Here is a 144179-nt window from a genome sequence, read left to right as displayed (position 1 = left end):
CATCGTTTGTCTGATTCCAGGTCCCAGGTATGTTCATCTTAAGTCAACCAACTGGCAGATACTAGATTCAAGGACTGACACAGAAAGGCAATTCATTTTTTGAAAGGAAACACCATCTCACAATTAGGGATGAGCTTCGTGTTCGAGTTGAACATACGTTCGACTCGAACATCGGCTGTTCGCCCGTTCGGCGAATTCCGAACGTTATGGGCCATTCGCGCCAAATTCGTGTGGCGCTCATGGCCCACAATGCACTGCGTCATCGCAGTGCATTGCTGGCTCATGATTGGCCAAGCATGCACTGTGACCCCGCATGCTTGGCCAATCACAGCGCCAGCAGCGAGGAGAGCCATGATTGGCCACAGGCAGGTGGCCTGTGGCCAATCATAGCTCAGGCTGTGTAGTACACGCCCCACACTATATAAGGCCGCCAGCGCGGCGGCCTTGTGTAGTGTGTTGGCGTCTGAAGCAGTTAGTGGGTGTTCTGTGTACCTTCAACACAGTACACACCGATCGTTATCGGCCGATTTTCGATCTTGCTCTTCTGTAGTGGTTGTTGTCTGCTTGCCCTGACCGCAGTATACACCGCTATATTCACCTCACCTATATAGCTAGTGATCTATCTTTTATAATAGAGCTTGCAGTCAGTAGTGTTAGGAGCTTGTGCATGCTGTCTGCGTGCTCTGTACCCAGTACACACCGCTATATCCACCTACTTAGCTCTTCTCTATTTGAGCCCACTTGCCATCTGCAGGAGTTATTGGAAGTTGTGTGTGCCTCCAGCACAGCACAGTATACATCTGTATATACCCCTTTATCTCTGGTGTTCTATAATAAAGGCATCTGCAGGAGTTAGTGGGTTTTTTGTGCCTCCAGCACAATATACACCTGTATCTACCCTTTATTGCTGTTCTCTAATAGAGCCATCTGCAGGGCTTAGTGGGTGTTGTGTGACTCAATTACAGTATACCCCTTTATCTCTGGTGTTCTATAATAAAGGCATCTGCAGGAGTTAGTGGGTGTTGTGTGACTCCAGCACAATATACACCTGTATCTACCGTTTATTGCTGTTCTCTAATAGAGCCATCTGCAGGGCTTAGTGGGTGTTGTGTGACTCCATTACAGTATACCCCTTTATCTCTGGTGTTCTATAATAAAGGCATCTGCAGGAGTTAGTGGGTGTTGTGTGCCTCCAGCACAATATACACTACCCAACTGCTGTTTTACCCAACTCCCTTCAGGCCATTACCATGTCTGGAAGGCCAGCAAGGAGAGGCAGACAGGCGCGAGCCGATAAAAGAGGGCAAGCAGGCTCTGTGTCTAGAGACAACAGTGCTGGTCGTGGACGCGGTGCATTGTCATCAGCACGTGGCCATGGCACACGCTTGTCCTTCTTTTCGGCAGCTGGACATGTTGAACCGCAACATGCCAACGGCTTGGTAGAGTGGATGACCAAGCCCTCTTCATCCTCCTCATCCTCTCTCACCCAGTCTCAGGGTACTAGCAAAGCAGCTGCCAACGCATCGTCTTCCCTCCTCTCAATGTCATCATCAGTGACTCCTTCACTAGACCCACCACGTCCTCCTGAGGAGTCTCCTGAACTCTTTGAGCACAGTGTTGGGTACATGCTCCAGGAGGATGCCCAGTGTTTTGTAGGCTCTGATGATGACACTCAGCTAGAGGAAGGCAGTAGCGTGAGCGCAGAGAGAGGTGATGCTCAAGAAGGACAGCAATCTGGCAGCTGAAGAGGGAGGGGATGATGAGGGCACTGACTCCACGTGGGTGCCTGGTAGGAGAGAGGAGGAGGAGGAGGAGGAGGAGGAGGCACATGTCCAACGAGGCAGGATGCCCTCCGGGGGCCAGCTTAGGGGCAGCACACCGACTGAATCACACCGCAGAGCTCCGCCTGTGCAGGGCGCTGCCTCTGCGCGTTATTCTAAAAGTTCTTTGGTGTGGGCCTTTTTTGAGATGAGTGCATCAGATCGCACCGCTGCTATTTGCAACATATGTCTCAAGCGTATCTTGCGTGGCCAAAACATCAGCCGCTTGGGCACCACATGCTTGACCAGACATATGTTGACCTGCCATGCAGCTCATTGGCAAGCGTACCTCAAAGACCCACACCAAAGAACAAAGCGGACCTCTCCTTGCTCCTCATCAGCTGGCATCTCCAACCCCACTAGACCTTCAGTCCTCTCTGAATCCTGCTCTGAGAGGAATGAAGGTGTAGAATTAGGTGTGTCACAGCCAAGTGCTTCTGGCACTCTGCTAGCAGTACACCTCACGTCCGATTATAGCAGGCAAATGTCCCTGCCCCAGCTGCTGGACCGGCGAAAGAAGTTCACTCCCAGCCATCCACATGCCCAGCGGTTGAATGCTAGCTTGGCTAAATTGCTAGCACTTCAACTGCTGCCTTTTCAGTTGGTAGACTCGGCCCCCTTCCGTGAGTTTGTACAATGTGCGGTTCCTCAGTGGCAGGTCCCCAAACGCCACTTTTTCTCACGGAAGGCGATTCCGGCTCTCTACCGGCATGTGGAAGGCAATGTCCTTGCCTCGCTGGACAGGGCGGTCAGCGGTAAGGTGCATATTACCGCTGACTCATGGTCCAGCAGGCATGGACAGGGACGTTACCTGTCTTTCACGGCCCATTGGGTCACTCTTCTGGCAGCTGGGAAGGATGCAGGACAAGGTGCAGTAGTGTTGGAGGTTGTTCCGCCACCATGCCTCCAAAATGCTACTATTGGTTGTGACACACCTCTCTCCTTCACCCCCTCCTCTTCTTCTTCCTCCATGGCCCCTTCCAGTGCTCTGTCCTCAGAACCAGCGGTGCTCCGTAGGCGTTCCAGGGGCTACGCAAGTACGCAGGCAAAACGATGTCATGCCGTGCTTGCGCTGGTTTGTTTGGGGGACAGGAGCCACACTGGGGCGGATGTTTTGTCAGCTCTGCAGGGGCAGGCCGAGAGGTGGTTGACGCCACGCCAGCTTAAGCCAGGAATGGTGGTTTGTGACAATGGCACCAACCTCCTCTCCGCCCTCCGACAGGGACAACTGACCCATGTGCCCTGTGTAGCTCACGTCCTTAACCTGGTGGTGCAGCGGTTCTTGGGCAGGAACCCCGGCTTACAGGATGTCCTGAAGCAGGCCAGGAAAGTCTGTGTGCATTTCCGCCAATCATTTAATGCCTGTGCTCGGCTGTCTGAGCTCCAAAAGGAGTTGAACCTGCCCAAGAACCGCCTTATATGTGACATGCCCACCAGGTGGAACTCAACGTTGGCCATGCTGCAGCGGCTGCACACGCAGCAGAGGGCCATCAATGAGTACCTGTGCGACTACGGCACCAGGACAGGGTCAGGGGAGCTCGGTTTTTTCTCACCACGCCAGTGGGGCATGATCAGGGATGCATGCACTGTCCTGTCACCGTTTGAGGAGGCCACAAGGATGGTGAGCAGTGAAAGTGCATGCATCAGTGACACTGTACCTCTTGTCCACCTCTTGGAGCATACGCTGCGTGGAATAATGGACAGGGCACTTGAGGCAGAACAGAGGCAGGAAGAGGAGGACTTCCTTGCCTCTCAAGGCCCCCTTTATCCAGACAGTGTTCCTGATGTGCCACCCATCACACAGGAAGAGGATGAGGAGGAGGAAGAGGAGGAGGAGGATGATTGTGTCAGCATGGAGGTGGAGGCTGGCACTGAGCATCAGCAGCAGCAGCAGCAGTCTTGTAGGGATGATTTACAGTCCCAAGAAACACGTGGACTTGTACGTGGCTGGGAGGAGGTAGCTGCAGATCATGTTGTCCTTAGTGACCCAGAGGACTCCAGACCGAATGCCTCAGCTAACCTACGCTGCATGGCCTCCCCGATCCTGCAAAGCCTGTGGAAGGATCCTCGTATTCTTCGGATCAAGGAGAGGGACCATTACTGGCTGGCCACTCTCCTTGATCCACGGTACAAGGGTAAGGTTGCCGACCTTATCTTGCCATCGCAGAGGGAGCAGAGGATGAGACATCTCCAGGAGGCCTTGCAGAAAGGTCTGTGCAATGCGTTCCCAGAGACTGGGAGGTTACAAACTCCCGGTCCTGGACAACGTGTTGCTGAGGCATGGGTCAGAAGGAGCGGTGGAGAAGGTGGCCGTCTGACTGATGCTTTCAGACAATTTTTTAGTCCGCAGCCCCAAGGTATGATCGGTTCCAGCAACCATCGCCAGCGCCTGATTTACATGGTGCAGGAATACCTAGGGGCAAGGTCAGACTTGGACATCTTTCCCACCGAAAATCCTCTGGCTTACTGGGTCTTGAGGATGGATCACTGGCCAGAGCTTGCACAGTATGCAATTGAGCTACTGGCCTGTCCTGCATCCAGCGTTCTTTCGGAACGCACCTTCAGTGCTGCTGGTGGCTTTGTTACCGATCACAGGGTGCGCCTGTCCACCGAATCAGTTGATCTACTGACCTTCATCAAGATGAATCAGTCTTGGATCACCCACAGCTACCAAGCACCTGAAGCTGATGTAACCGAATAATTTTTTTTGAAATATCACATCCCTTCAAGACTGCTTATGCTGATGCTGAGTGACTGTCCTGTTATGTTGATTGTCTATCCTCTTCCTCCTCCGCTGATATGTTGGAAGAACATTTCTGATTCTGGGTGATGCCATCAGCCCAATTTTTCTGCCCCTGTTTAACAGGGGCGTTTAATTACAATTTTTGATGCAATGCTTTGCAGCAGGGCTAATTCCTGCAATAAAACTAGAATATATGGGAGAGGTTGCAGTGTCGTGGCACCAGCACCAGTGCCTAAGGCCCAATTTTTCTGCCCCTGTTTAACAGGGGCGTTTAAGTACAATTTTTGATGCAATGCTTTGCAGCAGGGCTAATTCCTGCAATAAAACTAGAGTATATGGGAGAGGTCGCAGTGTGGTGGCACCAGCACCAGTGCCTAAAGCCCAATTTTTCTGCCCCTGTTTAACAGGGTGTTTAATTACAATTTTTGATACAATGCTTTGCAGCAGGGCTAATTCCTGCAATAAAACTAGAGTATATGGGAGAGGTTGCAGTGTCGTGGCACCAGCACCAGTGCCTAAGGCCCAATTTTTCTGCCCCTGTTTAACAGGGGCGTTTAAGTACAATTTTTGATGCAATGCTTTGCAGCGGGGCTAATTCCTGCAATAAAACTAGAGTATATGGGAGAGGTTGCAGTGTCGTGGCACCAGTACCAGTGCCTAAGGCCCAATTTTTCTGCCCCTGTTTTACAGGGGCGTTTAATTACAATTTTTGATGCAATGCTTTGCAGCAGGGCTAATTCCTGCAATAAAACTAGAGTATATGGGAGAGGTTGCAGTGTGGTGACACCAGCACCAGTGCCTAAAGCCCAATTTTTCTGCCCCTGTTTAACAGGGACATGTAATTACAATTCTTGATATAATATTTCACAGGAGGGCCCATTCCTGTGCCCACCCAGAGTAACTGTGAGGACTTATAGTGTTGTGGCACCAGCACCACAACCACCAAAGGTCAATTTTTCTACCACTGTTCAACAATGGCATGTAATTACAATTCTTGATATAATCGTTCACAGCAGGGCGCTCCAGCGCCCACCAAGAGTCACTTTGAGGGCTTACAATGTTGTGGCAAAACCAACACCTTGTTCCGCCATTTCTGCAGAGCATATAGGGCAGGCCCCTACTTTCAAACATCCAACTTACAAACATCTCATACTTGCAAACGGAAGGAGACAACAGCAAGTGAGATGAAAAAAGATGGACAACAAAACAAATTATACAGGGGTGATAACCCTTCCCTATGTTTTCCAAAAAGCTTAAAAATATTTTTTTTGACTAGAGTTACACTTTAAAAATGTACCAGTTGAAAATTACAAACAGATTCAACTTAACACAACAAACCTACACAGTCCCTGTCTTGTTTGCACCGCTTGTATACTGCTGTTCTGAGTATATAGGGCCTGGGGGCCACATGCATTTCCTTTTTTTAATATGGGTACAGGGTTCCCCTTAATATGCGTACAAGACCCAAAGGGGCTGGTAATGAGCAGGGAGGGCTACCCATGCAATTTTTCTCAATGATTTTCAACCATATTGCAGGAACCAGATATAACATTAAAACCGCAAGCAGTTTTCAATGATGTTATTTCTGTTTAATGTCATTTTGTGCAGGGACTGTTCTAAACACGGGAAACACGTGGCAGCACTTCACAGGCATACTACAGACACCCCCAGGCACCATATTTAAAGGAACATTTCACTTTTTTTTTCACTTTAATCGTCATTAAAATCAGTGCTCCCGCCAAAACGGCCATTTTTAAAAACATTTTAGGCATTGACCCATGTCCCCTGGGGCAGGAGCCAGGTCCCCAAACCCTTTTTAGGACAGTATCTTGCATATTAGCTGTTAAAATTAGCACTTTTAATTTCGAACGTTCGAGTCCCATAGACTTCAATGGGGTTCTAAAGTTCGTACGAATTTGGGGTCCGTTCGAAAGTTCTGGTGCGAACCGAACCGGGGGGTGTTCGGCTCATCCCTACTCACAATGCTTTATTCTGGCAAACATCTATTTCTTGAACACAAACCAGGCTGTTTTCTTGAAAAATACATTATGCCTTTTGCAGCAGTTAAAAATAAGGCACATACTATTTAAGATGGAAATTTACTTTTTTCATACAATATCTCCAAAACGTTGTCACAATATTCTTTCAAAGGAATCAAAAAGCTCCTTCAATGCCAGTTCATTGACATTTGGTATATCCTAATGACAGAGCACATACATTTTACACGGCAGCCAGGTTTCATTTGTTAGCTCTCTTGGGCCATAGGGCAATAAGGTTAGAGGGGGCACCACTAAGCTTAAAAATGTACAACTTGGGATAATGCTTTTATTATTTTTCTTCCCTTTTCTGGCCATCTCTGATCATTTGGGTCTACCGTAAATTCAGTAGAAGAACTGTGAGTGGATAATTGGACATTTGTGTCTGAATTCCGCAAGGGAGCTGTAGCGGTTAAGTTGAGCCAGATGTTTCCTGATAAAGAAACATGAAGGCATCTATCCTCTGTCTTTCTTGATGAGATGTATGGTTGATAAAGCTGTACAGCATATAAAGCCAACAGTAGTACATTTGGAAGGCTATTGTCAACTCAGAACAAAAAAATGCCTGACTGCTGCAGATTTAAATTTGCTTGTTTACGTTGTATGAGATGTTTTTGATGGGCTTTACCTCTCAACATTGGTTTCACCAAACTGGTTCACAAACAAATAATTTTTTTGAGAGTATTATAAATCTCAATATAATGATAAACCTTAAAGCGTTTGTTACCCCAACATTTCATATTCCTGATATGTGCCTGCTGTACCATATATGTGTATGAAAAATTGTACTTACTTCCTTTGTGTGAAATCCCTGCTGATCCTGATAGTCCCTCTGCCTTCCACTTGTTTATCTTGTATGAAATTTTTTTTATGGGTTTTGAACCTTCTTTACCTCTCCACATTAATTTCCCCAAACTGCTTCACAAACTTTTTTGGAGAGTACCGTATATACTCGAGTATAGGCCGACCCGAGTATAAGCCGAGGCCCCCAATTTACCCCCAAAAAACTGGGAAACCTATTGACTCGTGTATAAGCCGAGGGTGAGATATGCCTGTCCATCCCTGTGTGTGTGTCCATCCATCCATCCATCCCTGTGTGTGTGTGTGTCCATCCATCCATCCATCCCTGTGTGTGTGTCCATCCATCCATCCATCCCTGTGTGTGTGTGTGTCCATCCATCCATCCATCCCTGTGTGTGTGTCCATCCATCCATCCATCCCTGTGTGTGTGTGAAACACCGTAGTCATACAAGTACTACTCAATGACTTCATCACACTAACTTTACAATGATGTCATCTTGTATCTGGACCTTGTATGCTCCTGCATTTTTCAGCTTTTTTATGAATGTCAGAGTATCTTTTATTATTAGTTCCTCAACTAAACCATGGGATAGACATAAGTGAGGCACTTGCCCTTTAATCCTATAGAGTATTCAATTGAGAACATTTCTGATGGACTCTCCTAATGGCTGCTTTCTCTGCTGTTACTGTAAAATACCTTTCTTTTTTACCATTTAGATCTGAACCACTGAACTGATATTTGAGATATCCCAGCGGAGACAGATACACACATAGAGCTTTTTTCTTGATCTTGTCCAGCCTACCTGTGTCCCCAGCCTCCGTCCGGTCCCGAGCCTCCGTCCGGTCCCGTCCCGTCCCGAGCCGAGCCTCCGTCCGGTCCCGTCCCGTCCCGAGACTCCGTCCGGTCCCGTCCCGTCCCGAGACTCCGTCCGGTCCCGTCCCGTCCCGAGCCGAGCCGAGCCTCCGTCCGGTCCCGTCCCAGGATCACCGCTCTTCGTCGGCGCCCATTCCCCTGTTCAAATGCCGCGCCTCCCTGTCTGTGATAGGCGGAACACAATTTCCCAGCAGTCTGTGTTCCGCCTATCACGACCATCCTTTCATCCTCGTCCGTAGTACGAGGATGAGACGATGTCCGTGATAGGCGGAACACAGGCTGCTGGGAAATTCAGTGTTCCGCCTATCACAGGCGAAGGCGGAGCCGGAGGCGCGGCTTTTGAATTATAGAATGGCCGCTGTCTGTCTGCTCGACACGCTGATCGAGCAGGCAGACAGCGATGACTCGAGTATAAGCCGAGGGGGGCACTTTCAGCCTCAAAAAAGAGGCTGAAAATCTCGGCTTATACTCGAGTATATACGGTATTATCAATATCAATATAATGATATATCTTACTCAGGATGATGGGTGCTCTCCTATCAAAGCAAACATTTACTAATTAGGTCTTCTTTGCTGCCAAAAGAGCATACCTAGCTGGAGTCCCTTGTTAGGTAGAGCAGTGGTCTCCAAACTTTTTAAACAAAGGGCTAGTTTACTGTCCTTTAGATTTTGAGGGTGCCAGGCTGTGGCCAGTGTGAGTAGAAAATGCCCTGGCATCAATGGGAGCAAACGATGCCCATCATTAGTATTTACGGGAGAAATATTGCTCATTGATGGTAGCGGGGAAGGAAGGGTGCCCTTTCATTGGTGTCAGTAGGAAAAATAGTGACCTGCCATTGGTGTCAGTGGGAGGAATAGTGCCCTATTGTTGGTATCAGTGACAGGAACTATGCCCCATTGTTGTATCAGTGGGAGGAAAAATGCCCCAAGGGCCAGATAAAGGTAAGCAAAGGGCCACATCCAGCCAATGAGCTGTAGTTTGGCCACTGATGTTGAGTGTTGCTTAGTCGTTTCATACTCCCAGACATCAGGGACGAAATGGCTTATCTTAATTAAATTATAAAACTTGTATCTGCCTTGGTCCTCACTGTATTACCTATCCGAAAGACACTGGGTTTGATTTACTAAAACTAGAGAGTGCAAAATCTAGTGCAGTTGTGCATGGTAGCTCATAAGCAACGTCAGCTTGTTCAATTAAAGAGGAAGTAAACCCTTTCAAACCACTTTGACCTACAGGTAAGCCTAGATTAAGGCTTACCTGTAGGTCCAAGCAATATCTCCTAAACCTATATGGTTTAGGAGATATTTGCCCGAAAATGGGCACCGCTGTCTACGGCGCATGCGCCGTAGACAGCGGCGCGCAGGCGCACTAAATGCGGCAAGTCCAAGAATGGATTTGCCTAATTTTCGACTCCCGTGCGCATGCGCGGGAGTGACGTCATCGCGGCTTCGCCGAATGGCAGCAGCGGAGCTGCGAGACGCGACTCCCGTGCGCATGCGCGGGAGTGATGTCATCGCGGCTTCGCCGCTGTGATTCGTCGGAGCTGCGAGACGCCACCAGCAAGATGGATGCGGCGGACTACAGGGGACAGCGGCGACTTCGCTGGCTCCTGTGTCAGGTAAGTGACACATAATGAGCTACTATGCGATGCATAGTAGTCCATTATGCTTTACCTTTGCAGGGAAAAAAAGAGGAAGTAAACCCATCAGGGTTTACTTCCTCTTTAAGCTTTAACAAAAAAACAAAACAAACTGAAAGCTGATATAGTTAGATAGTTGATAGCTGTTATATGCAGAGCTGCACAAGATTCTGCACTCTCCAGTTATAGTAAATTAACCCCACTATATTCTCACACCACATTATTAAAGGCACAACTTTTATCGTGTTTCAGCTACTATACAATTTTTTTGCTCAATAGTGTTGATACATTTACAAAAGTATTGCAGACTGATCACATCATTTAAGCTTAACTGCAACTATCCAGAAAATGTCATAATGCAAGTCAGAATTAGCTGCAGGATATTTTCCCTAAAGTGTCATTGACATTATTTCTTTTATTTGTTATTTTCTTTAGCAGAATGCCAGCAAGAAATAATAAGAAAAAATATAGGTAATCAGCCCATTAAAAGATAAAATAAGAAAACCAGCTTTCGCTTCAATATTTATCTTTAAAGTGATTGTAAGCCTAATGCCGCGTACACACGATCGGAATTCCGGCCAGAAAAAGACCGATGAGAGCTTTTCAACTGAAAATGCAACCGTGTGTATGCTCCATCGGAATTTAGCTGTCCGAATTTCCGCCAGCCAAAAATTGATAGCATGTTCTCAATTTTCCCGATAGGAAAACTTTCTATCGGTAATTCCGATCGTGTGTATGCAATTCCAACACGCCAAAAATCACGCATGCTCAGATTCAACTACGAAACAGAAGCTATTGGCTACTGGCTATCGAACTTCCTTTTTCTAGTCCCGTCATACGTGTTGTACGTCACCGCGTTATAAACAATCGGAATTTGATGTGACCGTGTGTAGGCAAGACAGCGTGAGCCGAATTCCGTCGGGAAAACCATCAGAGCTTTTTCAGACGAGAATTCCGATGGTATGTACACGGCATAAGTTTTTTTTTTGTTTTTATTTTAAATAACAAACATATTATACTTACCTCCACTGTGCAGCTCGTTTTGCACAGAGTGGCCCCAAACCTCCTCCTCTGGGGTCCCGCGGTGGCTCTGGTGGCTCCTCCCAACATCAGATAACCCCCTAGGAGAAGCACTCTCTCGAGGGGGTTACGTTGCGGGCGCACTCCGAAGTTCAGCATTTGCCATCCATAGCACTGAATGTATGACTCGGCCCCGCCCCCGGCACCCGCATTATTGGATTTGATTGACAGCAGCGGGAGCCAATGGCTGCGCTGCTATCAATCTAGCCAATCAAGAGCCGAGAACCCAGAGCCGAGAGACAGCGCATCCCTGCTGGTCAAGTTCCAGGGCTCAGATAAGTAAAACGGGGGGCTGGGGGGGGGGGGGGGTCACTGCCAGGTGTTTTTTCACCTTAATGCATAGGAGGCATTAAGGGGAAAAAACACGAAGGTTTACATGCCCTTTAATGCAGAATTTTTCCCCCAAAAGTACTTTTTTTCTGACACTTGATGTTCCTACTCTGATGGCCTGCATCGATAAACTCACTTGCTCTGATCTCAGGTCATCCTAGACCAACCCCAGCATGTTAATGGACAGTGAAGAAGAATCACCACAATAAAGAGCTCATCTACCTGTCACTCTGCTTTGAATAGCATGAATAGATTGACTCCTTTTACTGCGTCTTCCTCTCAGACTCAAACCCTGCTCCAATTTAGATGTTTACAGTTTACATTTAAAAAATACATGTAGCGATGCATAAATATGTGAACGTACATATTCTTTTGCCACCATGTTGACATTTACAGTTTTTTTTTTACTCTATTGTTTATTCATGTGACCGCACAGCTCTATTTCGTGTGTTATTCTAGATAGTGGGGGCGGGCAGTCTATTACAATACACAGAGATGGCGAAGTACATTTCCTGCCTGTGAACGCTGCTTTTCTCCTGCGTTAACTCCCTAACAGGGTGCAGCTGCAAAATGGGGACAAGGCTAGGGCTAGAAACTACTGTCTATTATAAACTATGAATTACGTCCAAGGTGGTGTATGACATCTACTGGACTTATCTCTATAATTTACATATAGTTATACAATACAAGTTATGTCCAAGGTGGTGTATGACATCTCTTGGGCTTATCTCTATTGTTTACACCTGACAGTTTTATTAAGCTCCCAGAAGACGGCTGTATTTCCAGGAGCCTTTCCAAATTCTTCAAGTCTCAGCATCTTCAACATTAGAGTCAGTGCAGCTGCTATACCCGACCCTCCTCTCCTCCTGCCTAATCACAGAAGCTCTTTCTATCTGAACCAAAAAATACAAAGGCTTCTTTGAATGGACAGCAGAGGGGAGCAACAGGCATAGCTACTCTATGTGTCTCTCTTCCCTCTCTCTCTCACAGCCTGTCAGTGTATGCACCAGCAGAGCCATAAACCTGTCAAATATAAATAAAGGAGATAAGCCCAGGAGCAGCCATGCACTTCCTTGGACTTAACTCAGAGCATGCCTGCATTTTTTACAAAGTGGCTGAATTCCTAGAATAACATAGTTACATAGTTACATAGATACATAGTAGGTGAGGCTGAAAAAAGACACAAGTCCATCAAGTCCAACCCATGTGTGTGATTATAGGTCAGTATTACATTGTATATTCCTGTATGTTGCGGTCATTCGGGTGCTTATCAAATAGTTTTTTGAAACCATCGATGCCCCCCGCTTAGACCAGCGCCTGTGGAAGAGAATTCCACAATCTTGCCACTCTTACAGTAAAGGATCCTCTACGTAGTTTAAGGTTAAACCTCTTTTCTTCTAATTTTAATGAGTGGCCACGTGTCTTGTTAAACTCCCTTCCATGACAAAGTTTTATCCCTATTGTGGGGTCACCAATATAGTATTTGTAAATTGAAATCATATCCCCTCTCAAGCGTCTCTTCTCCAGAGAGAATAAGTTCAGTGCTTGCAACCTTCCTTCATAACTAATATCCTCCAGACCCTTTATTAGCTTTGTTGCCCTTCTTTGTACTCACTCCATTTCCAGTACATCCTTCCTGAGGACTGGTCCCCAGAACTGGACAGCATACTCCATGTGCGGCTGGATCAGAGTCTTGTAGAGTGGGAGAAATATGGCTTTATCCCTGGAGTTAATCCCTTTTTTAATGCATGTGAATATTCTGTATGCTTTGTTAGCAGCAGCTTGGCATTGCATACCATTGAGGAGCCTACCATCTACTATGACCGCCAGGTCCTTTTCCATCCTAGATTCCCCCAGAGGTTCTCCCCTAGTGTATAGATTGCATTCATATTTTTGCCACCCAAATGTATTGTTTAAAATGTTTCTACATTAAACCTCATTTGCCATATAGTTGCCCACCCCATTAATTTGTTCATATCTTCTTGCAAGGTTTCCACATGCTGCAGAGAAGTTATTGCCCTGCTTATCTTAGTATCATCCGCAAATACAGAGTCAACTCTTTACCCCATCCTTCAGGTTGTTTATGAACAAATTAAATAGAATTGGTCCCAGCACAGAACCATGTGGGACCCCACTACCCACCCCTGACTATTCAGAGTATTCCCCATTTATCACCACCCTCTGAACTCGCCCTTGTAGCCAGTTTTCAATCCATATACTCACCCTATGGTCCATGCCAACGGACCTTATTTTGTACAGTAAACGTTTATGGGGAACTGTGTCAAATGCTTTCGCAAAATCCAGATATACCACGTCTACAGGCCTTCCTTTATCTAGATGGCAACTCTCCTCCTCATAGAAGGTTAATAGATAGTGGTTTGGCAAGAATGATTCTTCATGAATCTATGCTGATTACTGCTAATGATACAGTTTTCATTACTAAAATCTTGTATATAGTCCTTTACAATCCCCCCCACCCCCCCCCCAAGAGCTTGCATACTATTGATGTTAGGCTAACTGTTCCGTAATTCCCAGGGATGTATTTTGGGTCCTTTTTAAATATTGGTGCTACACTGGCTTTTCTCCAAGCCTCTGGTACCATTCCAGTCAGTAGACTGTCAGTAAAAATTAGGACCAATGGTCTGGCAATTACTTGACTGAGTTCCCTAAGTACCCTGCAAGCCATCTGGTCCTAGTGATTTATTAATGTTACGTTTCCCAAGTCAAATTCTGTGCTCTGTTAGCCATGAGGGTGCTTCCTGTGATGTGTCATGAGGATGGACACAGTCTTGGTTATTGAAGCCCCCGATTCCCTTGTGAAGTCTGAGGATAAGAATAAATTCAATACCTTTGCCATCTCCCCATCCTTTGTAACCAGATGTCATTCCTCATTCTTTATGGGGCCCAATATGATCTGTCCTCCCTTTTTTACTGTTTGAATCTCTTGGGATTTTTTTTGCTCCCCTCCATTATGTGTCTTTCGTGTTCTATCTTAGCCGCCCTAATTGCACCCTTACATTTCTTATGGCATTCTTTATAAGGTTTGAATGCTGATGATGATCAACTTTGTATTTTTTTGAAGGCCTTCTCTTTTGCTTTTATATACATTTTTACATTAGCATTAAGCCACCCAGGACTTTTGTTCGCTATTTTAAATGTATTACCCAATGGGATGCACTGGCTAATGCCCTTATTTAATATGTTCCTAAGGCGAACCCATCTCTCCTCCATGTTCTTTGTACTTAAGATTTTTGTATTTCCCTTATGTTTCCTATTTGTGTGATTTATACTGAAGCCAATTGACCTATGATCGGTGTTTCCTAAGTTTCCCCGTATTTCTGCATCCGTGATCAGGTCTTTATTGTTGGTAATCAGTAGATCTAGTAACACTTTATTTCTAGTTGGTGCGTCTACCATCTGACCCATGAAATTGTCCTGCAAGACATTTAGGAACTGGCGAACCTTAGAAGAATGTCTGGTTCCCTCTGCCCAGTCTATGTCTGGAAAATTAAAATCCCCCATTATGATAACACTATCCATCCTTGCTGCTAATCCAAATTGTGATAGGAGGTCTGTCTCCCCCTCCTCCCTCAGGTTAGGGGTCTATAGCATACTCCCAGTATTATTTTCCCCTTAGCTTCTTAACTTCACCCCTTTGGAGCTCTACCCATAAGGATTCTACCTCCTCCCTAGCTCCCTTAGTGATGTCATCTCTCACATTCACTTGTACATTATTCTTGATAGACAGGCATACCCCCCCCCCCCTTTTCTCCTCTCTATCCCTAAAGGGTATACCCTTGAATAGTTTCCAGACAATCATGAGAGCTTTCTAACCAATTCTCTGAAATTCCCACAAAATCCAAATCCTCCTCCTACAACAGTATCTCTAGTTCACCCATCTTGTCCGCCAGGCTCCTGGCATTGGTGAACATGCCACGTAGTTTAGACCAGTTGCATACTATCTTATTGGGTGTTCCGAGATTGCAACTAGGACTTGTTACTATACTTACTTTGGGTTTATGTGCTTTAGTCAACCTACCACTAATGCCCCCAATACTACCATCTGGACTATGTTGCGTGCTGACTATCTCTACCTCTGGATCACCCCCCCCCCCCCCCATTGCCTAATTTAAAAACCCCTCTAACTTTTTGGCCATCTTTACTCCCAGCACATCTGCACCCTTCTCATTAAGGTGCAGTCCATCCCCTCTATAGTATTGGTGACTGACTGAGAAGTCGGCCCAGTCCTCCAGGAACCCAATCCCTTCCTTACAACACCAGCTCCTCAGCCACTTGTTTACTTCCCTAATCAAGTGGCTAATCAAAATCTCAGACCGTGTGTACGTGGGCTTAGAGCTCTGTTTGACTACTTAGATCTTGAATTTTAAAGCAGCGGCAACCCTGCTCATCTCACAGGTTTGCTAATCTGACAGAAGTTTGCTGCTTTTAAAATTCAACATCTAAGTAGTAAGACGGAGTTGTAAGTACTGTATTTCACTATATACTAACTTTAATGTTATAAATACCTCTAAAATGCAAAACTTCGGTGGCGATGGGTGTAACAACATGTCCGCTTTACCCCTTCTTGGTGTATCCTTACTATGGATGAGTGTGGGATGTAGCAAGATGGCAGCGACGGAACGTCACTTCCGTAGCAAACTGCGATGGGTCACCGAATATGTCGTTAGAGCGGCTCTTGGGTCCTCTCGCAGTCCCGAGCGGAGCCGAGAGTAGCCGAGTGTACTTGGCTCGGCTCACAATCACGACCAGTCCCTATGTTATGTCCATCATAGGGCAGGACTGGGCGTGACTGTGTGCTATGTATCTCGGCGGGCCCCCTATTGGGCGGGGCCCATGGGGTTAAACATGGGTTTAAGCCCAGTCAAGCCCAATGGTAAGTCTGGCCCTGCTCGCAGCCCACATGCACTTGCAGCCTACATGCATTCACAATACACAGGTACAAACCATACACAAGTATACACAATACACAGGTACTAACCATCCACACACTACTCAGACAACACTCAGGTACTCACACTACACAGGTACATTGAACCTGTTATAACCTCTTGTTTTCAACTCTGTTTTTTAACTTACCACTTATTCCAGTTCCACTTTTAAAGACTACAATGTGAAATATAAACATATCTAAACACACATAAGAACAAATATACATTTTGGGTAGCATACACTTTAATCATTACAAAGTTTCTTTTATGTCTGTCAGGAGGTCAGATTTACTGGTTTCAGACAGTTTATGTTGAAAAAGTTAATCCTGGATTTTTATATTGACTGATGAAATCACAATATATTCTATGAGTTTGAAAATATTGGAATAATTTATATTGTTGGGTGTTTTTTCCCTAAAAATATATTTATTTATCAGAGAAATTATAGGTTTGACAAGTTCAGTTCAGCTTTTCAGAATAAAATACTATACTTATCTCCGTGTGTAATGAGCTGTCAGTGTCCATGCAGCCAGTGTAGCAGTCCAGGGATTGGTAATCCCTGATCCCCCCTTCTTTCTGCAGGGCTTCCAGGATGGATTAGAACGATTCTCTGTGCTGATGCCGACCAATCAGAATTGTTCTGATCTGTCCTGGAAGTCCTGCAAAAAGAAGAGGGAGAAGAGCGGGGGTTTCAAATCCCCGGATCGCTACACTGGCTGCATGGGCACTGACAGCTCATCACCCATGAAGGTAAGTACAGTGGGGACCAGAAGGGTGGGGAGAGTGTAGGATGATGTGATTTTATGTGGGTTAACTCTGCAGTTAACACTTTATGCAAACAAAAAATAGCTACCAGTGTTTTTTATAGAAACACACATCATTCACAGCATCATTCGCAACACTTCTGACCTTAAAGTGAATGTAAAACTTCACATATACCCAGTGAAGTGAACAGCCTCAGTTTATACACAAAGACAAAACAAATCCTCTAACTTAAGTTTTACATGTATATCTGCTGTCTTCAGCTTTCTATATCCTTTAGAAAGTGCGCATTGTGTTAGAATTTTTTCTTCATGTTCCAGCAGGGGGAGGGGAGCCTGGGCATACACTATGTGACGGCTGATTGGAGGAAAGGCGCACCCCCCTCCCCTCCACACAGAGGAAGAAAGAACATGCAGAGCTGTGCTGTGAATAGACAAGCTCTCTGCTCTCTGCTCTAGCACCCCCCAACACAATTTTTCAGCTGCTATTATCTCCCATGTCAGAGAACTTGTCAGAAGTTATCATGCTGAAAACAGAAGAACGGAGCAGCAGAAACACATGGCACTTAGGGCTTTGGAGAGAGATAAGAAACACTACAGATATATGTGCCTAGGTCAAATGTCATGAATGGGATTTACATCCAATTTAAAGTAGAACTAAAGGTACTGCTTTTTGAATTGCCTAATCACGGTTTATAGGTGGGTACCCGTGGCTTCCCTTAGACTTATATTATATCCTGGGTTTTTGATGCGTTTTCTGAAAGCACACCAAAAATGCAGCATGCAGGACTTTTGATGCCCTTTCAGAAAAAGTGACAAAAACGTAGGACATAAGAGAAGTCCGTGGGAAACACGCAAACAACTGCGGGTAACCCGCACAAAAACCCCGCAGGTATACCGTGCTGCAGTGTGAAAGCGGCCTAAAGGAGGAGTATAAGCCCAGTAAGGTTTAGTGTTACCATCTTGTCAACTTGTCATGTGATTTCACAGTTCCAAATTGCATGACAAATTGCACCCTATTGTCAAAAATAGAACCGTTCACATCTGTGCAACTCCAACTTTGAGGTGTCCCACTGATATGAAAAAAAAGGTTCCTGCACTATTTTTTGTGATTTCAGGTGCAACTTGCATAAATATCTGTGCATGAAGTGGCACAGATGTCAGCCAAGTAGCACCTAAAATCGCGCTGACCTGCTACTTTTAAATCATGCTACTTCAAGTGATGTAGCAGGATTTCAAAGCAGCATCAATGTGAACGAGTGCTAAAGGCCCTTTTCATATGACCATTCCAATTGGTGCCCCTGTCAGTTTTTTAGGTGGACCTGATGGAATGGTCCATTCATCCCTAAACGGACTTGCGTATGTTTACACCCGCCTACCTCTGATCCGGTCCGCTAAAAACAAATGCTAAAAACAGTTAGAAGCTGATTGGTTACCATGTACAGTTGCACCATATTCAGAATTCCCCAGTTTTTGTAAATCTCCCCACAATGTGTTTAGTATGACCCATTTGTCTTTATTCAGCTTGGAGTTCATCAGACCACAGTGTTGTTACATTGAGTACACCAAAGGAGTGTATCACAGGAGTTTGTAAGACCCATTTAAGGAGCTATGTTGAAAGGTACTTGCAGAAAAGCATCTGAAGAGGAACACTAAACCTGCCATGGCATAGCTGACACTAGAGACCGTCATCATGACCATCACCCTTGTGAACTGCATATGATATGTACTATACCACCACTTCAGCCACACCACTTCAGCCACCACTTCAGCCCCAGAAGGATTTACCCCTTTCCTGACCAGGCCATTTTTTGCGATATGGCACTGCGTCGTTTTAACTAACAATTGCGCGGTCGTGCAACGCTGTACTCAAACAAAATTGATTTCCTTTTTCCCACAAATAGAGCTTTCTTTTGGTGAGATTTGATCACCTCTGCGTTTTTTCTTTTGTGAGCTATAAACAAAAAAACACTGAGAATTTTGAAAACAAAACAACAAAAAAAAACAATATTTTTTATTTCCTTCTATAAAACACCCAATACAAAAATATGAAAAATCTAATTTCTTTAATTTAGGCCAATTTGTATTCTGCTACATAACATATTTTTGGTAATAATAAATAATCATATATTGATTGGTTTGCACAAAAGTTATAGCATCTACAAAATAGGGGATAAATTTTAGGCATTTTTATTATTATTATTTTTTTTACTAGTAATGGTGGTGATCTGAGATTTTTAGCGGGACTGCGACATTGCGGCGGACAGATCGGACTCCTAAATGACATTTTTGACACTTTTTTGGGAACCAGTGACATTATTACAGTAATCAGGGCTAAAAATATACACTGACATTGTACTAATGTCACTGGCAGGCAAGGGGATAACATCAAGGGGTTAAATGTGTTCCCTCACTGTGTGTTCTAACTGTATGGGGGATGGGCTGCCTGGAACATATAGCAGCATATAGCATAGCAGAAATACAGGATCTGCGTGTCATCATCCCCTGTCAGAATGGAGATCTGCCTTGTTTACTATAACAGATCCCCGTTCTGTCACTGCGGGGAACGATCGCGGGCGGCCGGCAGACATTGAGTCTGTCGGATTCACTGATCGGCTCCCCCGATGGCCAATGGGCACGCGTGACCCACAGATCACCATGTATAACTGCGGCGGCTGGTCAGCAAGCAGTTAAAGTGATATAATTAATATAGCCAGTTGAAAAGTTGAATTTAGCTCTTTGTATCTATATTGTATACATTTCTAAAAGAGGAACCGCTGTAAAAGGAAGTGTGACAGATGGATTGATTCAACTGCCAGTTCAGAAAAAGGACTGGAGCAAGTTGCACTCCCAAGGACAAATATAAAGTTAAATCTAGCCCCTTCTAATACATTTTAAATATATTCACAAGCCTTTCCAGCTGTAGGGGCAAAATAATTTAAATGAAATAGCAAAAGACATAGAGCCTGGATAAAATGACAGCATAAGCTCATTACTTTGTTCTCGATTTTTGCCACAGGAGGGCAGCATCTTTTTAGAAATACCATAGAATCACATCTATAGTAAATAAAGCCAAGAAAATACAGATTCTGAACATTTATGATAGCAAAGTGAAAATCAACCTGTCCTCCATGGAACAGCAAAGCCTGCAAAAAAGCCTGTGTAGCACTGACCCCCGAAGGAGCTGCTGGTTTTATGGGGCTTACCGTTACCTTCTTGACCTCGTGTGCGTCTAGGGGTTTCCCCAGGTATATGGCCCAAAGAATTGCAGAAACTGACACTGGATCCTCTTTTTGGGATATTTATTTGAAAAGACAAGTAACACAGCTTCTCAATGAAGGGTAGAGGGTTAGAAAGGAAGTTCAGGCACTTTTGGAACTGCAAAAGAAAGTCTCTCACTATAGAAATCCAGAGAATTACCGTTCACAACTGGATTCTCACAGCTACCTGATAGACCTCCTCTCACTAGGCCTAGCAGCTGATAGAGTGTTTAAGTAAAGCAAAGTCTCTGCCACAGACTTGGATGTAGAGCACTTTAACCTCCCTAGCGGTAATCCTGAGTCTGGCTCGGGTTGGGAATTTACTGATAGAAGCGGTAACCCCGAGCCAGACTCGGGATCGCTTCGCTGGATGCAGGGGAGGACACAGGGAGACTTACTTACCTTGTCCCCTGGATCCAGCGATGTCCGCCGCGCTGTGTGATCGAGCTGTCCTCCGCTCGATTCACAGTGCCGAATGCCGCCGAGCTCCGTTCCCTGCGGCGTTACGGCGCACGGGAGCGGAGAACGGCGGCAAATTCAAAAAAGTAAAAAGACACAAAACACACACAGCACTGTAATCTTACAGATTACAGTGCTGTATTACAAAATTACACACCCCCTTTGTCCCTAGTGGTCTGTGCAATGCCCTGCATGCACTTTTATATTATAAATACTGTTTTTTTCTGCCTGGAATTTGGAGATTGTCCATAGCAACCAAAAAGTGTCCCTTTTTCAGTGTTTTAGGATTTGATTACATTATTGAATACTTTTTATTATTCTTTATTATATTATAAACTTTATCATACCCGGGATGTCTACTAGACTCTGGTTTGAAGAGATTTAAGAGCGTTATTCCTAAGAATTACAGGACTACAAAATAAAACGCCAAATTTCCATGCAAAATAATTGTACCACTTTCAGCACCTAATTCCAGACTGAATCATACCGCCAGGGAGGTTAACAAAGTCTCTGCCACAGACTTGAATGAAGAACACTTGAACAAAGTCTCTGCCACAGACTTGGATGTAACTGAGGGACGTAGGTAAATTTAGAGAGCTATCATACGGTACTAGTATCTTGCAGCTGGTCCGGCGATACCGTATGAGTGTAGATCCACTTAGTGTCTTTCAACTGAGCGCCTCCAGGCTCTTTCTGAGAAGCCAGCCTTATGCATGGCCTTCTCCCCTGGGTGCTTCTCCAGTTGCTGGGCCTCTCCACAGATGAGAGGACCACCTTTGAATCCTCCACTCAGGTACTTTGCCTCAGGTTATCCAGCCCAGAGACTCGGAATTGGATGGATCTGCACCCCAGGCCATGAGGGCCATGGGGGCTGGTCAGGAGGACCAGGACCAAACAGACAGAAAGATCTTCTGGACCGGAACCCAGAAGCATGTGATCTCAGTATCTTAAATGCCCTCTCCCAGAATGCACAGCAGGATGACACTCCCACTGGGCTGGTTCCAAGAAAGAATGGCACTCAATACGCCTAGCTAAACTGCTTTCTCACACTTGCCAGGGGTGACAGTGACACCTGTGGCCAAGGAGAACCCAGTGCAATCCCACCAGACTGGTACTGAAACCATAATTTGACATAATTAACCCTAAAACCCAACTGTGGTTTTAGGAACATTAAACTGAAAAAAACACATAGCGCATGCTCGTCAGGAGCCGTCGCTACTCCTGCAAAAAATGTTTTATCTGGCCTAGGAAACCTTTTATTGAAGCATAGCCCTGGTCAAAGAAAAGAGTAAACCTTTGTTATTTCTTAGATTTTAAACATTCTACAAAATCCTGTGTGAATTGTACAAAGGAAAGCTCCTATTTGTCCAGATTCCTGCTCTTGAGTTGACCATCAGATCACTTTTCAAATAAGTAAACAGATACTTGAATAGAAGGCACCTATGTGGCATAGATTATGTTAGATTCTTGAGATAAGACCCTCCATTAGGGCTATTGGATTAAGGTGCTGGTTGACTAATGGTATATTGACTACAGGAATACCTTAAATTATTTTGTTTGTGACCATTAGAGGCTTATGGGACCAACAAGAGTGCTTCCATATTTTTCTTTTTTGAATTTTTGTTTCAAATGAGAAAGTATAATCAGACTGGTTATGGTAAGATGGGCCCTAAAATTAATTGTACGGCCATTTTTTTACGATTAGATTGGAGTGTAGAAGTGCTAATATTTATCTCTGGTTCTATCATCAGGACAGGTTGGCCCTGAAAATCATCAGTCAGATCATGTAAACCTTCCTTAGTCTACTCTATACAGGAATGCAGGCACTGCTTACTGTTTTGTTGTACTGCACAATGACTGCTACACTGCAGCTCTCCCACCCTCACAGTAATGCAGAGGCATGCATAGGGATACAGTTGTGACAAAGGTGTGTGAGGGGTATAATAATACAGAGGGGTTTGATGGAGGTGAAAAAATTATGGCAGAAGTGTGTGGGCAGTGCTGCTGTGGCAGAGAAGTGTGAAAGAAGGGGTACAGTGTTGACAGAGATATATGGGGTGTGCAGTGGTGACAGAGGTATGTGAAGGGGTACAGTGGTGGCAGAGGTATGTGGAAGGGTGCAGTGGTGGCAGAGGTATGTGGAGGTGTGCAGTGGGGGCAGAGGTATTGTCAGAAACCATGAATCAGACTGAGACAGAAGTACAGTTAAATCACACTTGTTTAACCACTTGCCGCCCGCCCTATTACAAATTGACGGTGGCAAAGTGGTTTCATAATCCTGATTGGACATCATATGACGTGATCAGGATTATGAGCCGCGATGCGCGCCCCTGCGTTGCGGGGTGTCAGTCTGACCCCCTGCAACTATGATCTCGGTAAAGAGTCTCCGACGGAGACTCTTTACCACGTGATCAGCCGTGTCCAATCACGGCTGATCACAGTGTAAATAGGAAGAGCCGGTGATCGGCTTTTCCTCACTCGCGTCTGTCAGACGAGAGTAGAGGAGAGCCGATCGGCTGCTCCTCTGACAGGGGGGGCCAGTGCTGATCGATTATCAGCACAGCCCCCCCGAGGATGCCCACACTGGACCACCAGGGACGCCACCAGACCACCAGGGATGCCCAGGATAAGGTTTGCCACCCTAGACCACCAGGGATTCCAGTCAGTGCCACAATGGATGCCAATCAGTGCCCATAATGGATGCCAATCAGTGCCCACAATGGGCATCACTGATTGGCATGCATTATTGTTTGGCACTGATTGGCATCCATTAGTACAGTATATTATAATACAATGCCGCCTATCAGTTCCCATCCGTGCCGCCTGTCAGTGCCCATCCATGCCCACCTGTGCCGCCTACCCATGCCCACCTGTGCTGACTACCCATGCCCACCTGTGCCACCTATCCATGCCCATCCATGCCGAAATTTTTCAAAATTTTCGGTATTTTTTTATTTGTTTAGCAAAAAATAAAAACCGCAGAGGTGATCAAATACCACCAAAAGAAAGCTCTATTTGTGGGGAAAAAATGATACAAATTTCATTTGGGTACAGTGTAGCATGACCGCGCAATTGTCATTCAAAATGCGACAGCGCTGAAAGCTCAAAATTGGTCTGGGCAGGAAGGTGTTTAAGTGCCCCGGTATTGAAGTGGTTAATAATAATAATAAAAAGGTAAACAGAGTAAACATAGTCAAAAAACATAGCCAGAGTTCAGGAACCGGAATGATACAGACAAGTGAAAATGTCAGGGAACCAGAGATGAGTGTAGTAGAACAGCAAGCAGGATCTGGAGCCAGAAGGAATGTCAGCCAAGCAAGTCTTTAACAGGAACACAGGAGAGCATCTCTAGAGATGTGACCAAGGTGAAGGCAGAGATCATCTGGGCTGGACGGCTTAAGTAGGCAGAACTGACGAGCAGGATATCATCAACAGGTGAGTCACTGTGGAGAGAAAGGAACTCGCAATTAGCCGACAGCTGAGCGGCCAGCTTTGAGAAGCCCAGCCCTAACAGTACCCCCTCCTCAATGACCTCTCCCCCTCGGAGGACCACCAGGCTTGCGGGGAAAATGTCTAAGGAAATCACAGAGGAAGACAGGGGCATGTACTCCCAAGGAGGAGACCCAGGAGCGTTTCTCCAGACCATACCCTTTCCAATGCACCAGGTACTGTATGTGCCCACGGAACCTATGGGAGTCAACAATGGACTGTACCTCATACTCCTCATGTTTCTAAAACTGTACAGGGTGAGGACGAGGCACCGAGGTGGTAAAACGGTTGCAGACCAAAGGTTTTAATTAGGAGACATGAAATACATTTACGATACACATATTAGAAGGAGGGTCTAATGCGTAAGCCACTGGGTTTAATCCTGCGAAGAATACAGAAAGGCCCAATAAACCGAGGGATAGGGAATACGAAGTCGGAGGTTGCGAGATGACAGCCAGACCCTGTCCCCAACCTGGTAAGACGGTGCAGGCAGGCGTCTGTGGTCAGCATGGAGTCTGTACCTATCATTAGCATGTCGCAAAGCCTCCTGGACTTGTGCCCAAGTGGAACAAAGACCACAGGATGCTCCTCTAACGCAGAAGTACTCTGCGGAACAAATGAGCCAGGCAACATTGAAGATTGGAAACCATAGTTCGCCATAAACGGGGACAATCGGTAAGCAGAATTCAAGGCACTATTGTGAGCAATCTCCGCCCATGGTAAGAGGTCTGACCAGTTGTTATGATGGTCAGAAATATAACAACGTAGGAATTGTTCCAAGGACTGATTGGCTTGTTCTGCAGCTCCATTAGACTGCGGGTGATATGCAGAGGAGAAAGAAAGCTGAAATTCCAACTGTGCACAAAAGGCTTGCCAGAAGCAGGACACAAACTTACTGCCCCTGTCCGAGACAATTACTTTGGGTAGCCCATGTAAGTGAAAGATCTCCTGAGCAAAAATGGAAGCCAGTTCCTTAAGTGGAATACAATGGGACATTTCTGAGAATCAGTCAACCAACATAAGGATAAATGTGTTGCCCTGGGAGTTGGGTAACTCCACAATGAAATCCATAGACAGGTGGGTCCAGAGCCTCTCTCCATTGGGTATGATTTGTAGGATTCCCACTGGAAGGTGTCATGGAGTTTTACTCTGAGCACACACGGAACAGGCAGCTACAAAGGTGGTTATATCAGCACGTAGACTAGGCCACCAAAATTGTTGGGAAATGGTCCAAAAGAGTTGATTCTTCCCAGGGTGGCCAGCAGCACGGCAGTATGGAGTCTGGGACAAAGCAAGGTTTGTCAGGAGGAATGAACCGTAGCCAGAATACGATCAGGAGGAATCACAGGAACCGGAACCGACTCCATCTTGGAAGTGGAGGAAAACTGTTGTGATAAGCGTCAGCCCTTACATTCTTAGTATCGGGTAAGAATGAGACAATGTAATTGAAACTAGACAAGAAAAGAGCCCATCATGCCCTTCTGGGAAAGAGACGTTTAGCCTCTGACAAGAATGTGATATTCTTATGGTCAGTAAGAATGAGAACCGGCGGGGGCGTGGCCGGATGTAGACCGAGTAGGACGTGGTGTGCTGGAGCTCCTGCCATCCTGAAACAAATCCTTTCCCATCCTACGCCGGCTCGACTTTGGGGGGGACCTCAAGATATCCCCTGCATTCCGGACACCCCGCGGAGTGGCGGAGCAGCATTTTGAGGCCGCGATCGGTGCTTTTGGCGGCTCCGTGGCTTGCGGCCTAGTCGCATCACGGGATCCGGCCGCCATCTTGCGGCCTGTGGAGCCTCCGGACCGGCCGCAGCAGAGTATTCGGAGCGGTCGTTCGGCTCCGTGGGAGAGAGGAACGGCGGAGACGCGATCCGGAACCAGACCCTCAGGCCCTGCTGCCAGCTACTGCTTCAGGGACACTTTTTGCCGCCCTCGGCCGCGTTGCAGTGTATCTGCTGGTGGGAAGACTACAGGCTGTCAGGAGGCCCTTTACTATCCCTGCTGGGGCGGTGAGTGCTGTGTTGGGGATACAGTGTGTGCACAGGAGCGGTGGGGAGAGGTGTGGGAGAGTGGGTGACTGCCCTAGTGTCCTCCCCGGTTGCTCTTCTTGCTGGGCACATGAACTGAGACTTTTAAAGGGCTACTCCTCCACTCCTCAGTGCATGGCACGTCTCTTTGCATGTTATATCATCCTATTACTGGCAGTGAGAGGTTCCTGAGAGCTCCCAGAACTGTGTTGCTAGCTGTACCAATCATCCTTGCCTGTATCCCTGTGTCTGAGTATTCTTAAAGGGGCGCACCCTCTCTGCTGCACACAAGCTCACCTCAGGCCGGCTGGCCTGTTGCCTCCTCTCCATGCCCTCCAAGGGGAAGTCTGCGGCCAAGAAAGCACAGCTTCAGCCTGTTCAGAATCCCAGTGACCTTTTGAATCAATTCAAGGCTTTAATGGCGGATATGGAGCAGGCGGCCCCACAGGAGGCTAATTCATCTGCTCCCACGGTGCCGCCAGCTAATGATACCACAGTTATTCTTGCGGCCATTGAACAGAGTAGGACTTCCTTGCTGGTACGCATAGATCACCTAGCGGAGGAATGCAACCTTATCAGAGCTGATTTTGACAAATTCCGGGGCAGGCTCTCAGAAGCTGAAACGCGCATCTCCACGACGGAAGACACTACTCACCGGCATGATGAGGCCATCCAAGCACTGCAGAGAACGGTCCAGAATCTGGTGGCCAAGTCCGATGACGCCGAAAACCGTTTGCGGAGAAACAACGTCCGGGTATTGGGCCTACCGGAGGGCGCTGAGGGAGACCGTCCGGCTGAGTTTGCCGAAGAGTTCTTCAAATCCTTGCTACATTTGACGGATGTGCCCCCGACGTATGTGGTGGAGAGGGCCCACAGGGTCCCGACCGGTCGGGGTCCTCCGGGGGCCCCCCCTAGACCATTCCTTGTACGCTTTCTCAATTTTCGGGATCGGGACCGGATCCTGCGGGAGGCTCGTAAACATCAGAACCTACCTTTCCAGAACACGACGGTGCACCTGTATCCTGACTTCTCAGCTGATCTGCAGCGACGACGCAAGACATTTACAGATATCAGAAGAAGGTTGCGGGAGCGTGAGCTGAAGTATTCAATGCTTTATCCCAGCCGACTGCGGGTGCAACACGGAGGATCGGTGAAATTCTTTGAGTCGCCTGCGGAGGCTGATCAATGGCTACAGTCGCTGTAAAGGCCCTGCTGAGGTGCTCTTGATTGCCAAGGTTGGGCTGCCTACACCCACCGGTTTCCCCCCCCCCCCCTTTTTTTCTGCCTTTTTGTCATTTTTTTTTTTTTGGCTATCCTGCCAAGAGCTTGACTTTTTCTTCTTTTTGGTGGGGGGTGGGTGGGGGCGGTTGATGTCCGCTTTTTCTATATGGTCTCCTGCGGGTTCCCTGCCTCGGGTGAGGCCCTCTGTCAAGATTGACTATACAACCTCCTCTTTCGTTGTGGCGCCCGTCTGGACCAGGGGATTGGTGGGGGTGGTGGAGGAAAGGGTTGTCCCGATATTCTTGCCAACGGATTGTCGGATGGTCGGCGGAGCAGGAGTTCCAGGCACATGTACACTATGTCCAGGTTTTTTTGTACTGTTTGTCTACACGTGAACCCCCCTTTTTTGGTTTGCGGTTTTTGTTCTACGGTCTAGGGGTCCATTTTTGACCCATCGAGGCCATGCCTTCAAGGACTGTTTTTGAACTTGGTTTGGGGATAGGCTGCGTGTACGAGTTTTTTTGTGTTGTTACACGACAGCAGGGTGTTTATGGGGTTCAAAGGGAGGGAGATTTGTTAGGTGCAGCCCTCCAAGGTATATTGTCTAATTCTATGCTCAATGTTATGTGTGCTTCTAGTTTCAACTGTATGTGTCACAGGTATCGTATGTATTCCATCTACCGTTTCATGATTTATTTGGGGAATGATGCTGGGTTCTAGGTTTAATATAGTTTCGTGGAATGTTAGAGGTCTTAATGATAAATTCCGAAGAGCTTTAATGTTTCAGTATCTTAAGACTATCAGCCCGCATGTGGTGTTCTTGCAGGAGACACATCTGGATGGGAGCAGGGTACTGGCCTTACGTAGAGCCTGGATACAGAGGGCACTACACGCTACTTACTCTACCTATTCCAGGGGAGTGTCTATTTTGATTAGTAAGGCGGTGCCGTGCACCATTCACCATGTGATCTCGGACCCGGGAGGCAGGTTTTTGGTGTTGGTAGCTGACATTGGGGGGTCTAGGATGGTGCTAGTGAATGTTTATGTTCCACCCCCATTTCAGATCCAAATTCTGTATGATTTATTGGGTAAATTGGCGCCCTACGTGCATCTCCCTCTCCTTATAGCCGGGGACTTTAATGCTATTATATCTACGGCTTTGGATTCGTCCAACGCATCTAGGGTGGCCTCGGCGGATCTGTCCGCCTGGGCGGCGGCTGCCTCCCTGACGGAAATATGGCGTTGGAAAAACCCTGTCACCAGAGGTTATTCCCATCTCTCTAAAACTCATAAATCCTCCTCGAGAATTGATTTGGCATTTGCCAATGCATCCATGCTACAGGTGGTAGGGGGGGCAAAATATTTGGCGGGTGGTATTTCGGACCATTCTCCCCTGTCAATTCACATTGGATCCAACTTAGGTCCTGTGGGGAGGGGGTGGAAATTAAACCCGGGGTGGTTGGAGGTGGAAGAGGTGTCCTCTCAAGTAGCACCACTTTTGGTGCAGTACTGGGAAGACAACGAGGGGTCTGCGGACACCGATGTTGTGTGGGACGCCTTTAAAGCTTGTATGCGGGGGCACTATATTTCTGCCATTAAACAGGCCCGTAGGTCCCATAATCAGGTTGAGCAAGAACTACAGGACAGGGAGAGGGTGTGTGCCATGGACTACGAGACTAATCAGTCTGATGTCACTTATGGTAGCCTGTTGGAGGCAAGACGTGTGTTAGCACTCCATTATTCTGACCTGACACACACATCTAGGACGAAAATGGCGGAATCAATTTTTGAACAAGGGGACAAGAATGGTAAATTGTTAGCCATGCTAGTGGCGGAGCAACGGGTCCCGACTAATATCCCTTGTATAAAAAATGCTCAGGGTGACCTACTGACAACCCCAACAGACATACTGGACGCATTTGTGGAATACTACAAGACGTTATACGCACCCATACCGACTTATGATGTAACGGAGTTGGACGGGGTGTTGACATCTTTGCAGATCCCGAGGCTGACCGAGCCGGATAGGGATTATCTGGAGGCTGATATCACGACGGAGGAGATTGAAGGGGCTATTAGGTCCTTTCCTGCCCGTAAATCCCCTGGGTCAGACGGCTTCTGCATTGAGTGGTATAGACAGCATATGGAAACATTGGTTCCTAGACTTAAACAATTATATGACTACTGCTTGGAGCACAGGTGTCTCCCAGCATCTCTGCTGGAGGCACAGGTGATCCTGCTACCAAAGCCAGGCAAGGACCCTCTTGAGTGCTCTTCGTATAGACCAATTTCATTGCTGAACCAAGATTTAAAAATTCTCACGAAGGTGCTGGCTACAAGACTCTCTAAGGTTATCACGACTTTGGTAGACATTGACCAGACGGGGTTCATACCGCAGAAGTCTACTGACACTAATTTACGCAGATTGTTTACCCACTTACAAATTGCACCCACTGAAAAAGGATCTAGAGTAGTGGTTTCCCTGGATATGGCCAGGGCCTTTGATTCGGTGGACTGGCAATACCTGTTGAGGGTTCTGCGGAGCATGGGCTTTGGGGAGATCTATGTCACCTGGATTACCTTGTTGTATAGTTCGCCACAGGCGGGTATTAAAATCGCTAATTCAGTCTCGCCTCAGTTTAGCGTCAGCAGGGGCACGCGTCAGGGGTGTCCACTATCCCCATTTTTGTTTGCATTGGCTATAGAACCACTGGCGATAGCCTTGCGGCAATCGCCTGGGGTGGGTGCTCTAGAGGTGGGGGGTATTAGGGAGTGCATTGCGCTCTATGCGGATGACATGCTCCTCTTTTTGAAGGACGCAGGGCCCTCCTTGGAGGCAGTGTTTGGGGTACTCGACAAATTTGCTGAGTTCTCTGGACTCCGGGTTAATTGGGAGAAATCCAACTTGATGGATATAGATGGGGGGGCGCGAGCGTTGGCGACCACGAGAGTTCCCATTGCCTGGGTGCAGGAATTTAAGTACTTGGGAGTGAGAGTTTCACCGAGAGTGGGCGATTATATGTCTCTGAATCTCTCCCCCTTGCTGACCAAGGCTAAGGTTCAGTTGGAAGCTTGGAAGCATCTGCCACTGTCCCTTATTGGTAGGGTTAATTTGCTTAAAATGAAGGTTTTGCCAGTATTTCTCTATTTTCTGCGTAATTCCCCAATTTGGGTTCCTTGTTCGTTTTTTCGACGGGTCAACAGTCTTTTTGGCTCCTTTCTATGGGCAGCTACACACCCCAGAATAAGCCTTAGGGTTTTGCAGGAGCCATGGGGTCAAGGTGGTTTGGCACTGCCGGATCTTTTTAAATATTATCTAGCTGGGCAAATGGTGGTGGCTGGCCGCTGGCTGACGCGGGAGGACGGGGATTCGGCAAATGTACTGGAGGCGGCTCTGTTGGGCTCATACGAAAGCTTGTCCTATTTGGTGTATAGAGGTCCGAAGGCTTCATTGGAGCTGACGGCCTCGATGCGAGCAACAATACGGGCCTGGGACAAGGTGCAGGCCTTGCTGAAACAACCAGAGGGGAGTTGGTCTCCTGACACTCCTCTGTGGTTTAATCCTAAATTGACGCACTTTGGAGAAATCCCAGATCCGGTTATATGGGCCAAAGTTGGTGTTAAACAATTGAAACATGTGGTAGGACGGGGGAAACTTTTAACGTTTGATCAGCTTAAGGTTCAATATGATCTTCCAAATTGGTATTTCTTTCGATACCTGCAGCTGCGGCACGCTTTTCTCTCTCAGTTTGGTACTGGGGCTGTGGAGATGGGAGTGTCGCCTCTGGAGAAGACACTGCAGACGGAGGATCTGAAAAAGCCTCTTTCCGTAGTGTACAGACTGTTGTTCCATGACAGACCAAAGCCTATCCAAAAATGTAGAGACATCTGGAGTGCCTTGGTACCTGACTTTGACGGGGATGATTGGGATGACATGTGGGGCTACCCGTTTCAGACCCTAGTCTCGGCTAGGGACAGACTTATTCAGTTTAAATTACTGCATAGAATATATTACACCCCGGCTAGACTGGCCAGAATTTATGGTACGGGTGCGGAGGGATGCTGGCGTTGCACAGCTGACCGAGCTGACTTTGATCATGTGTTTTGGCTGTGTCCACAGATTGTTGAGTTCTGGAGGGGTGTAACGCAGGTCTTACAGTCTGTACTTTCGGTGCCGATTCCGGTCACGGTCGCGACGTGTTTGCTCGGGCTGGTGGAGGAGTTGGCAACTCGAAAGGCGCAGAGGACTCTGATTTCTTTGGCGTTATTTTATGCACGTAAAGCTATCCTGTTATGCTGGAAGAAACCTGCACCTCCAACGATTTCCTACTGGAAGGGTTTAATTAATAAAGCTTTGCCGTTATACAAAGCCACTTATCTCAGTAGAGGGTGTCCTACTAAGTTTGAGAGGGTGTGGAGATGCTGGCTTGATGCTGCAGATACTGTGAATTAATTGCTAGGCGGGAGGTGCACTCTCTGAGGGGTGGGGGAGGGGCGGGGCGGGTGCTGCTATATTTGGGTTGGTCTACATCTTCATTCTGGGTATTCAAATCGTCGGTTACGGTATGAGTCATTTTTGTTGTATGGGAGATACGGTTGTGTTCATAAAATGAGCTAAGAAGTTGAGCGGAGGGCTGCACAAGGAGGAGTTTGTTGGGTGGGGGGTGGGGGTTTGGGGGTTCTGTTTTGGGGCTCCTTTTGTATGTTTGTATGTTATATGTGTGTTTAAAAATCTTCAATAAACATAAATTTTCAAAAAAAAAAAAAAGAATGAGAACCGGCACAGTGATACCTTCGAGGGGATGTCTCCATTCTTTCAGGGCTAAAATGATCGCTAACAGCTCTGTCACCAATCTCATAATTATAAAAACAAAATGGACTCAGCACTAATACCAAACACTTTGTATGAATTACGTGATTAATTGACTCGTGAATAATAAGTGAAATTAAATAATCAAAAAAGAAGAAAATGTGATAAAAAAAAAAGAAAAAAAGGAGAACTAATGCAGAGTCCCATTAGAAACAATGGTGAAAAAATAAAGTGTCCACACAATGAATAAATAATAATAATGATGATCTCCGTAATGTGTCTTCAAACAGCATGTAAAGTGCGTCCTCTTCACCACAAACAATGTATAGATTGCCTGCTTACCAGAGGGCGATGACTGCCAAAAAAACAGTCTCACCTAGCATTTGGGAAATAAGGTCTCCCTCGACCCCTCTAGATGTTCCTGGAGCCTCCGTATGAAACACTCAAAAACGGGAAACAATAGAGACTTCCATAGTGTAATACCGTAAAATCAATATGTTTTTAATAAAAAAAAAGTTTGCACTCACTTTATTTTTTCACGATTGTTTCCAATGGGACTAGTTTTCCTTTTTTTCTTTTTTTGATCGCATTTTTTTCGTTTTTGATTATTTAATTTCACTTATTATTCACGAGTCAATTAATCACGTAATTCATTCACGTGTTTGTTATTAGCGCTGCATCCATTTTGTTTTTATATTTGTGTAAGAAGTATTTGGTACTGGACTTTTTATGGTGCTAGCTGCATATTATAAATTTCACTTTGGTTATAGCGCAGCGTTTGCCTGAGGGCTTTTTGATAATCTCATAATTGCACTCCGCAGGTGCCAATTGCTTGGAAAAGTAGCCACAAGGATGCATAGCGCTCTCAGAGGTAGAATATTGAGACAGAAGGGCGTCAACTCCAGTCTCAGAAGCATCAACCTCAAGGATAAAAGGTAACGTAGGATCAGGATGTGCCAACACAGGAGCAGAAACAAAGGCAGCCTTGACACTCTCAAAGGCCTTAATGGACTCTGGAGACCATCTCTGTGGGTTACCGTCCTTTCTGGTCATATCAGTCAGGTGCTTGACCAGAGACAAGAAGTTAAGAATAAACTTCCGATAGTAGTTGGCAAAGCCAAGAAAATGCTGCAGAGGATGTAAACCCATGAGTCAGGGCCACTGTAGAACTGCTGAAAGTTTCTCTGGGTCCATCGAAAAACCAGCAATGTAAATTACATAACCCAGGAATTTAACATGTTCACAATGGAATTAGCACTTCTCCAATTTACAATGGAGATTGTTCTCTCTCTTAGTTTCTGACATCTGTGTGGTGGCTCTCCAGGGACTTGGAAAATATAAGGATATCGTTGAGATAAACCACCACACACAACTGCAATAAATCTCGGAGGACATCGTTAATAAATTCCTGGAAAACTGCTGGGGCATTCCAAAGGCCAAAAGGCATTGCAAGGTACTCATAATGGCCTGTTCTGGTATAAAACGCAGTTTTCCACTGGTCGCCCTCCTTAATCCTCGCGAGATTGTATGCACCTCTCAAATCAAGCTAAAACCGTTGCTCCCTTGAGGCGGTCAAATAACTCCATAATCAACGTAATCGGATAGGCATTCTTAATTGTGAAATGACTGAGACACCTATAATCAATAAAAGGTCTAATTTCACCACTCTTCTTCTTCACAAAGAAGAAACCAGCACCAGCAAGAGATGAGGATTTGCAGATGAAACCTTGAGAAAGTGCATCTGCAATATACTGCATCTGCAATATACTCCTCCATGGCCCTATCCTCCAAGACTGAAAAAGGGTAAACCCAGCCACAAGGGGGTATGGCACCAGGTTGAAGGTCAATTGCGCAATCATATGGCTGGTATGGAGGAAAACTACCAGCTTGATCTTTGTCAAAGACATCGCTAAAATCGCAGTACTCCTCCGGCAGGGAGGGGAGTGAAGAGGTGCACAGGACCTTGGCTACCTTCTGGAAGCATGTCTTACTGCATTGTGGTGACCAGGAGAGAATCTCAGCATGCAGCCAATCAAAAGACGGGTTGTGCCTCTGTAACCAAGGATAACTAATAACCAGCCAAAACATAGGTGAGGAAATAACTTGGAATTGGATTATCTCATGGTGAATAGCCCCTATGGCTATTCTCCAGCTCAGTGGGTATATCTCGGGCTGCTATCTCATCCTTGATGGTATCCGAGAGATCGCAAGAAAAAGCAGCCACGAACGCATCATTGTTCCAAGCAACCTCTGCTGCCAGAGTATGGAATTCAATGGTGTAATCGGCAACAGTTCTCGTACTCTGATGGACATGAGGCACTTGGCAGCAGAAGCAGAGCATGAGGGAACGTCAAATACCCTTTTAAAAGAAGCCACAAACTCAGGGTAACTCAAGACAACAGGTTTTTGCATCTCCCATAGAGGGTTTGCCCAGGCCAAGGCACTCTCAGAAAACAAAGATATCACAAAACCTACTTTGCTTCTGTCCGTGGGAAACGCCTGGGGCAGCATCTCAAAGTATATCTCAACCTGGTTGAGAAACCCTCTGCATTAGACTGGATCACCCCCAAATCACTGGGGAAGTGGAGCGGAACCAGACATAACTCTTATAGAGGTAATACTGGAGGTGGGTGCCTGCACAGAGACCTGAGCATCAGCAGGGATGGACTGCAACACAGGTTGTACAGGAGCAGCCACAGTGGGAGATTCCACGTGAGCCCTGCGACTCAGGAGCTTTTGTAACACCATGGCAAACTAATCCATGCAGTGATCCTGCTCATCCAATCTAGAAAAAAAATTACAGAGTGGATTGACTGCATCTTCTGAATTCATGGCCTTTTGCCTATTGTCAGAAACCATGAATCAGACTGAGACAGAAGTACAGTTAAATCACACTTGTTTAATAATAATAAAAAGGAAAACAGAGTAAATGTAGTCAAAACATAGCCAGAGTTCAGGAAATGGAATATAGTCAGACAAGCCAAAACATCAGGGACAAGGCCCAGGCCTAGGGCAGCACTTTGCAGGGGACAGCATGGAAAGAGTCCCCACCGGCTTGCGCTGTTAGTGTAGTGCCAGTCTTATGGGGCAGACTGGACTGAGAGGAAAATTAGTCTAGCGCCCGCCCCCATAAAGTGGCAGCACTGCTTCCGGTGTGCGGGCAGCCATCATTCCTCAACTGTGTGTGGGGGTGAGGGGGGATCTGCTTCTAATTTTTACTGTCCTATCATCCTGGACTACAAACCTTCCTCATTGTGCTATGTGTTTTCTGCTGCACCATTGGCATGGTTGTATCTTCTTAATCCTCTCCATAAAATTATCAGAAATTTGTGCTTAAAGTAGAACTATAGGCAACATTTTTTTTTCATTTTGGATAGAGTAAGGGAGGGTTATAACCCCTGTCAGTTTTTTTTACCATCCCTGTCCCATTGCAGAAATTTCCCTTCACTTCCTGCCCAATAGCCAAATAGGAACTTAGAGGAAGTTAGAAGAAATCTATGCCATTGCCCCCCCCCCCCCACCTCGGCCCTCAGAACTAGTGTCCCCACTCGCAAATTTGAGGGCGGGTCTTAAACAGCAAGGGATGTGGCCTTGACAGGAAGGGGTGGGAAATATTTAAATTGGGGGGGCACGAGTTTAGTCAGGCCTAGGGCAGCACAAAACCTAAATACACTACTGGGTGGCAGAAGTATGCAGAGGGGTACAGTGGTGACAGAGGTATGTGAAGGAGTACAGTGGAGGCAGAGGTATGCGGAGGGGTAAAGTGGTGACAAAGATGTGCTTACGATGCAGTGATAGAAGAGGTGTCCAGGGGAAGCAGTGGTGAAAGAGGTGTTCAGGAATGCTGGTGGTGCAAAGAGGGGTGCAGGGCTTTGGACCTTTGCATTTGTGTGCTGAGGGATCAACAGTCATGTGTATGTAACATGCAGCACAGCATAGTGAGTGCAGAAGTCAGAATGTACAGTGGTGGCAGAGGTATGCAGAGGGGTGCAGTGGTGGTACCGGTATGTGGAGGTGTACAGTGGTGGCAGAGGTATGCGGAAGGGTAGAGTGGTGCCAGAGGTATATGGAGTGTGCAGTGGTGACAGAAGTATGTGAAGGGGTACAGTGGTGGTAGAGCTATGCAGAAGGGTGCAGTGGTGGCAGAGGTATGTGGAGGGGTGCAGTGGTGTCAGAGGTATGCGGAGGGGTACAGTGGTGGCAGAGGTATTCCGAGGGGTACAGTGGTGGCAGAGGTATGCAGAGGGGTGCAGTGGTGGCAGAGGCATGCAGGGGTGCAGTGGCGGCAGAGGTATGCAGAGGGTTGCAGTGGTATCAGAGGTATGCAGAGGGGTGCAGTGGTGGCAGAGGCATGCAGGGGTGCAGTGGTGGCAGAGGTATGCAGAATAGTGCAGTGGTGGCAGAGGTATGCGGAATGGTGCAGTGGCTGGAGAGGTATGTGGATGGGTGCACTGGTGGCCGAGGTATGCAGAGGGGTGCAGTGGTGGCAAAGGTATGTGGAGGGGTGCAGTGGTGGCAGAGGTATGCGGAGGGGTGCAGTGGTGGCAGAGGTATGTGGAGTGGTGCAGTGGTGGCAGAGGTATACAGAGGGGTGCAGTGGTGGAAAAGGTATGCGGAGAGGTGCAGTGGTGGCAGAGGTATGCAGAGGGGTGCAGTGGTGGCAGAGGGGTGCAGTGGTGGCAGAGGTATGCAGAGGGGTGCAATGGTGACAGAAGTATGCAGAGGGATACAGTAGTGGCAAAGGTATGCAGAGTACAGTGGTGGCAGAGATATGCGGAGGGGTAAAGTGGTGGCAGAGGTGTGCAGTGGTGTCAAAGGTATGCAGAGGAGTGCAGTGGTGGCAGAGATATGCGGAGGGGTAAAGTGGTGAAAAAGATGTACTTAGATGCAGTGATAGAAGAGGTGTCCAGGGGAAGCAGTGGTGAAAGAGATGTTCAAGGATGCTGGTGGTACAAAGCGGGGTGCGTCAACAGTCGTATGTATGTAACATGCACCACAGCATAGAGAGTGCAGCAGACAGAAGTATGTAATGTACACACGGTCACGATTTCGACAACCAAATCCATCGGATTTTGTCCGTCGGATCTTGTCCGAAACTGTTGCATACACACGGTCGGACTAAGTTGTCGAAAAATCCGATCATTCAGAACGTGATGACGTAATTTTGTTACGATGGGACTACGTTCAGGCTAGTAGCCAATAGCTTTGATGTAGGAATTTGATCTGAGCATGCGTGGCACTTGGTCCGATCAAAATTCTCTACACATGATCGGAGTATGTCCGATCGAACCAGTTGGTCGGAAAATATTTCCAACAAGTTGGAAAATTGGGTCAGACGGAATCAGTCCAATGGATACCACACACAGTCGGATTATCCGACAACACGGTCCGATAGGACACATTCCGACAGATTCTCTGACCGTGTGTACAAGGGCTTCCTGTTGTATGTTACATACTGTACATATGGCAAGTGCACGCTATGTTACATAATCCTGACTGCCACCCTTTATACACTGGTCTGTACATAACATTTCCCTGACCACTACATGTAAATTACATACTGCAGACCTCTGCATTCTATATGCTAGGTTGTAATTATATACTCCAGACCAAAGTGTTTATTGTCTCAACAGTTGCGGTTGCTTAGTAGTCACAGACTATTTTAATTAAATTCTTTAACGTGGATGTAAACCTTCACATATACCCAGTGAAGTGAATAGCCACAGGGATGAAACAAAACCTCCTACATACGTTTTACTTTGATTTCTGCTGTCCTTGGCTTTATATATTGTTTAGAAAGTTCAGATTGTGTTCCTGTTCAACATTGCAGAGAAGCCTGGTGCACACAGAATCTAGTGTAGCTGTGCATAGTAACCAATCAGCCTCCAACTTTAGCTTGTTTAACCACCTCAATACAGTGCAGTTACACCCCCTTCCTGACCAGACCAATTTTCAGCTTTCAGCGCTCTCACAGTTTGAATGACAATTACTCAGTCATCCAACACTGTATCCATATGAAACTTGCGTCCTTTTTTCCACACAAATAGAGCTTTCTTTTAGTGGTATTTAATCACTAGTGGGTTTTTTATTTTTTGTGCTATAAATAAAATAAAACGTAAATTTTGTGAAAAAAATGCCTTTTTCTTCGTTTCTGTCATAAATTTTTGCTAATTAGTAATTTTTCTTCATAAATTTTGGCCAAAATTTATACTGCTACATATCTTTGGTAAAAATAACCCACATTAGTATATATTATTTGGTCTTTGTGTCACATCAGGTGTACCTCATTTCTTGAGACACTAACAAGTCAGGAAAGTACAAATACCCCCCAAATGACCCCTTTTTACAAATTAGACATCCCAAGGTATTAAGTAAGTAGCATGGTGAGTTTTTTTAAGTTGTCATTTTTTCCCACAATTCTTTGCAAAATTAAGATTTTTAATTTTATTTAATTTTTTTTTACTAAATTGTCATATTATCAGGTTATTTCTCACACACAGCATATGCATACAACAAATTACATCCCAAAATACATTCTGCTACTCTTCCCGAGTACGGCGATACCACATGTGTGAGACTTTTACACAGCCTGGCCACATTACAGAGCACCAACATTGATGTAGTACCTTCAGACGTTCTACGAGCAAAAATGACGCATCTCATTTCTCAACCACCTATTACACTTTTGAAGTCCCTGGAGTACCAGGACAATGGAATTTCCTATAAAATGACCCCATTTTGGAAAGCAAACACCCCAACGTATAATCTGTGAGGCATAATGAGTCTTTTGAATGGTTAATTTTTTTCCAGAAGTTTTTGGAATATGTGGAAAAAAATTAAAACGCATTTTTTTTTTACACAAAATTGTCAATTTATAAGATATTTCTAACACATAGCATGTATATAGCAAAAATTACACCCCAAAATACATTCTGCTACTCCTCCCGAGTATGGCGATACCACATGTGTAGGACTTTTACACAGCCTGGCCACATAGAGAGGCCGAACATTGAAGTAGTTAGTTCAGGCATTCTAGGAGCATAAATGACACATCTTATTTCATTCCTACCCATCACACTTTTGAAGGTCCTGGACCACCAGGACAGTGAAATTACCCACAAAATGACCCCATTTTGGAAAGCAAACACCCCAACGTATATTCTATGAGACATGGGCTGCAAATAGGTACTCGGGTACTCTGATGGGCTGGAGATAGGTACTCAGGTACTCTGATGGTCTGGTGACAGGTACTTGGGTACTCTGATGGCCTGGTGACAGGTAATCGGGTACTCTGATGGCCTGGTGACAGGTACTCGGGTACTCTGATGGCCTGGTGACAGGTACTCAGGTACTCTGATGGCCTGGTGACAGGTACTCGAGTACTCTGATGGCCTGGTGACAGGTACTCGGGTACTCTGATGGCCTGGTGACAGGTACTCGGGTACTCTGATGGCCTGGTGACAAGTACTCAGGTACTCTGATGGCCTGGTGACAAGTACTCAGGTACTCTGATGGCCTGGTGACAGGTACTCTGATGGTTTGGTGACTGGCATTTGGGTACTCTGAAGGGCGGTGACAGGTACTCATATGGACTGTGACAGGTACTCGGGTACTCAGATGAACTGTGACAGGTACTCGGGTACTCAGATGGACTGTGACAGGTACTCTGGTACACAGATGGACTGGAACAGGTACTCTGGTACTCAGATGGGCTGTGACAGGTACTCGGGTACCCTGATGGACTGTGACAGGTACTCGGTACTCTAATGGACTGTGACAGGTACTCGGTACTCTAATGGACTGTGACAGGTACTCGGTTACCCTGATGGACTGTGACAGGTACTCGGTACTCTAATGGACTGTGACAGGTACTCGGTACTCTAATGGACTGTGACAGGTACTCGGGTACCCTGATGGACTGTGACAGGTACTCGGGTACTCAGATGGGCTGTGACAGGTACTCGGGTACCCTAATGGACTGTGACAGGTACTCGGTACTCTAATGGACTGTGACAGGTACTCGGGTACCCTGATGGGCCGTGACAGGTACTCGGGTACCCTGATGGGCCGTGACAGGTACTCGGGTACCCTGATGTGCCGTAACAGGTACTCGGGTACTCTGATGTGCCGTGACAGGTACTCGGGTACTCTGATGTGCCGTGACAGGTACTCGGGTACTCTGATGGGCTGGGACAGGTACTCGGGTACTCAGATGAACTGTGACAGGTACTCGGGTACTCTGATGGGCTGGGACAGGTACTCGGGTACTCTGATGGGCTGGGACAGGTACTCGGGTACTCAGATGGGCTGGGACAGGTACTTTGGTACTCTGATGGGCTGTGACAGGTACTCGGGTACTCTGATGGGCTGGGACAGGTACTCGGGTACTCTGATGGGCTGGGACAGGTACTCGGGTACCCTGATGGGCTGGGACAGGTACTCAAATACTCTGATGGACTGTGACAGGTACTCTGATGGACTGTGATTGACAGGTACTATGAGGGGTGGTGACAGGTCCTCTTTATTGGGGGGGTAATCAGTATGATTGGTGTACACTGTATGCAGTAACGAGATGTTACCGCAATCTCCTCCTCACACACGATCGGTGTGTGAGGAGGAGAACCCGGTAACATCCCGTTACCGCGGTTTGTTTACATTTTAGTGATCGGCTGTGAAAGGATCACAGCCGATCACGTGGGTAAACAGCCGGCCAATGGCTGTTTACCAGCATCGGTGACGAGCAGTGTTCCCGGGGAACACGCCACCACCGACGTGCACGCGCAGCGCGCTCGCGATCGCGTGCATGCGCCGTGCACGTTCGGGGTGTGACCATCTGTGATCGGCCGTGACTTCATCACGGCTGATCACGTGGTAAACAGCCATAACGAATGGTTGTTCACCCCCTTCGGTGGCGAGCGGTGTCTCCGTGACACGCCGCCACCGAAGAAACAGGGATGTGTGCGCACGATCGCGCGCATTCCCTGTTTAAACGGGAGGCCGTCATATGACGGCCTCCCGCCACAATAGGTGCGCCGCCTGGCCGTCATTTGACAGCCGGCGCTCGGCATCTAGTTAATTAAAGTGATTGTAAAGTCTGTTTTTTTGTTTTCTTAAAAATTTTATACTTACCTGCCCTGTGCGGTGGTTTTGCACAGAGCAGCCCGGTTCCTCCTCTTTGCGAGTCCCTCTTTGGCACTCCTGGCCCCTTCCTCCTGTTGAGTGCCCTCACAGCAAGCATCTTGCTATGGGGGCATCCAAGTTGGCCATTCAGACATGGAGCCCCCCGGCTAGGCCTGTCCCTCTCTCACCTCATTGGCTCACTGACTTTGATTGCAACTAGCGGGAGCCAATAGCGCTCCACTGCTGTCTCAGCCATTGAGGAGAGTCTCAGGCAGTATTAGGGGGGCTGATGGGGGCTGCTTCACACAGAAGGTTTTTTATCCTAAAGCATAGATTGCATTAAGATAAAAAAAACTTCTGCCTTTACAATCACTTAACCGCCTGCGCGAATCGCCGTTATGTTACGTTGCTTCCTTTTTTGCCCACTAGGGGCGCATGTGCCTCGCACAAAGCCAAAGCGAGTGCCCGGGGGTTGCGATCACCGCCAGACTCCCGCAATCGCTTGGGACACACAGAGAACCAGGATCTGTGTGTGTAAACACACAGTTTCCTATTCTCTGAGTGGAGAAGAGACAGATCATCTGTTCATACAGGGAATCAACAGCGATCTGTCATCTCCCCTACACAGTCCCCTCCCTCCTTCAGTTAGAACACTCACTAGGGAACACAATTAACCCACTGATCGCCCCCTAGTGTTAACCCCTTCCCTTCCAGTGACATTTTTTACAGTAATCAATGCATTTTTATAGCACTGATTGCTGTATAAATGTGAATCGTCCCAAAAATTTGTCAACATTTTCCGACGTGTCCGCCATAATATTGCAATCCCGATAAAAATCGCAGATCACCGCCATTACTAGTAAAAAAAATTAATAATAAAAATGCCATAATTCTATCCCCTATTTTGTAGACGCTATAACTTTTGCGCAAAGCAATCAATATACACTTATTGCAATTTTTTTTACCAACAAATATGTAGAAGAATACATATCGGCCAAAACTGAGGAAAAAAATAGTTTTTCATATATTTTTGGGAGATATTTATTATAGCAAAAAGTAAAACAATTTGCAATTGTCGCACTTTTTTGTTTATAGAGCAAAAAATAAAAACCGCAGAGGTGATCAAATACCACCAAACGAAAGCTCTATTTGTGGGAAAAAAAGGACCTCAATTTTGTTTGGATGCCACGCAATTGTCAGTTAAAGCGACGCAGCAGCAAATCGCAAAAAGTGCTCTGGTCAGAAAGGGGGTAAAATCTTCCGGGGCTGAAGCGGTTAATGCTTTGACAATAAAACCTTGAAGCTGATTGGCTACTGAGCAGAGCTGCACCAGATTCTGTGTGCACCAGCTTTAGCAAATCTTCCCCAATGTGCTTATTCAATACCTGTATTCTGTGTGCAGAAAAGCATATACATTTCAATTTATAAAGAACATATCAATCCAAAAACTTTACTCGAAGTTGGATAAAGAGGGGAAAAACTGAGCTAGCAATACATAAATCAAATCTTAAATAAATGCCTCCAACCCCAAGTACATTTTTCCTGGAAATTCTTTTGAAATGTTGGCAACCAGACTGGAATTGAGCAATTGAAGAAACCAGGTGCAAAAATCAGCTGCAGTCACTGTATGGGTATCCTGACACCAAAGATGCTGGCTATCAAAATACAATAGTCGACAGCAGATGAATCATCCATTTAGCATGGATGGGGGAATCTATTAATTTACATATATGATCAGCTTAACAATCTCCATTATAGAAAAGTCAAATAAAAGGAGCATTTACATAAAAATGATCAAAATCTGTAATAGCATGCAAGCATATCAAATTTCAAAGTTACTTTAACCACTTCCCACCCGGCCAATGTATATATACGGCCGGGTGGGAGCCGCCTGCTCCTGATAGGACGTTCAGGAACGTCATTCAGGAGCAGCGGGATCGCGCGCGCGCGCGCCCGCGCAGCGGCGCGATCCCGATGTGCTCGTGTCACCCGGACACGGCACATCTCAGATCGGCAGGAGGGCTCTGTGATTGGCCCTCCTGATCACATGACGGCCGTGTCCAATCACGGCCGTCATGTGATGTAAACAAACAGCCGGTTGCTAGGCAATCGGCTCTCCTCTCCTCACACGGAAGTCACCGATGAGAAGAGGAGAGCAGAACGCTGCAGCCGGCTGATGATCAGTGAGTATGGGCTGCTTTTCACAGCTTTTTACTCACTGATCATCAGTGTAGTGTAAACACACAACACACCACACAGTGAAAACACAGTCCCCACATATGTCCCCAAAACACACATGTCCCCAAAACATACATGTCCCCAAATAATAAAAACACATGTCCCTAATAATAAAAACATGTCCCCCACATATGTCCCACTAAAATCACATGTCCCAATGATTATCTGCACACATATGTACGTGATCACCTGCACACATATGTACATGATCATTTGCGTACATATGTCCGTGATCACACAAACCAATTATTATACACTTAACGGAATTTTTTTTACCAAAAACATGTAGCAGAATACATTTTGGCTTAAATTTATGACAAAATTTGATTTTATTGGATTTCTTTTCAAATAGAAAAAAGAAAATATTGTTTTTTTCCCAAATTTCCGCTTTTTTTGCGCTTATATCGCAAAAAAAAAAAACGGAGTCGTGAATAAATAACACCAAAATAAAGCTCTATTTGTGCGAACAAAATTATAACAATTTCATTTGGGTACAGTGTAGCATGACCGCGCAATTGTCACTGAAAGCGCTAGAGCGCTGAAAGCTGAAAATTGGGCTGGGAAGGAAGGGGGTGAAAGTGCCCTGTATTGAAGTGGTTAAGATAAATGTTACAATAACAATTGTAGTTACTAAAAATGCCTTATAATAGCTTCCGTTAAAAGTGATGGTTTGAAGAGCACAGTGTAGAATGTAGCCGCATTGTCAGGGCTGGATTAACGTAGGGGCTATTGGAGCTGCAGCTCCAGGCCCCTACCTTAATATAGGCCCAGCCACCCAAAAAGAAAACACTGCTCATGAAAAGCAATGGGCCAACAGAGTTCTCCCCTGACAGGCCCTGCATTCTGCATGCACCGCCTGGGCAGGGTGGTGGAAATGATAATGGGCGCAGCATGAGAAGTGCTAACGGGAAGCCTGGGGCATGCCAGTGCAGGGCTCTTGCAGAATTCTGGGGCTTCCATAGTGTTAGGACCTCTCTGCTGCACTCTTTCAGCTCAGAGTGCACGCAATGCATGGCCCTTACGGCAACCTGGCAAGTCAGATGCCAGGCTTCCCTAGTTGGCATGCACCCTTTAGAGTCTGGGCGCATGCCAATATGGGCTCTTAGAAACACAGATGTGTGCCCGGTAAAAGGTCCACCAAAATCCTCAGCACCAAGCACATGATGCTCTTAATCCAGCCCTTCGCATTGTATATATTGGCTACTAACAGGATTTGCTCCTCCTACAGGCCACAAAACAAACATGGTTCCTAGTTTTTGTTTGTTTTTTTCGATACCTAATTAATCTTTTGGAAAGCACTAATAAAATGCTTTCAGTTCACTTTTGTATTAGGAATCATTCAGATAATTGATTAAGCCCGTCCTCTGTGGCTGGCAGATGCATGTGCATCCACCTCGGAGCTGCATGCAGGAAGCCCATGGAAGTGGCTGCACACGCAATGGCCGCACGGACAAAATCATTTGTCTAATTTTGACATGCGGGCAGGAGCAGGTGCATACACTTCTACCTGCACATCAGAGTTTGACATTTCAATTGTACCTGTGAAGCCGCTTCTATGGGCTGCCTGCATGCAGCTCCGAGGTGGATGCACGCGCATTTGCCAGTGGCTGTGTATAGAGGATAGGGGGCTGATCGCCCATCCCAATGAACCCCTACAGCTTTTTTTATTATGTCTGACAAGCCTCATTGAAACAAATGTATGTAGCAAAGCTAGCCCTTGCTTCATCAAGAAAACCTCTGCCCTGTACCTAATATGGTTGGTGAAAACAGTGACATTTTTGCAAATGAATAAAAAAGACAAAGAAAAGCAATTAAGTATTCATTATAAATGTTTATATATAATTTACATAACAAACATATAAACAGTTTACCAGTGTTAGGTTAACAGTGTACAATATTGTATCATAGGAAAAGAATGCCCAAGTAGGAGTAGGCTATGGGAACAAGCGAAGGCCTTCATAATGCCTGAATTTACATTGGAAACAAGTCTGGGTGTAATGCCAATGCTTATTTGGCTACCTATAATTCTCTTCTCAAGTTCCTTTCAAACATACATTTATAAGGCTTAGTTCACATGGACGTAGAACCCTGTACAGCGTGAACAGACATTTGTTTACCTTTTAGATCTTTGGGCAGGAAGCCTATATAAGTGAATGGAGATGCAGCAGCTGTACAGACTCCCCCTCACAGCCAAGTTCAACAGGTATGCCAGAACTGGTGTACAGACCTAAATGCAGACAGTGTGCATTAGCGACCATGCACCCGTCCCTGAGTACCTGTCAAACTCGGCTTTGCGGGTGAGTCTGAACAGCCACTGCCTCTCCATTCACTTATATAGGCTTCCTGCTCACATCTCCTCCAATGAAGCCAAATAAGGCAATAGAAGTAAGGCAGGTAAACTGCCCCCATCATTACAAGTTCACCTATGTCTTGTCTTCCTGTGGTAATAGCACACCAGCTGTACATATTACCCAACCAAAAAATAGATACGGGCCTAGGAGTGAACTTTGTGTCCAAAGGCCTCAGTACAGCAGTTACTATTCAGTACAATGGCATCCTTACATGATGTCTTTGTGCAATCCATGGGAAAGCACTGCTCATTGTGCTTGTGAATGAGGAAAATTCAGAACAGTTCTGCTCATGGCAAGGGGTTCCAACCCCACCCAAGCCATTCATAGACATAGACTGCGTGTATGTTGAAACCTGAAAGCAATCACAGACATTTTGGTTGTCACCTAAATGCCACAATTGTCTGGAAGAGGATAATCTAATGCAGCACTGGGCCAATCAGTTTGATTTTTAACGCACCAAAAATGGTCTCTGACTTCTTGGAAGAGATCCACAAAACATTATTTATTTATTTTCTTAGCAATATTGGAAATATTATTGTTCAACCATCATTATTAATCAACCTGTATTTGACTTGGTCCTTCTTTAGGAGGACTTCCACCATGGACCACTCCATAAGGTACAGAACATTCAGTCCATGTGCTTCTTTTTACCTTTCTTGCCTTTCTTGAAAGAAGTGGAATCACTTTGCATATAGACAGTGTGCAGGAGCTCCTTAGAGTGGTTTAGAAGTAGAGTATTTTGTAACTTATGCTGTAAGGTGTGTTGAAGAATGCCTTCACACAAGTAGACATCACTGGTACTGCTAATAACGTGGGAGTAAACCCCATGAATATGTAGTGCTGTTACAGGTCTTCTTAGGTAAAGGAAGCGAGTAAAAACAATCTTTTTACATATCTTTTTTATGATTCATGTCACCAATGGCTGCAATTGATCTATTGATTGTTGGTAATTTTATTTTCTTCTTGCAATCAGCAGCCTATGACAGCAAGAAAGCTTCAGTAATGCTACACTCAATCGCCTGCACAATATTCCATATCCGTCTAAAAAACGCTCATTCTTCATTTTCATTACAAAAGTACATCCCAGTGGAGCACCCTATAAAATTTTTGGTAAAACACTGTAAAATTAATAAAATACTATGTATATTAAATTATAGCTTGGTAGATTTTATAAGCTCAATTCACAAGCTTTCAAGTGGATCTAAACTCACCTTCCCTGGCTCCCTCGCTGCCACCCAATGTTTACCCAGGTTCAAGATTCTTGGCCACCCTGAGTGGCTGGGCCAGGATGATGTAACATCTGTACATGCTAGATAATGCATTCTGGCACGAGGTATGTCCAGAATATATACTAAGTTGCCCATGTGCAGCTTGGTGTACTTCATGGAGGAGAAAGCGAACAAGCAGGTAAAACACTCTAATTTCAGCTGTATAACTGTTATTTTAAAATTTCACTGAATTGAAAAAAATAAATCTGTTAAATTTCTCAAAATAAGGATTCTTATCCTGGTGTGTTAACCTTGTGAATTGAGCCTTATGTATCAGCACTTGAATGACACATAGAAATTCTGCTTATAATAACATTACAAAAAGTTTTAGAAATATCAGTTTTGTGCTGTTAAGTTCTCAAATTAGATTGTGAATTGTTAAGAAAAGTATAAATATCTTCTAATTTGAAAATCCCAGTAGACATAAATGGATGCTTGTGATTACGGCTTTGGTTCCTAATGCAGACAAATGCATACACCACCACTCAGAACTTTAGACCTAGGCCAACAGGGTAAGAGTGGGCAGCACCAGGGAACAATGCTTACAGCTTGCTTCATGTGTTTTCTTCAGTTCTGTGTTCTCTGAACACTTTTTCAAACTTGTACATGAATCGGCAGCATAAATCAAAGGAACTGCCAAGTGAAGCCAAAAGATTCTCCGTAGCTCAGACAATAAGCAGAATTTATTTCTTTGCAGCATTTTGGTAGATGATACTCTCCGTACAAATGAGAAAGCTTGCTGTCTTCTACATCACCTTCTGGTTTCATTTTGTGATATTGTGTAACATGATTAGTGAGAAAATGGCAGGGCCTGTAGAAAAGGGCGTCGTCATTCATGGTTTTAGGGCAGCATGAATAATAAATATAGTTTTTTGGCCCTTCATGGGAACATTAAGTGTAACTTTAGTTTTTTTTAGTGCTTTCATAGATACAATGTTGATTTGCAGTTTGCACTTTCATCTCCAGGCACTTTTTTTTCTGTCTCTGAAGTTGGACACTTTATATTGTTCTCAGTCCTGCCCTGCTGACTATAGAATCAGTCTTGTTATATGCATTGTTAGGAGTGGTCCTGGCAGTGGTAGCAGTGTCTGGCCCTGAGAAATACAGTCTCGGGGAGTGGCAGAAGGATGAAGTCCAGAAGTCTATGAGCTGTGAGCTATGCCACGCCACATTCTTTTTCTTGCAAGTTATATTCTCGACTCTTTTTCACTTTCCAAGCAGTTAAAGCCAGTAACAAGATTCCCAAGGTCTTGTATCCCATCTGGAGACCAAGGTACCTATGGAGAAAAAGAGGTTTGTGAAAGAAAGAATGGTAACCAACAACTACCTTCTGGTGGCCTATTTGGCTCTGTTTTTTTACAACAGATTAGAAAAGCCTATGCATTGTATGTATAACGGTCAATTATATTTCTGTACTACATACAAGAATTGTCATATACCGTGTAACCAATGTTTGTAGACACTTGGTAAAACTTGAATAAAAAATTTTTTGGAAATAAAAAGAAAAGCCATGATTTTACCAGTCAGGAGTCAATACATGTCTCTGGTGTTATGAAAATGTATCTTGCTAATATGCAAGTGCATGCAGTAGCAATGCCTCTGTCTTCATGTGGCAGTGGAAGTCATAACTGCAGACTGGGAAACCAAGAAATATACTGTACTTATGGTCTTGACTACCTTCATGAGCAGGAACATTTACATATAAAATATAATTTTGCCCAATGATGGGGCACAGTTTCTCCCAGTGACACCAACAATAGGGCCCAATTACACCATTGATTGGACACAAGTTCTCCCAATGACACCAGTGATGGAACTAAATTCCTTCCAATGGTAATTAAGAAGGGGTTCAATTCCTTCCACTAACATCAATGATTGGGCACAATTCCTCCTACTGACACCAACAATGACACTGACACCAACATTGTGTTTTCCCACAGATGCTGGGACCTTTTCTATTTCCAATGTGGCCACAGTCCGGCCCTTCAAAAGTCTCAGGAACAGTAAACTGGCCCTTTGTTTAGAAAGTTTGGAGACCCCTGGTATATATAAACACTCAAAAATGTACTGCTTTGAAATGAATTACTAAAAAATAGATCTCTGCTCCCCAACCCTTCATGAATGGATAAAAAAACCAATCCCATGCTAAAAAAAAAAAAAAATACTATCAACAGAATGGAACTTTAGGTAACTGTAAGCCCTTGTACACACAGTCGGAGATTCCGACGGAATGTGTCCTATCGGACCGTTTTGTCGGAAATTCCGACTGTGTGTGGTCTGCATCGGACTGTTCCCGTCTGAATATCCGACGGACCAAGTTTTCCAACTTGCCGGTAAAATTTTCCGACAAAATGCTCCTATCGGACATACTCCGATCATGTGTAGCCTACTCCGACGGACAAAATGCCACGCATGCTCAGATAAAATTCCTAGACCAAAGCTATAGGCTACTAGCCTGAACGTAGTCCCGTCTAACGAAATAACGTCATCACGTTATGTACAATCGGATTTTTCGTCAACTTAGTCCGACCGTGTGTATGCAACATCACTTCCGGACCTCTTCCGGAATTAAACCGTCGGAATTACTCAGACGGATTTGGTAGTCAGAATCTCAGACCATGTGTACAAGGGCTTATAGTGTTTGGGTGCAATGGTTAGTTGCACCAGGCTTTAGTCCTAATACCAAGGCAGTACTGAGCAGACTTAAACAAATTTTATTTACTTTGGATTGGAAACCGACTTCTAAGTGGAAAAGTCCTGGGGAATGCAAAGGAGTAATAATAGTAAAAATTGGAGGATTGTAATACATACAAAATGTGTAATTAATTGCTGACGTAATCTATGGTACAGCAGGTTACTGAATATCTGGCCAGCACAGTGGCTATGCGGTTAGCACCTTTGCATAGCAGCCCTAGGGTTGTAATTTCAAAGCCCAACCACAACACTACCTACCTGGAGTTTGCAATTTCTCCCTGTGACCATGTGAGTATCCTCCAGGTACTCCTGTTTCCTCCCACACTCCAAAGATATACTGGTAGGTTAATTCACTACTGTGTAAACTGGTCCTAGTATGTGTATGTATGAATGTGAATCAGGGACCTTAGATTGTAATCTCCTTGAGGGCAGGGACTTATGTAGATGTATAATACATATGTAAAGTGCTGTGTAAATTGATGGCCCTATATAATTACCTCAAATAACTAAATAAATAATAAATATCCGTTGGGGTTGAAGGGCAAAAAAGACGACACTCGCCATTCCTGTATTTCTCTAACTTTAATATAATGTTTGCTTTTACTGATCAAAATACATCTGAAATATCCAGGTAGATGTATTGTTGGGGAGGTTGAAAAGCAGGGATGTTGTGGTAGTCTGTTTTGCTGTAACTTTTTAATGCTTTGTAAAATTAAGCTGCATACATAAAAAAAAGAACCAATTTATACATTACAATACCTGTTTCGCAGCAAATCATTATCATAATATCGACATGCTCCTTTCTTCTGGTGACATGATGTAGACCATCGAATACAGGCAGAATCTATAACAAGTCCAAAGAGTGCTGGGGCAGGCAACCAAGCTGGGAAACAGAATATGAGGCGTTAACTAAAATACTAGATTTAGGCATGTAATAGGTAGTTATCTTAAACAGACTCTGTTACCACAACATGGGTAGTGGTTCACTTTGGCGGTTTACTCATTGAAAACGTATCTTATTACTAATAACAGGAAAACATGGGAGGCAGCAGCTTTCCCAGCAATCTGACAGTATCACGTTTTTCCTAGAGACGTATTTCTGTGCTCATTATAGATTGCTCCCTGCAACTAGCAGCTAACCACTTTTTTTTCCACACTCACCGAGAAGCCTCATAAGAAGAAACTGGACTCCAATAGCAAATGATTTTTCATCCTGTGGTACCACCCTGAAATACAGTGAAATAGACTGTTAGAAAAAAAGATACGCTTCCATAACTTTTAAATTAGCAATTATGGTGTCCAAGGGACTTCGTTCAAGATATGCCGCGTATACACGACCGGACTTTATGACAGACTAGGTCCGACGGTCTTCCTGACGGACTTTTGGCAGAGTTCCGACGGGCCTTCCGAATGAATGGACTTGCCCACACATGAATGGACTAAGTCCGTTCGAAATTCCGTTTGTTTTGAACGTGATGATGTAAGACGGGACTAAAAAAGGAAGTTCGATAGCCAATAGCCAATAGTTTCCCTCGCGTCATATTTGGTCCGTCGGACCAGCTTACAGACAAACGGTTTTCCCGATAGGAATTGAGTCAGTCGGACAGATTTGAAACATGTTCTATTTCTAGGGCCGTCTGATTTTTTTTAATGAAAAACGATCGGATTAGCCCACACGTGGTCGGATTGTCCGACGGACTGATTCTGGCGGACCTAGTCTACCTGAAAGTCCAGTCGTGTGTACGCGTCATTAGGCAACCATTCCATGCATCTTTTAGGTTTAGCACAGAAGTGGTGCATGGGACTGACTGTGAATTGGAACTCTATATTCAAGTTTCCATTTAGGCCAAACATATACTGGCTGATATTAACAACATGTATACCATGCAAGGAGAAAATAAGAAAGAAAACAAATGTAGGGAAGAAGAGAACAATCATTTTTAATTATTTCTAACTTAATCCTTTGCATTCAGTAGTAAATGCAGCTTGAACACTTGTAGCTACAGGTAAGCTTATAATAAAGTTTACCTGTAGGTACAAGGAATATCTCCAGTTTAGGAGGTATTCACTGTTTCTGCTGCCGGTGATGTCACCGGTGCATGCGTTCTGAAGGAACGGCATACTCATGCCATCCCTTCAGAGCTGTGTGCCACGTCTCCATGGCACGGCCATTCAAATGGTCAGAGCCCACAAAACCCAGGGGGGAGACCAGATGAAGATGGAAGCTCCGTCAGTGGTGACAGTGCACCGCTGGAGGGCTTCATTTTAAGTCTTTTGCTTGTATGCCTTTAACTTGCAGGGAGAAGCTTTTGTTTTTAATTTTTGCTACAGTTTACTACCGCTTTGATCTGAATAATCCTGACGTTTGTAAATTTGTGAAGATCCCCACATAGGTTCTTCCAAAAATTTTGAGACACAAATCAATCATCTGCCCGTCCTCCATTCAGAGATCCTGTTTCCTTAAAGAGGAAGTAAACTCTCCCACTCTGATGCTTCTTTTCATTTAGTCCATTATAATAAGTAATTGTCAGACTATAGCCACTGTAATCCAGCCCAAATCGCATATTACTTACTGTTAAAAGAAACTTTAAAGAACTTGTTTCCAGGGGTTAGGCAGTGCCATCTTAAGTATTGTTTTCTGAGTCCACAGTGGAGTGTATTTCCGCCCTTACATTGAGCACTTCCTGTACTGTTAACCAAGCCTCCTTCTCAATCCAACGTTTCTATGGCAACCCTCTTCCCTGTTCATAGCTTACCTGTTTATTTCATAGTATTTACTTGTGGCGATGTCTAATGTTTCCCTTTGTCAGACTTATCAGCTTCAGCTGATAAGACTGCAGTATTGGCTAAGTTTAGACTGTCTGTCATGTCACCTGGTCACATGGTGTGTAGGAGGAAGCTCTGAGTGATTAGCAGAGTTCAGAGCTATGCCATAGGAAGTCCTGATAACAGATAGATAAGCACATAGAGAGTGTGCCTTAAAGCGGAAGTCTGCCGTTTTTTTTTTTTTAAAAGCCAGCAGCTACAAATACTGCAGCTGCTGACTTTTAAAATAAGGACACTTACCCGCCCAGCGCGCCCGCGATGTCGGCACCCGAAGCCGATCTCTCGATCGTCTCTCGGGTGCTGCCGCCGCCATCTTGGGTATGGGAATCAGGAAGTGGAGCCTTTCGGCTTCATTTCCCGGTTCCCTACTGTGCATGCGCGAGTCGCGCTGCGCAATAAGGATGGACCCGCTGCCTCTGGGATCTGTGTGTTTCCCAGCAGGCAGCGGGGGACTTTCGGAAATGGGCGTAATCTACGCCCCTTTCCGCAGAGAGCTATCCCGGAAGTGGGTGCAGATACCTGTACTGTACAGGTACCTGCACCCCCCTCCTCCCTGAAAGGTGCCAATTGTGGCGCCGGAGGGGGGGGGGGATTCCAATGAGCGGAAGGTCCACTTTAGGGTGGACCTCCGCTTTAAATCGGGGGAGATCTGGGCATGCTCATTGACTTCATTCTACAGAACAACAAGGATTACAACAATACTAAGCAAGTAAGGAGATTTTTACAAGCAGTGTTCATTAGGGTTTTTTATGCTGATTTACATGGGACAAAGTTGTGGGGGAGGGTTTACAACCACTTTAATAGAAGGAAACATACACAATATCAGTATAATGTTCAGCACTAAACCATCTAATGAAAAAGATTAAAGTTTAAAATTGAAATGAAAAGGCATGCATCTGCATGCTTATACATGAAGTTGCAACCATGTGAATGGTGAGGGGATTGAAGGTTCTGGGGGATGAACCCCTAAAAATTAGTCTCTAAAAAAGTCTCTAAATGGAGGCTGCTTCAGGTGCGGGCTGGGGAACCCGATCCCAGTGAACAAAAGGAAAGCAAAAGGAGGAGAGAGAAGCGCCAAGCCAATCCTTTAAACAACTTAGGAATTTAGTCAGTATAGAAGTATAAAACGACACTAAAAAATTGTGCGAAAAATGTTGGAGCACTTGCAGAGTGCTAGAGCAGGTAGGAGCACGGCCTCGCCTTCTTCATCAGTTGCTGAAGAAGAAGGGGAGGCTGTGCCTTCGAAACGCGTTCTGATTGGCCAGACAGAGTGTGGGCGGGTCCTCAATTTGACAGCCCTGGATCACTCCCACCAAGTGACACACAGCCGACATCTCCATGAGGCTTATCAAGGCTCCAGCTGTGGCCAATACACAACGCTCGTGGATCCCTCAATAGAGACTTTCTGGCGGTCCTCCTGTGCTCCTGTGACACTGCATGTGGATGCTTCCACCCATTCTAGCACTCTGCAAGTGCTCCAACATTTTTCATGCAAGTTTTTAGTGTTGTTTTAGACTTATATACTGAATAAATTCCTAAGCTGTTTAAAGGATTGGCTTGGCGCTTCTCTCTCCTCCTTTTGTTTCCTTAATAGAAGCTGTTAGTTGTATTAACTTCTGCCAAACCGGAAGATTAAGGCAGCGGGGTTGGGAGTGGGCATGGAAAGAGGAGATGTTCTACTGACAGAAGAGAAATCAGTACAAGGGACACATCCTACTGATTGTAAGTTACAACCTTTGTGCTGATGTTTTTTTTATTTTTATTTCAGCTGCAATTACAGTTACATAGTTGCTACACTTAAATTTTAAAATGCACGTAAACCCAAATTCTGTTTTTCAATAGGTTTGGAATCATTCCTGCCTGTGTATAACTTATGTATGTAAACCCAACATTTTATATTCCTGATATGTGCCTGCTGTACCATGTACTTGTATGAGAAAGTATCCTGTTCTCTTTGTATTGCTTCCTTTATGTGAAATCCCTGGTGATCCTGCCAGTCCCTCTGACCACACTAAGCAGGAGAACACACCGTGGTCAGTTCTCTAGCTATGGCTGCTCGACATCAGTGATCAGACTTGTCCTGACGCCCCCCCCCCCCCCCCCACACAGCCATTCTCTGGGAAGCTCAGTGTACTGTTGCTTCTCCTCCCCCATCTCTTACAGTATGCAGCTGAGAACAGAGAATATGAGATCACTTCTAAAAAAAGGGGAAAAACTATTTATAATGTTTTTTTACACACAAATGTTTTCCCTTTCATTACTATTTTAAACTGACTTAGTTGTTTTACAAGGTGATTGATTACAATCCCTTTAAGCAAATCTTTTTTATGGACCTATTGCCAAGCTTCTAACCTGGGTATCCTGCCAGTAATAGCACTTCCTGTTGCAGACTGAAATGATAAGCTGCTGCATACCAATTAGCAGTAACAGTGTCAACCTGTGATGTTTTCTCCATAAGTTGCCTGGCATCTGGGTCTAAGCTTTTTCCACATTTTCTGCCCACAGCTGAGCTGTGACTAGGGGACCACAATATTTTTGATGTGAAAGCCCAAGCATTCGGTAACGCAAAGGTCATCAAAAGTCTTGTCGCAGGAAGGTATTAAGAGGATGATCCCAGTGTGCACATGTACTGATTTCATTTTGACATAAAGATGTGATCACTTGGCAGACGTACTCATCAGACTACAGCCAGGGAGTGCTCTTGGTATTTTCATATAAATGTTTGTGGTGATTAGAAAACTGGGTGGGTTCAACATCACAGAAAATACATACTCGTAGTACTTACCTTAAAACCATCATGTACAGAGGATTATGGGAGAGACAGGCAATGAGCGAAGCAAATGAAAGGAGGAACATGACAGGCAATAGACGGTGGGCACAGCTGACAGGGCAGGATCCTGATTTTGCTGTTCCCTCAAGTGAACCTGATCTGATACATGAACAGTTCATATATGACTGGAATAAAAAGACAATACAAAGGATGGTTATAAAAAATTAATAAAGCAGACAGCAATATGACAATTAGTGGTATGTTTCATGATCTGAGTGTACTGCAAGCTTAATCTCTTAAAGTGGTTGAAAACCCTAAAAGAAAAACATTTAAACCTCCCTAATAATGGTTAACCTTGGTTTTTATAATTAAAGTGATTGTAAAGTCATAAGGTTTTTTTTTATCTTAATGCATTCTATGCATAAACATAAAAAGCCTTCTGTTTGCAGCAACCCCCGTCAGCCCCCCTAATACTTATCTGAGCCCCCTCTAGATCCAGGGATGTTGCACGAGACAATTGGCTGTCTGGGACTTCCCTCCTCTTAGGCTGAGACAGCAGCGTGGCGCCATTGACTCCCGCTGATATCAATCAAAGTCAGTCAGCCAATGAGGAGAGAAAAGGAGGTGGGGCTCCATATCTGAATGGACACAGGAAGCTGTGGCTCGACACGGCTGCCCCCATAGCAAGCTGCTTGTTGTGGGGGGCACTCAACAGGAGAGAGGGGCCAGGAAGAAGAGGGACCCGAGAAGAGGAGGATCCAGACTGCTCTGTGCAAATCCACAGGGCAGGTAAGTATAACATGTTTGTTATTTTTACCTAACAATAAAAAAAGATACGGCACTGCATCAATTTAACTGACAATTGCGCAGTTGTGCGACGCTGTACCCAAACAAAATTTATGTCCCTTTTTCCCACAAATAGAGCTTTCTTTTGGTGGTATTTGATCAACTCTGCAGTTTTTGTTTTTTGCGCTATAAACAAAAAAAAGCGTCAATTTTGAAAAAAACACTATTTTGTATTCTTCTACATATTTTTGGTAAACAAAAATCGAAATAAGCGTATATTGATTGGTTTGTGCAAAAGGTGTAGCGTCTACAAAATATGGGATAGATTTATGTAATTTTTATTATAATTTTTTTTTGTTACTACTATAGGGGGCGATCTGCGATTTTTGTCAGGACTGTGACATTGCGGCAAACAGATCAGACACTTTTGACACTATTTTGGGACCATTGACATTTATACAGCGATCAGAGCTAAAAATAGCCAATGATTACTGTATAAATGTCACTGGCAGAGGAGGGGTTAACACTAGGGGGCGATCAAGGTGTTAACTGTGTTCCCTGGGTGTGTTCTAACTGTAGGGGGAGGGGACTGACTAGGGGAGGAGACTGATCATACTTAGTATGAACACACTTTTTTTTTTAAAGGGTAAATTTTATTTGGTTTTTGAAAAATTACATATTCAAAGATAACATCATACATCTCTAAACAACATGTTCTCAACTTTACATCTGTATATCGTCAACAGTGGTGGGCACTGCATAACAGCAGTGGCTCTCCCTATTCGGGACCAATGTCCCTCAGACAGAAGCTGGTGATCTGTTTTTTTTTCCTCCACACGCTGTCAGCGTGAGGGGAAAAAAAGACAATTATCGATCTTCTGTTTACATCACGTGATCAGCAGTCATTGCCTGACAGCTGATCATGTGGTAAGGCGCTGGGATCGGCCCGTTACTCTGATCTGCGATCAGCCAAGTCTCATTGACCAGCTGATCACAGAGCAGGGCATGCAGGCAGCGCAATCTCAGGAAGATGTAAATGGCCGCCCTCTCGGCAATTAAGGCCTGCACTGTAGCCATCTTTTGGCTATAGCACGGGCAGGAGGTGGTTAAACACACTGCTCGATTACTTTTGCCTTACTTTCTGGTCAGACTTTAGATCATGACACAGGAAGGATTCGACCAGCTGATCTCATTAGCACACACCCTGCATCATCTACCCTCAGCTGAACAACTCCTTCCTGTGTCATGACCTAAAGTCTGTTCAGGAAGTAAGGCAGATGTAATTGAGTAGTGTGTTTAAACAGCTATGAAGAGAGTAAGGTAAGCCTGTGTAGAATTAATAGAATTTTTTTTTATTTTTGCAAAATAAGTACATCAATGCTATATTGGTACATAGGTTGAACTTAGCCTTTAAGCTCCCACCGTTCATGTGGGAAACCTCCTTATATCGACTCCTTTCGAATGGCCATAGATGGATCAAAATTTGGCTGGGTCAGCATTGATTCCAGTCCATCTAAGGCCAGCTTAAGTTGTTGTTTTACTTACTGGACACAGCTTACTGCTTGAGGCACATAACCACTTATTTTCCCCTATAGCTCAACAGTGCTTGGGTTGGGAGATGGGCAAAGACGCAGCACATCAGATGTTAATGGCATGATGCTTTGCCACGTAGCCCAGCCCTTGAGCAGTTTATTGCTGGGCTGTAGGGAAAAAAAATCAGTCATGTGAGATCTAAGCAATGAGAATAAAAATATGGTATTTATACATTTATTTCTTAAAATTTGCTTTTTAAAATGAATTGCTGGTGGTGCGCCCTATGCATAAAAAGCATGATAAATATCTGGGATTACAATCACTTTAGTGAGTCTACTCATTTAGATTTGAGAGTGGAGAGTATTCACACACAAATACAGTATCAGCGGAAGATATCCCAGGAATCGGAACTATGTGAAGAATTGTACTCACTTTAGTGGAGATGTTAGAAGTACTGCAGCCAGCCTGGCATGGTGTCAGGTATTCCACTCCATCAGACCCACACACTGGATGAAAAGCATGTTCTGAGCAACCACATCTTTGGATACAGGTCATATTGGTACTGTAAGGCAACATAAATCTTCAGTTACTACACATTTCTACTCTTTATTCATGAACTTCATTCACTTCTGTTCTTATAGGAAAGTGCTCTTGACCTACTCCAGCAGTAGACCACGCATGGTTAATGGCAAGCAAAGATTACATTTTACAAACCTTTTTTGCTTAATTTAAAGCAGCCTTCACCTCTAGCATCTGGATAAATAGAGTTCATAGTTTATCGGTTAAAGCCTTGTGTTGTATGTGTCTTGTGTTGTATGTCGTCAGCCATAATGGAAAATTCACTGTATATTACTTAGCTTTAAGTTCAGGTTCAGGAAGATTTTCCAAAAATTTCCCATATGCAATTTTATAGTCTTAGAATAGTACATACTAGTGCTTCTCCTGTTGTAAATGATGCATTTGTGGTGTTACAACATCAAGTGTCATATTCACACATTAAGAATGCTTACTATGCCTGCCCTTTCCGTCCTGCTCTTCTGTTTATAGAATTTGAATATATGAATGGAGGATGGATAAATTAATGAAAGGTCTGCCTTCTTTGTTCAAAGATAATTTTTTTATACAAAGAAGTTATAGTACAGATTCTATGAAGTGCATATGTCAGGTCCATTGGCTCTATTAAACTCTTTGTTCCCCTGGAAGATTATTGCAACAGGGGTGGGGGGTATGAAAGGAGGAAGATTTCAACTAAAGAGGAGCCAACAACACAAGGGACACATTTTATTAATGTAAGTAATGTCCCCCTGTGCTTTTTTTTTTTTAACAACGCTTACACTCCACTGATGAGGGGCCTCGTTCAAGTTGTGGTATGTACAGCTTCCAGGGTTCTTGATTTCATTAAAATCATGTTGTTCCATTTTCCCATCATCTTCAATCTTAGCTTTGGAGTCTGTACAGCAATTTATCACATGTTTGCTGTTTGCAAGTCTTGTATTTATTTTTTCACTTGAAGCATGAGCTGATGACACCCCAACTTTATGTCTTTGATAAATCACTGCTGACAATGTCATGATGAAGCCAATCGAATGAAAGAGCCCAGCAAACCCCCCAGCATTTGCACATTTTTAACATTTGTGGAGTCTTATTTAATATTGCTTACATTTTCAAAATGTTATATCACAAAAACATTCTATTACAGGGAATTAAATGTAATATATTATCCCATGTATTCTCTTCGTTATTTTGGTTGTAATGCTGCCAAATAATTTGAGGTGTGTTCGGCATTTAGATAAGAACAATAATATAAACATTGCATAAATATAGTTTATAGAGTTTTGACATAGGAAAGTAATTATTGCACGGTCTTTTATCTTTAGAAGATATATAAATATGCTATTGGTTTAGATACAGTCCTCTAACAACAAGCCTCATCCTAAAAAAAGTAGAAAAGGTGGAAATGTCGGTCTTGTCTATAGCAGCAGATTCCTTTAATTTTCTAATCTGCTTTAGAAAAATTACATCTTAAAATTGGTTTGATTGTCAAAAAACAACATGCTATATAGTTTTTGTCCAATCATATTCCCTGTTTTATTTTCCATTGCAAACTAAAGAGAGTGGCGAAACCTTGGCTGGCTGAACTGAGAAACATGGCTATTCCTGGCATTGCTAGGTATGGGCACCTAAGGCTGTTGCCATCAGTATCTTGAGACAAACTTGGTCTCAAATGTAAATACAGACTTGAAAAACAGCTTCATAACATATTCAGCTAATCAGTGAATAGTTGCATCCTGAAGACCTACTGTATGTTGGTCTTGTCTTTAAAGTACATGTCTGCCCATATATTTGTTTTCATACTTAAGTCATGAAGTGAAGGCATTAACATGCTATTTTGCTGTTACTCAGAAGGCACAATTTGCACAATGCCGTGATCAACCTGGGTCAACAAATCAGTGAGGCCAGGAGGTAAGTAGTGGTGTCCGTTTTAATTTTGTCTCATCTTTTAACCCCGATCTGTTTTCAATTTCATTCTGTTAGATAACATGCAAAAAAAAACTTCTTATACCTTCCATTGCTGTCCCCAAGTTCTTGTGTTGAGCAGCCCATGAAGAACAGAGGCACACAAAGCAGGACGGAGAAAAGAAGGACGGCCAGAGCAAAGCGGGGAATCACTTTAACTGAAATACAGAACTTCTTCATGATGATTCCTCCAATCAGCATCCCCAGAGCCGCAGATGGCAGATTGACAGCGCCTGCATACACAAGATATAAAAGAGATACACGGTGTCACTGAAGGTCTGTATATTATAGGTCCTGAGAGTGAACAGTAAGAAATTATTGGTTTAGAGTAGCAGAGTATGTTCTTTATGGTGATAACAACAAGCAAGAATTCAGAGGAAGCAAATGGTTTAGCAGCTTATTAAAACTGCAAGATTGTTCTGATTACTGAAAGTCTGTGAACTGAAGTCTGTGAAAGGGTTCCTTATGTAGACTGGTGACATTAGTTGAAGGCCAAGTCAAGCTGAAATTAGTTTTATAAAGTTGCTGCCAAACTGAATCTTATGCACGTTGGCATCTCTGATGAAATGTTCCACCAACACATGCAAACATTACAAACTCAAATAATGGTGGAAAATGCCCTCATGCATTTCCTGTACTGACAATTAAACGGAGGAGGCAGCCGTGAGAGAGTGTGGTTGTACAGAGGGGTAGGGACACACACTTCTGTGATTAATTATTTTTCTCACCATTCGAAACATACACCTACATGAAGCCAATGGGTGATTCAACCCAACAACACTCATCCAAATGTAAAACCATCTGTTGTTGGTGCAGGGAGAATTTTTCACCTATCCCTTTTCTGCCCTTTTCTGTACATTCTTCCAGATAAAACATAAAGATTAGATCTAAGCCTGTCCAGTTGTAACTTAACATTATTTCTCAAATTATCTGAAATAAGAACTGTCTGTGGTTCTTGTGTGATAGACGAATGCAGCTACACTGCTAACTGTGCATCCATTAACAGCTATGAGCAAGAGTAACCTCATAGAGGAGGAGGCAGAGGCACTGACCGATGAGGAAATTGGCATATGAGGTACTGGATCCATACTGCTTCTCTAAAAACTTGTTGAGGAAGGTAGACAGAGCTGCGATGACTGAGGAAAAGCTGCACTGTGACAACACCAGGATCAAGAAGAGTGGATTCATGAGAAGGCGAGCAAAGTATCGTGGGAACTCTGAAAGTACACAACAGAAATGTTTAAATATCTTCTTTTAATTTATAAGCAAAGCATATAGAAACAAAAATTGTATCTGTAGAAATTGACTGTGGCAATTAATATGCTGCCAAATTGTACATATATATATATATATATATATATATATATATATATATATATATACGGTATATACACAAATTTATGTGGTCTATACAGGGTTGGAGCAGTGTTTACACTATGCATGATCTGAGAGAGGAGGGAGGGGGTTGTTATAATAAGTAATGGCCAGCCTAACACAGGCCTGTTCTTCATCTTCTTCTCATAGTACGCTGCCCACCTTTTGTGATACTCATTATTTTGAGTCTCAGGGTTAGCTGCCTATCTTTTGTCATACCCATTATTCTAGGTCTGGGAATTAGATGCCTACCCTTTGTGATACCCATTGTTCTGGATCTTGGAGTTTGCTGCCCACCCTTTGAGATAGACATTATTCTAGGTCTCAGAGTTAGCTGCCCACCCTTTGTGATACTCATTATTCTAGGTCTCGGAGTTAGCTGCCCACCCTTTGTGATGCTCATTATTCTAAGTATCTGCATTAAATGCTCACCCTTTGTGATACTCATTATTTTAGGTCTCTGAGTTAAGTGTCTACCGTTTGGGATATTAATAATCCTAGGTCCCGGAGTTTGCTGCCCATCCTTTGTGATGCTCCTTATTCTAGATCTCCGAGTTATCTGCCCACCCTTTGTCATACCCTTTAATCTAGATCTCCGAGTTAGCTACCCACCCTTTGTCTTACCCTTTATTCTAGGTCTCCATGTTAGCTACCTATCCTGTTTGATACCTATTATACTAGTCAGAAGTACACACATGCATATGTATATTTAAGGTTAACAGTAAAAAGTAAAATAAGCTTTGGCGCTAAAACCTAAATAGTGTACTAAAAATGCTAATACTCTGCAAATTACATAAAATGAAGCCCAATGTGGGAATTTCACCAATACACTGTATACGTGATATTAAAGCTATATGTAAATGGAAATGTGTATCCGTTATCCTACATAGTAACTATGCACAAGTGTGGTAAAAAATAATGACTATGCACAAGTGTGGTAAATGATATGATAAAAATTACAACTAATCTATCACAACTAAAAATGTAGGTGCTTTGACAAAAAGTGCTTTAGCTCACGTAAATGAGCCAATACTTATATTCTAAAAAGTGACAATCAAAAGGACATTGTGAAAATACCAAGTGAAAACATCAAAAAAATCAAAAAAATCATATAATGTCCAATCCAAAATGTGTTATAATGTCCAAAAAAATAACAATATTTGTTCAAAGTCGCATCATCTAGTTGCTGAAAAAACGCATAAGACTTTTATCAGATAGGAAGGTGAAGCAAGGTGACTGGTGAAAACAAGGGTTAAATTCCTCTCCGGTGCGCCACTCTGTGTTAGAGAAAAAATGTATATATGCGCTCACCAGACATTAAACCCTCAATGGGTTAACCAAGCAGTCACAGTATGAGCCACTGTGCAGCTCTCTCGAGGCTCTGCCACCGCTGTGCTGTGGGGATATTTTACACTCTTCCTTCCGTGAATGGTCCGTTTAGCGTTTGTACATGAAGGGAAACAGAAGTACAACCATGGTGCAATATTGTTGTAAAAACGTACTATGTTTATTAAAAACAGTTTTACTCACAAATTCCAAAAAAGATAGATCGCTGTGAAATATACTCCGCCGGCGTTACTGCTTGAATAGCAGTGTAAGGTGCACGTCCTAGGCCACGCCCTACGCGTTTCGTCAGAGCGACGTCGGAGTATATTTCACAGCGATCTATCTTTTTTGGAATTTGTGAGTAAAACTGTTTTTAATAAACATAGTACGTTTTTACAACAATATTGCACCATGGTTGTACTTCTGTTTCCCTGCTTGGTTAACCCATTGAGGGTTTAATGTCTGGTGAGCGCATATATACATTTTTTCTCTAACACAGAGTGGCGCACCGGAGAGGAATTTAACCCTTGTTTTCACCAGTCACCTTGCTTCACCTTCCTATCTGATAAAAGTCTTATGCGTTTTTTCAGCAACTAGATGATGCGACTTTGAACAAATATTGTTATTTTTTTGGACATTATAACACATTTTGGATTGGACATTATATGATTTTTTTGATTTTTTTGATGTTTTCACTTGGTATTTTCACAATGTCCTTTTGATTGTCACTTTTTAGAATATAAGTATTGGCTCATTTACGTGAGCTAAAGCACTTTTTGTCAAAGCACCTACATTTTTAGTTGTGATAGATTAGTTGTAATTTTTATCATATCATTTACCACACTTGTGCATAGTCATTATTTTTTACCACACTTGTGCATAGTTACTATGTAGGATAACGGATACACATTTCCATTTACATATAGCTTTAATATCACGTATACAGTGTATTGGTGAAATTCCCACATTGGGCTTCATTTTATGTAATTTGCAGAGTATTAGCATTTTTAGTACACTATTTAGGTTTTAGCGCCAAAGCTTATTTTACTTTTTACATTTCTAATCTATTCCCATCTAGAGGGATAGGTTTCAAGCACAGGCAGCTTTAACCCTTCACAGTTCACTTTATTATAATCATTTTAACATTTACTTATTTAAACTTGTCTAGCAAACGGGTAAATTTGTCCATAGCGCAATCTTATCTTTTCTTTTTGCTAAGGTTAACAGTGCTTATCATGGTGGTAGTTAGTCAAATTCAACTAGACTTGTTCTGTACTGTTGGATACATTTTGTAGCTTATCCAAGTCACTTCTTCTGGTTTAATGAGTGTCAGGAAGATATCCCTCATGTATGTCAGGAACATACCACCCATTAAAACGTTAAAAGTGGTTTGGATAAGCTATGAAACAAGTCCAAATTAATTTGACTAACGAATACTAGATATAGCATGAGCTGCATAAATTAAAATCTTCACAGATTTATCACAGCCTTGCACTTTTAAAGTATCTGTTAGTGTTAAGCAATTTAATTATAGTTGGATTACAATATTTTGCACTTAGTTGTTTATGTCCTTTTTTATCTACGTAAGTTTACTATGTCTTGTTTAAATTGAAAACCAAGCACATAATGAAATCAATCATTTGCATTTTTCAGTGAAGAAATAGATCAGTTAATTCAGCTGGAAATGATTATTTTGATTAGAAGTTATTTACCAGGAAAAAAAAAAGAAAAAAGAACAAGTCTTTGCCATGCAACCAAATGATGCTGGATGGTTGTCAGCATATTTTTACCGCTTATGCCAAACTGACAATAGAAAACATACAGAATTCTCTTGGAAAAATCTTTCTTGTTGATGTTCCCAAACCGTTGTGCTGGAGACTAGTAGAGAATCATGTGTGCTTTGGAAACAATTTGGTCACCACAACGGCACTCAACAGGGAGTTGTGTATGTGTATATTATTACTACAAATTGACAGTTTGTGGTCAAACATGACACCTCTACTGCACTACTAATCTATTTCACAATCTGTAAAGTCATCCGAGGCAACGCGTTACTTTTACTGAATAGGTACTTTATAAACAATATACTACCATTATCTGGGTAAATACCTGCTTTGAAGCACTTACATAACATCTAATGCTAATGTTTTCTTGTAAATTGGCAGAAATTCTAAAAGGAAAGTTGTTACGTGTTTGATCCTGTTAAGAAAGGATCACTAACGTTAATATGATAGTTCACTATTGTAGTCAGCATGAGGTCTAAAAATGCATCTTAACTGTAAAGACCACCAAGAAAAAGCATAGTATTATGCTCCCAAACTTTAAAATGTTACTAAAGGCAACATTTTGTTTTTAAATAAAATAATAAATATATTATACTCACCTGCTCTATGCAATGGTTTTGAACAGAGCAGCATGGAACCTTTTCTACTGGGGTCCACCACCGGCGATCTTGGTGCCTCCTCTTCTTAGTGTGCCCCCATAGCAAGCCATGTGCTCGCTCCTGAATGTGTCTGAGGAGCCACCCTCCATAGACACATATAAAGCGCTTGGCTTGGCCCCGCCCCTCTTCCTTCTCACAGCATATGATTGACAGCCTGAGTCCCTGTGTGAAAAGGAAGAGAGGAGAGCAAAGATCCAGTTGTGCATAGCGCTGGATCGATTGAGGACTTAGGTAAGTATTTTGGGAGCTGGGAGAGGACAGCAAGCTTTGAATTCATTTTTTTCCTTAATGTAGGGAATGCATTAAAGTGATACTAAAGTCTCCTTTTTTTGGTGGAATTAAGAAACATTTTATACTTACCACCTATGTGCAGCAGATTTGCACAGAGCAGCCCAGATCCTTCTCGGGTCCCTCTTCTGTGCTCCTGGCTCCTTCCTCCTGTTGAGTGCCCCCACAGCGAACAGCTTGCTATGGGGAAGCCAAGCAGCAGCTCCTTGTGTCCATTCAGACTCGGAGTCGGTCCTGACCGATTTCTCTCCGCATTGGCTCACTGACTTTGATTGACAGCAGCGAGAGCCATTGGCACCACGCTTCTATGTCAGCTAATGAGGAGGGGAGTCCCAGGCAGCCGAGTCTCTCGTGCAACATTGCTGGATCTAGATGGACCTCAGGTAAGTATTAGGGGGCTTCTGCACACAGAAGGTTTTTTTAAAACACTTCTGACTTTTCAACCACTTTAAGATAAAAGTCTTTTGGCTTTAGAACCACTTTAAAGAGTCTTGTGACTCCTATTAACCTTCCCTGCACTCCATTTTCCTTACTGTCCTTTTACTGAATTTTAGCTACAAAGGCCAAGAGGTGATCAGGTGAGGGAAACAAAATAGAAAAATTATCACTATTTGTAAATTTTTAAGCATGGTTGCTTTTACTAAGAAGAATGTATTTTACTAATGGAGACAAAGAAGAATAGTGGCACATCTGGAAGTAAAATCAAAAGAATTTATTGAAAGTCTATAAAATCAACGAACATGACAAACATCAATCCAAAAAAGGTGCTAAGTGGACGCGTTTCACACAGACGTGCTTACTCACTTATATTTGAGTGATGAATAAGCTCGTCTATGTGAAACACATCCACTGAGCACCTTTTTGGATTTGATGTTTGTCATGTTCGCTTGATTTTATGGACTTTCAATAAATTCTTTTGATTTTACTTCCAGATGTAATGCCATTCTTCTTTGTTTCCATTGAATTTCCCTGGCTGAGGACTAGGCAGGCACCCGGATCTCTTCAGCAGCTCATCAGATCCTCAGAGGTGGCTTTGAGCAGTGTGTTCCCAGCTCTTTCTCTCAATTTATTTTACTATCCTAAGTTTAAGCTTGGTGTATCAAGTGAACCTCACTTGGGAGTCACGCTATGCAACTCTATAGATTAACCAGCCTTGTGCTGCAAAAGGGCAGTATGTAAGGGAAATTCAAGTGCAACTTTAGTTAACATTAACCTTTGGGGTTGAGACACACTACCAGGGATGGCAGCCAGTCTGCATGTGGAGGCAAGTGATGTGTCGGTTGCGGGTAACCCCTGTTGAGGGTGGGAGGACAGGTGGGAGAACAGGTGTGCTTTATGTCCCTCACTAGTGATGGCCGAACGGTTCGCCCGGCGGTCGTTTCGCGGCGAATTTCCGACATTCGCGGTCCGCACGTTCGAACGCCTTTTTCCGTCGTTCGCCGCGGCGGACTTACGTGTTTAATGTATACAAGAACTTTAACCTTTGGTGACACGTTTATCATGTGATACAGGACAGCCAATTGAGACATGACAGCACATGGACACTTGTACATTCCCCCTAACCTATAAATACACCCGATCCGGTGGCCATTTTACATTCTTTCTTCTGTTACGATAGGGACAGGTTCCTGTGTGGAGTAGGGAGAGATAAACCACTAGCTATTTGGTACACAAAAGTTATTTTCAGGACTGGTATAGGTGTTAGGTGTTGATAGGTTTGCTGTGCTGCTGATTCTTGCAGCAGCCTGAGTGTCTTTTGTTAGTTTAGAGAAAGGGAAAGGACGGTGTATGCTACAGGGACAGCCAGATTAGTCTTTCATCATCATCATCATCATCATCATCATTAGCTGTTACTATCAAGGTCCACAAAAGAGCTGTTCCAGTAACCACTAATCGTTCTCTTTTTTTGCCAATTTGTATAGGGACAGGAAGGAAGCAGTGTTGTCAGGCAGTGAGGGTAATTTTAAAGACTTGCTGTTATTATTAGTTCCACAAAGGTTCTTTTCAGGACTGGTATCAGTGGTACAGTAATAGGCTTGTACATGTATAATATTCTTTCTTCCAAATATAGAAAGGATATTATACTTGACTGCTGCCCTTCTGCTGCAGTCTGCTAAACATTCACAACTCACTTGTTCCACAAAAGTTCTTATAAGGACTGGTAACTTGGTATAGGGTGCTACGGTACATAGGCTTGAGTGCGGTACAGTCTGCTGTTCTGTAAGGACCGCTATCGGTCCACAATAGATAGGGTTGACGTGCACCACTGCTGACCGCTGCCCTATACTGCAGCAGTCCTTCAGCGGTATAGGGACTGACGTACAGTCTGCTAATCACTAACACACAACCTGCTTGTTCCACAAAAGTTCTTATAAGGACTGGTAACTTGGTATAGGGTGCTACGGTACATAGGCTTGAGTGCGGTACAGTCTGCTGTTCTGTAAGGACCGCTATCGGTCCACAATAGATAGGGTTGACGTGCACCACTGCTGACCGCTGCCCTATACTGCAGCAGTCCTTCAGCGGTATAGGGACTGACGTACAGTCTGCTAAACACTAATACACAACCTGCTTGGTCCACAAAAGTTCTTATAAGGACTGGTAACTTGGTATAGGGTGCTACGGTACATAGGCTTGAGTGCGGTACAGTCTGCTGTTCTGTAAGGACCGCTATAGGTCCACAATAGATAGGGTTGACGTGCACCACTGCTGACCGCTCACCTATACTGCAGCAGTCCTTCAGCGGTATAGGGACTGACGTACAGTCTGCTAATCACTAACACACAACCTGCTTGTTCCACAAAAGTTCTTATAAGGACTGGTAACTTGGTATAGGGTGCTACGGTACATAGGCTTGAGTGCGGTACAGTCTGCTGTTCTGTAAGGACCGCTATCGGTCCACAATAGATAGGGTTGACGTGCACCACTGCTGACCGCTGCCCTATACTGCAGCAGTCCTTCAGCGGTATAGGGACTGACGTACAGTCTGCTAAACACTAATACACAACCTGCTTGGTCCACAAAAGTTCTTATAAGGACTGGTAACTTGGTATAGGGTGCTACGGTACATAGGCTTGAGTGCGGTACAGTCTGCTGTTCTGTAAGGACCGCTATAGGTCCACAATAGATAGGGTTGACGTGCACCACTGCTGACCGCTCACCTATACTGCAGCAGTCCTTCAGCGGTATAGGGACTGACGTACAGTCTGCTAATCACTAACACACAACCTGCTTGTTCCACAAAAGTTCTTATAAGGACTGGTAACTTGGTATAGGGTGCTACGGTACATAGGCTTGAGTGCGGTACAGTCTGCTGTTCTGTAAGGACCGCTATCGGTCCACAATAGATAGGGTTGACGTGCACCACTGCTGACCGCTGCCCTATACTGCAGCAGTCCTTCAGCGGTATAGGGACTGACGTACAGTCTGCTAAACACTAATACACAACCTGCTTGGTCCACAAAAGTTCTTATAAGGACTGGTAACTTGGTATAGGGTGCTACGGTACATAGGCTTGAGTGCGGTACAGTCTGCTGTTCTGTAAGGACCGCTATAGGTCCACAATAGATAGGGTTGACGTGCACCACTGCTGACCGCTCACCTATACTGCAGCAGTCCTTCAGCGGTATAGGGACTGACGTACAGTCTGCTAATCACTAACACACAACCTGCTTGTTCCACAAAAGTTCTTATAAGGACTGGTAACTTGGTATAGGGTGCTACGGTACATAGGCTTGAGTGCGGTACAGTCTGCTGTTCTGTAAGGACCGCTATCGGTCCACAATAGATAGGGTTGACGTGCACCACTGCTGACCGCTGCCCTATACTGCAGCAGTCCTTCAGCGGTATAGGGACTGACGTACAGTCTGCTAAACACTAATACACAACCTGCTTGGTCCACAAAAGTTCTTATAAGGACTGGTAACTTGGTATAGGGTGCTACGGTACATAGGCTTGAGTGCGGTACAGTCTGCTGTTCTGTAAGGACCGCTATCGGTCCACAATAGATAGGGTTGACGTGCACCACTGCTGACCGCTCACCTATACTGCAGCAGTCCTTCAGCGGTATAGGGACTGACGTACAGTCTGCTAATCACTAACACACAACCTGCTTGTTCCACAAAAGTTCTTATAAGGACTGGTAACTTGGTATAGGGTGCTACGGTACATAGGCTTGAGTGCGGTACAGTCTGCTGTTCTGTAAGGACCGCTATCGGTCCACAATAGATAGGGTTGACGTGCACCACTGCTGACCGCTCACCTATACTGCAGCAGTCCTTCAGCGGTATAGGGACTGACGTACAGTCTGCTAATCACTAACACACAACCTGCTTGTTCCACAAAAGTTCTTATAAGGACTGGTAACTTGGTATAGGGTGCTACGGTACATAGGCTTGAGTGCGGTACAGTCTGCTGTTCTGTAAGGACCGCTATCGGTCCACAATAGATAGGGTTGACGTGCACCACTGCTGACCGCTGCCCTATACTGCAGCAGTCCTTCATCGGTATAGGGACTAAGAGTTTTGTCACAGGGTCATTTAAAAAATGACAGGCAGAGGAAGAGGCAGGCCCTTCCGCAGGGGTGGTAGGGGTAGGGCAGGAGCAACAGGCTTGAGCCAAAGTGGGAAGTTGCAGAAGGTGCGTTCAATTACTTTAAAGGATGCACCAGACTTGGTTGAGTGGCTCGCTCAGCCTTACTCTTCTGCACCCTCCTCATCCTCTCGATCTGCACCCTCTTCTTCACTCTCTGCTATGTGCACCCCCAAAGACACTACCACCAACAACACGACCACCACCACCACCACCACATACCTTCCGCTTGAGTCACTGGAATTATTTTCCGATCCATATCAAGAGGACATTTCTGATGCGCAGCCACTCTTGGTATTGGATCAGGAAGAGGAGGTAGCAACAAGCGCTACTCAGCAGTCTGACGCCAGTACCCAGATCAGCCCAAGGAGGAGGTTGGTCCCCGGTGTTGCTGCCTACTCCGAGATCTCTACTTATAGCGGTGGGGAAGGTGACGTTGATGATGACGTGTCTAGTGATGTCACGTGGGTGCCCACAAGAGAGGAAGAGGAGGGGAGTTCAGAGGGAGATATGGACCAGCAGATAGGGAGGAGAAGCAGCAATGACTTACATTGCACAGCAGGGACAAAGCAGACTGCAAATGTATCAGGAGCGAGTCATCGACCATGTACGGTCACATCTGGCGCTCCCAGGACACCGGCACATGGCTCCGCAGTGTGGGCTTTTTTTAACGTGTCCGCTGCTGACAATAGCGTTGCCATCTGCAATCTTTGCAGTCAACGCGTTAGTCGCGGTAAGCCCAATACTCACCTAGGGACGACCGCCTTAAGAAGGCACATGAGCAGCCATCACCGAGCCCAGTGGGAGCAACGGAACACACAAAGCCACACTGCAGGCTCTCACCGTCCAGCCTCGTCTTCTACTTCTCCTTCTCCTCTCTCCTCACAATTGTCCTCCACTCCACCTTCCATCACGCCAAGCTCACATTTTTCTGCAAAAAGGCAGGCTTCCGTGGGCCTAATGTTTGAGCGTAAAAAAATGATGACGCCGGATAACCCTCTTGCCCAACGGTTGGCGGCTGGCTTGTCAGAACTCATAGCCCGCCAACTACTGCCATATAAACTGGTGGACTCGGAGGCCTTTCGCAAATTTGTGGCCATTGGAACACCACAATGGAAGGTCCCAGGAAGGAAGTATTTCTCAGAGAAGGGCATCCCAGAGCTATATGGCCATGTTCAGCGGCAAGTGAATGTATCTCTGGCACACAGTGTCGGTGCCAAGATACATCTGACCACAGACACGTGGTCTAGCAAACACGGGCAGGGAAGGTATATCAGTTTTACTGCCCACTGGGTGAACCTTCTGACGGCCGTCAAGCATGTAACCCGTGGCACCCGTGTAGATTTGGTTTTACCGCCACGGATTGCATGCAGGCCTGACTCTTCTTCTCCTCCTCCTACTCCATCCTCCTCCCTCTCCTCCTCAGCTGCCTCCTCCTTTTCCGCTGCTAGCGTCTCTTCCACTGCACCGCCCAAGCTCCCCAGAACCTATTCCACATGCCAGGTGAGACGTTGCCATGCCGTGCTGCGTCTGTTGTGCCTGGAAGCAAAGAGCCACACTGGCCCGGCACTCCTTTCAGCTTTGCGTTCACAGGCAGATGAGTGGCTAACACCGCTCAATTTGACAGTTGGTAAAGTGGTGTGTGACAACGGTGCCAATCTGCTTAGCGCATTGAAACAGGGCAAAATCACGCACGTGCCGTGCATGGCACACGTCTTAAACTTGGTCGTGCAGCGATTCCTTGTCAAATACCCTGGGGTCCAGGACATCTTGCGGCAGGCAAGGAAAATCTCGGCCCATTTCAGAAGATCTTACACGGCCATGGCTCGCCTTGCTGACATTCAGCGGCGACACCATCTGCCGGTCAGACGTCTTATTTGCGATTGCCCGACGCGATGGAACTCAACCTTCTATATGCTTGATAGGCTGCTCCAGCAGAAACGTGCAGTTAACGTCTACCTGTATGAACTCTGCGAAAGAAACGGTTCTGGGGAGCTGGGTTTTTTTTCACCGCGCCAGTGGCTGCTCATGCGCGACACATGCAGACTTCTGCGGCCATTTGAGGAGATCACCAAACTGGTCAGTCGCAGCCATGGCGCCATCAGTGACATGGTACCTTATGCCTTCTTTCTGGAGCGTGCATTGCGTCGTGTCATTGATCAGGCTGTGGAGGAGCAGGAGCGGGAAGATGAGGAAGTCGCAATGCTGGATGAATTCCCAGGGGGGGGCTACTCTATCTGAGACAAGTCAACAACAGGAGTCTGATGAGGAGTCAGAGGAGGATGGTGCCGGGGCGGATGAGCAGGAGCAAGAAGAGCATGCTTTAAACCTTTCTGGGATCCCTGTTGTGCGAGGATGGGGAGAGGAGAATGAAGAGGACGACATTATCCTGGATGATGAGCAGGAGCCAGGCCACCACACCGCTTCCACTTTAGTGCAAATGGGGGCCTTCATGCTCCAGTGTTTTAATAGGGACCCCCGTATAAAAAGCATGAGGGTCAAGGACCAGTACTGGGTGGCAACGTACTTAGACCCCCGGTACAAACACAAAATGGCGGAAATGTTACCGCCGTCGCAGAGGGCTGTCAGAATGCAGCACTTCCAGGCCTTGCTTCGAGAAATGCTGCATTCTGCTTTTGCGTGCGCTGGCAGAGGAGCAATTCCCACTCCCAGAGAAGGATTTGCGGGTACCAATCCAACAGCGCCTGCAAGAAGAGGCCGGTTTGAAGATGTGTTGGTGACTTCGGATATGAGGTCATTCTTTCAGCCGACCCATCGACAGGTGTCATCCGGATCCAGCATCAGGGAACGCCTAGACCGTCAGGTGTCCGACTACATTGGGTTAACGGCCGATGTGGACGCTCTGAGGAGTGATGAACCCCTAGACTACTGGGTGGGCAGGCTTGACCTCTGGCCAGAGCTTGCCCAATTTGCAATCGAACTGTTGGCTTGCCCCTCATCCAGTGTCCTGTCCGAAAGGACGTTCAGCGCAGCAGGGGGGATTGTGACCGATAAGCGTACTCGCCTAGCTCACCACAGTGTTAACTACCTCACATTTCTAAAAATGAATGAGGCATGGATCTCGGAGGAATTCAACACATGTGACCAGTAGACCATGTATATGTCTATAAACTATTTTTTTAATCAAGCACACAGACCTTCTTAATTCATTTGGCTCACTTCCTTGACCCAAAAAAGCACACCGTACTATATGCCCCTACCCTCCTCTTTGAAGAGGTTGAGCGGTGTCATATTTCTACTGGGGCTGCTTATGATATCCCTGTGCTGTGCTGACTTCCTCCTGGGGGTTCTTATTATGAAGGGATCACACTATCCCTGTGCTGTGCTGACTTCCTCCTGGGGGTTCTTATTATGAGGGGATCACACCATCCCTGTGCTGTGCTGACTTCCTCCTGGGGCTGCTTACGGTGCTGCTGTCAGTGCTGTATGTCACGGTGCTGCTGTCAGCGCTGTATGTCACGGTGCTGCTGTCAGCGCTGTATGTCACGGTGCTGCTGTCAGCGCTGTATGTCACGGTGCTGCTGTCAGCGCTGTATGTCACGGTGCTGCTGTCAGCGCTGTATGTCACGGTGCTGCTGTCAGCGCTGTATGTCACGGTGCTGCTGTCAGCGCTGTATGTCACGGTGCTGCTGTCAGCGCTGTATGTCACGGTGCTGCTGTCAGCGCTGTATGTCACGGTGCTGCTGTCAGCGCTGTATGTCACGGTGCTGCTGTCAGCGCTGTATGTCACGGTGCTGCTGTCAGCGCTGTATGTCACGGTGCTGCTGTCAGTGCTCTGTATTACGGTGCTGCTGTCAGATGCCTCTATCACGGTGCATGTGTCATTCCGGTATGTCACGCTGCTGGTGATCATCTCCTGCACCCTCTTCTTTGCCTACCCTGGTCCCTGACCTTCCCTCTCCTCCATTGCCTTCATTAGCTCCATAGTCCTGAATTGTTAGAACAATTTCCCAAATAAAATAAAAATGCTTGTAGTTATCGATCCCAAATTCACCTCATACATGTATTATGTCATTGTCCAGATGGTGGGACTACGTTTTACCCCCTAATAATTACCACGTGGCCGCAAATTCGACATGAAGGTTTGCAAAGTTCGCCTCCCATTGAAGTCAATGGGGCCCGCGGCGAACGTTCGGTTTCGCGAACGTTTGGGTCCGTTCGCATTTCGCGTTCGCGAAACGTCCCGTCGGAAGTTCGTCCATCACTATCCCTCACCTCGCAGCTGGACATCCTATACTGGAATCTGCTGCAGCATAGGGTTTACCTAAGGACCAGGCCTGGGTTGTCACAGAGCAAGGCCTTGGAACAAGTGTAAAGCGGTGGCTTCCTGCAATATGTGTAAATGGTGAAATTAATTCAGTACACAGGTGCTTATGGAGTTCAAGTAACAAGTGTTTGCGTAGAGATATGAGAAACTCTGCACTCCCATCCTGTAACATGTTATTCACCTGGAAGAAGAAAGGAAGGAAGATAAGCAAGGCCTTGCAACAAGTGTAAAGTGGTGGCTTCCTGCAATATGTGTAAATGAAGAGATGAATTCTGTAAACAGATGCTTATGGAGTTCAGGTAACGAGTGTCTTTGTAGAGGCACGAGAAACTGGCAAGGCATGGGGTGTGCTCTGTGCCCCCATCCTGTAACAGGTTTTTCACCTGGTAAAAGAAGGGATGAAGAGGAACCAGTGTCTGCTGGTTCCAGGAGGGAACTGAAGTGTGAAGAGTTAATGAAGTGCCTGTTGGACTTGGTCCTCAAGGGGTCGAACTCCCAGTCTCAAGTGGGTATTGATCGCCCAAATGCCAACATGCATGAAGATTTAAAACACTAAATTGTGGCTTGGAGTGAGGATAAAGTATATAAAGTGGTTGCCTATATCAGTGGTCATCAACCCTGTCCTCGGGGCCCACTAACAGGCCAGGTTTGCAAGATAACTGAAATACAACACAGGTGATATCATTTGCTGCTCAGTGATTGCAGTATTCTAGTCTGCATCTCCCCAATACATAAATCCTGACCTGTTAGTGGGCCCTGAGGACAGGGTTGATGACTACTGGCCTACATGATTACAATATTTGTAACTTTCCTTTTTATTTTTAAGGGATTCAGGATGAGATTGTAAAAATGTAAATAAAAGAAAATGGCCATCCCTGTTTCTGTTGAAATCTTTCTGTAACCTCATTGTAAATTTCCTTAACACAAGGAACCCAGCCTGTGATGTCTGGGCAATGATCATCACATTAGCCGTCATAAGGTTTCTGTTATCATTTGGAAAAGAATAACGCACTTTAGGAATGAAATGTGCAGCGTAAGCAATTGGAAATGTCAGGATTATTATTATGCTTATGAGGAATGAGTTTTGCTCAGCCCTTCCTGTAATATGACTGACTCGGGTACCCCTGTGGTGCTGTCTCCTTACTTTTAATAAATGCGGACAGAGAGCCTTCCTCGCTAGTAGCATCCGGCATCTTTCTCAGAATGTTCTTCTCTGTTGACTTCTAGAACACAAAACAGGAAGAAGTTAGGGAGCATAACACAAAGATTTTTATTATTTTAACCACTTCGCCTCTCACACCTGTTCACCCCCTATGGACCACAGCAATTTTTACATTTTTGCTATGGACCTGTTTATTCAGCAATATCTTTTTACATTACTCAGGATAACAAGGTAATACATATATTGTTTTTATAAGGACAAACAAGGCTTTCTTTTCATGATATTGTCTTGCAACAGTGATTTTGTTAGCAATCCTTCAACAATAAAACTAAACAAAAAACACTTTTCCTTTTTTTTGTTGAGTAGTGTTTGTTTCAAAATAAATAGTGTTACTGCGTCTAAAATGACACCAAAATTATAATTCTGGTACAAAGCATTGCAAAGTTTTTTACAAATCTTTATTTTTTTCAATTTTGCACATGTTTAAATGGGAAATGTGTAAATTTATGTAAAATGTGTAAAAATATTAACATATAATACAAACACAATTTTTTTTAAATATTAATAGTTAATAAAAAAGAAACAAAAAAAAAAATCAGGAATATAATAGTTGAAGGGAGAAGGAGAATAAGCTAAGGCCGCGTACACACGCGGGGACTGTTCGCTCAACTTTGTCCGTCAAACAGTTTCAGCGGACAGTCCGCTCAAAATTAGCATGGACGGACTTGCCCACACACGACGAACGAACAGTCCGCTGAAACCGTGCGCGATGACGTGAACGGCACGTACGACGGGACGAAAAATACGACGTCCTATACACTGCAATGCAAACTTCGGCGTGTAAATCCTTTCTGAGCATGCGCGGAACTTAGTTTGACGAACAAGCCTACACACGAGGGGACTGTTCGCTGAAACAAAGTTTCAGCGGACAGTTTTTCGGAATTTCCGAAAAACTTTGTTCAGCAGACTGTCCGCTGAAACTGTCCGCTGAAAGCCCACACACGAGCGGACTGTCCGCTGAAACACTGTTCAGCGGACAAAGTTGAGCGAACAGTCCCCGCGTGTGTACGCGGCCTAAGAGTTCAAAGTGGTTAAACCGAGAAACATTCTATTGAAAAGAAAAAAAAAAAAATACATTTTTATTTCTTGTCGGGTTGCTTTACCTGATATCATTTGCAGATCTAAGTTCATTCCTTTGATCTGCAGCTGAACGAACAGAAAGATACAAAAGTAGCATTATGTTAAATGAGGTTGATTTACTAAAACTGGAAAGTGCAAAATCTGGTACAGCTGTGCATCGAGCTTCTAACTTCAGTTTGTTCAATTAAGTTTTGACAAAAAAAAAACTCAGAAGCTAATTGGTTTCTATGCAGAGCTGCACCAGATTTTGCACTCTCCAGTTTTAATAAATGAACCCCATTGCATCTTTCTATATTCCATCTGAGTCAGACTGCTTTTTTGACAGCTGAAGCTGCAGATACCTTCCCAGTGAGTGTACAGTGATTCTGGCTTTGAATAATCAAAGCCGGCAATTACTGTATACTGGGAGGTGGGTCCCAGAAGCAGGGCAGAGAGAATGGACATGTCACACACGACTTGTGCACAATGATGACATTTTTTGGGCATGTGCAGCACACCCAAAGTCTGGAACTAGTTACGCACTTGCCGGCCATGCTAAATTTGAATGATGGCTACAGCTCTGGTGTCCTCCCAGAACCTCGCCCCCCACGTGTCCTCGGAGCATGCATCGGGGGCATAGGTGTAGTGTAAATGACAGCGGCCCTTTACCGTGTGATAAGCTGTGTCCAATCACAGCTCATCTCCTAGTTTGTAAGCTATAACGAGCAGGGCTCCCTGATTCCTCCTGTATTGAATTGTAGTGTAACTGTACTGTCATGTTGTAAAGCGTAAAATCTGTTGGCGCTGTATAAATTCTGTATATTAATAATAAAAATAATCACATGTAAGCAGCAAATGCCTGTTACTGGCATTTCTTTTCCTCAGCACTGTCACTGTCTGCGGAAAGGAAAGCTGATAACCTGTAGCCCTGTGACAGGGCACACTTACACTAATCATCAGTGCCCTGATTATCAGTGCAGCCCCATAAGATTCCTTTGGTGCATCATACCAGTGCCTATGAGTGCTGCCTATCAGTGCCACTTATCAGAGCTTATCAGTGCCCATCAGTACACATCAGAGCATTGGCCTCAGTGCCCTTCAGTGCAGCCTATCGGTACCCATCAGCGCAGCCTCATCTTTGCAGATCAGTGAAGAAGAAAAATCACAGATTTGCAATAAAACAGTGATGATTAAATACCACCAAAAGAATGCTCTGTCACAAAAAGAGGATAAAACTTTTAGATGGGTACAGTGTTGCATGACCACGCAATTGTCATTTAAAGTGTAACAGTGCAGAAAGTGAAAATTGGCTTGGCCAGGAAGAGGATGAAAGTACTTAGTAGGCAAGTTGTTAAAAACCTTGTCATCAAAACTGCAAGTAAAAGCACAGAAAAAGAGTACTTTAAATGCTTACTTGCAGCATTTTTCCTTTCCATAAACTGTTTACACTTTGTTCCTCTACCCTTAGACTTAACAAGCATTTAACCCTTGCACTGCATATGATCATTTTTTTCTGCCTGGAGTGGGGCTTTAATTTCGGTGCTGGCCAGGATGAACAAAAGCTTTGAAGACAATAAATCTAATAAGAGCTACACAAATTCTTATTACTGCACAGCCTGAAAAGTGAATCTGCGACTAACCACAACAATTCTAAAGTCTCCTCCTGTACATCTGACTTCAGCTCTTGGAATTGTCATAGGGGGTACAGGGTCATTTACAACAGCTACCTCTGCAATCTTTAATAATACAGTGATGGATATGTGTTAAAATAATTTGCACACAGATTTTTTTATGTTTAATTGCTCCATGACTTCTTACAGCAGTCACATGATCAGGAGCCTATCCTGCTGGCTCACATACTCTTTTTTGAGTCTACTATAAACATATTTTTAGCTTTTTCCTACTCTAACTGATTCAGTAAAAGATCTCTACTAAACCTATGACATGCAGTTTTGTGCGCCTGGAACATTGCTTATGATGTCTTTTCTGAATAAAAAATTAGTTGTAATAAAAAAGAAGCCCTAACACACCCTCCATCCTCCACCAAGGGTTATTCCCTTAAAACCACTGTGCAGGTCATTGAGTCCAGCCCTCTTGTTACTTCAGCACATTGTGGACCCAAATGATTAAAGTTTCATAAAGAAAGGTTGTTCGTGCTGAAATAAGGGTATTATCTATTTAAAATTAAAGTGAACAATTTGGGTCAGGCTTAGCGTTTAAAGTGTAACGCCGTAATTTTTTAATGTTCTTATGGGAAAGGGTTAGACCTTTTATCTGTTTTTTAGAGAACCTCTGAAAAACTGAAAGCAGAAAATATAAATACTCTCTCTTTCTAAAACGAAACCCAAACATATGTAATACAAACACGTGATTAAAGATTTTGCAGGCCATTTACCTGGCTTGTTGTCATTTGTTTTGGAAAGAAAAAATAAGGGATGGAGGTTAGCACCAAGCATCCACATGCAATGAGAAGGCCTAGCCACCAGGCCCCTATCCACCGAGGATCACTTGGGTTGATCTCCACATCCTCTAAAATCAAAAAGCACAACAGTTGGCATAGCAGATGTAAACAGCAAAGACAAAAAAAGATGAACCTGGCATTTCTGAAACATTTCCTTTCATTAAACGATTGCAAAACATGTTTAATCTGCTTCCACATCTAGATGTGTAGACAGGGTGACTTACTAAAGGATTCATTGCACATTATTCCAGAACATTCAAATTAAACAAGGGTAAATTTAAAAGTAGTAGATTTACCTACCACATGATTGGGTGTTTAAAAACAATTTTCCTAGGCAGAACACTTAAATAAACCTCCATAATAACATCTCCATTCTTCTATCTTATTGTTATAAATAACTGTACACCTTTCCCTGATATTCTGTATATTTGCAACTGCTGAAATCTGTAGTACCATTGTCTGATATTTTCCAGGTGACAGTAATGGCAAAGCAGTGTTTTACCAGCAGTATATTAATATAAAAATCTGTGTCTCTAGCCATAGTTATAACAAAGAAAAGAGAGGCGAGCTGTTTTATGGCTTTTTACTTTACAAATTTAGAAAAGAAGAAAAAACATTCTGGGTGTAATTTTCTGATCAGTAAAACCGCAAATCTGTTATTCAAGCATTAGAAATTTTTCTTAATTTCCACTTACCGGGCCTAACTCTGTCGACGTCAACAAACATTCTCAAGACCATGGAGCTCAGAAGATAACCAAATGCCGGACCAAACACAGATATCGCAAACAAAATGGCTGGAAGGAAATCGGTAAAATTAAATTAGACGATTTTAAATTTGGTAAAGTGAAACATTTATAAGCTTTATTCAAAGTTCCTTACCTATATACAATGGAGAATTATTTGGTTCAGCAAAATCATCTATGTAGGAAATGCCAAATGGCTGGATGGGGACAGTGCCAATGCCAGCCAAGAGTTGTCCAACAACCATGATGGCCCACATACTGGTGGCTTCCATGGTTTTTGTCTGTGGTGTTTTATGGCCTTGCGATCTTGAACAATATGATGTCTGGTTTTTCCCAGTGCATAGCTCCTGAATTGAGGTATTTCCTGTCCAGAGAAACAAAATAAAAGAATAATCAATATATATGTGTGTGTGTGTGTGTGTGTGTGTGTGTGTGTGTGTGTGTGTGTGTGTGTGTGTATATATATATATATATATATATATATATATATATATATATATTTACACAGTAAAACCTTGGATTGTGAGCATATTGTGGGCAAATTTCCCCATAAGAAATAATGTAAACTCAGATGATTTGTTCCACAACCATTTATTTATAGGTCTTTCCGTTTATAGTCCATATAAAAAGATTATAGCAATGTGATAGGTTTTGTAACCATACAATGTCCATCCACAAATGGCAGCCTCCACAAGGGGATTAGAAGCAAAATCCAGCAGCAGCTACAGAGTATAAAAGAGAAGAGAGCATTCTAAGTGTAGCAATATGGTTACATTTAGTGAAGGTACAAAATTTAGCAACTCACATGGTTGACCATTAAAAGAGGCACATCTAAGTATGCAGGCATCTGGGGCAAAGCTGTCCACATAGACCATCCTCCTCACCGTGGGCTCTCACCGCTGTCAGTCTGCAATCGTGACCGGGAAGACTACCCTGCAGTAGAGTGATTTTAAAGCGAAGGCTTGAAGCACTCGTGGAGCACAGCTTGGAAGGGATGACATCGATGGTGGTGTGGAGGACGGTCTATGTGGACACTTTACCCAGGATACCTGCATACTTAGATGTGCCTGTTTTAATCATCAACCATGTGAGTTGCTAAATGTTGTACCTTTATTAAATTTAACCCTATTTTTCTTCACTTAGAGGCGCCGCTCTTCTCTTTTATACTCAGTTAACACTTGATGCTACTTGTATATCAAGACATCGCTTGTTTATCAAGTCAAAATGTATTTAAAAATTTTGCTTGCCTTGCAAAACACTCTCAAACCAAGGTTTTACTGTATAGCTTTGCCATGACAGAGGCAAAACACCTGCTTTACAAAAATTATCTCACAAAACAATAGATATATGTAGCCAAATCTATCCCAAATGATCTTTCTTATGCCTGGTACACACGATGAGAATATTGGACGAATGATCATCCATTTATTTTTCTTATATCAAAAATAAAATAGGTTACTAAAGAAAATTCTCGTACAACAAAATATAAATTCGGAAGTGATGTAATGTGCTGTAGTGTATTTGTATTATATTTTCAGAACGACAACTGTACTGATTAAATGACAATCATCCAATCTGGTATCATATGAGAAAAACTTTCACATTTGTCCCATTGTATAATATCGGATGAACTGTCGTGATCGGCTCTCGAAAGCTGTTTACTAACAATCCGATTATCATAGGATTCCTTCAAAAGTGGTATTTTTCGTACGATTTTCTGATCATGTGTACAGGGCATAAGGCGTAAAAAGTAATTTGGCCCACACTGGATGTTTCCTGCTGTCTGAAACTGTCTAAAGGTGTTGCCAAAATTGGCAGGTTAAGGCATTGATCAATTAATGAATATTTAGAAGCGTACCTGTAAAATATGAGGACAATTAGATCACTGGGCAACTGAGCAATTTCAGCACTGGTATTTGTCTATGTGCAACTTTTATAATGGCCAGATGGTTTCAGAGCAAGTTCTGGATCCATATATATTTCATGTACTAGTAGTTTATGCAACGGTTTAGTGTTTGGGCAAAACGTTTTTATTTTAGGGAGTGGTCTGCATACACGCTGAAGATATTTTATCTCTGTGATCACTTTCGCCAAGACAGAAAAAGAGAAGAAACCTAAATTTTAGTTATTATGGGAGCAAGAGAAAAGACTAAAGCCGCGTACACACGGGGCGGACTGTCTGGCCAACTTAGTCCGTCAGACAATCCGACGGACAGTGCGTCATACTTTCGAATGAATGGACTTGCCCACACACGGCACTTTTTGAGCGGACTAATACGGCGTACTAAGTCTGCCATACTATCCGCCCTACTTTTGAAATGAACGGACTCGCCCACACACGCGGAGGAAAGTCCGCTCATTTCGAGCGCGTCTCCAGCTAGGCGGGCCCACGAAGGAGACGTCGCTGGCCCCGCCGCCTGGAATGGACTTAAAGGGGAACCCCAACGACGAAAAAAATCGGCGTGGGGGTCCCCCCCCAAGTCCACAACAGACCCTTGTCCGAGCACGCTACCCAGCCGGCCAGGAAGGGGGGGCGAGCGAGCGCCCCCCCTCCTGAGCCGTACCAGGCCGCGTGCCCTCAACATGGGGGGGTGCCTTGGGGAAGGGGGGCCTCGCGGCCCCCCCACCCCAAAGCACCTTGTCCCCATGTTGATGAGGACAAGGGCCTCTTCCCGACAACCCTGGCCGTTGGTTGTTGGGGTCTGCGGGCGGGGGGCTTATCGGAATCCGGGAGCCCCCTTTAATAAGGGGGCCCCCGGATACCGGCCCCCCACCCTATGTGAATGAGTATGGGGTACAATGTACCCCTACCCATTCACCTGTAAAATAAAAGTACCAAAAAAAACACAACACACGAGATAAAATACTTTATTGCACAGCTCCGGGGGTCTTCCGTCTTCGGGGGTCTTCTCGCCGGACTCCTCCGCTATCTTCTTGTAGCTCTTTTGCTAGCGGAGGAGTCCGGCTTTCTTCCTTGCCGCCGGCCTCTTCTCCCGACTTCGGGGGTCTTGTCCCCCTTTTCGGTTCTTCTGCCGGGCCACCTCGCCTTCTTATAGCTCTTTTACAGGCGGTGGCCCGGTCTTCTGTCGCCGCCGTCACCGCCGTCGCCACCGCCTTCCGTTCTTCTTCTTCTTCTCCAGGAGATGTTGCCTCGACGATCTCTCCGGCCGGAATGCCAGGGACGCACTGCGCGGCCACTTATATAGGGACAATGGGGCGGTGTCACATGGCTTTATGTCACATGGGTTGGTCACATGGGTTGATGTCACATGGGGACTATGACATCGTAAGGGGGCGGGGTCACCATGTGACCAACCCATGTGACATAAAGCCATGTGACACCGCCCCATTGTCCCTATATAAGTGGCCGCGCAGTGCGTCCTGGCATTCCGGCCGGAGAGATCGTCGAGGCAACATCTCCTGGAGAAGAAGAAGAAGAAGAAGAAGAAGAACGGAAGGCGGCGGCGACAGAAGACCGGGCCACCGCCTGTAAAAGAGCTATAAGAAGGCGCGGTGGCCCGGCAGAAGAACCGAAGAGGGGGAAAAGACCCCCGAAGTCGGGAGAAGAGGCCGGCGGCGAGGAAGAAAGCCGGACTCCTCCGTTAGCAAAAGAGCTACAAGAAGATAGCGGAGGAGTCCGGCGAGAAGACCCCCGAAGACGGAAGACCCCCAGAGCTGTGCAACGAAAGTATTTTATCTCGTGTGTTGTGTTTTTTTTGGTACTTTTATTTTACAGGTGAATGGGTAGGGGTACATTGTACCCCATACTCATTCACATAGGGTGGGGGGCCAGTATCCGGGGGCCCCCTTATTAAAGGGGGCTCCCGGATTCCGATAAGCCCCTCGCCCGCAGACCCCGACAACCAACGGCCAGGGTTGTCGGGAAGAGGCCCTTGTCCTCATCAACATGGGGACAAGGTGCTTTGGGGTGGGGGGACCGCGCGGCCCCCCCTTCCCCAAGGCACCCCCCATGTTGAGGGCACGCGGCCTGGTACGGCTAAGGAGGGGGGGCGCTCGCTCGCCCCCCCTTCCTGGCCGACCGGGTAGCGTGCTCGGACAAGGGTCTGTTGTGGACTTGGGGGGACCCCCACGCCGTTTTTTTTCGGCGTTGGGGTTCCCCTTTAAGTCCATACCAGGCGGCGGGGCCAGCGACGTCTCCTTCGCGGGCCCCGCCTACCTGGAGACCCGCTCGAAATGAGCGGACTTTTCTCCGGGCGGGAAAAGTCCGCTCATTTCAAAAGTACGGCGGACTGGCACACACACGGGCGGATTGTCCGCCCAAATGCGAGTCCGACGGACTGTATTACGGAAATTCCGAAATACTTAGTCCGCCAGACTGCACGCTGAAAAAGTCCGCTGAAGCCCACACACGAGCGGACTGTCCGCTGAAATGTGTTTCGGCGGACTAAGTAGGCCAGACAGTCCGCCCGTGTGTACGCGGCTTAAACCTTTCAACGGGGACAAATGTTCTGGTGACAACAGTCTAAGATAAGAATTTGCAGAGATGTTCTCTCATTTCCTGTTGTGTCTGCAAGGCAGTAAGTGAGGGAAAATCTCCCCAGCAGCACACTAACAGCAACAAATAACCTCATAGGGGTTTTAGCTCTTCCCTATCGCATCCAAAACTATAACATAAAGGTTTCAATTCACATACACTTAAAACAGAATTTTAGAGGGCTAAATACATGTGTACAATACATATACAGTCTTTTACCTGTCATTCCATTCAGAAATGCAAATACCTTTACTAGTTTTTTTTACTATTAATGATTTTTGATGAATTATTGTGTCTGGATTTCTGTTTTACCTTCAGCAGTGACATATGTCTAAGTGTTAGGATGAGATTACTTGTTAGGTGTTTATTTTTAGCAATAGTTTAGGAAGGGGTAGGTTAAAGTGGTTGTTAACCCACTTTTTACTTAATGCTGCCATCCACTCTGTACCACTATAAGAAGTTTTCCTGTGCCTGTGTTCTGTAAAAAAACTGCCCGAATGTACCTGTATGAGCTCCACCCAGGGCTCACAACTGCAGTGGGCAGGGTCGAGTGTTCCCGCTGATGTCAGAGATGTCAGGGAGAGAGAGAGCCATGCGTCAGCTGAGCGGCAGGAGTGGAGCTCATACAGGTACAGATGGTGCAGATTTTTTACAGAAAACAAGCACAGAGAAACTTCGTATAATAGTACAGAGCAGATGGCACCATTTAATAGCAGATTTGCGATCAGCAGGAGCAGGGGGGCAGGCGCAGGTACGAGCAGGGAGGGGAGGGGGAAGGAGGACAGAGGACACAGACACAAGGAGAGCTGCAGACAGGAGAGCTCTGGCTGATGGAATCACGCAAACAGACCACGATGCTCAGCAGCCCTGATTATCGTGGTCTGTTTGCAGAGGGGAGGGCATAGCTAGGCAGGATCAGACAGCTATTTTAGGGCATACAGGGGGAAAAATTACACAGCACAAGCGCTGTGCTGTATGACATACTTTAAAGGAACAAGATCAGGATTTTTTGAGTTAACAAACGTTTTAAGTGTTAAGGTATGTTTTAATGGTCTGGTTGATAAAGTTATGGGGTTAGACGATTACCGATTACCGGTTAGGGTAATGATGGCTGTCAGAAATGGGTGATGGGGAAGGAGGTTCAAATTCTGCCCTCAAAATTAACCTATTAAAATAAATATCCTTAATATATCTCTACAGCTAGAAATCGAATCGCTTTCCTACTTTTTAAGAATTGCACGACACGTCATATCCCACAAGCTTCTGGTGGACAATATGACATGGTCTTAACAAGCTCAGCAGTCTATCAAACACAAACATACCATTTTCCAGTGATGTGTACTGATATTTCTCAGAAAGGAAGTGCGGCACTGTCAGAAGGAATGTCCCCAAGGCTAGCAACAGGCCACCAATACCAATAATACGCGGCCGGTGTAAGCGGCTTCCAAAATAGCTGATGAAGATTATAAGCACAGCGTTGCTGATCTAAAACATGAAAGAGCAAAAAGGTCAGGACAGAAACATAGCAGAGAGATCACAGAATGCATATTATTATTGGTTACAGATAGAAGCATGTGTTGCTCAGAGTAGAAAAGGCTGTAATTTTTTATCCTTGTGAATATGAACATATGTTAAACATAAAAGGAGAGATAACATTTCCTGGAATTTAGAATAAGAGTAACCTTATTTCTAGATTTGACTGTTTTTAAGGGTATTAGTAACAGAATGTGCATTAAGACATTTTATTGAGACTGATTGCAATAGTTTTATAACTGTGTCCAGCTGCCATCATCCTAACTGGTTCATAATGGTCCTAAAAGGACCACTGGATGCTTACAGGGATCGAGCTACAACGCTAATTGATAGATTCAAGCAGAAGGGGTATCATAGGGGTATTTTAGAGAAAACTTGTTAGATAGAAAAGAAGATAGAAAATCTGGACAGGGACTTGTTTTGCTATGCAATTTAATCACTCTAGGGAGTGTTGATTCCTTAACAAAGCCACAGCCCCCCTCCCTCCTGCTATTGAATAGCCTTCTCCTCTTCTGGAAGTGTCTAATCATTCTCTGTGCTGACCCACCTACTCCTACCCTTTTTTCACCTCCTTACATTATATTTTATGTGGCTTCTTAGGGACCAGCAAGGGGGAATACTCTAGAGCAGGGATATGCAATTAGCGGACCTCCAACTGTTGCAGAACCACAAGTCCCATGAGGCATAGCAAGACTCTGGCAGCCACAAGCATGACACCCAGAGGTAGAGGCATGATGGGACTTGTAGTTTTGCAACAGCTGGAGGTCCGCTAATTGCATATCCCTGCTTTATATTATCACTTGAGTGACAGCTTTGAGTCTGCTAAGGCTGTTGACCTTACATCCAAAATAGCAGTGCCCAGCAGCAGTCTCAGACTGTTTAGATATCTACTCAGGGGAGGCTTTTAAAGGTAAATAACAAATATCAAATTAATATAAAATACAGTAAATGCACATACAATTTCATGGGAAGTTGTTTAAATGAATGATCTGGCATCAGGGTCTCTTTACAGAAAAGAGGAAATGTCTACCTATTATGAACGTTACTGAGAGTCTCCTACGCTTCCACTCTCAACTGAAGTTACTCAAGAGAAGGCCATGCAAAGCAAACATAAAACAGATGTACACACAAATTATGTTTTGTGGTACTCATTCTTTCCAGCATACCTGATATAAACCCACTTGGACCTTATAGTAAGTACAGTCCCATCTACTGATGATGTCTACTAAGAGAAAAAAGGCAATGGTGCCCAAAAAATGCATGTGGATTCAAGCAATAATTTTCTTGGTGCACATTAGTTAATGAAAACTCACACCTGACCGATAGCTTTGGAGAGTCCCTCCCCATTAACTTTCATTCAATTTTTACAGAACAAAAAAATGCCACAGGGTCAGAATGTTCTACTTACTTCATGGATACTGGAGAGGAGACCAGAAGAGGAACTTGAAAGACCAAATCTCTTTTCAATTGTAGTTAGGCTGCTCTTGAAGTATGCACTGTACAGGAGCTGAGAGAGCTGGAGGAGCGCATGGCAAAATACAAACACCTGAGAGGTAAAAACAGAGATTATCAGTTAGCTCTCCACTGTAATATTGTGCTCACTTATAGCAGTATCTCTTATTACAAGAATATTGTGAGACTCACAACTGAATACCAATAAATGTATCAGTTTGATTTATCTATGTCTCCTTCTGATTTTTTATAAAGTCATAGTGGATTCAAACCTAAAAACACAAATTCATATCTGACAACTTATCAATTCTTATGCCCCGTACACACGATCGGACATTCCGACAACAAACTCTGATCGGATTTTGTTGTCGGAAAATTTGAGATCCAGCTCTCAAACTTTGTGTGTCGAAAATTCCGATGGAAAAAGTCTGATGGAGCCCACACACGGACGGGATTTTCCGACAACATGATCCGATCACACATTTTCCATCGGAAAGTCCGACCGTGTGTTCAGGGCATTAGATGGGGTTGCTGCATTCGTTTTTTTAAGAGCTTTTTTTGCTTTATTTTTGCCTGGTGATCCTGCCAGAAACATATTCCAGTCCTAGGATGACAACACTCATTTGCCCTTTTGTATCAGGACAACAGAAAGAAGATAAGGACTACAGAACCGCATCCCTCTCCTATTGTCCACAGCGTATGTAATTGATAACAGTTGGCACAGGCAAAGAGCACAGGAAATCATCAGCTCACACAATTTTCTGGCAAGACCAACAGGTTTTTTTTTTTAACTTATCAAACAGAAATAACAAAACAATTTCAATGATATATTTAACAAACCAAAAAGGACCCAATAAGAGACGTTGACTGTACAGTTTGCCTTTTACTTCTTCCATTTGCTTTGTTTAATCACTTCTGCACAAGTCAATTTAGCAGCAGATCTAAGGGAAGAGAGAGTTCAAGGGGCTATTTGGAAGATTCCTAAGGTAATCTGTAATTCACATTACATACAATCTCTCTTTTTCCACAGACTCTTGATTAGTGGACTGTATGCAATAGTAAGAGCTTAGCATATAGAATAGTTACCGTACGATCTTCTATAGTGCAATTTGGTTTATATTTAGCTTTAATATTTGCATAATATTGTGAGTAAAAAGAGGCGGAAGAGAAACGGCGTTATCAGTCATGTGTGCCTAGGGCTGATTGATCTTTAAATATTATCCTGCAGACCTTTAGTAACCACTTGTGACGTATAGTGTGGTATCAAAGTTCCCTGCCCGTACATGACATCCTTGTAGTCTGTAATTGTGGTGTACTTGATTACTCACCAACCGCAAAGGCCCACATTAAATAAAGAGCTGATAAGGAAGTATGACTATTCTATATAAACTGGGTTGTACAATACACTAAATACTAATATGTGTGTCACCAGAGAAGAGAAACTTTGCTTAAAGCTATGGATTTACTGTAGTTTACCAAACAGTAATTTATTCCTGGCCCAGTCCTGAAGCTAGATTAATCATTTTTCGGGTTAATATCAGGATGCCGTAAAATGAATTTTGGCTAAAAGGCAACACTGTTATAGAGACCGTCACCAACTTAAAGTGTTTATAAGCCAGAAAAAATAAAACATTTAAGACAAAGGCATAATGAGCTAGTATGCATCGCATACACATGTGACCAGGGACATGTCTTCCGGAGCTATTTCCAGGTTTGCGGGCTACGGCACTGTGATTGGCCGGAGCTGCGATGATGTCACTCCAGAGCATGCGTGTGGGAGTCGCCGGTCACAGCACGGCTGCTGAAGAAATGGTACGAGTGGCCCGTTTCTTTAGTGCGTATGTGCCGATGACAGACACAAGCGTATATGGTAAAAAATATCCTAGATCTAGGCTGCTCTGTGCAAAACCAACTGCACAGAGGAGGTAAGTATAACATGTTTGTTATTTAAAAAAAATAACAAAATTTGACTTTACAATTACTTTAAACCTTCACCTTGAGCCTTCACAGAGAATAAGTATTTACCTTGATGGCCACAGGCAAAAATTATTTCCTTTGTCACTCTATGAAAAGCAGCACTTCCGCTTTCTTGTCTAGCCAAAACATTCTATTTGTTCCTTGCTCCTGCCCAGATGTGCCACAGGGCTCGTTTACCATGAAAAGATTGGCAACAGGGAAGTCTGATATCTTCTCTGTCTTTGCATGCCCTGTCTTTGCATGTGAATGGAATCCCCCTTGCATGTGCACATATGTGACGAAGGGCTCTGCCAGGATCTAAAGGTCCTGTGCACGCACAGTAAAGACTTTCTGAGTCACTGTTTTGGAACAAGTATGAATATCTGGAAAGGGAGATTAAAGCCTAATGGTGTGTACACACGGCTAGACTTTTCAACAGCAAAGGTCCGACGGAACAAATCCGTCAGACAATTCGACCGCATGTGGGCTTCATCTGACCTTTGCTGTGGAAAAATCAGACGGACTTTAGATTTAGAACATGTTTCAAATCTTTCTGACGGACTTGAGTCCGGTCGACAAATCTGTTCGTCTGTATTCTAGTCCGACGGACGAAAACCGACGTTAGGGCAGCTATTGGCTATGAACTTCCTTATTCTAGTCCGGTCGTAGGTCATCACGGTCGAATCCATCGGACTTTGGTGTGATTGTGTGTAGACAAGTCCGTTTCGGCAGAACTCCATCTAAAAAAGTCCTTCGGAGTTCAGTCCAACGAAAAGTACAGCCGTGTGTGTACACGTCATAACTCCAAGTTTTAGCAAACTTTAAATAGTTTGTTTAGACCATCTTGGAGAGATGGATGGATGATGGTACGATCTCCACCTCAGTCAATCAGAAGAAGCTTGTATTCATTCAGAAAATACATAGCTTCCTGTAAATGACTGAGCAGCACTCAGTGCGGCTCTTTTTTGTTCTGGAAGTGGTCCAGAAGGTCCTTGTATCTATGCTGGAGCATAGTGCTGTATACTGTATGTAGGTGATGCTACATACATTTTATACAGCGAACACAACTGCTGCATTAGTTAGTGAAGGAAATAGTTTGTTTGGATCAACATTCTTAAAAAACTATTTAAAGTTTGCTTGCACTTGGAGTTAGGCTTTGTGTGGGAGTTCAGACCACAGGATCAACATGACAGCCTGGCAATCAGTACCTGTAGAATAGAAAAAATGAATAATGAAGCTTCCGTGTTCTATTAGAAAAAGCTTTAACCACTTCCCCACAGCCGGACGATGATATACGCCACCAGAATGGTACGGGTGGGCGAATGGGAGTACAGATACATCCCCTTTAATATGCGCCATTGTGGGCACGCGCGAGCCGCCACATGCTCTGGGACCGTGACCGTGGGTCCCAAGGACTCGATGTCTGCCGGGTGCGGAAGAATGGGAAGATACCTTTTTTTAAACAAGGCATTTTCCCATTCTGCCTAGTGATATGACAGAGCTCACTGCTCCCTGTCATCGGGAGCAGTGATCGCTGTCATGTGTATAGTAGCCCACCCCCCCCCCCCCACAGTTAGAATCACTCCCTTGGACACACTTAACCCCTTGATTGCCTCCTAGCGGTTAACCCCTTCGCAGCCGGTGTCATTTACACAGTAATCAGTGCATTTTTATAGCACTGATCGCTGTATAAATGGCAATGGTCCCAAAATAGTGTCAAAAGTGTCTGATGTTTCCGCCATAATGTTGCAGTCCCAATAAAAATCACAGATCGCCGCCATTACATGTAAAAAAAAAATTATAATAAAAAGCCAAAACTATCCCATATTTTGTAGACGGTATAACTTTTGCACAAACCAATCAATATACGCTTATTGCGTTTTTTTTAATCAAAAATATGTAGAGAAATACACATTGGCTTAAACTGAGGAAAAAAAATGTTTTTTATTAATATATTTTTGGGGGATATTTATTATAACAAAAAGTAAAAAATAATGTGTTTTTTTCAAAATTGGCACTCTTTTTTTGTTTATAGCGCAAAAAATAAAAACCACAGAGGTGATCAAATACCACCAAAAGAAAGCTCTATTTATGGGGAAAAAAGGACGTAAATTTCGATTGGGTGCAGCGCCGCACGACCGCACAATTGTCAGTTAAAGCGACACAGTGCCGAATCGCAAAAAGTGCTCTGGGCAGGAAGGGGGTAAACTCTTATGGGGCTGAAGTGGTTATGATAAAAAGTAATTCTGAATCAATATATCAATGGTGTTTCAGCTGCATTATATATAGAGATAATCCATTTTAAAGCCTGCTTAATAGTTTATTAATTTCACTTTAACTACTTGCTTACTAGGCACTTATACCCCCTTTCTGCCCAGGCCAGTTTTCAGCTTTCAGTGCTCTCACACTTTGAATGACAATTGCGCGGTCATGCTACATTGTAACCAAATTAAATTTTTTATATTCTTTTCCCCCACAAATAGAGCTTTCTTTTGTTGGTATTTAATCACTTCTGGGTTTTTTCTTTTTTGCTAAAAAAACTAAAAAAGACTGGAAATTTAGAAAAACTGTTTCATAATTTGTTATAAATTTTTTAAAACATTTTTATCCTTCATTAATGTGTGCTGATGAGGCTGCACTTATGGGCACTGATAAGGTGGCACTGATAGGCACTGAGAGGTTGCACTGGTGGGCACTGATGAGGCAGCAGTGATGGGCACTGAGAGATGGCACTAAGAGGTCGCACTTATAGGTGGCATTGATGGGCACTGATGGTTGGCACTGATGGGGGGCACTGAAGGGCACTGATAGGTAGTACTGAAGGACACTGATAGATAGCACTGATGGGCACTGGTAGGTGACACTGATAGGCAGCACTGATAGGTAGCACTGATGATGAGGCACTGATGGGCATTGATTGGCAGCATTGGTGGGTATTGATAGGTGGGACTGGTGGGCACTGCATAACAGCAATTCCTCTCCATGTGAGGGACTGATGTCCCTCTGACAGAAGCCGGTGATCGGCTTTTTTTTCCTGTCATGCTGTCAACGTAAGGGAAAAAAAAAGATTACCGTGGTCTCCAGGACAGATAGTAAGTTGTTGCGACCTCAACATACAGAAATAAAAAACACAACTGAGGTCTAACCTTTTCCATTCTAGTCAAAACAAAACCTAAAAAAATAGAATTCTGTTATAAAGCTGTATTTAAAAAAAACTGTAAACTTTTAATACAACTACATTATATTCATGTTACAAAATATATTGATATATATTGCCTGTGTATTTATGTCTCTTCAAAAAACATTTTCTTGGATAAAAGAAAACTATTATTACCATCTGCCATAATGCATGTAAATGTTTTCATGACAAACAATACAATTTACAGCATATTTGCATTTGCTAGGAAGTTAAATGCAGCATATTGCATATTGTTCCATGTTATTAGCCATCTTTAGTCAAATCAGACTTAGTACAAGCAGCCTCTGTTTTAATATGGTTCTTTAGTGAACAAACCTGGCTTATGTAGGCAAAAAGTAGCAACCCTGACAATATATGATCAACAAATTGACAATCTCTACAACATGTGGGCAAAAAATAAGCAATTCTTTCAATAGCACAGCAATGACAATAGCAGTGGCATTACAGGAACCCGGTATGCTTATCACCACCACCACCAAACCTTCACTTTATTACAGGAATCTAATAACATGCAACATGTATCCTCCATGGCCAAAATGGAGAGCTGGAGGAGAAAGCTCACACTTCCTCCTGGCTCTCTCCTTCTCACCAGTGCCAGTTTGTGGCGCCAGCCTCTTGATGACAGGAAAACTGACACTACTGGTGGCTCCGAGTTCCAGTAATCAAACTGATTACTGGATTTCCTGTAAATAAATGAAGCTGGCTTAAAAATATGTAGACAAAAATAGCAATCCTGCCAATATATGAGCAACAAATGGGCGAGCTTTAAAATACGTGGGCAGCAAATAGGTAATTGTGACAATATATGGCCAATGATGATAACAGTGGGACTACAGGAGCCCAGTAGTCTCTCCTTCTCACCAGCACCAGTTTTCGGATCCTGCCAATGGCTAACAGGAATAGTGATACTACTGGCAGCCTTGAGATCCAGTAATCAAACCAATTAGTCAGAGTCTCCAGGTGAAAGCCGGAGAGGTCCCAGCTATAGTGATTTTTTTTAAATCTGGGTAAATCATCAGTACAATATGTAAGAAAATGTCTCAGAACTCTCACATTTATTCCCTATCAAATAATATCATGGGACTTTTATATATTTACATATCTTGCTTTTAATAGCATTGTAAAAGACTGGAGGTTTATTTAAAGGCCAATTACAGCCAAGAGGTTTTAGTTTGTTTTGCAATGAGTTGGGAAGGGCTAATGCCACGTACACACAATCGTAATTCTCGTCGGAAAAAGCTCTGATGGTTTTCCCGACGGAATTCCGACGGAACTCGGCTCAAGCTGTCTTGCCTACACACGGTCACACCGAATTCCGATCGTTTATAACATGGTGACGTACAACACGTACGACGCGACTATAAAAAGAAAGTTCAATAGCCAGTAGCCAATAACTTCTGTCTTGTAGTTGAATCTGAGCATGCGTGATTTTTGGCGTGTCGGAATTGCACACACACGATCGGAATTACCGATAGAAAGTTTTTCTGTCGGGAAAATTGAGAACATGCTATCAATTTTTGGCTGGCAAGAATTCGAACAGCAAAATTCCCATGGAGCATACACACGGTCGCATTTTCCAATGAAAAGCGCTCATCTGTCTTTTTCTGGCCGAAATTCCGATCGTGTGTACGCGGCATGAGACCTCTAATAGAGACACAGACAAAAATACATATTTCATAGAATGAGGAAGGGTTACATCTGACAATGTATAGATTGCATTCTCTGCCTTCCTGTCTTGGTAAGACCTACTCCCCCAATTTCTTGTCCATGTGTCTCAGGAACAGGAAACGGGGGAAGTATCCGTGATGTGGGCACAGACAAGAATAGAAGCCTGGCAGAAACTCCTAACACTCTATTAATAGTGAAAAACTATTGGCTGTCTAATACAATGCATGCTTTGACATGCATTGCCTTATGGTGTGTTAAACAGCCCATTCGAAATTAAAGAGCTGAAATGCATCCAACACACATGAAAACAGGGCAGGCTGAATGTTCTTTCAGTGAAATGCACAGGATGCCATGGGGGTTATTTACGAAAAACGCAAATCCACTGTTCACTGCAAGTGCATTTATAAAGTATAGTGAATAGTGAAAGTGCACTTGGAACTGTAGTCGCTCTAAATCTAAGGGGTAGATCTGAAATGAGGGGAAGCTCTGCTGGTTTTATCATCCAATCATGTGCAAGCTAAAATGCTGTTTTTTATTTTCTTTGCATGTCCCCCTCGGATCTACACCGACTTTACTTCCAAGTGCACTTGCAATGCAAAGTGGATTTTCCTTTAGTAAATAACCCCCCATGTGTTATGTTGCAGTGCACATGCAGTTTGGAGATTCCTTGGGGTGCCCTTCAGAATGAAAGCCACAGCAGCTCACCAATGGGATCCTAACGGAAAAAGGTTATTATAATATTTATGAGTGAACCATGTTTTTGCACTTAAATTTACCACTTTTATTCAACGTTTAACATTACAAGTTCATGTCTACTTGTTGGGACATATCAACTGCGTGCCGCACATCTTGGCAAATGTATTATTCAGCCACACGCTGTTAGATTTATTTTGTTTAGCCTGGGGCTAAATAAAAAAGAATATCAATAGCTGGGTACATATGCATAGTTTTTTTTTAATTTTTTTTATTTCTTTGTTCAGCTAGTGGGCTAAACGAAAAAAAAAATCAAAAAACAAATGGATTCCCCCATCCACACATGCAAGGTAGATGTCATTGTATTCTGACACTGAGACTCCTTCTCTGTTAGAATACAATGATCAATGGGTAGAGCCGCTGATGGAATGAAAGATTTCCTGTGTGACTGTTTGACAAAAGTCAATATACTGATCGACTCCTCTTGAACAGGGAGCGACAAACACAGATCAAAATTTTGATCCATCCGTGCCCACCTCCATCCATACTAAATAGCGTGGAAGGGTTCCCCGCCTGGACTGTTGTACTCTGACACCCAAAGAGCAACTACACCTGATTGAATGCAGCCACTGTTTAGCTGAAAAATTTCCAGCAGATTCGTTCAACAAAAGTCAATCGAATGATCAGCTTTTGTTAAACAGAGCAGGGTGGGCAGAGCTGAATTGAGTGAATTTGGACTGGTTAATCGGGAATGCATATGGCCAGCTATACTCTATCTGTACCTACGCATTAGTGTGTGGCGTAAGGTGGTCAGAAAACTCCTCAGACATTCTAGTGCAGGAGGAAATGAGTCAGGAAAGCAAAAGAGTCTTCCCTGAAATATCAAGGGGGTTTGATTTCACAGGACACGGATCTCTTCTGTGGGTGATTTCAGGCAACGGGAGAGAAACCACAGCTCAAGTAAAACAAACCAGACATTTAGTAAGAAAACCACAGGAAGTATATTTTGTGAATAGCTATTTATATTGCTACATTGATATAGCTCTTAAGTGTCTCTTTTCTAGACATTTATTTTTGTATTGCACTTTTCTCCCATTTTATGCCTTATATTTAAAAATAGTAAAAAAAAAAAGAAGAAAAACCTATTAATTGTAAGCAGCCATCCTGAATGGTTTGTTTTTGACATATTAGATCTTTGCGTAGAAAATGAAGTTGTAGGTTGCACTTAAAAGGATATAACATTTTTAATGTTCACTATGAGGTGTATTTCTATGCAATTTTCATAGTTATCTGTCCAGCTTAACAGTGGTACATTCATTTTGTGCAGATGGGGCAAAATATTCCCATGTTATTTCCTCATCCGGTCAAATGTTATTCATTATGGCCCGTAAATGGAGCTGAAGGTCATAAGAAATAATATTTATATATATTCAGCTCCAGCTAATGACCATAATAAGGTATTTTCCTGAACCACTCAATTTTTATGAATGAGCAACATTCAACCTGTAGAGAAACTAGAACGACAATATTTGATTTTTCCCTATTTGTACTGAACAGATGTATCAGCAGGTTCACTGGCCTAATAGGTATGCAATTTTTTCCCAAAATCTTTACTTTTCATTTTACAAAATAACACTCTTGCCACAAATGATAGAAAATAAAAAAGAGAAGGTATAGCCCTTTAGACCAGGGGTCTCCAAACTTTCTAAATAAAGGGCCAGTTTATTGTATTTCAGTCATTAGGGGGACCGGATTGTGGCCAGTGGGAGCGGAAATTTTCCTGGCATTAGTGGGAAAAAATATCACTACATTTGTATTATGGGGAGGAATAGTGCTCCATCGTTGGTTTCATTGGGAGCAATAGTGACCCATTGTTGTCAGTGGGAGAAATAGTGCCCAAATTTTGGTATCATTGGGGGGAAGAGTGCCCCATTGTTGGTGTCATTGGGAGAAATGGTGCCCCAATTTTGTTATCATTGGGAGGAAGAGTGTCCCATTGCTGGTGTCAGTGGGAGAAGTGGTGTCTCATTGTTGGTGTCAGTTGGCAGAATAGTGTCTCGAATCAGTGGCAGGAATAATGCCCCAAGGGCCGGATAAAGGCAAGCAAAGTGCCACGTCCAGTCCCTGGGCTGCAGTTTGGAAACCATTGCTTTAGACTACTCCACTACAGCCATTATAAGCGAAGCAACATTGGCGTGAGCACAAACTCCTTACCCATGGTATATCTTTAATACAACGTCCCTGGCGATGTAATTTAGTGTTATAAATACACTGCTATGCATGTGTCCGTATTACTACAAGTTTTGCCCTGTGTCAGCAGCATACTAGAGAGCTTGACTGGGCTCTTACACAGAGAGGTCTAACATGCCCCTTACACACTAATCCAAGTAACAATGCTGCCCAGGGAACGGGGTAATGCCATGTTCTTTACTTGTTATGCAGCTAGACTGCAAAACAAATAAAAAAGTAATATTTCACTTTATCTTTAAGAAAAACTAATTGTGAAAAAGAATGTAGTGTCATAACAGTTCTTGATTTCCTGACATTTTGTGGAATGTTCTGAAAAGGCCTCACCTAATAAGTCATACAATGTATCAGGTGTCTGGTGTTATACTGTGTAAACATTTTGACTGTGAAAAACACATTAATTTTTGTGTCACCTTCTGGGAGCTATTCAGATAGCTGGAAGATTGCTGATTATACTTCTAATGATTCTGCTTGATTGTTCACAGAAAACAATGTGAAGGTCTTACCTTTTTTTTATTATACAGGGAGCCTATGTAGATGTACCCAGAATGTTTGTGCCTTCACACAATAGCCCATTTCAGAACAGTTACGGTATATCCATTATCATAGTATCATGCTCATTCTGCATATATATATATATATATATATATATATATATATATATATATATATATATATATATATACCATACCATACCATACCATACCATGTATATACCAAGACAGTATAAATGATAGTAAAAATAAGGACCTAATTCAGCCATTTTCAACTCCTCCACAGGTTGCTTGAGACCCCTTAAGCTGTGCCCAATTGACATTCAATTTTGCCTGCATAGTTCTGGAGCCAACACCACTTGGCTGAGCCAATGCAGGCTACAGATAATATTTTTAACTGTCTGTAAGGGTGATATTCTCCTGTCCACCAATGAAAGGTGCATTTTTAACACTGATCCCTAATTAATTGGTTTTAGTGGGGGTTCCCTGAGACCTAAAAACTATTTCAAGGATTCCTCTGGGGTAAAAAGGTTGAGAAATGCTGAGGAATTTATCAACCAGAATTCGATTTTTATAGGGACTTATGGGCCCGGGGCAGCACAGTTAGAGAGGGCAGCACCAAACAACAAACATTTCCAAATTGTGAAATCTGTCCTTCTTTGAACACTGGGCTTCAATTGGCCAAGATCTGTGGGGTAAAAGAATGCAAGTGGTGGTAAGAAGAAGGCTCTCTATTGCTCAAAAGATATGAAATCATCCCTCCTTACACTTAGTTGTTGGCTTGTACAGTTGTTGTTTTGGGGCCAAGGTCACTGGGGACTCTTGAAGGTTCCTGATCATAATGTCGGGACCCACCTAAATTCCTGACTGGCTGCTAGACATATTTTGAGTCAAAACTACTTTCTAAGTCCGCCGGACTTTACGATGAAAAAGTCCGCTGGAGCCCACACACGATCAAATTGTCCAGCGTACTGTGTCCGCCGGACAATTCGATCGTGTGTACGCGGCATAACTGTGTTGATGGGGGAATCAAGCAATTTTCCTTTTTTCCACCTGTAGGGAGGGAGGTGAGTATAGTTGTCTGCTTTTTTCACAAGCCCAAACTCCTCCATTAAATCCGATTGGCCATCCAGATCTTGGGCCAATATTTAAAAGTTTCTAAAAATAAGGTCTAGATTGCTCTAATAAACCAGATTTTGTCTTAATTTTTCTAGTTCTATATTGTTTTGGTTGTATACACACTCCCTTTCAGGCATTTCATGATTGAGACCCATTATGACATAAAGAGTAAGGATGCTAATTTAATGCCACATAATGATACCAATGATAGCAGCCACGTTTTATCTTATCTATGATTGGGCCATACTCATGGCAGCCCCCAGCTGTCTGAAGGAGAATGGATGCAGTCTGGCTTTTTTTCTGCAAAGGCTGAGCGGCAGTGTGCAAGTCCATACAGCAGCGCTGAAGGTACATGTAAGCACTGAGCGAGGCAAGGGGAACATTTGATGACCTTTAATAGGTTGTACACAGTTTAGTAACCCATTTCAATTAGTCCAATTTCAATTTACGCTAATGATACCAGGGAAAAATGAATTTTTATTGGTTACTACTATTTGTACGCAGTGAACTTTACACAATAGCTGTGACTATGATCAGTGGTCAGTAATTATAGTTGTCATTTTAAGCTCTAATGGTTTCAACCTCAAACTTTTCATTTGGCTGGACATAGCACTGTGCACTTTTTATATCACAAAACAGCTACTGTACATACCACAGTTGGATCTCACATAGCTACTGTACATAACCTCATTTTGACCTACAAACATTTTTTCTGTCATTCCCACGCCATATAAAGGTAAAATAATTACTTCTCCTCAACATGTCATACCTGAGTAGGTAGGTCTGAACTGGGAAAAAATGTTCAGCTTCTTAAAGCAATTTAATGTGTACTGATTTGTTGGGTGTAAGCTGTGCTGTCAGTCAACATCTTGCAATGAAGCGGTGAGGCGCATTTCATTTTTAAGTTTGTCAGGTAAAGGGTGGCTAATTACCTGCTCTTCCATTTCAAGGGAAATGTGTAGGTGATAATAGACAGTGGGTTTAACAGCTTTGTAATGAAAAAAAAACTCAGAAATGTATTTGACCTGAAAATCAAATCACCCCTCTGTAAATTAAACTGGCAAACTGCCAACCCAGGAAACATTACTACTATGCTTAACCAGAATGTTGACCTTAAAGTGGTTGTAAACCCTTACAAACCACATTGACCTACAGGTAAGCCTAGATTAAGGCTTACCTGTAGGTCCAAGAAATATCTCCTAAACCTATACGGTTTAGGAGATATTTACAAAAAGACAGGCACCGCTGTCTACGGCACAGGCGCACTGAGCAGGCCGCAGATCACGGCGATATGCCGCTCGTGTCGGCTCCCGTGCACATGCGCGGGAGTGACGTCATCGCGGCTCCGGTGAATCACAGCGCCAGAGCAGTGAGACCCGGAAGTCACTCCAGGATACATGGCAGCGGCGAAGATGAAGAAGGAGGACCGCTTTGGAGGCTTCGTTCTCAGGTAAGTTATTCATAATGAGCTAGTATGCTATGCATACTAGCTCATTATGCCTTTGCCTTGCAGGTTGCATTTTTTTATTTTATTTTTAAAGTGCCTTTACTTCCTCTTTAATTAGGGAACCAATGTAGGTAACAAGCAAACTGCCAAGGCTAACCAGAAAGTTCATTAAATTTACCTTAAAGCCCACCTCCATACACAACTTAAACCCCCTCTCAAACCATTCACCTTTTTTTTTCTTTTTATTGTATTTAATACCAGTTGGAACACTTTAATTCTCACCATGCCTCCTACTGGTGCCATTTCCAGGTGATGGAGACTGGTAATCCAGGGCTTCAGATGTGCCTTGAATGGCCGGTCCCCTCACACTGACATCATCACTTCTGGATTCTGACAAGCCTCACTACTGGATAGGCAATAGGAAGTAGGACCTATAATATGTTGTAGGACCCCTCCTCTCTTGTGCATGGAAGAAGAGAAAAGACCTGGAGACTTTTTATTACAGAGATTAGTTACAGGTAGGTGTTGTGCAGGGCAGCCCAGACAGTAAGGCCGCGTACACACTGGCGGACTGTTCGCCCAACTTTGTCCGCTGAACAGTGTTTGGGCGGACAGTCCGCTCGTGTGTGGGCTTTCAGCGGACAGTTTCAGCGGACAGTTTGACGAACAAGGTTTTTCGGAAATTCCGTAAAACTGTCCGCTGAAACCTTGTTTGAGCGAACGGTCCGCCCGTGTGTAGGCTTGTTCGACAAACTAAGTTCCGCGCATGCTCAGAAAGGCTTAACACGCCGAAAGTTATAATGCAGTGTATAGGACGTCGTATTTTTCGTCCCGTCGTACGTGCCGTTCACGTCATCGCGCACGGTTTCAGCAAACTGTTCGTTCGTCGTGTGTGGGCATGTCCGTCCATGCTAATTTTGAGCGGACTGTTTGCCGAAACTGTTTGACGGACAAAGTTGGGCGAACAGTCCCCGCGTGTGTACGCGGCCTAACTGTAATATTAGCTCATTGCTCAGTGTGATTGAGTGTAATGCAGCTCTTACCGCCACTTTGAGTTTAGCTTTTTTTTGTGCTGCTTTTTTTTACATCAACCTCCCTGTATTTGAGAGCAGTAAAAAGCCTAACAATTGGTGTGTTTTGGAACTCTCTTAAGCCTCGTACACATGATCGGATTTTCCAAAGACAAAACCTTTGACTTTTGTCCAAAGCCGTGTGCCTGGATTTTGTCTTGCATACACACGGCAAGAAATTGTTGGCCAACAAACACGAACATACTGTCGTACTAAGTGTTTTTTTTAGCTCTTTAGCACCACCCTTCGGGCTCCTTCTGCTAATTTCGTGTTAGTAGAAGTTTGGTGAGTGTTGATTCGCACTTTTCATTTTGCGCTTTACCTTTTGTGCTTTTCAGTTCGCACTTTTCATTTCGTGCTTTTCATTTAGTGCTTTTCAGTTTACGCTTTTTATTTCGTGCTTTTCATTTAGTTTCTGAACGGGCGTTAGTCAACCAGACATGTTGCGGAATGGGAGGAGATAATGTGTTATTTATTATTGGCCTTGGAGCTATTGCTTTTACCCAAGTCCAGTCCAGGAACAGGAGGAGGAGGATTTCTTAGACCAAAAATTGGTTGCTTTATTAATTGTGACCAATCATGTCATATGCCTTTGCTGTGGGAGCTCCAGGAGAATAATCCACACAATTTTCGGGAATTATCTCCAGATGACGGACCCCTGCTTTCACCAACTCTTAGCATTGTTGACCCCCTATATTAAAAAGCAGGACACATGCATAAGGCTTTTATTTTATTTTTTGGTTGAATAATAATGATTTGATTTGCTATAATTTCCACATTTTTGGATGCATAGAATGCAATTTTTGGTTAAGTTCTAATGGCAGATAGCATGTCTAATTGTATTTGTTTTCTTTTTTTTTTATTGCACAATAAAACAATTGTGTAGAATAATACTTGGCTATGTGTTTTAATTCAAATGATAGTTTGGGAGTAGGCAGTTACATTTAAAAAAAATATCATGTAAAATTGACAAGGGACACCAACATAGTTGTATCTTTGATCTTAAAAATGAAGGGATAATAGTGTTGTGGTAACTTGCCCAAATAAAATAAAAATAAAGCATAATAATATTATTCTTGCTATCACTAGAAAAGATAAGCCTTTGAAAATTAGTTTGCAATAACTCCATCAGTATCACCAGCAAAGCAGCTACATTATTATCCCATTAAAGAAGAAGAGAATGTGCGCTGCATTTTGAGATTTCATAATTTGCCCCGTCACAAATGTTAATTTTCCATTATGAACGCTAGATTACAAGACCAACCGCTTCTGGCTCATCCTTGCTTCCAAACATGCATGTTTGTACTTTGGATTTTTGTACGACGGACTTGTGTACACACGCTCGGAAAATCAAACAACACACATTTGTCCATGGAAAATTTTAAAACCTGCTACCCAAAGTTTTGTCCGCAGAAAATCCGACAACAATTGTCCGATGGAGCATACAAGCGGTCAGATTTTCCGCCAACAGCCTGTCATCACACAATTCCAGTCGTAAAATCCGATTGTGTGTACGAGGCTTTACAGTGTTCCAAACAAGGGTTCTCAGATAATCAAGTTGCTGACAAAACTAAGCTACAGCTCTTCCTGTATGCATATCAAGGCTTAAGTTTTGCATTATGACCATAGTGCATCTTATAGCAGCTGAGACGGTACTCGCGATGAATAAAAAGTGTTCCATGTGCTTGTGGCGGCTGTGTTGCTTGAAATCTTCAGTTTTCTGCCACCTGGATACTCTCGCAGCAGGGGTCTTTTGATGGTTTAGGTAATTTAATATGGGTAGCTGCACTATTAATAAAGAAGATAGACTTTTCATTTTCCATCCTCTACTTATAGAGCATTTTTCATTGAGGGAACTGATAGTATGGCTTGCATTAACGAAGCAAGAGGCGCAAGGGACAGGCTTGATCGGCACATGTGACAAATGCTTGTCACAGGTGCAGCCACTTATATTAAGCAGCATCGGAAGATCACAGACCCCGGGGTATCTGGGAGGTAGAGGACTAAAGATATAGAGCGGGGGTAGGCAACCTCGGTTCTCCAGCTGTGGTGAAACTACAGGTCCCATGAGATATTGCAAGACCCTGACAATCACAGGCATGACTCCTAGAGGCAGAGGCATGATGGAATTTGTATTTTCACCACAGCTGGAGTGCCGTTGTTGCCTACCCCTGACATAGAGCAACACATTACCACCAGCACAAGGGACACCCTTTTTTCATTGTAAGTACTGTCCCTGGTGCTGATTGAAAAAAAAATACCTAAACTCAGGCTTTAAGAGCAAACCTGAACCTCTCCCCATTCAATGCCATAGCAACAGGTATATTTTAATATACCTATAATATACTTAACTCCTTACTTAGCTATACTTAGCTCCTCTGACACTCCCTTCAATGCCAGAAGCTGAAAGAACTACCTGGTAATTTTAGGTATGGAGGAACATGTAAGTGCTTACACTGGGCTCTCTTGTTTTCACACAGAAGATGAGCAGTACAATAGGGGGTAAAAGAAGGTAAGTATATGGGTCTGGAGTTAAAGTCTGTGTTAAAGTGAACCTGTTGCTTTGCTCTGCGTGGGCAAAACACAGATTGATTGATTTTTAGATTTAACATTAACATTCTGCACAATCCACAGCAGACTAATGCCGCGTACACACGACCAGACTTTTCAACATCAAAAGTCAGACGGAATGATTCCGGCAGACTATTCGAACGTGTGTGGGCTGCAGCGGACTTTTGATTTGCAAAAGTATGACAGACTTTAGAAATGGAACATGTTTCAAATTTTTCCGACAGAACTCCGCCGGACCCAGTTCCTACTGAGAAATCCGCTCGTGTGTGTGCTAGTCCGACGGACAAAAACCGTCGCGAGAGCAGCTATTGGCTACTGGCTATGAACTTCCTTATTCTAGTCCAGTTGTAAGTCATCACGTTCTAATCCGTCGGACTTTGGTGTGATTGTGTGTGGCCAAGTCCGTTCATTCGGAAAGTCCGTCAGAACTCTGTAAGAACTCCGTCAGAACTCCGTTGAAAGTCTGTCAGACCTAAGTCCGGTCGTGTGTATGCGGCATTAACTGAAGTGAACCATTAACATGCAAAAACATTTTTGATCAATGCAGGCTCAACACTGGGACACATGGGGGGGGGGTTTATTTACGAAAGGCAAATCCACTTTGCACTACAACTGCAAACTACAAGTGCAAAGTGCACTTGAAATTGCACTGAAAGTGCACTTGGAAGTAAAGTCGCTGTAGATCCGAGGGGGACTTGCAAGGAAAATAAAAAAAACTGAAGTGAACCATTAACATGCAAAAACATTTTTGATCAATGCAGGCTCAACACTGGGACACATGGGGGGGGGGGGGGTTATTTACGAAAGGCAAATCCACTTTGCACTACAACTGCAAACTACAAGTGCAAAGTGCACTTGAAATTGCACTGAAAGTGCACTTGGAAGTAAAGTCGCTGTAGATCCGAGGGGCACTTGCAAGGAAAATAAAAAAACAGCATTTTAGCTTGTACATGATTGGATGATAGAATCAGCAGATCTACCCCTAATCCCCTGTACACACAGTCGGAGATTTCCACAACCAAATCCGTCGGATTTTGACAGTCAGATTTAGTCTGATGGATTGTGTCCGAAACTGTTGCATACATACGGTCGGACTAAGTTGTCGAAAAATCCGATCTTTCAGAACGTGATGACGTAATTTCTTTATGATGGGACTAGATTCAGGCTAGTAGCCAATAGCTTCGATGTAGGAATTTGATCTGAGCATGCATGGCACTTGGTCCGATCAAAATTCTCTACACATGATCGGATTACGTCCGACCGGCCCAGTTGGTCGGGAAATATTTCCAACATGTTGGAAAATTGGGTCCGACGGAGATTTGGACAGAATCAGTCCGATGCATACCACACACAGTCGGATTATCTGACGACACGGTCCGATAAGACGTGTTCCGACGGATTCTCCGACCGTGTGTAAGCGGCATTAGATTTACAGCAACTGCACTTCCATGTGCACTTTCAGTGCAATTTCAAGTGCAGTTAGCACTTGTAGTTTGCACTTGTAGTGCAAAGTGGATTTGCCTTTCGTAAATACCCCCCCATGGTGTGCACCACATGAAAATGTTGCATGTCAACGCAGTGGAAAAAAAAAAAAAAAACTGCTGTGTTGCATAGGGGGTTATTTACCACTTTGCACTGCAAGTGCACTTGGAAGTGCAGTTGATCTAAATCTAAGGGGTAGATCTGAAATAAGTGGAAGCTCTGCTGATTTTAGCATCCAATCATGGTCAAGCTAAAATGCTATTTTTTATTTTCGGTGCATGCCCCCCTCGGATCTACAGTGACTTTACTTCCAAGTGCACTTGCAGTGCAAAGTGGATTTTCTTTCAGTAAATAACCCCCATAGTGTTGAATAAAATGTCATTTTGTGACATTTCAATGTCATTGTTTAGAATATAATCAATAATTAAGAGCTACAATAACAGCCAGGGGAGTAGTGAATACTGGGGATACATTTGTAAAAGTTATTTAAATGAACAATCCCAATGCAGGCCCCTCAGTGCAGTAACATGAGTTTGTTATTCACACACACACACACACACTGATGAGCTTTCCCTAGTGATGATTCTGCTACAGCTGGCAAATAATCCAACCAGCAAGTATAGAGAAAGACCTCCCTAATCACAACTGGGCCAAGAACTAGAATCATTAAACAAACAGATACAGGGAAAATAATACCCCTTGAACAAAATGTTCAGTTTGGACACTAATATTTGTCTCCCCTCCCTTTAGTAGAATTAACTTTCAACTCACAGAAGTTTAACTTGTTCTGGCAGACTGATATAGTTAACCAAATATTGGAATTCTTGCTGATGTTTTATAATAAAACTTAAACTAAAGCTTGCATGATATATATATATATATATATATATATATATATATATATATATATATATATATATATATATATATATATATATATATATATATATATAATCAAGTAAGTGACATTGACATCACATACATTGAGCGCTAGAACAGGGTCACATGGCCTGATACTGCCACGCTTGATGCTTGAGGTCTACTTTAAAACCCAACTCCGGGAATAAGGAAATCTACCTTTGCACCGTGAACAGCGACTGCAATGAGATGCAGTCATTCTTCCGCTTGTTGAGCTGGATGGTGCCACAAGGTGCAACCACAGCTTGAATGTCAGCTGATTCAGTAGGAATTGGCCAAAATTCAGATCGTATTTGGCCAGCTTAAACATTTAAGGACCAGAAGAATTTCCCCCTTATTGACCAGGCCATTTTTTGCGATACGGCACTGCGTTGTTTTAACTGACAATTACGCGGTCGTATACCCATACAAAAATGATGTCCTTTTTTTCCCACAAATAGGGCTTTCTTTTGGTGGTATTTGATCACATCTGCGATTTTTGTTTTTTGCGCTATAAACAAAAAAAGAGCGTCAATTTTGAAAAAAAAACAATATTTTATACTTTTTGCTATGATAAATATACAAAAAAAAAGAAATTTCTTCATCAGTTTAGGCCAATATATATTCTTCTACATATTCTTGGTAAAAAGAAATCACGATAAGCGTATATTGATTGGTTTGCGCAAAAGTTATAGCGTCTACAAAATAGGGAATAGATGTATGGCATTTTTATTATTTTTTTTTTTACTATTAATGGCGGCGATCTGCGATTTTTAGTGGGATGGTGACATTGCGGCAGACAGATCGGACACTTTTGACATATTTTTGGGACCACTGATATTCATGCAGCGATCAGTGCTATAAAATATGCACTAATTACTGTTTAAATGTCACTGGTAGGGAAGGGGTTAACACAAGGGGTTAAATGTGTTCTCTCATGTGTGTTTCTAACTGTATGGGGATGGGACTGACTAGAGGAGGAGACAGATCGCTGTTCCTAATTACTAGGAACAGACGATCTGTCTCTCCTCTCCTGACAGAATGGGGATGTGTGTCTGGCTCTCGTTCCCGTGAACTAGCATGGCCAGCGGACATCACAGTCGCCAACCACATGCATCGTTTCCCCCGCCGTCCAGCAGGCGCTAGCTAGAGATGTTTAAAGGGCCAACACACAGCTACGGCGATTTGCCGCAGTATAATGACGGCGGTAGGTCAGCAAGTGGTTAAACTGGATTTGAGGAAACCTTTCCCAAGAGGCACATGGAAGCAGCCATTCTAGATGTCTCATTGTTTCAGTGCTAGTTGCTAGTTGCAGTCAATTACCTAGAAGTATGCAGACGAGGTCATCTAAGTTTAAGTTGACTGTGCTGATACATATACAGGATCAGTGACTGAAAGCAAAAAGTCAGAGGGTTAGGATAACAGCGAGGCACCTAGCATTTTTAGAATTAGCTCCCATAGCTTTCATATTGCTCTTGTAATTTGTAAAGTTTTGCAGTTTATCGGTCCTTAGATGTATTGCCTTCATTACTTTTCTTTTTTTTCTGTACATTTTCAGCAAGTACAGAAAAATACCTTTTGACTTCTTTGTAATTTCCATTGCACTGAACTGAAATCTCAGTCAATGCTTACAGTTTTCCAAGCTATCTTCTGTAAACTACAAAACCTCCAATATGTTATTGAGGTTAAGAGAGGGGAGGTGTTTGTTGTCCAAACCAGGAGAATAGCCTACGGTGACAAAACTACTCTTGTACAGATACAGTAAACTAATTGAGTGTGGTCACCCTAGGACAGGAATACATTATTCTCAGGATCACTGGTTAAACATAACTTTACAACATAACTCTGAGGAATCCCTCCATTGGCTTCCGCTCATCCAACTAATTAAATTCAGTTGCAAAATACCAACCTAATCGCTCTCTTTCTTCCTCCCAAGACCTCCTGCTCTCTAGCTCCCTTATCACCACCTCCCATGCTCACCTCCGGGACTTTTCCAGAGCCAGTCCCATCCTATGGAACTCCCTAACCCAATCTGTTCTCCAATTATCTCCTACTCTGTTTGCATTTAGACATCCCTGAAAACCCTCCTCTTCAGACAAGCCTATCCTGCCCACACCTAACAACTGTAGTTTGATTTTCTCCATCAGCTCATCCCCCACAGTTATTACCTTTTGTATCACTTGACCCTCCTTTCTAGATTGTATGTTCTAATGAGCAGGGACCTCTGATTCCTCCTGTATTTAATTGTATTGTAACTGTAATGTCCCTTATGTTGTAAAGCACTGTGCAAAACGTTGGAATCCTGTATAATAATAATAATATATTGGTTTCTGTTTTTCATGTTTTTTTTTTTTTTGTTGTTGTCTAATTCTCTTTTTTAATAGTAGATTGATTTCTGTGTTGATGTGTACTCCATAATCACCATCCTCCAACACAATGCAGCTGGCTATGGGTTTAATGTTACATAAAAAAAAAAAATACATAGAAAATCACTTTCTACCTTTTTTTCTGGCACATCCAGTCTCCGTTTTCTATTAAGTTTGTGTTTTCCATTGAATTCATTTAGGCAATTAGCATCATGAAGTTTCATTTTGTGAAAATCCCAGCTGGTACGTGTTAACAACTAATGACCCGTATCTGTGTTATTAGTCGGCTTAGTAATTTACCTGGAATTTAACAATGTCACTGCAATGTTTGACAGGTGAAGGATCCACTTTCAAATGTTGTGTAATTAGTAGATGAAGTACTTAGGGTTTTTCATTAACTCTTTGGAAATTTTCTAGGACAACCTGTATTCCTACTTCTTAGACTTATATATGAATAAAAAGAATGCAATACTACACATTTATTCATACTCCATGCGTGTTTTGTGGCTTGAGCTGATAAGGGTTGCCAACTTTGTACAACTATGTGAGCTTTTATACAGTATGTACAAAGTAGATAAATCTCCTGGAACAGAAAAACCCAGCAGACTCCATCATTAATATTGACTCGCATAATGGGTCATGCAAACTTCTGTCACATTGTAGGCCCCACTTTGATCACTGTGGCAGCTGCATAAACAGAAGCTTATACTTATACTAGCAAATCAATGGTTGCATGTAGCAGTTTCTCCAGATTATTGGTCTCTCCCACAATCATGTCCCAGTACATGTAGAGCTAAAGAAGACCACATCAACAATGAGAATGTATAGAATTCTAAGTTGATAAATTGGCAGCCAGGAAATTGCTTCTCTAGCATGACCCTTTGGTTGCAACTGGAGCTCCGAAACTCCACCAAACTAGAGACTGGTGGTTTCTAGGTTTCAAGTAAGTAGCACAGAAAAGCCTTCATGAAACACAAGATAGTCACATGTTTCATTCCATCATATATCCCAAAAAGAAGAGGATTATTCCTCATTTCAGGGCAGTGGGTAGAACCATGGAAATCATTGCTTTACACCCCATTGTCCATAACTGCATCTAGAACTGCTGGGATTTAGTGCCAATATAACATATTGTAGAACCATTTATTTTAAATTGCATACAGCTGTCTCGTGCCATTTAGCCATCATCGGTGCAGTGTATGGAAAACATGTCCACCATGGCTACTGTGGAGTAGGGTTTTGGACCCAAAGGGACAGTGAAGGGGATATACTAAAACTAGAGCGTGCAAAACTTGATGCAGCTCTGCACAGAAACCAATCAGTTTCCAGGTTTTATTGTCAAAGCTTAATTAAACAAGCTGAAGTTAGAAGCTGATTGGGCACCATGCACAGCTGCACCAGATTCTGAGCACTCCAGTTTTAGTAAATCTCCCCCATAAAGCCCTAACTCTAATTAGCGCATAGCACAGGAAAACCTTCTTAAAACAGAGAGTTTTCTTATTTCAGATTATAAGTAATAAACTTTCTCATCAGTGCCACCTATAGTGAAGTGCATGGGTCAACTGAGTTCTTACCAACACAAGGCAGTGATTTAAAAGGTTCCTACATTTGCCCCATGTTCCCTATGTCTAAATTAGTAAATAGGTGAAGGACTTAGTGGAAAGGGCATGAAGGACTGAACAAATGCTTCTATGTACGCTGCTTGCTTGTTCAATTAAAAATTGGGTTAAAGTTTTTTGCTTTTTTTTTTATACATTTTTATACCAAGGTTTAACAACAGATTCCCACAGCGCTGTGCTCTATCTAAAGAAAAAGCACATCAGTAGATGCCTTTTTTAGCACAGTTTGAGTTATTGAGCTTGGCATGCAGCAGGATTTTAGCCATGAAAGAGTTAAATGACAGCCTATAAACACATGAAAAGAAGCTGAGGACTCCAAACTAGTTAAGAAAAAAGAAAAAAAATTATAAAAAAAATTATTAAAAAAAAATGAATGATTTATTTACAGTATTTACTAATTTATCTTGAACATATAAACTAATGTATGAAAATATAAACAGTATAAAATGTCGAGGCTCAGCGCTATATACATGCAACAAACAAAATAGTCTAATACAGCCTTCCTAATTTTTTTCTAAGAACACCTTTGTTATACTGAAAGTCTTGGAGGATAGAAAAGATCCATCCTTATATAAGAACAGAAGGAAAGGCAATGCACAGCAGTAATCCACAGGAATTAGGGATATCAGCCAGGAATTCAATAACATGCTCTACACCCACAGACAAACCTGTGTTATTGTTCTCACCAATGTTAAATATCAAGTTGAAGTTCCTTGACTAATAAAGGCTTTTAATGCACCATAAAACACAAATTAGGAAATACATACATTTTTACAATACAAGTGTGTACTGGTTCCTCCTCCTCTTTCTCATCGTGCCACAGATGAGAGGATCTAAATCAGGGGTCAAACCTTTCAAACAAAGGGACAGCTTATTGTCCTTCACACTTTAGGAGGGCAGGATTGTGGCCAACAGGGGCAGAAGATGTCCCATTCAGTGTTAATTTCGGCAGCAAATTTTGATTTCATTTTAGTCTAAAGGCCCATAAATACGATACAAAAATCAGATGGAAAAATATGTACGACAAGCTGTCTGCCAATTTTTGGATCGTTAGTATGGTGCTTTTTCGACAGCTGATTTAGCTTTTTCATCAGACAAAAGCTGGATGTGCAGACTATAAAATTTTTGTCAGATGTGAACTCAACATCTAATTTTCGTTTCATTAGCATGGTTTTCGTACGCAAAAATCATAAGAGCAAGACTACGCATGCTAAGAAACGGAAAAAAAAACATACAAAACTATTTGTCACATACCTGATTGTTGAGCCCACCGATGCAGGGAACGGCTTCTCATATTCCTCTGGCTCAAGAACTCCTGGTAGAGCAGACAGATGTTCAGGAGCACAGAAGGGGCACAAGTGCCTGACAGGTCACAAATGCAAGGGCTGGTCTGGACTCCAAGCAGCAGATGGGGAACCAGATGCAGGCTGGGACCAGGATCAGCGGACAGCAGGAGCAGCAGGAACACCGGAACAGAGAGGAAGGTGTCTTGTAGATCAGGACACTAGCAGTTCTTCAAGCAGGCGGGGTTGGACGCTGATAGGTAGGAACAGCACCAAGGCGGCAGGCAAGACGTAGTCGGAGTCAAGCCGGGTCATACATGCGGGCAGGATGATCGGTACCAAGGCAGCAGACAGAAGAATAGTCAAGACAAGCCGGGGTCGGTGGCAGGCAGCAAACAGAGGGTAGTCAGAGGCAAGCCGGGTAACAGGTATCAGGTAACAAGTAAGGTATAGCAGGGGGGTCCATCAGGAACGCTGTAGACCGGACAGCAGGGAGGCAAGGTGACAGGTCCCTTTAAATAGTCCATTTGGTGCCAAGATCCGTCATACTGCGCGTCCGCGTGCACCTGCCCACGCCAGTGTGCACACGCACATACTAATGCGCATTTGCGCGCTTACATTATCATTACCGCGCATCCATTAGCATTAGCTTGCACCCGTGTGTGCCCGACAATGTTAGCGCGCACCCGCATGCACCCGACAGCGTTAACGTGCACCCGCGTGCGCCCATATGAGCCCTTGCACACCCGCATGCACCCACCTGCATCAACGTGCACCAGTGTGCGCCGGTTGGCTCTTCTGCTGAAGATTCTGCAGGTAAGATTCCTGGGAACAGCCGGGTGATCAGAACGTCCTTCTTGACATTGTCCCCCACAAGGAGCAGCCTGCGGATGCCCATTTGAGCCATCTTAGTTGGGTGCGCTCTCTTGAATGCCAGAATCAATCTTTCAGCGTGAATGTTGGATTCCGGCTCCCATGAATTATCTTTCGGGCCGTACCCTTTTCACTTCACCAGGTACTGAACCTGACCACATCTCTTCCTGCAGTCCAGAATTGATTCCACCTCAAACTCAACTTCTCCATCAATCAGAATAGGTTCGGGCGGACCGGTGTTTCTACCAACGAAGGGATCTGGGACAGTGGGCTTGAGTAGAGCCACATGGAAAACCAGGTGAATCCGGAATGACTCTGGCAGCTGCAGTTCATAAGTCACACTGTTGATCCTCCTTTTCACAGGAAAGGGACCCACGCACTTAGGACCCAACTTTCTGGAAGGACATGCCAACTTTAGGTTTAGAGTTGATAACCAAACTTGATCTCCAGGCTCCAAGTTAAGCTCCCCCCTCCTCTTCTAATCAAAGATTTCTTTATAGTATTCCCGGGTCCTGGATATTGTTTCCTGGAGAAGCTTATTGATGGCACTGAAAAAGGCTAAAGTCTCTTTAGCAGCAGGTACCAAGCATTCCGGAAGGTTATTTGACAGGAACAAGGGATGAAATACATAGTTTGCAAAGAATGGTATTTGCTTGGTGGCAGAGTGGACAGAGTAATTGTATGCAAACTCAGCGAGAGGTAGGAGAGGAACCCAGTCATCCTGAGAGAAAGAAGAAAAACATTGCAAGTACTGTTCCAGTGTTTGGTTCATCCTCTCTGTCTGGCCATTAGTCTATGGTAGACTGAAGAAAATGAGAGGTTAATCTCCAGGGAACCATATAACACCCTCCAGAATTTTGAGGTAAACTGCATTCCTCGATCGGAAGGGATCCCATGAAGTCTCACAATCTTTCTGATGAAGACCTTGGCTGTTTTGGCATCAGAAGGGGTACCCTTCATAGGGAGAAAATGCACCATCTTAGAAAGTCTGTCCACAACCACAAAGATGGTAGAGTGGTCTTCAGAAGAAGGCAGCTCAACGATAAAATCCATGGAGATCATCCTTCATGGTCTTTCAGGAACGGGCAGAGGCTTCAGCAGACCCCCAGGCTTCGGATCTGCTGCCCTGAGTGCAGACAGTGCAAAACACGTCGTAGTTCCTCTCACTTTCAGATAATTTACGGGAAAAGAACGCAACTGGGTGTAAGAGAGCCTTGGGTCCTTGTCTCTGAGAAAGTACTGCCCCCTAGTGTCTACCTCTAGAATGTAAGGTAATGCCGGGTCAGGATGCTTGAGGACTGATGCAGATGTAAACAGGTTCTTTAGGGTTACAAAGGCTTTCTGGGCTTCGGATGACCAACGGAAACGACTACATTGCTTCGTGAGTTCCGTGATGGGAGAGATGATAGTGAAAAATCCCTTAATAAACTTCCGATAAAAGTTTGCGAAACCCACGAAACGCTGAACGCCCTTCTTATCCGTAGGAGCAGGCCAGTCCAAAATGGCAGAAACTTTCTGAGAGTCCATCTGGATACCTTCCACAGAGATTATTAATCCCAGGAACTGAATGCTCTGCTGCTCGAACACACATTTTTCGGGTTTAGCGTATAGGCCATGGCATCGCAGTCATGTTAACACTTTCTTAACGTGTTCACGGTGCTCGGGCAGAGAAGGAGAGAAAATCCGAATATTGTCTAGGTAAACGATAATGACCAGATCAAGGTAGTCTCTGAAAATATCGTTCACAAAGTGCTAGAACGTGGCAGGGGCATTACACAGTCCAAAGGCCATGACCAGTTACTCAAAATGCCCGAACCGGGTGCGAAAGGCAGTCTTCCACTCATCGCCACTCCGGATGCGGACTAAGTTGTAGGCCCCGCGAAGATCCATATTGGTGAATATTGCTGCCGTCCCCAGTCTTTGGAATAGTTTGGGTACCAAGGGTAGAGGATACTGATTCTTGATCGTGATTTTGTTGAGCTCCCGATAATCCACACAAGGATGCAGCAAGCGGTCCTTCTTCTCTACAAAAAAGATTCCTGCTCCTGCAGGGGAGGTAGAAGGCCGGATGAACCCCTTCTCTAAGTTCTCGTCAATATAAGAACTTAGAGTCCCAAACTCCAGCTCCGTTAAGGGGAAGATTCTCCCAAAAGGAATTTCGGCTCCAGGAAGGAGCTCGATCGGGCAGTCGCATGGCCGGTGAGGAGGGAGAGTATCTGCACCCTTCTTGTTGAAGACATCCAGGAAACCGTGATAGGTTTCGGGAACAGATTGGTGGATCTCCTTGTCTGCTTCCAAACATAATAAGGACGAGGGATCTTCAGCAGTCTTTAACAGGCAGTGTTGGTTACAGTAGGGAGAAGGGAAGCTGATTCTCCCAGTAGACCAGTCGATCTGTGGGTTATGAGTCCTCAGCCAGGGCATGTCAAGGATGATGGGGAATAAAGGGGATTCGACAATGTCCAGGCACAACAGTTATTGATGATTCTCGAAGATGGTGGTTAACAGAGGCATTGTTGGATGTCAGTTGCGAGTCTTCGTAGAGCAAAGACATGGATTGGAAAAAAGAGTTCAGATCATTAAGTGAAGCGTGCTTCTGCTCCAGAAGGCGGTGGGCCCGAGACTGTGGTTCTCCCAGCAGCAACGAGATGACAAATCCCACTTTAGTGGATTCAAGCGAAAAGGTCCAGGGCTGCAAAGCAAAGAGTAGTTCACAAACATTGCGAAAAAGTCCTGAATTTACTAAGGTCCCCTGTGAACCTCTCGTGTGTGGGTACCCTTGGCTCGGGTGGCAGCATTACTACTGAGGGAGCGGAGGAAGTTCCAGATGAAGATGGTGAAGGTGAAGACAGGCCCTGAACTCGCTCCTCCAGTCGGTTGTAACCTTCTTGCAGGTTTTTCACAGCTTGGGTAAGTCCGGCAAGATGGCGGCACAGTTCATCCATTGGAGAGGCTCCCTGCGTGGGCTCGGACATGGCTGTCTGGTACTGTCACGTACCTGATGGTTGAGCCCATGGATGCAGGGAGTGGCTTCTCGTATTCCTCTGGCTCAAGAACTCCTGGTAGAGCAGACAAATGTTCAGGAGCACAGAAGGGGCACAAGTGCCTGGCAGGTCACAAATGCAAGGGCTGGTCCGGACTCGAAGCAGCAGATGGGGAACCAGATGCAGGCTGGGACCAGGATCAGTGGAGAACAGGAGCAGCAGGAACACCGGAACAGAGAGGAAGGTGTCTTGTAGATCAGGACACTAGCAGATCTTCAAGCAGGCCGGGTTGGATGCTGAAAGGCAGGAGCAGCATCAAGGTGGCAGGCAAGGCATAGTCGGAGTCAAGCCGGGTCATACACAGGCTTGCAGGATCGGTACCAAGGCAGCAGGCAGAAGAATAGCCAAGACAAGCGGGGGTCGGAGGCAGGCAGCAAACAGAGGGTATTCAGAGGCAAGCAAGGGTAACAGGTATCAGATAACAAGTAAGGTATAGCAGGGGGGTCTCTCAGGAATGCTGTAGACTGGACAGCGGGGTGGCAGGTCCCTTTAAATAGTCCCTTTGGCACCAAGATCCGTCATACTGCGCGTCCACGCGCGTTCGCGCGCACCCGTGCACGCACGCATACTCGTGCACATTCACACGCTCACATTATCATTACTGCGCACGCGTTAGCATGCACCCATTAGCGTTAGCATGCACCTGCTACAGGAACAAGGGATGAAATACATAGTTTGCAAAGAATGGTATTTGCTTGGTGGCAGAGTGGACAGAGTTATTGTATGCAAACTCAGCGAGAGGTAGGAGAGGAACCCAGTCATCCTGAGAGAAAGAAGAAAAACATTGCAAGTACTGTTCCAGTGTTTGGTTCATCCTCTCTGTCTGGCCATTAGTCTATGGTAGGCTGAAGAAAAGGAGAGGTTAATCTCCAGGGAACCATATAACACCCTCCAGAATTTTGAGGTAAACGTGCGCCCGACAGCGTTAGTGCGCACCTGCGTGTGCGCCCGACAGCGCTAGCGCGCACCCGTGTGCGCCCATATGCACCCTTGCGCACCCACGTGCACCCACCTGCGTCAACGTGCACCAGTGTGTGCCGGTTGGCTCTTCTGCTGGAGATTCTGCAGGTAAGATTCCTGGGAACAGCTGGGTGATCAGAATGTCCTTCTTGACACTATTCAACACATTACGTCACTTCTGACGTTGTATTGTGAGTAACCTCTTCACTTTCAACATGAGACTAGCATGCCACAAAAAATCTAAGCGTGTGTACAGGGCTTTGGTCTTTTGACTAAAATTTCATTTTAGTTTTAGTCCCATTTTAGTCTTCTGCAATTGTTTTAGCTTTAGTCCTATTTAGCCGACTAAATCTCCAGTACATTTTAGTTGACTAATATAATTTTAGTCGTCTAAAATTGAAATTGTATTGCATTATTTAAGCATTTCTCTACAATTTCCAAACTCATTATATACTGCTTGAGTGAAAAATCTAATATGTTATTATTTATGGTATTAAGGTTTGATAATGCATTATAGACCAGTGTTAATTTTGACATCAAATTTCTATTTAGTTTTAGTCATAGTCTTTTGACTAAAATTTCATTTTAGTTTTAGTCGTATTGTAGTCATCTCAATTGTTTTAGTTTTAGTTGTATTTTAATCGACTAAAATAGTATTCATTTTGTTGACGAAAATGTTTTAGTCAGCAAAATTAAAACACTGGTCCCAGGCCCGGCTTCAGTGAGACTAAATAGGGCCCCAGGGTTGGTGGCCAATAGGAGAAGGTGTAGTGCCCCTATTAGTAGGAGGAATAGTATCTCATCATTGGTATCGGTGGAATAAATAGTGCCCTACTGTTGGTTTCAGTGGGAGGAATAGTGCCTTATATCAGTGGAAGGAATAGTGCCCCAAGGGCCAGATAAGGGCTAGCAAAGGGCCATATCTGGTCCTTAGGCCGCAGTTTGGAGACCCCGATCTAAATCATTAAAATATCAAAAAGGCTTTATTCTAATAAACCAATAGGCAATGAATCAATAAAATGTACAGCTTTCTAATAAAAATGTACATTTTCATTTTTTTTTTTTTTGGAAGATTCTAAAGTCTCTTAGATCTTACTAAAGTTATTCACCGAAGAATGCATAAACATGTACAGGTTCCTGCAGATACTTGATGCCTATTGTTCATCCATATGTTTTAATTCTACTAGCATGTACTTCTTCCCTAGGTTGAAAAGTTGAAAGCTATGCCTTTAAGCTTTACCAATAAAACAAGTAGGTGATTGTTACAGAATTAGACAGCTCTAATCTGTGGACAAAAAATTGTTATGCTAAAACTCTTGAACGTTTTTTTAGAGCAATCACAATCTGGGTATTCAGCTTCCGGTCTTTGTGGCTAACAGGATTTGCTTTTATGTTACAACAGCAAAGACCATGCATCTACTACGACTGTATCCAATATGTGGTTCTACTTATGATACACTGTAACTAAGTAGATCAAAGGTGAGTGCAAACAGATATTACAGGCAGAAAGATATCTACCAGTAAACCGGAACGCTTGTACTACAGGGGGTGAGAACACAATGCTAGGGAGGACTGGAGGAAGTAAAGGTTAGATGACCTGACTCACATGCTATTGATAATGTTTCTATTTATAGTCTGATACACTATAGCAATGGCTAACAGAAGGAACACCCTACATTTTATCACTAGAAATTCAGCGCGGTCAGTAAGACGAGTAACCTTACACCATTATGGGGTACTTGTACAATGGGACTTTATGTATGATATGTGTTCTTAAAAAACATTTTCTATAGCATCCACAGCTTTCAACTGTCATTTCTGCAGTGCAAAGCTGAAAACAATACAAGGATTCTAATTAGTTGCAATGAGCAACAAGACATTTTCTTGTTACCAGTTTTATGCACAACATCCAATATTTTGTTTTCCTTTGGTTCCTTTGCCATGTGTTGGGCACACTACAGTAAGCCCTTGTACACACGGTCGGACATTCCAACAACAAAATTCGTCAGATTTTTTCTGACGGATTATGTCCGAAACTGGTGTTGCATACACACGGTCGGACAAAGTTGGCAGAAAATCCGATCGTTCGGAACATGATGACGTTCGTTCGGTACAACGGGACTACATTGCGGCTAGTAGCAATAGCTTTGGTCTTGTAATTTGATCTGAACATGCATGGCACTTTGTCCGATCGCAATTCTCTACAAACGATCATGTTGTCGGAAAATTTTATCTCCAGCTCTCAAACTTTGTTGGTCGGACATTCCGACGGAAAAAGTCAGATGGAGCCCACACACAGTCGGATTATCCAACAACAATGGGCCGATCGGACCTTTTCGGTCGGAATTTCTGACCGTGTGTACAGGGGCTTAGACTTTACACTGTGGCATTTGACCTGCATTTTTAAAGCCAATGAATGCCAATCAAAGCACCTCTCAATAAATAAAATGGTTATTATTATTATACAGGATTTATATAGCGCCGACAGTTTATGCAGCGCTTTACAACATTAAGGCAGACAGTACAATTACAATAGAATTCGATACAGGGGGGATTTAGAGAGCCCTGCTCGTTAGAGCTTACAATCTAGGAGGAAGGGTTATCTTACAATCCTGTACACACAGGTGACTTTGCACTGCTTTGCTGTATTGTGCTTCAAAATGTATGCCCCATATCGTTTCCATCTAGCTTTGCCGCATCCCAAAGCCCTCATTGATGTCTATGTCCTCATTTAGACTTGCTTTGCTGTTTGAAGCACAATTTGGGTTTGGATCGCTCTTCAGACAATGGACAGGCACTGAGGACACATTGTATCGACTTCCCACCACCTGTTTTAACTCCCTATTTACCAGGCAACCATGTATGTTGTGTTTGGTTATGGGGCAGCTGAAGCACGGTCCCAATCACTTGAATGGGTCGTACTTGGTGGGCGGTACAATAGGGGGTATAATTCCTACTGAAGCAAAGCATTGTGGCCACAGCAAGTGTACACTCCCGGCAGCCACTGCCTCAGCAGAAACAGGGGTGGCAGTTGAGGGACAGTAGAAGCGCAACTCAGCACTGTCACCCCCTCCCCGTCAATTGCAAGTGTAAACAAGCCCTATCATGGTGCTCCCAAACCCCACCTGCAGCGGTTGTAGGGTGCTTATTCAGCTCTAGCTGTGGCTTGTGTTCACATCCAGACTGTTGTATTCAGGGTGGAGCAGCAGAAAGATGAATGAGGGCCAGAGCGAGGGATCAGCAGATATCACACATGGTATACAGCAGGGGAGCGATACAGCGGGAAGGAAAGTGGGGTCTGCAGCATGGACCGAGAAGGAAACTAAGTGTCAGAATGGGAGATCAGATCAGCAGAGCAGGATATCAGCAGAATGGAGAATCAAAAGGTGATCAGCAAAGTAGAATAACAGTGGGACAGGGGACCAGCAGAGCGGGGGGGGGGGGGGTGTTTAAGGTAGCATGTTCTGATTACTACTGAGTGCTGAGTGGGGGAAAATACTGCAAAAGGGGGTTGGGTGTGATGTGGATGGGGATGTTTTGGCAATCAATGTATTACTTAGTGGGGGGTGGGAATACTGAGTGGCAGGGAGTACTCCTGAGCCAGGGATCTGCAGAGTGGGGGGGATATACTAAACTGGAGGTACTACTGAGCCAGGGAACTGCTGAGTGGGGGAACTATGGAGCCAGGAAACTGATGAGCTGGGGATCTGCTGAACAGGGGTACTTATGAGCCAGGAAATGAACGGGGGTACTACTAAACCACCAAAATAAAAACAAAAACACCAGATACACACCAACATCTAACCATTCCTCAAATCTGTTGACATCCTCATCGCCACTTCCCATTTGACATTACCACTAGAGATGGGCTTGGCGTGTTCAAAACCCAAAGTGCCTGATCCCGCCAGGAAGCTAGCACTGCACACGGCTAATCATAGGCAGCGAGACATTTCCTGGTTCGCAGCTGCGCAGATGGGAAAATGTCTCACTGCCTGTAATTAGCTGTGTGCAATGCTGGCTTCCTGGTACCCGAGCCCATCTCTAATCACCACTTTAAAACAAATAAAAAACCAACACACACAGAGCATTTCCAAGATTTATTAATGCTGCAAAACAGCTCCACAAACGTATCAAAAAACACTTCAAAAGTGAATGTAGGCACACTGTATTGTGTGTTACTAATCAACGCAGATGTTATCTAACCCTAACTACATTTCCCTATTTTACCTATCAAATGTTAACCTCTAGAGTAGAGTACCGTATATACTCGAGTATAAGCCGAGATTTTCAGCCTCTTTTTTGAGGCTGAAAGTGCCCCCCTCGGCTTATACTCGAGTCATCGCTGTCTGCCCGCTCGATCAGCGTGTCGAGCAGACAGACAGCGGCCATTCTGATTCAAAAGCCGCGCCTCCGGCTCCCCCTTCGCCTGTGATAGGCGGAACACTGAATTTCCCAGCAGCCTGTGTTCCGCCTATCACGGACTTCGTATCATCCTCGTACTACGGACGAGGATGATACGACGTCTGTGATAGGCGGAACACAGGCTGCTGGGAAATTCAGTGTTCCGCCTATCACAGGCGAAGGCGGCGGCGCAGCTTTTGAATTTTACAATGGCCGCCGACGAACGAAGAGGGCACGGGACGGAGGCAAGGCACAGGACGGCACGGCACGGGACGGGACGGGACGGGACCGGAGGCAAGGCATGGCGGCGAGGCACGGCGGCGAGGCACGGAGGCAAGGAGGCTCGGCACGGGACGGAGGCTCGGGACAAAGGCTCAGGACACAGGTAGGCTGGACACACACACACACACACACACACACACACACACACACACACACACACACACACACACACACACAGGGATGGATGGATGGATGGAGACACACACACACAGGGATGGATGGACGGACACACAGGGATGGACGGACACACAGGGATGGACGGACACACAGGGATGGACGGACACACACACAGGGATGGACAGGCATGTCTTACCCTCGGCTTATACACGAGTCAATAAGTTTGCCAGTTTTTTTGGGGGTAAATTGGGGGCCTCGGCTTATATTCGGGTCGGCCTATACTCGAGTATATACGGTAACTGCTAAACATATTTGTATTCTTAATTGAACCCACCAAACTAAACCTTAACCTAAATCGTATCCCTGAATTTGAAACCTGCTTGAAATCACAGAAAAAGATATTGATGCAATAAGAATTGTACTAACAACCTCCACCTTCCTGTTACAACAGTTGTCTATATAGGACTGTGTAGTTTAATTAATAGGCACCAGAAAATAAGCTGTTTGCAGCTTCGCTACCATAGAATAAGGCTGGCCATACGCTATAGAATTTTCCTATTAATTTCCTTTAGATGCACCTTCAACTATGTAGTGCAAGGGCCTGCCTGAATGCATACAAATTGAAAGGGTTTAGGTTTGACCTCATATTATATGGATTTGGTAAATCTAATGGAAAGTTCAACAAAAAAATTGTATAGTGTATGACCAGCCTAAGTGAGGTCATTCTGCATATTCAACATTGTAGGAAAAAATGCATTGTTTGTTTTATTAGATACTTACAAGCTGAAATAAAGTTTGAAGACTCCATAAAAGATTGTCATAAAAAAACAGCTCAAGGCTATGGTAGTGAAGAATTTTAACAAGGTTTGCAATAAACAGAATTAAAACTCAACTGTAGCTACTTCCCCACTGATAGAGCTCTTCCTTCACTTCAGTGCTACAGTCCAAATAATTTAAAAACAAAGGGTCTAATCCAATATCATTATGAAACTAAGCACAAAAGGGTTGCGGATAATGACTAATTTTATTGCTGATATACAGTATCTCACAAAAGTGAGTACACCCCTCACATTTTTGTAAATATTTTATTATACTTTTCATGTGACAACACTGAAGAAAATACACTTTGTTACAATGTAAAGTAGTGAGTGTACAGCTTGTATAACAGTGTAAATTTGCTGTCCCCTCAAAATAACTCAACACACAGCCATTAATGTCTAAACCGCTGGCAACAAAAGTGAGTACACCCCTAAGTGAAAATTTCCACATTGGGCCCAAAGTGTCAATATTTTGTGTGGCCACCATTATTTTACAGCACTGCCTTAACCCTCTTGGGCACGGAGTTCCCCAGAGCTTCACAGGTTGCCACCGAAGTCCTCTTCCACTCCTCAATGATGACATCACAGAGCTGGTGGATGTTAGAGACCTTGCGCTCCTCCACCTTCCATCTGGAGACATGCTTTGTCAGCCCTTAACCTTAACCTCAGCTACTTTAGCAAGGCAGTGGTTGTCCTGGAGGTGTGTTTGGGATCATTATGAGGGAATACTGCCCTGCAGCCCAGTCTCTGAAGGAAGGGAATCATGCTCTGCTTCAGTGTGTCACGGTACATGTTGGCATTCATGGTTCCCTCAATGAACTGTAGCTCCCCAGTAATGGCAGTACTCATGCAGCCCCAGACCATGACACTTCCACCACCATGCTTGACTGTAGGCAAGACACTTATGTCTTAGTACTCCTCACCTGGTTGCCGCCACACACGCTTGACACCATTTGAACCAAATAAGTTTATTTTGGTCTCATCAGACCACAGGACATGGTTCCAGTAATCCATGTCCTTAGTCTGCTTGTCGTCAGCAAACTGTTTGTGGGCTTTCTTGTGCATCATCTTTAGAAGAGGCTTCTTTCTGGTATGACAGCCATGCAGACCCATTTGATGCAGTGCGCGGTGTATAGTCTAAGCATTGACAGGCTGACCCCCTACCCCTTCAACCTCTGCAGCAATGCTGGCAGCACTCATACATCTATTTCCCAAAGACAACCTCTGGATATAACGTTGAGCATGTGCACTCAACTTTTTTGGTCGACCATGATGAGGCCTGTTCTGAGTGGAACCTGTCCTGTTAAACCTCTGTATGGTCTTGGCCACTGTGCTGCAGCTCAATTTCAGGGTCTTGGCAATCTTCTTATAGCCTATGCCATCTTTATGTAGAGCAACAATTCTTTTTTTCAGATCCTCACAGTTCTTGAGGGGCCATGTTGAACTTCCAGTGACCAGTATGAGAGAGTGAGAGCGATAACACCAAATTTAAAGCGGGAGTCCACCGGGACTCCGCGTTTTTTTTTTTTTTTTTAAAAGCCAGCAGCTACAAATACTGCAGCTGCTGACTTTTAAATAGTGACACTTACCTGTCCAGCGCGCCCGCGATGTCGGCACCCGAAGCCGATCGCTCGCTCGGCTGCCGGGTCCCGCCGCCATCTTGGGTATGGGAATCAGGAAATGGAGCCTTTCGGCTTCATTTCCCGGTTCCCTACTGCGCATGCGCGAGCCGCGCGGCGCAATCCGGACGGTCCCCGCTGCCTCTGGGAGCTGTGTGTTTCCCAGCAGGCAGCGGGGCACTTGCTGAAGGGGGCGGGCGCTTGCGGAACGGGGGCGTAACCTACGCCCGTTCCGCAGAGAGCTAGCCCGGAAGTGGGTGCAGTTACCTGGATTATCCAGGTAACTGCACCCCCCTCCCCCCTGAAAGGTGCCGATTGTGGCGCCGGAGGGGGGGGGGATTCCGATGAGCGGAGGTCCATTTTAGGGTGGACCTCCGTTTTAACACACCTGCCCCCCATTCACACCTGAGACCTTGTAACACTAATGAGTCCCATGACAACGGGGAGGGAAAATTGCTAATTTGGACATTTTTAATTATACTATATAGTGACTGCGCAGTTGAGGGCTTGAGGTTTTGCAGCTTCATGTGTCACCATCCCGTCTCTAGCCTGCTTGTTGGACAATGAATGTACTTTACAGGTAATGCCACATATTTCTATGCAGGGGATTATAGGTAAGTAATATAAATATATATTCTTTCTGTATTCATTTAATTATACTGGACGTGTTTAAATGTACATATAGTGATTTCTGAATAAATACATAACTGTACTGAGTGATCTTTTTTATACATATTTGCTTGGAGAGCAACTATTTCCAAATATCAGGGACCCAAATCACTGCAACTAATTTAAAAGTTGTAACAATACTTTCTGTCCTATACTGACAGCTACAATATGAAAATTATAGCATGAATGGGTCATATTTCAGGACCCTACCATGCAACTGGTGTACTACCCAGGTGTGAGGTTTAGGGGAATCCAGGTAACTGTGTTTCTGCAGCTGCCATTGCTGATCCCATTCTGAAAGTGCTACCCTGTTTCCCCCAAAAATAAGACCTAGCGTGATTCACGGTGATGGCTGCAATATAAGCCCTACCCCCCAAATAAGCCATAGTTAAAGTCCTTTTAGGTCGTATTTTCAGGGTAGGGCTTATTTCCAGGGAAACAGGGTAGGGCTTATTGGGGGGTAGGGCTTATATTGCAGTCATCAACAACAATCCCGCTAGGTCTTATTTTGGGGGAAACAGGGTAGTTGTTTGGCTCCCATACTGATCTGGTACTACTCTGTGAGTCTCTGACATAGAACAAGTATGCAGATCAGGTGTTCTGACTTCATACTAACTTCACACGCTGCATACTTATGCATGGTCAGTGACTCAAAGTATAGGAAGATCAATATGGTGTCAGTCAACGGAAGCTAGCCTTTTTAGGAGGTCAGTAATGGCAGCCTACATATTTGTGAAATTAAGGAATAAGAGCAATGCTTCAGAGCCTGACTTTGCATTCATTTTTCCTGATGAAGGAGTTCCCTTATTGGGTCTGAATCATCACTTGTGTTTGGTCATGAAAAATGCTTAGGATCTTGGTATGCTGATGGTGAACCACATATACGTCCAAATAGATAGTGACAGGGACATATGTTACAGTCATTTCAACGTCTTCTTATTGCTTGATCATGTTGCTGTACAGAGTGCACTAGATATCTCTCATTCCAAGACCATGATTGGCTGACGCTGCTGGTCATTTCTCAGGGGAACATGATCATTGCTATTTGGAGAGCAGTAATTGGAGAGTATCAGACTGTTGGAGACAGGCCACTGCTTTTACACAGAGAGCAACGACCCTTATTAGTCTGCTTCCAGTATTCTGACTTTTGGGATGGGGCTGCAGCACAATTAAGGCCTCATGAACACTGTATACTCTTGTTTTTTTCTCCTACAGGAGTTTATCAGCAGCACAAATGCAGTGAAAATCAGCATTTTGCATTGGTGCGTTCACAAGCGTTTCCACATCTGGATCTGCCATTAATAAGAGAGGCATTCAAGTCAAACCGGGACTTTAATTTACTGGTATTAAAAAGGACAATAGTGTGGTGGTACTACACACAGTAGTAAGTGCCAAGTGTGTCCTATTACTGATAGGCATCACACATGTCGCAGGACAGTCCATAGAGCGTTAATAAAGATGGCAGACAACAGTGTTACTGCATGCATTGAACAGCTCCACCACAGACTCACAACCACCCAAAACATTTTTTGAACCATTGCATCTGCAGGTAAAGTCATGGCAGGTGTTCTACCCAGTGGTGCCACTTTTAACAGTGAATATTACTGTTGTGTTCTGAGTAATTTGCATACGAGTCTGTGGAAAAAATGTCCTGGTTTGATCACTAAGGGCGTCCTGTTTCTCCAGAACAATGCACAGACTCATAATGCTCACCTCCCTACGTGCACATTACAGCAACTCAGCTGGGAGGTATTGCCACATTCCCCTTACAACCTGGACCTCGCTCCGAGTGATTTTCATCAGTTTGGACCCCTAAAAGCTTTCTTCGGAGCTCAGCATTTCAGCACTGACAACTAAGTGAAGCAAGCTGTCCTAGGATGGTTCAGGCATACTGACAAATCCTTCTATGCCGACGCTTTGTATTTAGCTAGTTAAATGTTGGGATAAGTGTATAAATGTAGCAGGACAGTATGTCAAAAAATAAATGCAGTTTCCATTCCTTGAAATTTGTTCTTTTATTATATAAACTCAAATGTCCTGGTTTGACTTGAGTGTCCCTCGTACATTCTATTGGCCAATATTATGGCCATTGGAATGCATTAACTTGGGAATGTGCCTAGCATTAATGTGCATTAAAGAGGAAGTAAACTCCTCTGTTTTATTTGTACCTATAGGTAAGCCTATACTAAGGCTTACCTGTAGATACTGTAAACATCTCCTAAACTTGCACTGTTTAGAAGATATGTACTGTATAATCGGCGCATGCTCTCTGAAGAAATGGCATAGGTGGCATGCGCAGGAGTGACAACATTGCTGCGTAGGCCAATCACAGCGCCTGAGCCTGCAAACCCGGTAGAAACACCAGGGAAGATGTCAGCCGTGTCAGCGGAATGCAGTCCCTGCTACAAGGCTTCATTCTAAAGTAAGTATTTCATAATGAGCTAGTATGGGATGCATACTATCTCATTATGCCTTTGTCTTGCATGGGTTTTTTTTGTTTTTTTACGAAGGTTTACTTTTGTAAATGCCTATAGTGTGCATGGACACATAGGCTAACATGGAGGGGAGTTTACAGGCGAAAACAAAAAAGCTCAAATGCCTCAAAAGGAAGCAGTTTTTTTATACAGGATTTATATATCGTTAAAAGTTTGCTCAGCACTTTATATTAAAGGGTAAGTTCACCTTTGTACACTTTTTTTCTCTCTAAATTCCAGCTCCCCTATACACCAATATATTATTGTGTATGCGTATATATTTATGTTTTTTTTTTGCAGAAATATCAAAGCTTTCCATTAAATCTACAGTCACTTACTTTTCCTGTCTTAATCCATGTTTCCAAATGTTTCCATTAATAATGTCTTCTTCCTGATCAGACTTTAGGTCATGACACAGGAAGGAGTTGACCAGCTGACACCTTGCATCATCCACCCTACCATTCCCAGGTGCACGTTTTTTAAATTAAATGTAATCAATCAGCGATCACCCTTCTCACTAAATACACAACCAGATTGCATAGTGTATGCCATCTTTATACAAGTACATAGGAGGGAGTGGACAGAAACACTCAGCTATCAAGCCCTATTCACAACTCTGCATAATGGAACTCGCATACCAACATGCGTTTTTTTTTTTTTTTTTTGTTTTTTGTGGAGGGGAATTTTGGAGAATTTTCATTCATCACACATAGGGCAGCCTGTCCAGCTGAATGGGCTGCCCTACACATACACACACATCAATCACCCAAAAGAAGCTTCAGAACTTTTTTTTAGAGTGAAGCTTGGTGCGTTTTTTACTGCGATTTTTGGTGCAGCGCATTTCTGAAATGCAAGGAAACGCACAGATGTGAATGAAGCCTCAGTGTTCTTGTGTTACTGGACCAATTTCACTTTCAAGCCACACTCACATCTAGCATAGCGGTGAGAAAACATTTTGAGTCTTGTTTTTCCTTTGGCATGCATAGGGCAGCCACATTTCAATTGACTGAACTACATGTGATTAATGGGATATTTTGGCATTTAGTGGATTGTGTTTCCTACTGTGCATTTTGCAGAATTTTCCCCTCATTTTTTTCACATGGCAAAATGTGTGTTTGCTTCTGTGTTTTAGGTATATAAACATGGCCAAACACTATGCAATCTGATTGTATATTGTGTGTTTAGTGAGAAGGGTGATCACTGCTTGATTGCATTTCATTTTAAAAAAGTGCACTTGGGAATGGGAGGGTGGATGATGCAGGGTGTGTGCTAATGGGGTCAGCTGGTCATCTGCTTCCTGTGTCATGACCTAAAGTCTGACCAGGAAGAAGACATTACTAATGGAAACGTTTGGAAAAATAGATTAGGACAAGAAAAGTAGGTGACTGTAGATTCAAAGGAAAGATTTGATATTTTTGCAAAAAAAAAGTACATGAATGTTATATTGGTGCATAGGGGAGCTGGAATAAAAAATAAAAAAAAGTGTACAAAGGTGAACTTACCTTTTAAGGAAGACAGTACAATTACAATACAATTCAAGACAAGACTGTTAGAGTTGAAGAGTTTTACAACATGATACAATTGGGCTTCCCGCCAACGTGGAGCATATAGGTGACATCTCAGCGGATGGGCTTCACCGAGAGGCAACTTATATGGGGTCCAAAGTAAACACTTTTCTTTGCTGAGAGCGAATGCTTTGCGAGCTCCCAGCACATTTACCAGTGGGGACCAGAAAGCTCTCAATGCATACTTGCGATCAGGAGCTTTCCGATCATGTGGCCTCTGTGACAGCCAAATGCTGTCACAGAGTCACATGACCCAAAAAACCCGCCTCTGCCTCCTGGCATTTAGAAGCTCTTAAGACCCCTTTCACACTGGGGTGGCAAGTCCATTAGCGGTAAAGCGTTTTACCGCTGTTTAAGCTGCACTTTTCGGCCACTAGCGGGGAGCTTTTAACCTCAAGAAGGAGTTAGCAAGCCTTTTAGACGCCCATTCATTCCAATGAGTGGGGGGCAGGGGGTAGGAGCTCTGTATTCAGCACTCCTACACCACTCCAAAGATGCTTATTGCAGGATTTTTTCCGGTAAGCGCACCGCCCCAGTGTGAATGCACTTGGCAGAGGCAGTTTTCAGGCACTTTACAGGAGCTAAAACACCTGAAAAATGCCTCAGTGTCTAAAGGGTTGGGAGGCGGAAGGGGGGAAGGGGTTAAATTATTTAGTTGTTCAAGGTCTATGATAAGAATGTTCTATGAATCATTGAGGATACTAATAAAAGCAATAATAATGATGTTATCAAATGTAATACTTTCACTTTAAAACACATTCACCCCAATCTGTAATATTGCCAACTGGATCTTACATTATTTTATTCAGGTTAGGATTAGAAATTTTGCCTCATGCCAAATCTGTCACCAGCAATGATTCATATCACGTAAGACGTTTGTATGTTGATGTTAAGTAGAGTAAGGTGGTTTGGCGCAGTTGTCTGTGTTTACTGGATACTATTATTGCATAATGCAGTCCTGTTTCATAGTATCTCTCCTGGTTGTGTAATAATAACGACTATGCTACTAACGTGTTTATTTTTTACTTAATGTCCTTTTGCAAACAGATACAGTAAGGCTCGGTTCACACAGGGACAACCCATCTTACAGCGTGACTTTGCAAGGCGATTTGGAGGCGACTTCAGCGCGACTTTAATCAACTTACAACATGACTTAAAGCTGCCTCAGGACAGGCGACTTATGCTGTGGCCAATCACAGAATAATCAGCTCTCTGAGAGGGAGGGGTTTGCCTGGGTAAACTAATTTATTTTCCTGTAAAGTCGCTTCAATATAGATGGAGATCCGACTTGGACGTGACTTCCATTGAATTCTATGGGTACAAGTCGCCTTGAAGTCGCCTTGAAGTAGTAAAGGAACCTTTTCTGAAGTCGTAACGACACAGTAGTGTACATAAAGACGGCTTTGATTGACTATAATGTAATTCTCAATGTCAAACGACTTGGGGTGACTTGAGGGCTGACAAGTCGGATCCCAAGTCGCGGCAGTGTGAACCAACCCTTATATATGCTGGCTAACATTAATGTTTATATGAATTATGCATGTTACAAGAAAGTGAACACCCTCGGTTCTCAGTGGGGTTGATTTGCTAAAACTGGAGAGTGCAAAATCTGGTGCAGCTGTGCATGGTAGCCAATCGGCTTCTAACTTCAGCTTGTTCAATTAAAGTGGTTATAACCCCCTCCCGAGACATTTTTACATATAGGTAAGCCTATAATAAAGCTTACCTATATGTACTGAAAATATCTCCTAATCGTGTGCCGTCTAGAGGATAATTACCTTGTAGTGCGCCAATGTCATTGGCGCATGCGCTGTGAAGAAACGTCCCTTTGTGCCATTTCTTCCCCAGTGTGCGCCGTGACTGGAGGCTTCCACGTGCATGCACAGGAGTGACGTCAAGTGGCTTTGGCCAGTCACAGAGCTGGAGTCTGCAGCCCCGGAAGGTAGAGGGGCGAAGATGGATGCTTCGACCAGCAGGGACATTGCGGGCTTCGTTTGCAGGTAAGTGCCATGTATTGGGCTAGTATGCAATGCAGTTTTCTTCTGCAGCCACATGAAGCAATCCCCTCACACCATTCATCATTGTGGGGGCATGGTTATGATAAGTGTATTGATGAGGCTCCAGATGAATTGGGATGTGGCAGGTGTGAAAACAGGTTGATGAGACTACAGGCATACCAATAAAACGAGCAAGCATGCATGCTGATTACACTACATGGATATGCATCCATGGTTAAGGCTGGTACACATGGGCTGAATATCAGCTGGTATTTAGCCTGTGTGTACATCAGCCTATCCAAAAAAGGCCAGACTAACGTTCCAGCTTCTGTTGAACGGATATGCTGGAAAAACAGCAGCTGATCAGCATCTAATCAGCGCTTGCAGCAAATGGCTGCAAGCACCGACCGTTGTGTTCTGGCAGTCAGCACAGAACATAATAGCTTAGGAGGGAGAGAAAAAAACTGAGGAGCTCACAAAGATCTCTCTGTACTAACTATGCAATGTTAGTATAGCGAGATTCTTGTAAGATCCTCCGTTTTTTTTTTTGTTCAGCCTGTTGGGTTGAACAAAAAAAACTGTCAGTGTGTACTGGGCTTTAGTCTGGTCAGATCTGAACAGGAAGCCCTGTGACATAGAGGAAACTGGCAGGATCGCTGGATATTTAATCTATAATACCATTTATATATGATCAAAAAGCAACAAAATAACAAATAGCATGTAAGGTGGAATGCACATTGGCAGATTTTTGAGTTAACATACACTTTAGTATATCTAGAGCAGCCTTTCTCAATCTTTTAAACACAGAGGAACCCTTGAAATAGTTCTCCGGTCTCGGGGAACCCCTGCTAAAAATTCGAAATCTGGTTGAGAATCACTGACCTAGAGCTTTGTAAATAATATCTGTATTTTTATTATAGTGTGATGCTCTGAAATAACTTGTAGAGAACCAATCACAGTTGTGGGCCGTAGGGTTCAGAGTTCACCTTATCATATCTAACAGTTGCCATCGTAGCCTATCACGACTGTCTGATCTCATGGTGATAACAGTTAAAGCAAGATTGAATAATCAGAAATACTCAACGGTTGATTTGTCACCAGAAAAAGGAGTGAAAGTAAATCTTCTAATAGGGGCACCCATTATAAGGGAGGAATACCCCTACTTTTGGGGCATTTCCTCTCACTTCTTGTTGCGTTCTGGGACAGGAAATGAAAGAAAATCTCCCCAACTAGACATGCGCAGCAAATATACTGATAGGGATTTTAAAATCAATTGGCTTGACATACTTTTAACAAGTAGGCAAATGTTTTTAATACTTTGCATTGCACCTACTTCTACTGCAGTTACCCTGTTGGATTTGTATGCAAGTAAGGGGTTATATAATTCTATCTGCTCTGCCAAAGTGCCCAATAAAGAGATTACTAGAAAGGAAGTCAGCCGCATATGGCAAAATAACTCTGAAGTATTTTAAAGTACGGTATTTAAAAGTGTCCCAATGACTTCACAATAACAAGAGACTTTTAATATACAGATGCATGTTACAAATGGACTGAGTTTATTCAATTCAGGTTTCGGCTTTTTTCACCTTTTGTGTCAAAGATAGGAAGTTAAAGTTGAACTAAAAGCAAAAAACATGGAAAAAAAAGTTTACATAGAGTAGAGCAGGCCATAAATTTATAATTGTTTTTCATTCAACGAGCAGGTTGAAAAAAAAAATAAAAAAATATCCAATTCCCCTATCCACACATTCGCTGTGGATGGGGAAATCACTCCCACTATGCTATTGTGTTCTGACAGTGAAGAGACTTCCAATCGGCCCATACATTCAGCTAGTCCCTGCTGAACTGGCAGAATTTTGATTCATGTATGGCCAGCTTAAAGAGGAAGTAAACCCTGATGGGTTTTACTTCCTATTTTTTTCCCCTGCAAAGTAAAAGCATAATGGGCTACTATGCATCACATACTAGCCCATTATGTTGGACTTACCTGCAAACAAAGCCCGCAACGTCACCAAGGTCCCCACTGGTGGCTGTGTCCATTTTCACCCCTCTTCTTTCCGGGGCCATGGACTCCCGCTCTGTGACTGGCTGGAGTCACGTGATGTCACTCCCACGTTTGCGCACGGGAGCCGATGGTAATGGCACGGATCCTTTAGAAATGGCACGATCGTGCTCTTTCCTCAATGTGCATGGTGTCAGTGCAAGCATATATGGTAGATATCTCCTAAGCCGTGCGGGGTTAGGAGATATTTCCAGTACCTACAGGTAAGCCTTATTATAAGCTTACCTGTAGGAAAAGTGGTGTGTAAGGATTTGCAACCACTTTTAAGCCCTGTACACACTATAGGATTTTGAAATGTTGGATGTGAGCTTGTTGTCGGAAAGTCTGACCATGTGTATGCTCCATAGAACATTTATTGTTGTAATTGCTGCCAACAAATGTTTGAGAGCAGGTTCTCAAATTTTCCGACAACAAAGGTTCTACGGAGCATACACACAGTCAGACTTTCTGAAAACAAGCTCACATCCAACATTTGTTGTCGGAAAATCCTAACTTGTTGTCGAAAATTCCGAGCGTGTGTACACAATTCCGACGCACAAAAGTCAACACATGCTCAGAAGAGCCACGCTGGCTATTGAACTTAATTTTTCTTGGCTCATCATACTTATTGTATGTCACCGTGTTCTTGACGTTCGGAATTTCCAACATTTGTGAGACCGTGTGTATGCAAGACAAGTTTGAGCCAACATCCTTCGGAAAAAAATCCACTGTTTTGTTGTTGGAAAATCCTATTGTGTGTACAGGGCATAAGGGATGGTTATAACCCCTGTCAGTTTTTCCATCCGTATCCCATTTGGGAGGGATTTTCCTCCACTTCCTGTCCCATAGCCAATACAGGCAGTGGGAGTTAATCCCTCCAAAGTAAGGGAATCCCTGGTTGTCCCCACTGGAAGTTTTCCTCTCTATTTCTCTTCTGGAGAAATCTTAAAATGTGGATACTAGTCCCAGTGAATCAGGTAACGCCCTGGAATTTTATCACTTTGAAGGGATTTCCTCTCACTCCCTGTTGCAGTTATGGGAAAGGAAGCGATAGGAAATCTCCCCAATGAGACACAGATGGCAAAACATGACAGGGGTTATAACTTCTCTTAAAAAACAAAAAGAGGTTATAACGCTCCATTACTCTATCCAAAATGGAAAAAAAAATTGCCTTTAGTTCTACTTTAAATATAGTATGTTGGACATGCATATGTATCATTGAGCTCATTAGACATGATATCACAGAATTGTGTAACTGTAAATATACAGGACTGAAGGAAGGCAGACAATATAGTACAACTACTGTTATAAGAACCTTCAGTGGTCGTAGGTCTGGCTATACATCACCTGATAAAACAACTGGAAATTACATTCGGGCTTTGTATGGTAACAAATACTTCTGCATGTTGTCATTGAGCATTTTTGCACATGGATTACCCCAAATTTCTGAGAATTTTCTTTGCCTAGGTACTATGCATCAGCCAGTTTATAAAGCTCATGGCAGGTCCTGACAGCATGAGTCAAAAAGAAAAAATGATTTCATCCGCTAACATTCTTTGGAAGACCTCATCCCACCTTTGGCGAACCCAACCCAACCAAAGTATTATCAGCCATATCAACCTGAACTGACCTCCACTGAAATCTGCCGTGATGTAAAATAATAATGTACGTTTCAGATGTTTGCACCTAGCATTATCATTATAGGTAGGTCATAGGCTGTGTCCACATGGACGTTTTTGTGCAGAGCTTTCTAGGTAAATGCAAACATTGTAGGGTGTGAAAAATTGTATCTGTTTTTATGCTTCTTCATGCGGAGTCATCTGGCATCAGAAAATACATCGACCTGGACATACCAATCGGAGATACATTGATTAAAGGGCCACTGTACATGCAGTTTAACTGGATCTATATACCTGGTATAAAAATAATAATGGATAAACATGTCAAAGACTATGGGGGTTATTTACGAAAAGCAAATCCACTTTGCACTGCAAGTACACTTGGAAGTGCAGTCGCTCTAAATCTAAGGGGTAGATCTGAAATGAGGGGAAGCTCTGCTGATTTTATTATCCAATTATGTGCAAGCTAAAATGCTTTTTTTTCTTTTCCTTGCATGGCCCCCTCGGATCTGCAAAGTGGATTTTCCTTTAGTAAATAACCCTCTATAGGTCTTGTTGAAACTTAATTCATAGAAAAGGGAATCCATGTATTAGACAGCAATACAGCTGACTTCCTGCATCGTTGTCTCAAAGAAGACAACCATTTTCTGTTAAAGTAAAACTATGAACAAAATGATCATTTATATATATGATGCAGTCTGTCACTAACATTAAAGCAGAGCTATACTTACCTCTCCTCCAGTAAAGTGATGTCCACAAGCTCCCTTTCTGCCATCTTTGCCCAGTCTCCTTACGCATTTGGGATTTTTGGTAATCTTAATTTGCTGTGCTGGGATGACGTAACTACTGTTAATGCGCAAGAGTTCATTCATCTCGGCACATGCCAAAAATGTACAAATGTGCAATGCAGTGTACATTATCAAGAAGGTCCCAGGCAGGTAAGATTCCTTTATTGAAATAAAGACATAGGGGGTTATTTACGGAAGGCAAATCCACTTTGCACTACAGTGCACTTAAAATTGCACTGAAAGTGCCCTTGGAAGCCCAGTCACTGTAGATCCGAGGGGAACATGCAAGGAAAATAAAAAACAGCATTTTAGCTTGCACATGAATGGATGATAAAATCAGCAGAGCTTCCCCTCATTTCAGATCTACCCTTTAGATTTACAGCGACTGCACTTCCAAGTGCACTTTCAGTGTAATTTCAAGCACACTTTGCACTTGTAGTTTGCACTTGTAGTGCAAAGTGGATTTGCCTTTCGTAAATAACCCCCATGGAATGTTTATTCTGCAATTACAAGCTTTCCTGGTTGTTCTTTTTTATTTGTATTTAAAGTTCTACTTTAACACATTCATTGTTATCATACTCACTTTCTATGTACAATAATTTTATCATCTGTTGATCCCGCTAGTGGATCCCTTATTTTTTCCACTTCCTGTAACAGGCCAAGCTGTCCAGTAAAAGAAGCAGTTACTGTTAGGACAAACCATATTACACAGATGGGATGGGTCAGCTTTTTTTTCATGTGTTTTTTAAGTCCCACCCCCCCTCAAAAAAAATGTTAAAAAATGTAATACTCACCTCTATGGCACACTGCAGTGTAGTGATGCTGCAGCCATCCCCTGCTGACTGTAAGGCCAAGAAATGAGTGATCAAATGACCGCTGATCGCTCAGTTCTTGGTCCACTCTGAGTAGAGAGCGACCACAGTCAACACCAAATTAGCATTTCTGTTTAGGACACCCCAAACAGAGTTGGAAACATCTGGTTTGTTCTCTGTTGTCAGTGCTGAGATATATCAGTGCCATGGTTCACAAGCCACTAGACTAGCATGCAGTATGCACTTAAGCCCCATACACACTATCAGTTTTTCTGCTGAGTTTTTCCTTCAGATTTAGCAAAAACATATAATATGAGGTCAACCCTTAGGCGTTTCAATTTGTATGCAATCAGGCAGGCCCTTGCACTACATGGTTTTGGTAAACCTGAAGGAAAAACTCAGCAGAAAAACTGATAGAGTGTATAGGGCTTTAGAAGAATATGTATATACTGGGCGAAAGGGGAACCTTCAAGGATTGTGTTGATTGTGGATGATAAGGGTTTTTCATGCACGGCATGATTCTCCCTAATGATGTAGGTATCCTTAGCATCATATCAGACCTATTCAGGGTTTACAAGCATGCAACAACAGGCACGTTTGGGAAATTCTCTGATTAAATATTTCCTTCTTCAGGAAAAAAACAGCCTAAAATCGGTCACAAATAATTTACCGTATGCAAATTAGAATAGAAAACCAAAAGTCAGATAGAGAGAACAAATTGGCATGTGCTTGTAAGTGCAAAAGCCCACTGAGGAACCATAGACCTTGCCGAACCATCTGCAATTAAAACCGGTGAGCAATCTGCCCATCTATGGGCAACTATAAGCTCTTATATATGCTACAATTACCAGTGATGTTTTGACAGTACATGACGGAGACATACTTGGCTCCGAGACATACTTGGCTAAACCAAGGTAACAAAAAAAGGTGAAAATAGCATCTTACCTTAATGTTGCTGAAGATTCCCTTGCAACAGCCTGCCAGATTTCTGCTCTGGGACTTGTTATCTCCCAGTTTCACTCCCATTTTTCAAGCAGATTGTACTGGAGAGATATGTAAAACAGTCCAGGACCAGTTAGTAGACGTATCTAAGGAGACAGAACTGGACAGAGCGCTCTCTCTCTATGTATGGCAGTCTCTGGAAAGGCTCCGGTAAGCTCTCATCTGCATTCTACAGCACAAGCAGTCTACTTCTCTCTCTCTCAGCTCAGGTGTCTGCAGAGGTTTAAGTTAAAGGGGAGGATTTATAACTTTTTTCCTCTATGACAGATTCTTTCTCCCTCCCTCCGCCTACTTTTCAAACAATTGGGACAAGAGAGAAAAGCAGGAGCACACAGTGTAATGAAAACAGTCAATGACTTGGGAAATCTATGAGTAAAGCCAGGGAGCAAAATACAAAGTCCTGTAAATGCGAAACAAGTCTACGCAGTGAATCAGCCACCTTTGGCTTGTGAATACTGCTTATTGGAAAAAGGAAATAACTATGTTATTTAAAGGAAAGAGAATGCGAGCGAGAGAGAGAGAGAGAGAGAGAGAGAGAGAGAGAATGCAAACAAAATAAAAAAATAAAGAAGAGCATTCATATAGCATTACATACATTTATTGTGTCATTGCTACCAGAACATACTGTATGTATATATATCTATATAAATAAATAAATAAATAAATATATATATATATATATATATATATATATATATATATATATATATATATATATATATATATATATATATATATATATACCATAAAACAGCATTTCTCAACATAACACGAAAGAACCCTTGCAATAACTTTCTGGACTCAGAGAATCCCGGTTTATAGTTACAATGCCTACAACGCATGGTACATTACTGTAATGGTCAGTGGAAAGAATGCTCCATACACTTGTGGTCATTGGAAAGATACACCTTATAGATAGCTAAAAAATATCATTTGTACTTATCTAAGTGGCAGAAAATGATCATTGCTCAGGGAACCCTGAGGAATCTCTGGAGGACCCCTAGAGTTTCACTGAACCCCGATTGAGAATGGCTAATGTAGAGCATTAGATACAACTTGATACAAGAACATAGGGTAGATTAATTAAAGCTGGTACGTTCATAATCTGCTGCAGCTATGCATGGTAGCCAGTCAGCTTCTGACCTGAGCTTGTTCAATTAAGCTTTAGCAATGAAACCTAGAAGCTGGTTGGTTTCTATGCAGAAGTGAGCCTGATATTGCACTCTCCATCCCTAGTAAATAAACCCCATGATGTTAACAGAGGCAGGTGTGGGTATGCGGAGAGCACTGTGCTGGTCTCCAGTAAAGACGTGGTCAGGGATTGGACTATGCCCCTACTCTCCCACAATTTGAATATCCATTTAGACGGAATAGCCCTTTGAGCATGTTAAAGGTGTCTACTTTTTGAGTTTACCAAAGACCCCTACCACCCCTATAAAAAAGAAAAGACTGCAGTTAAATAATTTACAGCATACTGTGAGGTTGATTTCCTAAATTCAAATATACTGTGAACTGCAAGTGCAGTTGCTCTAGGGGATTTAAGGGGAAGCCCAGAAATTAGGGAAAGCTGCTGATTTCTGTCATCCAATCATGTGCAAGCAAAAATGTTTTTTCGTTTCCTTGCATGTTTCCCTTAAATCTACAGCACATGCACTTGCAGTGCACAGACTAATTATAATTATTTTTAGTAAATCAACCCCAAAGTGTTCTGCAATTGGGACAGGAGGGGTGGATAAATGGCAGTGCTGCCTCAATGTATGAAGTATTACAGAAATGATAAACACTGGCTGTATTGCCTACCACCCTCTGAGAAGCAGTGGCGGCTGGTAGTATATTTTGAAGGGGGCAGAAAAACCCCCCTTTGGAATCCATGTATCTGGCGCCCCGCATGTAGATTGGGGGGGGGCGGCGCCCCTGCGCCCTGCATTAGGGCCACCACTGCAATGCATGCCTGTTTTTACTGAGCCCCAGTTGCCCTTTAAAATGGTATACACCTCTTATGAATTAAATATAGATAGATAGATCGATAGATAGAGTGAGAGGGAGATTGAAATATGTGTACATTTATTCTATACAATGTAAACTTTTTTGTCATTTAATAATTTCTTTAATATTTTACTTTACAAATAAACACTTATTACGACAGCTATGACAGCATCCTGAACTTTTTATAAGGAAACCTGGCACAATCTTCCTTTCTCACAGTCTGTGTTGATTAAACTAGCAAAATGTTGCTGCTTGGACTATTTTCAGCATAGTTCTTCTGAAGAAGAGAGTTCACAGAAAGTAGATCTTGTGTAATCACCACCATTAGTTGGCTGCAATTGGAAAATACGTTTTCATATGCAATATTTTGTATTTACCTGATTAAAAGAAAGAGAACATATTTTTGATGTTTCTTTTGTATTTAAAACTGAACATAAATATATATATAATAATAAAACTATAGATTTTCTTTAAAACTGAACTCCAGGGTAAGCAGATATTATGTAAATACAAGAGCCATGTGTATTCCTACTTGAATCTTGGTATATTTTGTGTATTTCTTCCAGTAATCCAGTGTGAAACGTTACCTCTGTGCAGAGCTTCCTGTAATACAGACCACTTAGTCCTGCTCTCTCTGCTTGTGCTGGATGGCTGGTCTTGTCTCCACCCCCTCCTGTAGTTTTCTGTAGGCAGCCTGTAGTGGGTGGAGCCTGTTGGGCCCCTCCTACAGTTTTGCACTTTGGGTGTCACTGCTGAGAGCACAAAGTTATAGATCGATTGGCAAATGCATTTGATGTGAGCAAAGTGGATTTGTATTCTTTGTAGCTATTTAAGAGTATAATTAAATGAAAGTTTTTGTGACTGTATTTTAGTTTTAAAGACCTTTCTTTGGCTGTATAGAAAACACGCACTTGCATTCCCCATAGGCATTTTTAAATCTGGCTCCAGACAGGTATATTAAAGTCTGGCATGTAATAGTGATAATTAATGTTGTTATAGTACCTTAAAGGCAGATGGTAGGTGCTTCATTTTGACTCCACGTATTACTAAAGCTGAACTCAGGGTGCAAAAACTTTTAAATACCTTTTAGATATATTCTACAAATATCACAAAGCTTATAAATCTATTTTTAAATACCCTTGCAAACCCTTGTAAAATTATTGGTGACATTAACTCTGTGTGGCACAAAGCTTGTGCAGATAGCAGAGCTATGGAAGGGAACCAGCAGGTCCTCCAAATACAAGCTGCCTGGAGAAAACTACGTAAAGGGGCAGATACATGACCAGTCACCCTGCACAAGGAGAGAGAGCAACAGTGACTGGTCTTTATTACAGAAGAATTGCAGGAGTTTTTCCATGATGATTTACTGTACATATCTTAAAGAACTATACAAAGGACATCACAAATCAAAAAATCAATTAAGGTCTTATTTATTTAAGGCAGCCATACATGGATTGAAATTTAGCCGGTTCAGCAGGGACTTGCCGAATTTCGATCCATGTATGGGGAGGCTGGTTGTACGCAAGTCAATCTGTTTATCTACTTGTATACATCCAGCCTGTTGAGTTTTCTCCAAACAATCAGTGCCACCAGTTATAGCTGTCAACACTGATCATTGTATTCTGGAAGGCTCCCCACTGTCAGAATAAAATAGCACAGTGTGAGGGATTCCCCCATCCATATCAAATGTGTGGATGGGGGAATCGGGTCATTTTTTTTGTTTAACCCACTGGTTGAATGGGAAAAAAATTTCAATGTATGGGCTGCCTTAAGCCTAGTACACACTACAAGTTTTTCTTCGTTCAACCCAGTGGGAGCAACCGTTTTCAATCATGACCCTGTTGGACTGGTTGCAATAGACAGGGGTCACATACCGGGAGACATTGGCCGGTTCAATAGAAACTAGCCGATGTCTCCCAGCATTCCACCCGTGTGTTCTAGGCTTTAGACTATAATTAACATAACTATAAAACTAATATGATGTAATTTACTAGTGACTTCATTTTTCCTTTTAAGATTTTGTTCCTTTATTTTACCTGGTGATCCTGCCAGTAACACATTTCCTGTCCTAGGATGACAGCATTCACTCAGTGTATTGCAGTGTTGTCACTCTAGGCTGCACTGCAGATTTGGACAATGAAAACCTCATCCTCACCTCTATTTTATAAGGAGGAAGGGTGGTGTAGTTCACAGAAGATAGCTTGGAAAGCTGATAACATAGGGGGTTATTTACGAAAGGCAAATCCACTTTGCATTGAAAGTGCACTTGGAAGTGAAGTCGCCCTAAATCTAAGGGGTAAATGCTGTTTTTTATTTTCCTTGCATGTCTCCCTCGGATCCACAGTGACTTTACTTCCAAGTGCACTTTCAGTGGACTTTCAAGTGCACTTGCAGTGTAAAGTGGCTTTACCTTTAGTAAATAACCCCCATTGTGTGAGGACTTAGTTCAGTACACAAGAAATTACAAGGATATTAGGTTTGTATCAGGATAAAACAGATATAAGATACAAGATAGAAGAAAACAAATGCTGTCATTACCTCTAAAGACAGATAAGCTGCAATATATCAGTAATAATTAGTTAAACAAGTTAAGTATAAAGGAAGTTATAGTGATACTGGATTTATATCAGGATAAAAAAGTATTTTTCTGTACTTGCTGAAATTATAATTAGACCAAAAAAAGAAACTTCATGAAGTCAATACATCTAAGGATTGGTAAACTTTATTCATTTAGTTCTTGGGTTTAGATACATTTTAAACTATTACCTGAAAGCAAATAACTATTCCTTTTCTAAGGCTTCTCCAAAAACATAATAGCTACTGTAAAATAAGATGCTTTACAAAGCTAAATATATTTTAGGGAAGACGTGAGATAATACTTAAAACTAGGTGTAAATGGTAGATGCTTTAAAAATATTATTTTTGGAGTATAAAGTTGTATGTGTTTTATCTAATTTGTAGCTTACATTGCTAGAACAAAAAACAAAAAAAACTCCTTTTCCTGTCATTTCATTTTTATTTTTATTTTGCTAAATTTTTATTGAATTTTCACAATTGTACAAATTACCCAGAAAGGAAAATCCAGATAAGAAAACTGAAAATTATAGTAAAAATAGAATAAACAGCATAAAATAAAAATAAATAAGTCATTTCATTGTTTTAATAAATTATGTGATCATTTATAAAATGTTTTCATAAAGCAAAAGAAAAAAGAATGAAAATAAAAGAGAAAAGGGAAAAGAAGCCAGATATAAGATTAAAAAAAATTGTGTTTTATTTTCAACTTTTGATTATTTTTCATTATAAATCCCATTTAAAATATCTTAGAGCAGTGTTTCTCAACTCCAGTCCTCAAGGCTCCCCAACAGGTCATGTTTTCAGGATTTCCATTATTTTGCACAGGTGATTTGATCGGTTTCACTGCCTTGGTAATTACCACAGCCATTTCATCAGAGGGAAATCCTGAAAACATGACCTGTTGGGGCGCCTTGAGAACTAGAGTTGAGAAACACTGTCTTAGAGAATAAAAAATACTAAAATCTTATAGCAGTGTTTCTCAGCTCCAGTCCTCAAGGCGCCCCAACAGGTCATGTTTTCAGGATTTCCCTCTGATGAAATGGCTGTGGTAATTACTAAGGCAGTGAAACTGTTCAAATCGCCTGTGCAAAATAATGGAAATCCTGAAAACATGACCTGTTGGGGTGCCTTGAGGACTGGAGTTGAGAAACACTGTCTTATAGAATTAAAAAAGTATTAATGATAAAATGAATGTACTAATAAAAATAGCTCTGCTGTTAAAGTGTGTAAACTCTCTGTGCTAAGTTAGGATATATGTTGATACTATTAGTATGAAAAATATTTAATTTAATAAAAAGGATTCCACAATATTCATGTAAAACAATCGATGTTCTAAAAGAATATATTTTTAAGTGCATGTAATCCAGTTATTTATTTACTCTAAATAATTTACAGCTAGCATTTATGCTAGAATAGTAGCCTCTTGAAATATCCTCTAATGAATAAATAAGAATACAATCATAAAATAAAAACATTTTTTTTATGATACTCAAAGCCAAAAATAATTAAAAATAAATAAATCACAAGGACAACTAAAAACAAATTGTATTCATTGGGTAAATGAGGGACAGCTGGGCTGTAAAAGACCCCATGTCACCTTATGTAACATATATGACCTACAATGACGTCTCTCTACCTGTATGCACATTTGGTACCGTATGTACAGACTCAGTGGCATGCCATAATTTGGTGCAATGTTACTTTTGCCCACCAGAGGGGGAAATTTCCAAAAGTAACTGCAGACCAATTTGTTATAGCATTTAAAAAATATTTTTTTCCATTTATTTTTCTATGCATCTGTCTTTGTAAATTCCATTTAATATGTCCAGTATTAAGACCTATTATTAAAATACATAAAAACATAGATCCTTTTGACGGCTCCAAAATAATTGTTCAAATGAGAAAAATGTGCTCATAGTGAAAGCATTTTCTTCACATACAATGAGGAAGCATGAGACAATTAAGATAAACCTGCTCAACTTAACAGGAAAAGTACTGGTCTACAAACATAGAAGTGGATATTAATCTGTGGAAGTGCCACACAAAGAGCTTTCTGGAACAGAGGGAAAGGAAACATGGCTTAGTTCACATAGGAGCAGACCTGGCTCAATGTAGTCACATAGCACCTGAACAGGAAAAACTAGTCTTAAGCCTCGTACACACGATCGGATTTTCCTCAGACAAAACCTCTGACTATTGTCCGAAGGCATCTGCCTGGATTTTGTCTTGCATACAAACGGCAAGGAATTGTTGGCCAACAAACATGAACATACTGACGTACTACGTAGTTTTTCAGCTCTTTAGCACCACCCTTCGGGTGCCTTCTGCTAATTTTGTGTTAGTAGAAGTTTGGTGAATGTTGATTTGCGCTTTTCATTTCACGCATTTCATTTAGCACTTTTCAGCTCGCACTTTTCATTTCGTGCTTTTCAGTTTGTTTCTGAATGGCCATTCGTCAACCAGACTTGTTGCGGAATTGGAGGAGATAAGGTGTTCTTTATTATTGGCCTTGGAGTTATTGCTTTGACCCAAGTCCAGTTGAGGAACAGGAGGAGGAGGATTTTTTGGCCCAAAAATTGGTTGCTTTATTAATCGTGACCAATTATGTCATATGCCTTTGCTGCGGGAGTGCCAGGAGAATAATCCAGATGTTTTTCAGAATTATCTCCGGATGAATAACCCCTGCTTTCACCAACTCTTGGCATTGTTGACCCCCTATATTAAGAAGCAGGACACATGCATGAG

The 144179-nt window shown here is 43.4% G+C and overlaps 1 protein-coding gene across 1 annotated transcript; it reads right to left on the bottom strand.

Moving 5' to 3' along the window:
* Positions 1 to 45471: 45471 nt before the first annotated feature.
* SLCO2A1 (solute carrier organic anion transporter family member 2A1) lies at positions 45472 to 137109 on the bottom strand. Its single transcript, XM_077488656.1, has 14 exons — positions 136815 to 137109; positions 87636 to 87773; positions 86017 to 86179; positions 80336 to 80563; positions 80152 to 80250; positions 79391 to 79524; positions 75859 to 75937; positions 61458 to 61622; positions 60452 to 60638; positions 58321 to 58450; positions 55585 to 55754; positions 51135 to 51199; positions 50733 to 50856; positions 45472 to 48556 (listed from the first exon to the last, which is right to left on the bottom strand). Exons 1-14 carry the CDS (start codon positions 136893 to 136895, stop codon positions 48436 to 48438), a joined length of 1884 nt encoding a protein of 627 aa, XP_077344782.1. The 5' UTR covers positions 136896 to 137109; the 3' UTR covers positions 45472 to 48435.
* Between the last annotated feature and the right edge of the window lie 7070 nt (positions 137110 to 144179).

The sequence above is a fragment of the Lithobates pipiens genome, unplaced genomic scaffold, assembly GCF_037356315.1.
Source record: "Lithobates pipiens isolate NorthernLeopardFrog02 unplaced genomic scaffold, aLitPip1_a1.2 Scaffold_18, whole genome shotgun sequence".
Lineage (NCBI taxonomy): Eukaryota > Metazoa > Chordata > Amphibia > Anura > Ranidae > Lithobates > Lithobates pipiens.
The sequence above is the reverse complement of the archived record's forward strand: the minus strand, read 5'-3'. Positions and strand labels throughout refer to the sequence as shown.

Bases quoted from the DNA above. Each gene is read 5' to 3' on its own strand.
- SLCO2A1 (XM_077488656.1), bottom strand. From the start codon at position 136,895: ATGGGAGTGAAACTGGGAGATAACAAGTCCCAGAGCAGAAATCTGGCA. The intron at 80,251-80,335 runs GTAAGGAACTTT...ATTTCCTTCCAG, and splicing joins TAATTCTCCATTGTATATAG to CCATTTTGTTTGCGATATCT. The intron at 61,623-75,858 runs GTAAGGAGACAG...GTGTACTTTCAG, and splicing joins TCTGTCCGCATTTATTAAAA to AGTTCCCACGATACTTTGCT.